Source organism: Glandiceps talaboti, chromosome 1, assembly GCF_964340395.1.
Source record: "Glandiceps talaboti chromosome 1, keGlaTala1.1, whole genome shotgun sequence".
Lineage (NCBI taxonomy): Eukaryota > Metazoa > Hemichordata > Enteropneusta > Spengelidae > Glandiceps > Glandiceps talaboti.
Genome location: NC_135549.1, coordinates 1,043,575 through 1,187,753, shown reverse-complemented (window position 1 = coordinate 1,187,753; position 144,179 = coordinate 1,043,575). Strand labels below are relative to the sequence as shown.

Sequence of the window (144,179 nt, the reverse complement as noted above, 5' to 3'; positions counted from 1 at the left end):
GATGCATCATGTGTCGTGTTGACATTTCAAAGACAATGATTATGCATTCATTTTGTCATGTAAAAGTGGAAGGCACGCTTTGATCTTCCTCCGATGCTCCTGAGTGACTCTAGAGAAATCCACAATTTGAAATCACGGATGTTAACCGGAAGTCGAAGATTTCATCGAGGCAAATGTTGATGGTATTACACGGAGCATAGAAATGAAGCCGACTTTACTTCTGAGTTATTCATTAGTTTATACCTAAAGCCGTCATTTAGGGTAACCAGTACGCTTCAAAGATGAATTAGTGATCGTGTATTTGACATATTATACATATGCATAACGGAAAAACTGGCCGCGTCTGCAGGTGTAGAGATGTGGTATTTACGTAAGTTGGCCTCCTACGGTAATACTTTCTTTTGGCACGCCGCCCCTATCTCTGTTGTAAGCACAATTTGGATTATAACTACTTATGAAGAGTGCAGAAATCAGCACAAGTTGGCATGATACGTTCCTTTGAAATAACGGATATTACCTGTAAGTGTGTTGTGTTTTCGTCACTCAGTGAAAACATTTTCTGTTTATGGTCTATCTGTACTGACATGAGCAATACATTGTTTCAGTAAGCACTTCAACATTAACGGTTGTTAGGCGTAGAGAAGTGCTTTTAATAGAGCTCATAATAGTAGCATTCTTTAAACAGTTTTACAGCATTGGCCCCACCGTACGCCGTCGGCAAGCTTAAATCATTACTCTTACACACACACACACACACACACACACACACACACACACACACACACACACACACACACACACACACACACACACACGTATGTAGTTTACTTCACGCCTGATTTCAAGTTCATTGAAAGTACCTCTGTTAAAAAGTAACCGGTCACGATAAACCCGTCCAAAAACTAAAATAATCTAAATGACACTATTCGGTGCCTGAAGTACTGGATACACATTTACATTTAGTTGAAGACAGATCTAGTGATGTGTTTGTATCTTATTCACTGTCGTCACCTTAATAGTCTGACTATTATTTGTTAAATATACTTCGGTTGATATTAGTAATTTCTGACCACCTTGAATGATTAAAAAAATTGACGAGGCTTTAAGAATAGTTGGTTTGTAGATCCCAAAACCTAATTGGATACCCTTCGTACATTACATAGGTGAGTAATCTTTTACAACAAGGAAAGTAAGCTTCTACATATGCATTGACGTTTCCACGTTGAAAAAAATCACCGGGGAATTTTAAACTGTTAGCCTTCACTGTTAGCTAGCTATTATAAAGTAATGACTTACCCGCAATAGATATATCACTTTGATAGAGTTGTGGAGTGGTAGAAATGGCAAATATAAAACCATATACACGACGCGAGATTCCCAACGAAATGTTGTACGTTCGCTGCCTTGTCGACAAATTGTTCATGTCACTGCGCATGTGCGATTGATATTGCCCCGGTAATGACAGGGATCTTATATGTCTCAATACTATTGCAAATTCTTTAAGACCACTAACAATTAGTAATTTTAGAAATAAATCCATGTCATGGCCATGAAAATTAAAAGTTCAAGAGAAAACGTTTGATAAGTCAAATAAAGACAATGTGTTATAATTCATATATGAGATATGACGTTATGATGGATTTAACACATTGTGTGAGTGGATTTAGGAATAACTATCATAGCAACATTTCAAATTGTCGACTTATGAATCCTTAGACTTATTTACAACTACATGTCACATACATACTAGTACATCTTTACATTTTAATATCATCTCCGTTTTAGTTATATTTCCATCATTTTTTTCCGATACGCTATCCGACAAAAAACAGAAGAAATGTATGTCATAGAAAATGTCAATGTAGCTACCTTTCACGTTGACAAATAAAGTACTGATGTACATGATAACAAATGGCACATGTATGTATGTATGTATGTATGTATGTATGTATGTATGTATGTATGTATGTATGTATGTATGTATGTATGTATGTATGTATGTATGTATGTATGTATGTACGTACGTACGTACGTGTGTGTGTGTGTATGTATGTATGTATGTATGTATGTATGTATGTATGTGTGTGTGTGTGTGTGTGTGTGTGTGTGTGTGTGTGTATGCATGCAGTGTAGTGTGGATATCACAATCGTGTGTTACATCATATTTGGTGTGTCTAACTGTTCGGGATTTAAGGCCATAGACAACAGGTCAGGGGTCAAAACAATTAAGAGATTCTTCTTCTCAATAGTCTTTAATACGTCGATTATAATTTACAATCGGCATTCTTACTGAATACTGTGAAACCAGTATGTAGTTCTTAACGTGTACAATTCAGTAATTTAGTGTATAGTGACGGCAACACAATGGAGACGACAATGAGAGATATTTTGAACTGTGATCTGTGATTTGTTACAATACTATCTATGTGATGTGACTACATCTCATTACACTAATTGCGTTGGTTCTCTACACTTCTTATTGCACCATGCGTACACAGAAAACAATATGCTTCAACATCATTCATTATGATTGCAAGTTGACACGGATTTTGTTATGTTTTGTTGGTTGGGCTTGTAGCAGTCGTTGCTATGTGCATGACGTAGACTTTTCACTAGACGACTTGCATTGACTAGAATGTAGACAATATAGAACAATGCAGTAATGACGACGTGACTTTTATTGGCATTTTATGTTTCTCAGATTTGAAACATTTAAAGGGGATAATCTTGTAACGTCACAGACAAAAATTCCTTGTATTGTCTACGTACTCTAATGTTAACCTCTGGATTCTGACTTATTGCCAGTAAGAGACAAATGAAATGAAAATAAAGAAATGTTTTCTGTTTTGCAATGAAATAAAAGCTCGTTATTTGTTTTCATTTGGAGGACACACACACATGGCTTAAAGCTAAAGTAAACTTACACGTCATCAAAGAGAGGGTCCCCACCTAAAGAAGAATAACTGACGAGAGGGCGCTTTCCTTCAAACTGCCGCGATTGTTAGATAAACGCCTACCGTTGTAGAGAGCGCGGTTCACCTCATTCGATAAACGAACACATCTCATGGAAGAGACAGAAACATAACACGAAAACGAATTGCGCTCCAAATCGGTTGACTGGAAACAGAATGACGTTTTTACTGCCGGCAAACCCCGCAGTAAGATTGAGGGTGTCAATAGAACAATACCAAGATTTACTCATATGACAGGAATAGCAACAAAGGCGGCATGATGAGTTTCAACGGCACGATCCTCATTGTTACAACACTACCACACACGTAATAACACTCTTAGTTTGTGGAATAAATTCAAGTAAAAAATAAACACTCTAAATTCAATTGATTAGAGAGATAAGTGTTACACCTATGGAATGTTGTTAATTCAAACATCCAATCCCATACAGCAGTCGAAATAATATTGTTAAAATTGAATGTAATTGAATTGCCAACACAAAGTTGTAATATAAACTGTCTTTGAAGACTTGTTATGTCCACACAATGGTGAAGTGCTTTATTGTTTTAGCAAAGTTCTCAATCTCACTAACAAAAAAAACTGTTGTAAAGAGGGAAGGCCATTCCTTTTTGTTGTCAATAATAACCTTGGCGATCACGAAGAGGAGGCTAATCTCGTTAGTATAAGCGAAACAAGTTACATACACATATTATTCTGTAATCGCCTTGCAATGCATTCCACCAAACGTTAACATATCACACGTGAAATTAGATTCCTAAAAAATGTACAGAGGTAAGTTCAACGAACTGTTAACGTAGGCGGCTACACGATAACGTTTTTACTATACGACACATATTTTCGACTGGTTACTATGGTTACTATGTTAGCGTGTAAACCCACGTTAAATATGTGATTACGTCATATTCTATTCATATAAGCAGTGTACATCATAATACATATAACAGGTCTAAAGTCATTTTAACAAATCATATTCTTAAGTTATGAGAATGAATATTACTTTTTAAAAATTCTGCTTATCTTGCTGATAATTGGAATGTAGATTTCTTTAGTTGGCTGGTGATGATGTGCAGAGAGTAACAGTTCCTATACTACAACCTGTACTACAAATATGACTTGTTTTGTTACTTTTCACGAACTGACTTTGAAAACAAGTTTGAGACTCGGATCTATCCAAACAACTTATAACAAGTTTTCCTTGTCTGTGGTTATGGCTACAACTACAACGGCCACAATTTGATTTCGTCTAGAATGAAGTTTCACTTGATTTCGTCTAGAATGAAGTTTCGCCTTTGCAACTAAACGTTTCTTTTTGTGTTGGGATAATTGAATCGCGGAAACTGACTTGAACCACGAAAAGGCTAGACAACGAGGTAAGCTCAGACAGCATTCGAAGGAAATGTTGCGGTCAAAGTGATCATTGGATAACGGGTTTGGGTTGGGTTCCACTTCTGTATTTGAACTCAGACCACTATAGAATTATGGGTAGTACAATAAGGCTTCTTCTTTATGTACTCAGAACACTCTCTGCTATTTGAAATGATAGCTCGAAATTAGCGCCAAAAATGTTGGCATAATACTAATTGCATCGCAATTCAGTGCCATCAGTGTCAGTTTACAATGCAAACTTTCGGAACTATTTTCAGAACAAACCAACATCTGAGGCGTGTGGAATATAATTACGGATTGACAATAGCGGGTTTAATAGGAAAAATAACAACAGTAAACAATGGAAAACTCCACAGATGTTACGTACTACACCAAAACCGTAATTTACTAATTAGAGAGCAGGTCAAACGTTTTCAAGAAGATAAATATATCAAAAACCTTCTAAAAAGTGCTACTTCGTCAAGAACATGAAAAACACATATTTCACCACGGAGGACCACATTATACTCGCCAGGCACAGCTGTCCATGGCGTCAAAGTGATATAATTAATGACGCGGGAAAACGTTGATAAATTATTTTGTAGGTAATCTAATGAGTCATTTGCGATAATTACTATTGAAAATAAGTCAGCATTAGAGTCACTATATCATATGTATAACGTTTACCACTCTTACCGGAATAACGTCATATACATCACTGATAATTGTATCACCAAGGGCAACGGAAATATTTCATTTCCTTCCTTTGTCGCAATTTTGAAAGTGTAAATGTTTTATCGCGATATGATATGATAATCGCGATGTAATTTCAACTCGAATAGTTATCATAGACAACACTATGTTGATATGAATATGGATTTTAGAATGACGTAATACCTTAGATATGGATATCACGGCCTTCGGCGATGTACTACAAGTTACTAGCGCTTTTTTCTACCTCCCGGAAATATGCCATGAGAAATTTAAATACAAATACACATATAGTAACAGTCGAAGTTTTTGATGAGGATCCTAGTGTGATATCAACTGTTACTTTCCCATTTGGGTTCCAATCAAGGTCATAGGCGATGATATAATTAATATTTAATATTCTACAGTTTCCTTATTTTATATGATGAGAAATACGCTGTGCTGACTATTTTCAAAACGTTAAGTAGTTATGGTTCAACTCCAATCTTGATTTTAAATTACTAAAATAAACAGTTGTTGTTGTTGTTGTTGTTGTTGTTGTTGTTGTTGTTGTTGTTTGAATACCACTTTCAACATCCAACGTTCATTGAGATATTACATGGGGCTATGTGTATGAATCCAGCCTAAGGTTACTATCAACTATATCACAGGAGGGTACAATTCTTAACTCATCATAGCATGTCTATTTATCCGTAGCATGTCATCAAAATTAACCAGGTCTGTATTTAGAACTTCAGGGCGATGGCCGATGTCCAGATTGACTCTACTGAACAACGCATATTTTCTCAGGTACTCATATCCTCACTAGGGCGCTGCTCAGTGGCGACCATTCAACAAATTTCCCAATTTAATTGTGCCGATAAAGATTAATATTATTATCACATCCCAAAACGAAGGACAACTGACGACGGCTTTTCCTTTATTCTGAGTTTATACGATGTCTTTGTAGTGGCATGTCATAGATGTATGTAATCGCAAGACACGCCAAGATGTCGTAATAATGAAAATGAACAACTTATCAGTAAAAGTTGTCTGTATTGTTACTCCCTAAAAACCACATTATAACAAATTGATGTAAATGAAAGGGATGTCATAAAACAGTACTCGAGTCGTAAACGTCGTCGTAAACCACTGTTCTCTTGACGCTAATGCCAATCTACGCCCCAAGAAGTTATGTTAAACGGGAAAATATGACCACGCTGCAAAAATGAACACATTGTGTCCTCACATAAGGGAATTTCTAGAAAAGTTAAGTTAAGTTTTTATAAATTACTTTGACAGGTACTTCTATACTGTATTCATTACAAGAAAATCCTATTTAAAAAAATGAAACCCAAAGAGTCACAGTATTATACAGATGAACTGTGTCATTGGAATCAGTTTCTACATCCGGTTCGATAGATATTGAAAAAAGTGTTCTTTACTTTTCAATTTTAGCTGTGAAAAGCTTGTAAATTTTGGACCTTGAAGTCATTTCTGGTCTTCATTTTAGAGTACCGAGACTCAGTGTAGTGTGCTTTTTTTCAGAATCGAAGCTGGTACATGAGTGGACAGGTACGCTAGTGTAACTCGAATCTAATCTTTTATTTTTTTTAGTGTAGACGGAAAGTGGATTCGATGAAGATTATTAAAAGTGATATGGATGACATTAATTCAGATTGGTGCAGGGGTAGTGTTAATCATAATTTAGTATTCAACAACTCTTGGTCATTAATATTGCTGTAATTTTTCTTTTCTTAAATTTCTGAGGGGGGGGGGGTCCATGACCCAATACCCCAAATAAAGATAAAATGTAAACATACAATACGGTGCAAAGATATTAAAGACAACAGCAACAACATGTGCTCACATTTGAAATGTTTCCTGTGTCTACTTGAACTATTACTACTGTGATATCGAGTTGTTGACAGTGTTGTAAAGCTGTAAAAATCTACATATTTTATGATTATCATAGGGGGGAGGGGTCGCATCATTACTCATTACACGATCTCGTGGTTTTACAGGTCAAAGGTTACAGGTTAGAGACAGTGAAAGGATTCAACAATATGTCAAGAATTTCAAAGTCTACACCTGCATGCCATACAGTCTCTACTATTTCAATAATCCGGTATAACCAACGAGCATGGGTACAGTAACAAGCGATTAAACGGACATGTGACGTCATTCTTCAGCTAAGAAATTCCAGTATGTTACAAATGTACTTTCTGGAACGGAAGTTAATTCATGTATCAGCATAGGTTTGTGGAATTATCGTTAATTCACATGACAAATCCGTGGACAATAAGCAAAGACTTATAACTAAACTTTCAATTGAACTTTTAGTAATCTTCGACATATGTTTATACTTAGGTGGACGATTGGCAATGTTGTATAAAGTCAAGTCAATGTTGTACACATACAACTCATTATTGTCTGTGATATACAAGGATGATACAACCCGCGAAAAAAACACCAGCGCGTTTGCTTGAATGAAATGAATTAAGGAAAGAGTTCACACGAAACAAAGTTAGGTAAAAACTACAATACAACTGATACAAAAACTACAGGGGTTGGCTCTGATGTAGATTCAGGCAATGATTTATCAGTTTGCTTATATCTGTGGAAGTTATCATGTAACATTTGTACTAGATTATTATAACATGCATACTTCTATCAGTAAATAGAGTTAAGGGATCCTGGCTCCTTTGGTGTTCATGCTTTGGCGAGTTACCTACACAAATTATGTCTTTGCATTGAACTTGTCTCATTCCTGCTTACCACAAGCAAGCAAACGCATTGGCGTTTTTTCGTGGGTTGTATCAGACTACAAACTAGGATCGCACTGGGATTGGTTATATAAGATTCGTCTGACGACTAACAATTTACATGCACAGAATATGTCCTTCAAATATTTTTGATATAATTAGATATTATTCTCAAGTGTGTGTCTTCGTTCAGCCAAGTGAAACACGATGGTCCTTGTCACATAGAGTTGGCGACAAGACCCCTAGATCACTATATCATTTTCCGGTTATATAATTTAAAATAAAAATATTTGGGATATCTGCGAATGGATAATTTATTATATATCTGGAGGAGTGATGGCGAGTTGAACATCTTGTCTCATATTTCGAGGACCGCGCGCGAAACGATTGACGTAGACACACGTTGTTGTAACACACAACGACCAGGGTATAAATTCCATATTTTGGGTTCGAACGCGCTCACTTGGGCTACAATATAATGAGTATGGCTACAATGTGAAAACTGCGAATACCCAGAGACCAGCGTCGATCGATCTCAAGCTAACACAACAATGACAACATACATATAGACGGACAGAATGAAGACATAATACCACCATGTTCATTGTTCTTAAGAATTATCTTACAGACGAGATTTTTTAGTTATTCAACCCAATTATTCATACAGTAATGCACAGTTAGACTAAACCCATCGATCCGGAACGCCTCTTGCTTTCAAAGGACTTACAGCGTGCGTCATGCATAAGTCCTAGGCTGATCAATATTTTACAAATTTCAGTCTAGTGTCTCAACAGGTTGGAGTTAAAAGAATGCTCCAAACTGTCTTATTAAACAACATTTCATGTTGTGTAATGTGTACCCTCCATAAATATTTGTGTGATTAGACAAGGAACATGTAATGTATGAACACTACTACCCTCCATAAATATTTGTGTGATTAGGCAAGCAACATGTATATAAAATGTTGATTTCAACGATAATTACATACCTGTATGTATTTCTAAACAAGCAAACATCCGATTCATATAGTCACGAAACCTGTGGCCAGTTGTTGCTATAGTTACTCCCTGTTATGGTTAAGTTTCGTGGGGAAACGATGCAATATTCAGGATAGTTTCACTTTCACCACTCTTCACCAATTAATCTGCAATGATGAATATGACGAAGGGAGTTAACGTGGTATGCCAAACACAGTGATCATTTGTAATGACGCAACAGTGTAATTACAAGTATTGATTGACAGCTACGACACTGACACTATCACTAATGAACTGTAAAGCAACTTTAGCATATTTGAATATTTCACACTACCCTGACCCGGATGTGAAAAGTATAAGAATGGTAGTATTGTTGTTGGTACATGTCATTGTGACATTTTCGCAAAACGAATAATATCAATCAATTAATCAATCAACCAACCAACCAACCAACCAACCAACCAACCAACCAACCAACCAACCAATCAATCAATCAATCAATCAATCAATCAATCAATCAATCAATCAATCAATCGATTTCTCAGATAAATTGCAATTCAGTTTGCAGCAAAGTGCAACGAATGGAATATATTAGCACATTTTTATGTAGATAGTGTTCCATATACTCCTAGATCCTGACGTCACACATTTAAAACCGAATAACCATTTATGAAATCTTCTCACAATCTAGTAAAAATCTGCATTTATTGGCCCATGAATCATTTACATACAAGTACGGTGATTGTTTCCATGGTAACAGCTAGAATAATGAACTGACCCATTTCAATAACTACCGATAGTTTGTGAAATGGATCACAGTGGAATAAATATTATGTCTTTCATTCTCTATATGCTCCATGGTGTGATTACTGTGGGTCATTAATCTCAATTTATGAATGTATGTATACTTGTATGTCATTACACCGACAAGTGAAGGTATTACAATCTACTACAGATTCAAGTAGGTTTACTGCAGATGTTAAAACATAGATAGCGACGTAGTGCTACAGTGCAATGTTTGATCACTTTCTCTCTAAAGCCTACGTGGAAATTATTTTGAACACAAAGTTCTTCGTAAAGTATATGGACAAGTGTATGTGTACTTATGTGCACACACGCCCGTGTGTGTGTGTGTGTGTGTTTGTTGGGTGGTGAGTGAGTGAGTGAGTGAGTGAGTGAGTGAGTGAGTGAGTGAGTGAGTGAAAATAATGAACACAAACATTCTCACATTAAGTTTTAAAGAAATGAAGATGATTATTTTCATGTAGGTCTCACTTCGATCTCAGACCACATAGGAAATTAGTGATCTTAGCTTTAACACAACAAGTAAATACAATTTGCAAGATCACTTGTTTGGCGAGTGGTTTACTCAGACCACTGTGTATGAAATGTGGTCTATTTGTTGATCCCCGGTCTTCTTCATCGTCCACCAAGGATACTTTTTCAGCTTTTTAAAAAAACATCTGTGGTTCATGGTATACCAACTAGAATATTTTGAAATTTACTCTCGGACCACAATATTTTCTGTTGTGGTCATAGATTAGGTTTTCAACTAACTACCTAAGTACATGCATAGCAATGATAGTGAAAGATTAGAATAGACAGGTGTCTTTACAGAAATGGCCAAAAAAACGAAGACCTACTTTCGTGCCCTATCCACTGGAAAATATCTGCAATCGGATGAGCTTCCTAAATTCATTACAATTCACGACACTTATCCATGATAACTACACTGTTATCAAAATACACCTGAAAACATCGTAGGTAATTAATTGTCCGCAAGGCATGTTGGAGAATAGTAAGCAATAATGACGTCACAGAATGTGAGGTGATTTCGTTAAGGTTTTACGACTTACTTTATTAACATGAAACAAAAGATATAATTATCTTTCGCTGCTTCTCAGTAATTAAAATGGGTGCCTTCTATACAAAATTTGCAACTAATGGCCCCAGGCATTTAGCTTTTATTCCAAAAGGCTAACTTTATGGTTCAAATGTTTGGAATTAGTAGTATTCAAATTCAAATTCTAGGTTTTCACCCAGAAAATTACCGTCCGTGCTATCTGACATGGCCAGTTTAGGAATCTTGAATCGTCTCCACTTTTCAATAGGTTACAAATTCACGATCCTTGTAAGTTACATCAGTTTTTAGTTTGCACCTTTGTTTATGATTTGATACACAATAATTCGCCACATTATATTAGTGACTATTGCAAGCTCTTAGATTCTAATTACGACACAAGTCAGAAATACCGGATTTATTTCTACTTCGAGTAAAGACATCTATTGGTAACCAAGTAAGATCATGGACATGAGTTACGTCATGGAATTGCATAAATTAAAGTAGACATTAGACAAATACAAACACGAAAGGGTTACGAGAAGATTAGTTTAAAAAGATCATATTGTTTAATTGCTTCGTTATCTCCTTTGCAGCAATGAGAGCACACACCGAGTGTGAAATAACACACGTAAGCGGCTCGGAGCGGTACGGTATGCATACCCGTTTTACTGTATGTGGTATTTCTGAGAACATCCACATTAGCTTCGTATGATAAGCTGATAACGTTTGTAGAAAGAGTTGCCGGTGCCCGCTACTTATTAAATACAATTTTTGATGTACATTTCACCTTGAAATGGAATCCAGGTGTTGGTGTCGGTGATGTTACTCTGAATAAATAACGACTGCCACTGACGTAGCCCTTAATCCTGCTTAGTCAGAAAAATCAACAGTAAAGCCTTTTTATTCTGCACGTAGACATCAAAATCGGTGACAGAAGATGACAGTTTCATTAAGTACCTGAAAACGCATTCCTTAGCAGTTTCAATATTTTCCCTCCTCTATATTATTTCCCGTAAAGCTAAAGCAACTAGTTTGTACAGTTAACAAAGCAAATAAACAACAACAAAGCGATGCAACACAACTAGCGCTATTTCTGATAAAAAACATTTTCAATTCTATCGCATGAGGTAAAGAAGACAACATTCTACAAAAATAAATAAATACACTCTCAAGGAAGTGTGATGACAGGACAAACATTGAATATTTGCTTTGATCGTCGTCGAGCGAAGCTTCGGATTTCCGGCTCTTTCCACACGTATGACTGACGCTATGACTGACGCGACGATTCTACAAGGCAGTGTTCCAATTGTTTGTCAAACGTCACTTTCTTTCACCTTGTATAGCTAGCAAAAAGCGCACATTAGCGTCACTAGTGTGTTTTTTCATTTTACAAATTTGGCCAGACTATTAAGGAATGCACCCACAATATGTCCACTGATCAATACGCTATCATCACCAAATAGTTCGCAACTATTGTCAATAAGAAAACAAACTGATAGCTAAGGTAAGCATCATCGAGGTACCTAGATAATGTATAACATCATTAAATCGTCTCTCTCTCTCTCTCTCTCTCTCTCTCTCTCTCTCTCTCTCTCTCTCTCTCTCTCTCTCTCTCTCTCTCTCTCTCTCTCTCTCTGTGTGTGTGTGTGATCCCTCCTTCAAGTTTGACTGCAACGAAATATTGATTTCTACAAATAATCAGGAGTGATAAAAAAGTAAACGTTTTCCACCAGCTTCAGTCAACTTACCGAGAACTACATGAATGTTCTGATGTCCACATATCGATAAACGTTACAGCCGGTATACCACAGGCCAATAATTAAAGCAACAAGTACGCTTACCCACAGATCTCCCCTCCAAGATCTATGGCTTACAAAAAGAGTCCAAGCAGACACATCACCCTCATTGGAACAACGGGACAGACATGCGATGGTACATCATGGAGGTGTGACAATCTAGCCATTGGGATGGGACTATGAAAGTAAGAAGGCGTAACCACCAATTGATAATTTTAGCATAAATACAATGCAACAGGTAGGTTTTGAAGCTAACAGTATTTGGTAACAGATTAAAGGAAATCAATTCTTCTATGCTCTCCTGACATCGATTTCAACTGGACAAGGATTACTGTTGATTGTCCACAGTGCAACACAGTGAAGTCTGAGTAACAGCTATGTCTTTTGTTAGATTAAGTAAGTGCTCTTGGAGAGGCAATTATCTATGTGCCACTGCTCTAATAAGCCATTCACTTTCAATCTGACTGAACCATGGAAGTATCACCGACTGAGTTGTCATAGGTGCTATTATAGGTACACGATTCCCCTATCTTAACGTATCGCACGGTAGAGAAGCAGACGGTCTTCAGTTTTGCATACAAAGTACACAGCATCTGGATACAAGGTTGCCACTGATTGGAAAACATACAAATACTCTATTATTTACAAGACAACCAATATATGTGCTTGTTTCCTTTGTTTTCAACCAATCAGAATAAACCTTGTAAAGTGCTTCATATTATCTGCGTACCTTACAGTAGCCACTTCGTCACTGTAATATGCTATCTTCACGAAAATCGACCGTTGTTAATAGATTTAGATTGCCATTATACCATGCGTAGGTGAAGGTGTCTGTGAATATAATTAGTACTTTGTTGAGAATCACTCTTCACCAAATTGTTGGAAAGACGATAATCGGCGTGACACGATTTTGAAGAAAAGCAGTCTTGACTGATGACGCACACAGTTATATATTACTTTGTAGAATGTATCGTGCAGGAAGTCTATCACTATTGTCTACGTCTCCTTGACAACAGGTGATCATTAGCATTGGTAAAAATCACCAGGTACAGATTATTATCAGGTTGTTTGGTTCGAGGCTAATTCGCATAGTTGTCCCAATAAGTATATGCATAGTCTGGCATCTCACCTACCATCCTTTCAGATACGATACAATCAAAAGTAACAATTTTCTTTTAAATCTGCCATGTAAAACATTGCAGACGAATAAGTATATATCGTTTAATTTGGCTGTGTCCAAAATGTCAAATCAATAATCTACCCATGTCAAAGTAAAAATAAGACAATCCTTGGTTGGATAGTCCGGTTATGAAATATCAAAAAGGTACATTTTGTCATCAAGAATGCAGAGCCACGTGTGACGCACATTAAGTTAACGTAACTGTAAAATTACTGCCAGGGAAGTCGACATTTGATCAGCAGTTTTTCAGAAACATTCGGTAAAATTGATAGGAAATGGAATGGTTGCAAAGTCTCGCGAGACCCGTATTACTGTGTGGGTGGAACCTCTAATGAGAACAGAGTGAAGAGACAATGTTAAGGCTCTTTCCATTTAATTTCACGGCGTTAAAAAAGAGAGAGAGAGAGAGAGAGAGAGAGAGAGAGAGAGAGAGAGAGAGAGAGAGAGAGAGAGAGAGAGAGAGAGAGAGAGAGAGAGAGAGAGAGAGAGAGAGAGAGAGAGAGAGAGAGAGAGAGAGAGAGAGAGAGAGAGAGAGAGAGAGAGAGAGAGAGAGAGAGAGAGAGAGAGAGAGACCCACGAAGCGTTATCATTTAACTATGTCATCTGACTACTGTAACCTTAATTGATGTTCATACTCGTTAATCAGACCACTTTCATGTCTTCTCACAGTAATGTTGACAAGATAATTCAGAGCCCCGATTTTAATATCAACAACTAAATAACGATGTAGATGTAATTACATGTATTACGTAACTTGTGGTCCATATCATTTACAATTATTATGGAGAACTGGCAGTCCGATTTTTTAGTAATAATTATAGAACTTGGTAATTGGCCGAATTTGTTTTAATTATTGCATAATTGGTGGTCAAAGATACTTATAGCGGTAGTGGCTGAGAGAACAACTAGTCCGAGAAGGAGTTATTTGAATAATTTGTAATTATCACAGCACTTTAGGTCCAAGGAAGTTGCACTTGTTTTTCACTAATGAGTTCTTTTTCACTTGGTTATAAATCTGACTAATTATTGTAATTGACTTAGAACTTGTGTAATAGTGTCATGTTGGACTGTTACTATTTACATGTGTCAGCCGCATTTAGTTCACAAAGATCTTGAGAGATTTTGTTTTAAATTCACTTTTGGATTTTCAAAGGAAAAATGTAATCAATCGCCCCCACCCAGTTTCTAGTAGCCTCTCAAGGGCTTATTCATCAACCCCCCCCCAGTTTCTAGTAGCCTCTGAAGGGCTTATTCATCACCCCCCCCCCAAAGTTTCTAATAGCTTCCCAAGAGCTTAACTCAGGTTATCCTTAGATCCTATACACAAAAGTACACGGTGTTTTGACTTATTTCCAGTAGGTGTTGTTATTATTTGAGAGAAAGTGATGGTTTTTTAATAGGCGTGTTTTGGCACATGACTTATTCTTGTCAAAAAAAACACCCAACCTAATAGATACATTACAAGTTTGTTTTGAATCTAGCGAGTGGCTCTATCCCCTACAGTTCGACAGACAGACAGACGGACAGACAGACAGACAGACAGACAGACAGACAGACACAAACAAACAAACAAACAAAAAAAACAAACAAACAAACAAACAAACAAACACTAATTTAACATATGAATCGATGAGTTGGAGAATAGACTAAAACGTCCATCTGCCTCATAAATACAGATTCCTGTGAGCGAAGGTAGAAAATAATATATACATGGTATATCATTTTGCAGTTTCCGCCTACTGTACGGTGAATGAACCTTACCATACTCAAAATATGAGATTGTATTCAACCAATATCACTATCCCCGTCATCTTTCCTAACTCTAATAACCGACCGTGAATGAAAAGAAAAAAGGAATTTTATTTCAATTATGGCAGTATAGTGTCGTAAATGTAGCATAAAGATTAAATTTTAACTGCGGGGTTCCTTGTCGATAACGGACGGAGCCTGAAGTAATCCGAAGAGAATGACTTCACGGTTTAATATCAATAATCACCGGAGGTGAAAGCGACAATCAAGGCAACCACACGTGACTGTATTGGCCTTAGAAGTACAAGTGAAATAATATCAATGATCATGGCTAACCTGGTTTATGTACCTTCTATTCACTATTTCGGTGTATATGAATGCTGAACAGTTTTACGAGTTACAATGAAACGCACGGATATATCACTTCCAGTTTCATGATTGTACAGATACGTGAAATCCACTACAAGCAGCATTCCATTATGTCCACTGATCAGACCTGAACCACACTCATTACATGAAATGACTCACATTGTTAGTGGAAGAAATAGAAGTTACCGAGTTGTTGCAATGATACAAGTCTATGGACATCTAAAATAAAGTGAAGTTTTTTTAACCTAAGTATGTTACCTTAGCCTTTGACCTTTCGGGTGAATACAAATGTACAAGAATTATCGCATTTTCACGATGCTGATCTAACTTTGATAATAAAACCACATTGGAATATTTGGGTAGTACCTTTTACTAGATTAAGTGCATAGATGAATACATACTATTACGTTATGGTTGATGCTAATGTCATCATTTTTCCCCCGTTTTTCATCTAATTATCAACCAATCATGTCGTGATCGACCAGAATTGTTGGAAATGAAACGATTTCAGCCAAGACTTTTACCAATGCGTCGGTTCACTTTAAGGACGTGTCTTTCCATCTTTGGAAATCAGAAAGTAGTGCTAGTAGCATATAGTACTGGTGGATCGAAATCATCTATTGGATTGACGACAAGAGTGACGTAGTTTGGTAGAGTATGAGTAAATTGTACTTGTGGGCAACAGATGGGAGTTTCTCATTGCAGACAGTGTATGTATAGCGTCCTATGGCTAGTAGTATCATAATGACATCATTTACTTTCATCTCCTGGCCTGCCTACTACAACGGAACTGAAAATGCACAATTTAAAGGTTAAAGATGTCATGATATGAAATCATCCTGTGTTCAAAGGGTGATTATGTCTGTGGAATAACAACGAGACATGTGAATACCACCGCGTACATTGATATGATCCCGAAGGAAAGATACTATATCACAGTTTAACTGCAAATGTTCTATCGAAAAGCAACATTTTGAAGAGGACACATATGGTCGAGATTCTTTTGAGACTCACAAATTCTCTCTATGGTGCAATCAGTGATAGTCATAGATTGTTCTCTCGTTTGGCATCTGATAAAACGAAAATTTCGAAAACATACATTGTACATCGACCGGGATGAGATGAGTCAATGGATGCTAAGAGTTCAACAGTGTTAAGCGTTGCTGTATGATACATGTATAAATTTGATTGATTCTTCTTCTTCTATGACACGTGTTGTAGGTGTTGTGTATTGCTCTCTCTAACACATCGACTAGTAAGAAAGTCCTTATTTGTCATCTGCGCATCTCTTTGTATAGTAGCACGATTAAACGTGCATATCATCATCATCATCATCATCATCATCATCATCATCATCATCATCATCATCATCATCATCAAGAACAACAAGAGCAGCAACGATGTTTAGATATACATAGCAGTTGAGGAGTTTGCAATCTTATTTTTATATGTAAATACACTGAATGTGTAATGAATGGTGCATATATATTGTCTTTTCTGATTTTCATTCCGCCTCTCTCGTTCCGGCTCTGGCTCTGTCTGTCTGTCTGTCTGTCTGTCTGTCTGTCTGTCTGTCTGTCTGTCTGTCTGTCTGTCTGTCTGTCTGTCTGTCTGTCTGTCTGTCTGTGTCTGTCTGTCTGTCTGTATGCGTATCTGTCTATCCGTCCGTGTCTCTCCCTCCACCCTCTCTCTCATTAATGCAATTAAAAGTACTGACATATGAATATATCTGTTAATGTAGGGGAAAGTAAGAAAAAATATTGACAGTTATTCTCCCCCCTTTCATCCTTCAAAACGGTGTATAGAGAACATAGTTGTTCTCGACTAAATATGTAAACGCTGTTAATATATGAGTGATGATTTATTTTCAAACAAATCGTATAGGTACAGGTATGCAAACAATGAAGGACCCTAGAGCTTTAATAAATTATGCGGCAGGTAATGACGAAGTTATGTTATCAAGAAACATATACTTGGCGTTGAATATATATGTTTTCATGTCTTGCATCATAATATTATATGGGGATTTCGTGGTGAGATCAGCATGGATTAGCGATTACACTCACACATAACATGTACACCAATAATGTATTCCTCGATTGTAACATGTAAATGACTAATCACAATACATACATGTAGCTTGGATTGACAAACGGGCAACAAAAACTGACAGTGGTTTTAAGGCTAAGAAACCATCTGGCATCGTAAAATGTTTATAATTGCATTTGGAAGATCACCAAATGTTAGCTTTTCAGTTGACATGACTACACGTGTCACTCTCTTTAATCTGAATACATTCATGTCGTTATCGCCACCTGGAAACATAAAGTGTATGATCATATGGTTATACATACAGTATTCAAACCTAACTTTGGCTGAGATGTGAGGGTATGAGTCTCCAGTACTATCACCATATGCCGAAATGATCAAACAGAGCCGAAATTTGTATCATGGGGCGATTAAGTCCGATGTACCGTCCTATGCATATTGTTGATGAGCTAGGCAGTTTACTATGGGTCACTGCATTGTCTGGTAGTGGAAGACCTTCAGAGTTTGAACACTGGGTGTGAGGTCTTGTCAAGGTCTAGTATACTTTTTTAACAGGAATACAGATATATGTGTTTCCACATTTCAGGTGAAACAAACTAACTCTCTACAATTTTACAATATTTTACATTTAGCTGGTAGTCCTGTATATAAACATCACATGGTATAGAAATCGTGAGACAATTTCGGCAATAAAGCTGGAATATAGCACACAGACCGATTAGTAAAAACACCATATGGTTCGATATATTATAGGATGATTCTAATCTTTATTACACCCTATAACATTAAATGTCAAATAACATTTTTTTTTCATGGGATAATCATTGCCGATATTTTGTTCAATTGTTGCACGTTTTTGAATAAGTTTCATTATGCCATGCAGGAGCCCAAAAAATATGGAATATATACTCTGGTCGTTCTACGTCACAACAACACACGTCTGTCAAGACAATGCGTATCTATCTACGTCACTGGTTCTGCTATGGTCGAAATATGAACCAAAACATTAAAAATACCCCATTTTTTTAATATTACCGACGCTGATATAATTATGCTAGCCAATGTTTTCCTTCAGTCAGCCAGAAAATACTGGTGACTCGTATTTTCCTTGGCTGAACGAAGAAAAATATTGGGGAATAACATCTAACTAGATAATATTATTATCAGAAACTGAAAGTTATTTAAAATATGGCATGCCTTGTGTTTGCTTAGATAATAGTTGTCGGACTCGGTTGGGTATGGATGTGGCTAAAACCTGCGTACGAGGTTGGAGGTTGATAACTATATGCGTCATATCACTAAATGTACATGGTGATGGGCATCACGTAGTACATTTGATGGAATCCAAATATTTGTTTTAGAAACATTCATAAATAGTAATATTTTAATGATTATTAGCGATTCGGCATGAACCCTTGGAGGTCAGTGCTATCTGCATTGACCTGTTTTGACATTCAGTGCGTCCTACCTGCCATTAAGGTTATAATAGGTCAATGGTTACCGAAGGAAATGAAGTCTCCAGACTCTTTCTATTAAAGTTACGAGACTTTGCTGTGTGATTGTAGATGTGAAAAGTTTCCGTCCCACACATTGTAGGTGGTAATATGTTCATGGTCGTTTTAACAATAACCCCCACAGTTTCATGGTTTGTAGCGACATTCTGTGGTTCAGGTCGTTGAATTTACTCGGGGTCATTCATCGGACAGCCCTTAGGAAGAGAAGATAATTGAGATGACTGTGCTCACGGGGGGATGAGTACTAACTATACATATGTAAGCAAAGTACATAGTTTGAAAATCGTTTGTCCTCAGAGTTGTACATGCCCCTGATATATCCCCGGGTGTATATCATACCATATGTTGGTAACTGCAGAATGAATATCTTTATGTCAAATCAAAAACGTGCCACTTGAGCAAAATATCTAAAAAAAAGAAATTCAACCCCATCGGGTAGGGTGCACTCGATTATTGTGCAAATTATTTCCCGCGCTGTTTACTTATCGTCTGCAAAGGATTGTTAAAATGCACTGAATTGTAAACGTTTCACAGATCGTGTGAAATCGAAAGAAGGCGCCATAGATTTATAGCAACGAGACTCAGTATGAATTATCGAAAATGCACATAATAATAGAATGATAATACAAACTAGCGGAATGTCTATATTAAATATCAAAATACCACTAAAATATCCATCAGTTCTAAAATATCCACCAGTTCTAAAATATCCACCAGTTTCATAATTCACCGGTAACTTTACCTTGACCCAATCTTCTAACAACATCGTTCATGAAACCACATATACCTTAATATCAAATACATACACATCACTGGGCATCTATGATCTACAGCCTCGGGCCACGGTTGCTTTAATTGACACACACTAGCGGTACCAACACGCGATGCATAATACTATCAAGGCAATATTAGAGTCTAACTAACTGCAAGTCTTGGAAGTCGGTCATCAGATTATGTCTGCACAGAACAGATTGCTAATGTCTTGATTATCATGTACAGCTGTATAGCGAGGGTAGGATAGCTGTAATACTGACATGTTTTGGCGTTGGAGAATCACGATCAATGGGTTTACACTGTATGTTTAGACTCATAGAATGATACAGTTTGGTAACAATTGATATATATATATATATATATATATATAGGAAGTCAGTGGTAAGATTTGTCCGTAGTACAGTGCTCGATACGTCTGCACGCAGAGCGGAGTATATGTTGAGGGTAGAAGAAAATCAAGTCGGGTTTTTCGTCTCTACAAGCCTGTTTCGTGAGTAAATGAGGATTTACTCACGAAACAGGCTTGTAGAGACGAAAAACCCGACTTGATTTTCTTCTACCCTCAACATATATATATATATATATATATATATATATATATATATATATATATATATATATATATATATATATATATATATATATATATATATATATATATATATATATATATATATATATATATATATATATATATACATATATATATATATAACCATAATGTCACATATTCAATCATATCGTTGCAATCCGAAGCAAAGTTCGGCGATGAATTATCATGTTTGATAATTCAATACAATTTAGATAAAATATTAGGATGAAGGGTAAAATAAAACAACGTTACGTGCTACCCATCAATAAACTTTCTGTCATTCGAATCAATATCACACATCCAATAATTCAACTTCTACCATGAACAATCAGTGTCAACGAATAAATCCGAATAGTGTTTGTGCTATGCAGGATATGGCTGGATTTTGATAATTGACCCTGAAGGCCAAAGTCAAGATCAAAGGACAATATACACCTAATAATATAGAGATGGACACTTGAATGTAGTCTCCATGTATTAAGGTTTGAAAGAAATTGGCCATAGTACAATTACAATTATTACAAACCTTGTTGATCAAACTGATGTTGATATTTCATAAAGACGTCTCCTGACAACGCATCATAATATAGTATCGGTATGCCACAATTGGAAATATACAACTATACTAGTACGACTGTGAACCGAACACCACATTCAAATTGAGGGTAGTCTTATCCTCGTCCAAACATGATTCCAAGACGACAACGACGAAAAGCTGGCTCAAGCTATAGCAGCGTTGCTGGTTCGGAGTAACGATAATTTATGAAACTAGTACATCTAATGTATTTATTACGTAGTAATGTGGGTGTCGTGGCTAGACAACACAAAGTCTACTTGAATTGGTGTTCTAATTGCAAACTTCTCTTTGTTGTTTTGTATTCAACGGGATGACAAACATGAGATGCAAACAAATGAATTTCAACAGGCGACGATTCATTCACCCTCTACTATCATTCTTCTCGGTCGGGATACTATGACTCCCGGATAACTACCTGTATACAGAACACAGACATTGTCCATCGTTCTGACATCAAACTTTATGTTTGCGTTAAACACCAGGTAAAAGCCTACGTGATCTTCTAAATTTTGCAATACTTTGTTTGATCTTTACCATAGTGGCTAAAACTATGATTTCGAATTTGTTAGGGTAATATTAAAACGTGTCATTTAGGGACCAACAAGTGCGCCCTCAATATTTACAAGAAAGGGTCTGAGCTCTATCCGGTCGAAGTATAGTACACATTAATATCATGTATATGAATTGATGACGTCCTAGGTCCTGATGTGGGTGTGTCTGTGTATGTGTGTGATTACTCAAAACTATGCAAAATGTTACAACTGGTATTTTTTTCAACTTAATAGCAAGGCAGGTGTCAATTTGCACTCGTAGACTACTCGTTCTTTAATCATATACACACATGGTACATTGTATAGCACGTATTAAACGAGTTACAAATACTGCACAAATTTGTTCAACATATGATCAACTTAGAAATGAATATTGACCATACAATGTACACAATCAATCCAATTACAAGTAAGTTTAAAATAATAAATGTGTAATTCTAGATCTGATCCACACATCTTGTTCAAGCTGTGTAAATATGTATAAAGCTATTGAGCTGACAACTTCCATAGTCAACACATTGTGAATGACATTTCCCACTTTTGCATTCTGTATGTATTTGTCACTGTATTTCTTTTTTGCACATGGGCAGGTGGCCTAGATATCAAAACTAATTATGACTGAAGAAAGATAATCTGTTAGTTATAAGAAAGCTACAGGGAAGATATAAGGAAACTGCAGGGAAGACAAAACATACAGACACATACACACACACACACACACACAGACATACTCACACACACACACACACATACATACATACATACACACATACACAGACAGACATACTCACACACACACACACACACACATACGCACGCACGGACGCACGCACGCACGCACACACATACTAGCTCTCTCTCTCTCTCTCTCTCTCTCTCTGTCTCTCTCAGATTTTCAACGTGACATGGGCAGTCATGTGATATGATGCTACTGTGATGAGAGCAATTTTTGTCATTGACGAAAGCGCAATAATCAATCACTATATTTATACAATAAAAGTATTACAGAAAACTAATACTATTACTGCATAGACTTCTCACACATTCTATCTTGTGAAATTAGCTGTAGATTTTAGATCACAATAGGGGTCCTCATCGAAATAATGAAAACCCTCTAGTTCACAATGGGGAGATAAAAAGGATTTATTTATGTCCATAAAATTAATGTGTATATTTATGGTATTCTCATTTAGTGATAATTACATGTCACAGATTGTGTATTGTACAGATCTGTATAGGTAAAGTACTTCTGGAGCTAAAGGCGGGAGATTCACTGTAGGCACTGACTTAAGATTGGGCAACATGACATTATGATTTAGTACATTACGACGGGAAGATCATGTGTACGTATAATCTAGACACCGAACTTCGAAATTAAACATTCATTTATTTATTTATATATATTGTTTTATGCATCTTAAAATCTAGACAGAGCATAGACATGTAAAATGGACCAACATACGCTGCAGTACATGTCTATATGTCTGTCTGTCTGTCTGTCTGTCTGTCTGTCTGTCTGTCTGTCTGTCTGTCTGTCTGTCTGTAGGCAGGCAGGCAGGCAGGCAGGCAAGCAAGCATGCGACTCGCCTGATACGACATGTTATCGAAATGTTATGATAGATGGATGCACACATGCAAAGCAATATGCCAATAAACGGAAAGGGGTCACAAAGATGGTGACAGCGACAAACAAATTAAAGCCTAACTCAATTTCGGCGAAAAGCAATCATCAAAATCTAGATGACGTGGCGTCGGTTCGCATAGGGAAGTACAATGTGACTTAGGTGGTGTTGTTGTCGTCCCTAGTCTGGATAACCAGCCTGTGGTTCTGAGTGAAATCGTAACCATAATGTACAGGAACTAGACTATGTCGTCCCGGGAATGGATGATAACTAGAGAACATTTCATTTCCGATCGTGTAAGCTTTTATGCATAGTTGAACAGCTTGCATTTCCATAGTTATTGCAGAACAAAATGCAGCCCCTACTACATACAAAGACAATGTGTATTCGAAGCCAAGCTTATACATACAAAGACAACGTGTATTCGAAGCTAAGCTTATACATACTGTAGAATTACAGGAAATGAAATGTTCTGTAGTAAAGTGTTGATTCAGCAGTTGAAGATTACGCGGATTCAAAGCTAGGATTCAAGGCTGAAAATTTTTCTCATTAACAAGCTGACGACGACATTATGGGCAAGATTTAATGGAAAGAAAATAATGAAATCTGAAACAAACTTGCCTAACTGGGCAAAATTTTTACTAACATTCAATTTGCTGCATTTTATCGTCGGGTGTGACAAAAATCTTACGAAGTTCGACATTGTCTGGTGCAATGTCACATATTAACCAACATTACTACACTTTCTTTGCGCCGAAGGTGAGCTATTATTATAAATACAAGGACAAAACATGAAGGTAAACATAACGTTTGTGCGTTCATTCTCATTTTTAGTTAACAGCCAATTGACTTAAATTAAGACTTCATACTTCAATTCTTGTCATGCCAGACGATAATATGTATAAACGTTAATTAGATTTTTTCAGCCGGACAATAAGATTAGCAACATCTCTGAGATATTTGTCTGGCCAGACGATGAAATGTAGCAATGTTGGTAAGATTTATATCGACCGAGACGACGTTTTGTTTCAGGTTTCCTGATTTTCGTTTTGATTTTCTTCAGAACACTGGTCTGACGTTTCGAACATCTAATACTCACAAAGAGTTCAGCATTTTATATTGAGTTTTGAATTGTGTTCCCTGACAGACCTTGGTCACCGGTGAGAAAGTTGTATATGCCCTATCCTACAGCTGTAGGGTCCGCAGTGTTATCTGTATTATGCTTGAACGTACATCACTTAACATAGGGTAAACACAGACGATATCGTGAGTACGAGGAAGGTATGACAAGTAAAGTCTAACGTATTGAGAGTCTATAAACACAGTAATAAAGCACTGTAAAACTAAATAGGTGAATCGAAATTAATGAGGTAATTAATGGTCCATGAAAGTTAACAGCTGATTCCTTCATTAAGTGGAATGTGCTGTGTCTCGAAGCGTCTCTGAATAACAACATTGGAGATTGGGTTATAATTGAAAATATCACAATAAAAGCACATTTTTTATTTGTTTCTATTAACATCAATGTGTTCACCTTATAGTTGATGTTAAATAAATCTGATAAACTTGGAATAAAAATGTTTATAAAAACCCATGTATAAGTGATTAGATATTTTGTTGAGAATTCGGATCGACAGATGGCACATATATTCCTTTCCTGCAGTCAAATACTGTCGTTTTGAATTCGTTTCCTTTATATTGTAATTGATTCGTCAGGATTATTCATTGAATAACGTGACTCAAAAAGTCGATCAATTAATTGTTTATTCAGATCTCCAGGCATCTTGAATGAAAAACGTGCACGGAGAAATGCTAAAGTTCAGAGGAATAGAGATGCTGGCTTGCTGATAGACTGATGGCTAATCTAAAAGAGAACAATAAAATTAGCCTAAAACAGGACGATAAAATTCGTGTATTAAATGTTCACCCAATCCTTTGATAGACATAATGATAGGCAACTTTTCTGAAACGACAGTACCGATTAACAGGAAATAATATAACATGACATGACATAACATAACACGACACGGCACATGACATAATAAAACAACATAACATAACATAACATGGCGTGACATAATATAACATACATAACATAACATAATGCATCACAACACACGACAGCATAACATAAAACAATGACAAAACACTTCACAACAAAACAACACAATAGAGTAATCTGAAATAAGACAACATAATGTAACATAACACATTACATAACACTCAACATGGCATAATACAGAACAGAAAATTCTACATTACATAACACACAACATGGCATAATACAGAACATAACATTCTACATTACATAACACACAACATGGCATAATAAAGAACATAACATTCTACATTACATAACACACAACATGGCATAATAAAGAACAGAACATTCTACATTTCATAACACACAACATGGCATAATACAGAACATAACATTCTACATTACATAACACACAACATGGCATAATACAGAACATAACATTCTACATTACATAACACACAACATGGCATAACACAGAACAGAACATTCTACATTACATAACACACAACATGGCATAATACAGAACAGAACATTCTACATTACATAACACACAACATGGCATAACACAGAACATAACATTCTACATTACATAACACACAACATGGCAAACACAGAACAGAACATTCTACATTACATAACACACAACATGGCATAATACAGAACAGAACATTCTACATTACATAACACACAACATGGCATAATACAGAACAGAACATTCTACATTACATAACACACAACATGGCATAACACAGAACATAACATTCTACATTACATAACACACAACATGGCATAACACAGAACATAACATTCTACATTACATTCTTCATCACTGTGATTTAAAATATCTATTTATGTTCGTAAATTAGAGAAAGATGTTGAAATAATGCATGTTTATACTTTATAGAAAGGTTACTGTAAATAAACTACACTTATACCTATAGACATAAACTTAAAACATTAATTTTAGAGTTTTATAGTTAGATGTAGATTAATGTTGTTATACTTAGCAAATGCCAATGGGTAATACTGGGCAGTTTTCTTTTCCCTCTGTATACGATATACTGATATTATTTTAGAAATTCAAATGGCATATCTCGGTGATCATCCAAAGACACCAGAAATTCTATCTCAACATAAGATTATGAAACTGGCGCATGTGTGCATTTCTTGGCAAATTTCCAACTCGCAAACTGTCGATACATAGATTCTGATTGTAGATTTTAAACCTTCCTCTCAGGAGAATCGATATCTACAGAAATATTACATAACATTGATTATTGTTCTCACATAAACGTATGACTCCTATTTTTCCACAAAGGTCTTTATATTCGAGATGTCTGTCTAATTAAACATATTCATCGCAGACATTTCATGTGAATCAAGAGATATTCCCATCTATATATATACGTCACAAGCCCTATCTCTCTAGTTATTCAAAAGTTTGAAAATGGATAACACAAGAGGGTTTTAATTTAATATATATTTGATGTATTTGTAAGTCTTCAGGCAAGCGGAAAGGAAGTATTCCATCATATTGATGAGCTAATCAAAAAACCAACCATGCTAAATTGGATATCTCTTTAAATTCTGGCATTACTATAAAATGAATGAATACATGTATTATGTATATGGACAGCATTTATTAAGTCCGGAGTGCAAACTAGACGGCATAAATTTACCTATACAATTCATTTGGCCTTCTGACTTCGTAGTACCCAAAGTGAACAGCCCACAGGGCACTCAGGCTTAGTAAGTTATGTTTAAACAAACAAACAAACAAACAAACAAACAAACAAACAAACAAACAAACAAACAAACAAACAAACAAACAAACAACAAAACAAACAATCAATCAATCAGTTAATCAATCAATAAATCAAACAAACAAACAAACAAATAAATAAACAAATAAATAAATAAATAGATAAATAAATAAATAAATACTGACAAGCATCAACAAGAGAGTAATACAATTCATTATCAACAACAAGAATTACTATATGTTTTCCTATCAGCGAAGGTCACTATTGTACATACCCTGTATTGTGACCATTTCGCATATAGGAAAACATATAGTAATTTGTGTTGTTGATAAATGATTTGTAATTACTCTCTTGTTGATGCTTGTCAGTATTTATTTATTTATTAATTTATTTATTGTTTGCTGGTTTATTTATTTATTTATTTTGTTTGTTATTGTAAACATAATTGACTATTAAGCCTGAGTGTCTTGTGAACTGAAAAAATATGGATAAAATACCCTTCCTATCGTTTTTTGAATTTAAGTTTGGAAAATTGTCTGAGTAATATATAGGTATTTGAAAGTTAATGTTGAAATGTATCACATTATCACTTTGCGAGTGTCTGCAACCTGTAGGAATTTTGAATGAATGAATAAATGAATGAATAAATAAATGAATGAATGAATGAATAAATAAATAAATAAATAAATAAATAAATAAATAAATAAATAAATAAATAAATAAATAAATAAATACAATAATGAATAATGAATATATAAAATATGTTATTTTGTAATCCCAATAAAAATTGAAAAACATTTATTTTGCAGTTCGTCTATTCCATCTAACATAGATATAGTTTTATGTATCATGTCTACAGCGCATTGTAAACCACTGCAGCCTTAGCTTTACGGCATCGCCTACGAGGTCATTTTTCGTGTAACAGAAGAACAAGTACGCTCTGGTTTGCGAGAATGCTATATAGCATATGTATTAGTACACGACTGTTAAAATGTGAATTTGAGTGAATTTCAGCAACAAAATGAAGAGAAAAAACGACAAAGGTTTGGTAATGATCAAACTGAGTACATCAATATAACGAGTGGATTTCGGTATCATGGTACAATGTATTTTTATTCCAAGCCTAAATTTTCGGAATCATGATTTCATCTTCAAAATCTATTATTTGAACCCTTCTATGTCTTACCTATACCAAACACAGGGTGATCGTTTATCTCTAAAACCAACATCAATGTGATATTACATCTTTACACTGTAAGAATAATCAATGAGCAATTCTATAATTATGAAGTACTCGATAGAACTACTGTCAATCGGAATCCTTCGGAATTCTGGTTCTAAAGTATTTAAAAATATTTTGTTAACTTGTCAAAGTTCGTTAGTTTGTTTGCGTGTATGTACAATTATCTCGGTAGATTTCCCTTTTCATCTCAATGATATGGTCAAATTATGATCCTCAAATTACCAAATTAGTGTAGCACTGCCTAAAGCATAATCGTTGTGCCTGGAGGTAAGCTACTTTAACACTTCATAGCCAACGCTTGGAGGAATCAGTGACTATGAAAGGTCACCCGTGAAAGGTCACCAGATTTAAATTCATGTACATGTATCTACTGGAGGACAAGGTTGTCGTTTGATATATGGCAGGTATAGGTCACGTGATATATTCCATAGGATTCCACACAACCGCGCGGAACATAATAGTTTAATAGGGCAGACACGCTAAACTGGTATTACGCTACAAAGAGACAGCTACTACTCTTTCCTCTCAACACAGAGTACACAATTATCGGTAACATGAGAAAATGCCTTCCTGTATTAAAGAGAGAGAACCCATTGGACTTCGTTTTCCTGAGATACATCGATTGATTGTAAAGAAAGAAAGACAGGCACAACATTTATACTCAAAAAATTTAGTTCATAAAATTCATGACATATAAGGCACAGATGATAAAATGTCTATTAAATCCATTTTATACAGGTTTACGATAACAAGCAGTCCCCTCCAAATACTTCACAACTAGGTTACACAGACTTTCCCTTGTCACAGTCACTGAGGAACGGACCGAGAAATTCTCATATTCAGTTCAATTATTTCCTTGTAAGTCACGACACTCTGTGAACATCTACGACCTTGCTTTCCTCAACAACAAATCGTAAAGTATGGAGAACATATTACATATATTAGGGAACCTACAAACATTCCATTATCCGATCATTCGCTTAGCCAACTTCAACTTCAAGCACCGACACGCGCACTTTACAAAGGGATTAGCAAATCCCCCTGTGATTGACCACCCTACACCATTCCATTAAAAAAACTGGAGACTCAAGGTCAAATAAGGCTATGTGAACGACAATATAAACGCTCTAATGTTAGAAAAGATTCAAATAGAATGTTTAGAAAAAAAGATTCACATTAAGTTCACATTAAACATTTCCTATAGGATAAGATATACATGTAACAACTGTAAAACTTGCAAGCTGATGATGTTGCACTGAAAGCACACGTTAAAGATTATAATCATCACTATATCATACCCAACCTCAACACTAATGGGTAATGTAGCTTTAATTTGTAATATCCGAAACCTTTGAAGTTCACACTAACATGATTTATTGCCGCCACCTGTCCACCATTCAAAACAATTCATTTTTATCTATACAAATCTTAGTGGTTCTTAAAATGATTACAACACTGAGAAATAACTAGATTTCTCATTTGGATAACCGTAAAGCATACAAGTCGCCTGCAATGCGTTACACAATTATACTATACTTTGAAAAAATATCGTGTAGCACATGCAGTCAATTGGAGGCAAGTCGTAAGTTAATGAATGGCATATCAGGCAAAGGATTTCAATTGAGAAAAATCATGAGACATACCTTAATATTCATTAGATACAAATATCAAGATGTTTAAAAAGGAAATAGTTAAGTCCGTAATTAAATTGGTAATCACACCTTTGGTGAAGTCGTCAGCAGTGGTAGGCATTCATATGTAGAAGGAATTCACAATCAAATATCACGTAAATCTGGCGTTATCCTTCGAATTTGATTTGCACACTCCTAAAGCTTGTTGAGATTGACTTAATGGCATACATTTAGCCATTTTATCTGCTATGTGACTCGGAAGAATCCCCCAGTAATGCCATCCAATGTTTTGCCAGCTGAACTCAGCGATGACGCCGTCACAGTGAGTGGGCCTTCGTTCCCAGGGTGCATAACTGAGCTGACTGTCGCACGATGGCAAGCGAAATTACCGATCACGTGACTAGACGTCTTGTCGAGATATGGCAAAACATTCATATATGACACATGTTAGAAAGTACTCAGTGCCTGAAATGAACAGCTGTTCTCTAAACTTATACCAGTGTTGATACAGTAAATCTATAACAGGTAATAAACAGCAAATACAGTTACAAAATAAGTCATCAACTATCTTCAGAGGATTCCCACCAAGCCCAAGTAAATCGACTTTCCCTCTCAGACTCAATAGAGCCTTGCTTGCTAGTCTTTACTACCCTTTAAGCCTACAGTAATATCAATAAATAAATTAGCTATGCAGTATTTCAGAGTATGCTGTACAACTCAATGGTAGCACATATTGAATATCGTCTTCATTCGCTGCTACATAACAAGGGACCAGACAACCTGGGTTTTTCCATGGTGTAGAGGGTGGCCACTAAGGTAATATTGTTCATTAATTAATATCTACATTATATATATCACTACATTAACTGAAGTTGCCATTTCGATCTGATTTCTCTGGACATATGTTGAAATACCGGCATACTTATCTTACCCTTTGGTAATCTCTTAATAAAGAGTTTTAGACCCCTTTCACCTTTTGAACTGAAAGTACGGTAGCACTGATATGCAGGTCGTCACAATACAGATCATTATGTACCATCTCTGAACGAAGATTACAGACTGCTTTGACAGCTTGGGTGAATGCCATACGTATTTCTTAGGAGACCATGTCATACAAACTGGTATGTCGATCGTGTCATGAAAAAACAGTTGCAAGTGTTATACATACCGTGTTCAAGTGTGTGCATATATTCTACACCTTTGCAAAAGCAATAACATGTAAAAGAAGATCCATCTTGCATATGTATATTATATATTGTTTAAGTGTATTGGTATACAAACATCTTGCCAAGAATGAGTAAAAAAACATCAAAGGCACGCCGCAAAACTGATGATCAATTGTAACAGTTTGTTTTAGTTTTTGAAACCTAATTATCTTAACCTATGGTGACACTTTGATGTCAGTTGAACCGTGGAAATAACACGAGTGTGTTTTCTCAGGGAAAGGTAATAATATGACGGTACAGTTTGCTTCTACGTCAGTGTGTATGATTTCCAATGTCAATTAGGTTTTCGTATGCATTTAGGTTTCTCGTCCCGTCTAGGCGAGTTAAAGTATGCTGTCAGATCATAGTTGGTAGAGACTCTAGTTAAAGTATGCTGTCAGATCACAGTTGGTAGAGACTCTAGTTAAAGTATGTTGTCAGATTCCAGTTGGTAGAGCGTCTAGTTACTTAAAGCATGCTGTCAGATTCCGGTTGGTAGAGAGTCTAGTTAAGGTATGCAGTCAGATTCCAGTTGTTAGAGAGTCTAGTTAAGGTATGCTGTCAGATCATAGTTGGTAGAATTTGGTTAATTTAAAGCATACTCTCAGATTCTAGCTACAATGGGACGGTACTTGATAGAAGTTAGTTGAAACACTCTATCAGATCCTAGTTACAACGTACTTGGTATGATTTCGAGGAAGAGCATTTCAAGTACTTGATACAAAAAGCAACAGTTGTACAATAAACGTAGCTTCAGTGTAAACTGCCGTGTCATGAGTACTTGTATGACAAATGAGCATGACTCAACTACGTACTGACTGTCTGTGTCATTTATTCCCCGTCAGACCTCTGCCCTGGAGGTTGTCTGCATTGTCTCTATCACAGCTGCTTTAAGTGTTACAAAGATATAATATAACATGTGTATTCCGTGTCTCTTTAACGTGATATTAAGCGTCGAGGAAGACAGGCATCATATACTGTGGTTTTGTATTTCGGCATTTAATAAAGTCCATGCAATATATATAATACACGACCTGTACAAGTGTCTGACACACGATACTGGATCCTTTATTTGAACCCCTTATGATCTTGGTGATTTGCCGTGTGGTATGGAAACATATATAATGAAAAGAAGACATACAAGGGTACAAATATAACGAAACAAAGTACAAATTAAAAACGGACGAAATCTACGAGATAATTCAGTATGATGGTCACGTGATATGTAGAATCTACCCTGGACCATGCACTATGAACGAATCAAGTGAATCTAATGTGTCCACGTGACCGATGTCATATATATCTTGTCATCTGTTTTGTTTGTTTGTTTGTATGTTTTTTGCGACATTGACTGTGATAACACCATTTACAAGTACTGAATAAAATTACTGTTCTGCCAAAGATTTTCTTGTCTGTGCTTTTGTTTTAACATGGATCTTGTTCACTCCAATGTCAATATTGTTCACCAAATATATATAATACATTAATTGCCGCGGTGTTCTCAATTGATGTCAGCACCACTCTACACCTTTCTCCTATATTAGCATATAGACACGGTTTATGATATTAAAAAAAAATATGTAATGAATTTTTAATGGAGTGGTATTGTTGCGGCACTGCCTTTGTATTTCAACATTGTCACACGAAGATCAGTATTTCATTAAATGCACATGTAATTTTGCCCCAGGCTGTGCTACTGTGTAACACCTGTCAACGTCACTCATAGCGACATAAAAAATATGAACTTATAGCAAAAAAATCAACGGCACAATTACAGATGATATGCAAGCAAGTAGTTCGGAGACTTCGGCGACCTGTATTAAATGATATGGGGCCTTTAATATTATACAATGTAATAATGTATGTAAACTTAACTTGATAGTTGTCTATCAGCAAAGAAACATTATATTACAAAAATGGTGAACTATAGGTCTGGGTTATGCTTTGTACATGAGAAAACACCCAATTATCAAGTTTTATGAGATTTGTCGCAACATAAACTTTGAGAAACTGTCATTCAACCCAGATTCAAATTGTATCTTTAATCGTGCTCATTGTTTATTGCTGAGTATTTACGACCCGGGATTTACGAGACACGGCCACGGACGTACACATACATTGCAGTGGTAGAGCTCCGTCAATATTTTCGGAATGAGTCCTTAACTGATTAAAGACTAATCTTCTTAAAGAAATATAAGTATCCTAGGCAGTCTAAATCTGAGCATTCGTCATCTGCGCATGAATCATGGCGGACGACAGTAACGAAATCGTGCTGAGCTTTCACGACAGTTTACTGCGGAAATGTGATGTACACTTGCTTGATAGTCCAAGGTGGCTGAACGATAAGATAATAGGATTTGCATTTGAGTGAGTAATTCTACATGTTTTGTAAAACAATATCGATTTTGTGCACATACCGTGATTACGTTTGTAATGTTTCAAGCTCAGATCAGCTTGTCAACAGCAGCACGTTGTGTTGTTTACATTTTACTTGAATACTTTGTATATACCGCAAAAGTGCTTGCTGTAGCAAAAGTAACCTTGCGCGGCCCAATTTAACGAATCTTACGGTAGTCAAAAACGATTGGATCCAAATTAAAATAATAGAACGATATTTCAGTAGTTCACGTGATACATATTTTGACCTGGAGCTCAGGCGTCGTCTGCATTATGTGCATATACAAATTAGTCCTGCTTACATGCGGGAGTACGGCGTCCCTTCCTTCTTCAAAGCGACAGCCGTGAAAACTGAGCTTACCAGAAATTCTGGTAACTCAAGAATTAACGCAACCTGTGGTCAAATATTAACAATAAATCGACTATTTAGTAATTTTACATCGCTGCACGGCTACAAATGTCTCAGTTCAGATGACCAAAAATCCCGAAATCACAAGTTCAACCTTAATTTCAGGGCTTCCTCCTTACGTACGATGTCCTATTAGACGTTGCGAAATAGAAAAGTTCCGATTTCGACACTTTTTGTGATCTTGCCAGAGAGTACTATCGACAAAGAGGTGTAAACTGAGTACATATTCGATTGATTGCTAATATTTGATAGCTTTTATGTAATTCGTTTGTTGTTAGTGCAGCAGCATTTTGCTGTCGCACTCGATCGATATAGGTAGGTGGTTTACATTGCTTTTCACAGGACAGTGTTGAGCTAAACGTGTGCACCATCTGCAAGTGCAAGCAGGACTACATACAAATCTTTTGAGTAGAGATACTATGTCTTGGGTCTCATGGGAAAGTATGTAACTACACACACTGACTGAGGTCAAAGGTTACAAGAATACCTGTCATAATTAAATCAACTTTCAAAGGCAGAAAACGTGATTATGGGATGGCCAATGACAAGTACATAAGTTATTGGAAAGTGATAATGGATTGGAGGTAGTTATGCTAAATAGCAGTAAAACACATGTCAAAAACTAGCAACTTGCAAAAATTATGGAAGCTTTATAAATCATAGCCATATTACAAAATACTAGAAAAGTGAAATACTTGATTACAAAGAATTGTTAGTCACACACAGAATTGATGAACATTATCTGCAATTCACAGGAAAAACCTAATATTTTGATTAGAAACTACCTATATACAGGAAATTCTATTATAATATCCAATTACATCTAACAGTAGTTTCAACCGAGAGTTCAGTGAAAATATCGGATTCTTCCAATCTTTCCAAACTAAATTCTAAGAAGACATGCATCAACATTATAACAATATACTGGAATGTGGTTTTATTGTTAATATTTTCACCTGGGTAATATGCTTACAAACTAAAGCTTGTGACACTTCAAGGTCTAAGTTATTTTTTTATGGTAAAGTAATTCAATGAGGAGAAGGAAGACTCCAACAGGAAAATGAGGATTAGTTGAAACAATTTATTGGCACAGAGAGCTTCATAAAGGAGGTTAGTATTGCTTGATCTAATCTAATAAATATCCTACTAAAGTTCACCTATAAAGCGTATTTTCCCTTGACCAATTTATCCCTGGTATATTGGACTCCAGAGAAGTTTGAGACGTATCAAACTGATTAATAATTGCTGTGGATGAGTCTTCCTGCCTTTAGCTTAAAAGGTCTCTATAATTCATTGTTATAAAAGTATTAGAGTCAGGAAGATGATCATACTTGACCCAGTATTTATCAGTAATTCATTCACTTGCATAGAGTATATTGATTTAGTAAAACTCTTTGTTATATTTAACTAAAGGAGTCTGTATCTATCATTGAGTCATTCAATTATATGGGACATACACAATTACTAAAACTCTTTATCATCTTTTATGTCATACAGTCTCAAGTTGTATCTCTGTAAAACTTCAAAGCAAACATTTATCTTTTTTATGATTAGCTACTCTTTCCATTGTAGTTTTTTTCATATGTAGGTAAGAAAACGAGAATATTTACATAATTAGATAAAAAAACCACAATTACAACTGTAAATAAGAATGATCTGGGTTTGAATTTATCTGTGAAATAAAAAGAGGATGTGACACAAATGTTTATATGCTTAAAGAACTATCCAGTATAAAATAAATATTATTATGATTATGTCATGTTAATATCTAGATTTAGCTTTGTCTGTACTGCATACATTTGGTAGTCTCACAGAAAACTAGTAAACATGGATGGATGGAAGAGTGACATAAAAGTGTGGTGTGTACATTGTGTAGCAGAAAAATAGTAAACATGGATGGAGGGGGTGGGGGTGGGGGGTGGGAACAACAATGACTGATTTTTGGATGTGCGCCCAAAATTCAATTTTATTGAATGTATTGTACCATACTAATGTGTACTGCCACAAAAGTATGTTTACTCACTTCAGTTCTGTGCAGAATACTTTGCAGGGTGTATAATTTAAGATTAAGTCATTATATCTTAACAAAACTGTTTAAAAAATGTTCCAATTGCAGCTAATGCAGGTCAAGCAATTTGGCCATCTTTTTAGCTATCTTGAAACTTTACTAAACATAGCAGCATCAAAAGATTCCAGGAATCCTACCCCCTTGCTATAATGTATCATGCACCTTTCTGTAAAGTTACCTTCCCTTTAAAATTACCAACAAGCATGTGACACTCCAATTTTACATGTTGGTTATGACTCACGAGTGTGTTTAAAAGAGAAACTCATACATCTATAAGCCAATCTGACCAGTAATTGTTATGCTTGATTTCTTTGCAAGAATATGTGTAGAGATTTATTATATTGAAAATCTTGATAGTTAGTTTGATGAATCTATTGAAATTGGCCGTGTTGCTCTCCTAATATCCTGTTTATATCTATTTAGTAATCCTCAGTTCTACTTTTACAATCTACTAAGTTTTGATGAGACATCAAAATATATATCTGCTAATTTGATTTATTGATACGGTCAGTGAATATTTAAATCATAGTCTTCAACTCATTCAGGATACATGTCTGTCAATGTGGTTCTATAATCACGTGATAAATTGAGACATGATGTTGATGTTATACACTATCAATTCTATTGTTATAGAAGAAATTTATTTGACTATCATGAGTTGTAAAGGAATTGTGAATAGTCAACAATGATAAAACTGTGAAAGATGAAGAATTCCTTTGTACTTTGATTGAATTGTTTATATTCATTAAACAACTCATGATTTACCAAGTGAGTGAATATATTCAGTCATTTTATCAATTTTCTACATTTGAATGAGGACTAGCTCAGAGACTTGGCTACCCGACACAACATACTGGCTTTTAGAGACTTGGCTATCTGACACAACATAATATTCTCATTGTCCTGGCAAATGACATTGTCAAGCCGAATAGCCAAATCTCTGGGCTGTATGGAAACAGAATGTTACTTTAAGTTTTGTCTTTGACAGATTTAAAGTTTCAAGTAATTCAATACATGACATGGGCAGAACATTTGTATACATGTTATGACCTTTGTCAGATATGTCATATTGTTCAGCCTTAATCAGCTTTCTCTTGTGAGAGCTTGCTGATAGGGTGGCACACCATGTCTATCTTACAGATTACAACATTTTCTGGCTATTACAAAACTTTGGATGACCTGGGAGGTCAAATCTGTTCACACTTTGTTGCGCTAGCTCTAAAGCCATCAAAAAAACACAATTCATTTGTGAATACCACATCGTGAGGTTTGCATCAGATGAAGAAACATGTTAAATGTACGTTTTTAAAAAGACCTGGCAACATACAAGGGAAATGTAATACATTTTCCATTACATGTTGTTATGATGATATCTTTTATGGAAACTGAAATGGTTTTGTAGGTGATGTCAGGTAGATAAAAACCCAGTAACAGTCCTTAGAATCTCACAGTCAATAGGAATGTGTGAAATGTTATACTGCACACAAACTTTATAAGACAATATATGTATACAGGTATGTGTGTGAATGCTGACAACATTTCTGTGACAGCCACTAGCATGTACATGTATTGATCCCTGCAAGTTGTGATTACAGGAAGAGGTTGAAGTATTTGAGTCTGACTTCTCGAGATTGATTCTGTTTAGGTTGTATTACTTACATACATCAGTCTTCATTAGTGGACGTAAAACAAAATTAGTGCTATGGCAAACAATTCATTTTGTCAAATTGTTATGAGTTGCTCTTAGCCAGGAATACATTTTAGTTACTTAACTGCCCCAGCAGTAATATTTCATCATGTGTATTTGGCCAACCACTGTCACATTTTAGTTTCTCATGTTATGAGGCAACTATATCTAAAACAGATAGGTTTAATATATAACTTTCATAGGTTTTTGAATATAATATAGTTACAATGTGTGTTTATGTTTCTGTGTACATGAGCTGTGTCTTTGTGTGTATATGTGTGTGTGTGTATCACAGATGTGCAGGCATTTGCATTGAAATGTGAATTGTTGATTTAATACGGTAGTTTTGTTAAACTCGGTTTCTAAGCAACAAGAATTTGTTCCTCAAAAAGCTAGGGCATAATGTTACACATCCATGTGAGACACTAGATGACAAGGCAGGTTGCTAGGTTTAGTTCAGTACTTGTATTGTTGGCATATTAATATGTAATTAACATTATTACTTCTTTGACCACCCATCGAAGGTCATACAAATGCAAAGCAACCCAAAATTTCATACATTGTGATACTCAAACACAAAAGTACTTTGCTTTTATTTTGAAGATGATACATATTGATTGTTAGTTAGCCTCCATGTTTGTTATGGATTAATTTGCTATGTTGGACAACACATGGTAATTTCAATTTCTTGGTTTTAAAAGGCCTATGGTTAAAATTCTAAATTCTTGTTTTATTGCTATCTTTCCAGTTGAGGATTGGATTATTCATTTAATCTGGACTAACCTTTTTCTATAGTTCTAAAAGACAACTTTTTTTATACCTAGATTAAAAATGAACCTAATCCAACCTTGGCTGACATTCCAGTTAAGAATTGAATTTATTTTCATACATATACTGATATAGCTGTAAAGGTACTAGTCTGGATGTCAAGGTGGTACCAAGTCATTCAGATTCAAACTCAGTGCATAGCCTCTAGACTAAACAGTAACTCAAATAGTCCTCATTACATACATGTGGAATCAGAGATGCAATTTCATGATTTCTTATAATTCAACCTGCACATTTTACTGCTTTCGTTAAAGGTCAAATGAACAGTTTCACTAGCACTATCTTTGCATATGTGTGATATGAAGAGTTTGATATGTCATCTTCTGTTTTCTTTATACAGACATAAAAAAACATGGCGGATTACAAGTTGTAGTGCATATATCCAGAGCTATAGTTTCCCCTACATTCACATTTTTATAGAAAATGTTAAAGAAACTAGGGAAACAAGAAATCTGTAACACGTGGTACAGTGTAAATAAATTCATTGTTTTGGGTGAGGATTTAGAATCATGATATAATGGGTAAATTCTAATAATTGCACCATGCACATTAATTGCCTTTGCTTCAAAATAGAGTTGACAGTTTAACCCTACATTCAAAGTTTTTTGCTTTAGCTTTAAGAAACCAGCTAACAAAGACGAGAGAAATCTAATAAACTTTAGTGTAGTGAACAGTTTATATAAATCTAAGTGTTTTGACAAAGGTTTTGCAACCTTGATAACGAGAGGGGAAAATCTGGCAAAATTTACAATTTCCCAGTTTTGATGTGAGCTTGTGTACCTTGCTAACATTATATTTTGGTAAGATTTTAAGCCAAACAAAACATGTAATAGATTGAAGGTAGTATGTGTATTCAGTGAAATTATGACAACATATGTGTCACTAAGTATAGTGATCACGTAGAGTAATAGTTAAACAGTGTGATAAAAGATTTAGATACCATAGTTTGTCAGCTGGACATTGATTAAAACCTTTATCAGTACATTCTTTATTATAGTGTTTAGGTACTAGATAGATAATATTCATTGGGACAGGGAACTGTCCTTTCGTTATCTCATCAAAGTTTGCTTAAATGACTTACTTGCAGTAATTTTGACTGACAATAATACCAATGTTGCGTGAGAAAGTCTTCTTATACTATAAAACACCATTTAAAGGTCCCAAATTATTTTTGTTCAGTTCCTTTAATTGTATTTGAAATAAAAGGTACCGGATTTGAAATGCTGCATGGTTGAATACATCAGAACACAGAGAACTGATGCAAAAGATTATGAAGTGCAAGAGCTTTTTCATCACAATGGACATTGCATAAAAGGAATTGACTCAACTCTAGACATTTTTAATCATATCTGAAATCAGCATACATGTATGAATTTATTTCTCACATTTGTTTGATAAGGTAGAGTGAATTCATGTAATTATGAAAATTAACAATGTAAAGATAAACACAAAGGAAAGATGTATGGTTATAAAACTATTCTTATGTTATCAGTTTAATTAAACTGGACAGTTTTCTTGTCATGAACTACATCTAGACAGACTAGGTCACCAGCCAGTTCATTACAGTTACAGTTAAACTTCAAGGCAATGTCAATTTTGGAGCAACAGTGATGTTACATATGAATTATAAGTAAAATGATCTTTTCACACATAAATATATATTAATATATCTTAAATTGCTAAAAATTAATCATGCTTCTTTGATAAAATGTAGCACTACGATGTTATCCATGCTGCCAAACCTATATTGTTCCTATATTAAATCCTGTTAATAGCTTCACAGATGAGTTGAATGCATGGTTGATTGAGTTTGCAATTTTGTTTGAGAGAGCACAGATAGGTACAAATGCAGGTATAGCTCAAACATGGTAACCTTCACTTAAATACAGAATATTGCCTATTTTGTCAGTGGATATACACTTCAACAAGTGGTTTGATTTGGCAATATTTACTATAACATTGTAGCTTATAAATATATGTCCTCTTAATTGTTTGTGCAGATCATGTTCCAATGGAAGGACCTGTAATAATTGTGCAGATCATGTTCCAATGGAAGAACCTGTAATGTTTGTACAGATCATGTTCCAATGGAAGGACCTGTAATGTTTGTGCAGATCATGTTCCAATGGAAAGACCTGTAATGTTTGTGCAGATCACGTTCCCATGGAAAGACCTGTAGTGTTTGTACAGATCATGTTCCAATGGAAAGACCAGTAATGTTTGTACAGATCATGTTCAAATGGAAAGACCAGTAATGTTTGTACAGATCACGTTCCCATGGAAAGACCTGTAATGTTTGGGCAGACCATGTTCCAATGGTAAGACCTGTAATGTTTGTGCAGATCATGTACTAATAGAAATACCTGAAATAGGTGATCAAATAACTTGTATGTTAATTGTTTAATTGTTTGTGCAAATTCTGTTCAGATGGGAAGACTGTAATTTACTTCAATAACTTGTAATGTGTGATCAGATAACTTGTATGTCAACTGTGGTATAGATCCTGCTCAGATGGGAAGACCTGTAATGTGAGATCAAATAACTTGTATATCAACTGTGGTATAGATCCTGCTCAGATGGGAAAACGTGTAATGTGAGATCAAATAACTTGTATGTCAACTGCAGTATAGATCCTGCTCAGATGGGAAGACCTGTAATGTGAGATCAAATAACTTGTATGTCAACTGTGGTATAGATCCTGCTCAGATGGGAAAACCTGTACTGTGAGATCAAATAACTTGTATGTCAATTGTGTAATTGTTTGTTAAACTCATCATACTTCATTGGCAATAAAGTTTGAGGTCAGGAATTATTAGAATAGAAACGTGTGACACGTTTACTTCCCAAAATATTTTATTTATCATTACAATTTACATAGTATGACAGTTTCTTGGAGATTGAAAAGCATCCTTTGAAGTGGAAATGTCTCATTCTGTACTTTAGGTATAAAAATTTCAAGATTAATTAATATTTTGCTTTCTTGTTACACCTCAATTTACATTCAATGATAACAGCTCTGAGATGTTGATAAGTTGATAAATACATGTATGTACTTCTAATGTGAGTTATGGTGCTGGTTTCTGGTATTTTAATGTGTTTACAATCATGTTTTTACATTACATAGATTGTAGTGGTGTTTTCATTATAGTTTTCATCATATTTTACATATATAAACATTTGATGTCGCATTTGTGAACGTTCGTTTTGGGGAGGAGGGGGTTTTGACCTAAACGAACAATGTTCGTTTGTTGAGCATGTGCTACATTGTTCAATCATCCATTACCTGTGAGAGCACTAAGTTCTATCCTTACCAGCTATGCACATTTGAATTTGGAATAAGTCAGTATGAGAGACAGTAAGTCTGCAGTATTGTAAAGTAGAGTGAAGTCTCATCTGGACCCAGTGATATCAATTTGCATGCAGCTCACAAGCTGAACCTAAATGATATTCTGAATCTGTCAGACAACACACCACTTTTATACAATACTAGATTTTATCTGAATGAGAATGAATGAATGTGTCAAGAGGGAAGACATCAATATCTTTGTTTATGATGTTCAAATCAAGTGAGTACTTCCTGAATCACTTAACTCAGTTAATCAGAAATCTGTGTATTTATTATAGAGATTATGTAGCTGACAGTGACTAGTGTGAGGTTTCCTTCAAGTGTCACACTACTGACAGATGTCCAAGAACTAGATTGATATGGACATGTGCAGTATGGTCACCACTGTCAGTAGATGTGTCTGCAATTTCTCATCCACTACTCTCATGTCATGATTATTGCTTCTATGAAACATTGCCAGAGAGTACTTGTTTGAATGCTATTAAAATAATAAAATATATTTATTTAGGGTAGCTCAAATAAGCACTACAGTACTAATTAAAAGTAAATGAAACACTTCTTTCCATTGAGGCCCTTAATTCAGTGCTTTGATTGGTCCAACTTTGTCATCAACTAAGGGTGAAACGGTGAGTGTGATATTGGAAATTTTGTTTGATGATAAAGGGAAATGAAATTGTCAATGAGAAGTCTTATTGATGTAGGTTATTTGTCAGGAATCATTATTAATGATTATTAAAGACAGTTTTTGCTCATGCACTTTCTACATGCTACAAGGAAAAAGGACTGCACTTACATATCCATCATCATGAAATCAGAATTGAAGGTAGCGATGACATTTTATGAATCTTAACTCAGCTGTGATAGCTTTATATTTAATAGTCATATAGGGTAGTGTTTGTTACATGTTTCAGTGGTTTCAAATCATAAGCTACAGTTATATCAAACATCACCCAGGGATAATATATGTATTCACAGACCACAGTAAAGGAATAGATTGGACTGGAATGTGTGTGTGTGTGTGTGTGTGTGTGTGTGTGTGTGTGTGTGTGTGTGTGTGTGTGTGTGTGTGTGTGTGTGTGTGTGTGTGTGTGTGTGTGTGTGTGTGTGTGTGTGTGTGTGTGTGTCCTGTCTGTCTGTCTGTCTGTCTGTCTGTCTGTCTGTTGGCATATGCATGTATGTAAATGTGTATATGTACGGAAGTAAAAGTATATGTACAGAAGTAAAAATAATAAAATTTGGGATGTAGCTAATTTTGAAAGCAGCAAGTTAAATGTGGTAAGTATGTGGTAATGTCTATGAAGAATGCCCATGAATCTGCCTACTGATGGAAATATAGTGGTTGAAACAAAGCGTCTTTAAGCAAATTTCTGAATAACTAGCCAGCAAAACATTGCGGAATAGCGAGCTTTTTTTGCTGGTTACCTGTTGTTATCTAAATCCCTGAAAATGTTATCAAGAGGTGTATGTTATGTATTACTCATTTGATGTCAATGAATGAATGATAGTAACAAATAAAAGATTACGAGTGAAAAATGTTGAAAAGCTTATAGAAAACCCATAAAGACTTTAAGTGTAACCCAAAGTCATACCTGTGCATTTGACTTGTAGCTAGTTATATTAAACAAACTTCCAATTCTGAGAGGTCAAAAAAACTTCATTACAAGTACAAATTACATTGCCATATCTTTTGACATTATGCAAATGTATTAAATTTAAGTAATTGCATTTATTTGTACTTCAATATCTCATTTTAATTAGTTTTAGTTAATTGGTTTTAGCAGATAAAAGGTAGCGACAGAAGTTTTGTTTTGTTCTCATGAATAGATGAATCCATTACATTAGTTGTTGTATGTGTAGGAGTTATTAATAGGTTTGGATTAAACCAGTCATGAGATATGTCACAGTAATTAGGATTCTTTTACTTTCTGCAGGTTTGTAATGGAACATTGTAACATTTCCACCTATCTTTTATTGAAACCTCCATGAAAAGAATGAACTTCAAAACTTTCACAGACACAAGGGACAAGCGATAGTTTTATTATTAAAATTTACTGTCATCATTTTGGGGAACAGGGTAAGTGCAAAGTTAGTTAACAACAGTCAGTTTATATACACTCAAAACACTTGTGATTAAACATTGAATTAAACAACAAGCAGTTAAAAGAACATGAACAACTTGGTAAATATAATTCACAGGCAATTAATGCCAGAACTTATTGAAAGAAACAAGATTTCCTTGCCTATAATTGGCTTCTGTTTTTGTTCATCATAATTCATATTTTGTGTAAAGTTGTTCCCACATTTTACAAGACTGTACGTGTATATGCTATATTACCTCTGAACTATGCCATATTCTGTCCAGTTAATAACAAGAAATGTTTCTTTTTTCACATTTGATGTATCATCATCTTTCTTCCGGCAATTTTCTCAAGTGTGACAAATTAATATTGCTAAATTACCTGTATTCTGCACAGGTGTATATCAGTATAAGCAAATCTAAATAGAATAATTTAGTTAATTAATTAAAAATATGTATAATTTAGAAAGTCAGTGAGTCTAAAGAATTAATTCAACGTAATTAGTATGACTAAATTACTCAATGTGTTGTTGATCTTCTAATTATAATAGCAACCCAAATATCATAAAACTCTTACACATTATTTATTTGGTGTTACTCTAGGGATTAAACCTTCCTGATACATAGAATTTTCAAAAGTGATATATTGTTGACAGAATTGCGTCTTTAGTTAAGAGACAATTACAAAATGTCCCAAGAGCTCAATGAATGAACTTTGTTCATTTAGGAGGAGAGGGCAATGCAAGTGCTGAAGTTCATTTTTACACTTTTAACCACATTTGGAAAACTTTCACACCTTCAATGATAAAAGGTTGATTAAAATTTACTGCTAATATGATATACAGAGCTGGGTTTCCTGTTAGTATTTTAATGTGTTTACCATGTTGTTGAATTGTATCAATCATTATGTGGTTTGACCACTACAATATGTATCATGGTCATACACCATATTTAATGTGTCATCATTGTTGTTGTCATCATTGTCATCGTTGCACTTGTTGAATGTTCATATAGGGGGAGAAGGGTTTTAAACTAAATGAATAAAGTTTGTTTATTCAGCTTGTGTGACAGTATGTAATTGTCCTTACGGTATTTCATATAGTCACATCTGCCTTGTCATTACCTTGTGGGAATTCCAAAATTAGTAAGTGTGATTTCTAATCAAGAGAAGTAGCTTTGGATTGCTGAAATATATTCTATGGTGATACTTTCAACTTAAAAACATTATATATAAGATTCTGGGTGTCTTAGAAATGATAATTAAAGTCAGCAGGATGCTATGAACCATGTAATTTATGAACAGGTCATGAATTTCAGCAAAGAATAATAATTTAAAGCCAAGATGCACACTTGTGATATTGCCATCATCCTACTATTAGTGAAGTTGTGTATTCTGTAGTGATCATGGAGATCTAGAACGTCGATATAGGTATAGAATCTAGACTCTAAGGATAGCAATCGTAGAGAACATTGACAGGTATAGAATCTAGACTCTAAGGATAGCAATCGTAGAGAACATTGACAGGTATAGAATCTAGACTCTAAGGATAGCAATCATAGAGAACATTGACAGGTATAGAATCTAGACTCTAAGGATAGCAATCGTAGAGAACATTGACAGGTATAGAATCTAGACTCTAAGGATAGCAATCGTAGAGAACGTCGACAGGTATAGAATCTAGACTCTAAGGATAGCAATCGTAGAGAACGTCGACAGGTATAGAATCTAGACTCTAAGGATAGCAATCGTAGAGAACATTGACAGGTATAGAATCTAGACTCTAAGGATAGCAATCGTAGAGAACATTGACAGGTATAGAATCTAGACTCTAAGGATAGCAATCGTAGAGAACGTCGACAGGTATAGAATCTAGACTCTAAGGATAGCAATCGTAGAGAACATTGACAGGTATAGAATCTAGACTCTAAGGATAGCAATCGTAGAGAACATTGACAGGTATAGAATCTAGACTCTAAGGATAGCAATCGTAGAGAACATTGACAGGTATAGAATCTAGACTCTAAGGATAGCAATCGTAGAGAACGTCGACAGGTATAGAATCTAGACTCTAAGGATAGCAATCGTAGAGAACATTGACAGGTATAGAATCTAGACTCTAAGGATAGCAATCGTAGAGAACGTCGACAGGTATAGAATCTAGACTCTAAGGATAGCAATCGTAGAGAACATTGACAGGTATAGAATCTAGACTCTAAGGATAGCAATCGTAGAGAACGTCGACAGGTATAGAATCTAGACTCTAAGGATAGCAATCGTAGAGAACGTCGACAGGTATAGAATCTAGACTCTAAGGATAGCAATCATAGAGAACATTGACAGGTATAGAATCTAGACTCTAAGGATAGCAATCATAGAGAACATCGACAGGTATAGAATCTAGACTCTAAGGATAGCAATCATAGAGAACATCGACAGGTATAGAATCTAGACTCTAAGGATAGCAATCGTAGAGAACATTGACAGGTATAGAATCTAGGTATAGAATGTAAACATGTATGTATTCTCAGTGTATCAGTGTAAACATACATGTACCCATTGTACTTGGTACAGATTTCACAGGTAAGAGGCCTTTGTCTTAAGGTATTTTTCACCTGTCATATTTCAGAAGTAAAGTGTTATTTTGGTATTATTTTGCAAATAGATTTCACAAATGGCTGTTGGTTTGATATTTTGTCATTAAGGTTACAGAGCAAAGCAACAACCGTTTGCCAAGTAAATATACAAAATTTCAAATGAATCATAATGATTCCTAGATCTTGATCTCTCTTGATCCATATGTGTTGCCAGTCTGTGTACAGCTTAAACTACAGTGATGGCTGATGAAGACTTTTGATAGGGAATAAGTTACCTAATGTTTATTTGAAGACAGGCTGCTGCCATGTTGCATAAGAATTAATAATCATATATCACTGAAACTTGACAACCCGAACAAACATAGCTTTGTAAAGTTATAACTTATTGCTTTTATTCTATTACACTGCCATCCAGTCCAATTATTACATACTGAATAAATAACATCAGCAGTACATTACCATGGCTACTGTGATTGTAAAGAAATATGTTTTGGTGTGGATTAATGCATAATCTGGCTGGAGATTTAACTTTGACTTTTTAACTACCTTCGTATTGTTTTATTTTGTTTGTATTGTAATACTGTGTAGTGTAGAAGTGGTCTTGTGTTGTGTGGGCTGTTATTATCAGTATGTGATTAAACGCATGTAATAATAATAATATGATAATTAACAGGATAGCTGTTAATAACATGATATTTATATGATGACAGTTACATCATACAGTAATAAAACCTATTTGTGTAAATGAGAAATATGATGTAATCAGTTGCAGGTATCTTTAATGGTAAAGTGTTTTTGGTGGGTTGATACTCATCACACATAGAATGATTAAGTACCTGCATACAGCATAATGTCACAATTTGTACATATAGTGTGTATATATGTGTGTTTATAAAGGACAGGTCCAAATTCCACCAAACTTGTCAAATTGAATGGAATCAACCAGGACTTAAAATTTGGAATGATACTTGAAATGCAAAAATATTGGTATTTATTTAACAAATGTCACATCAAAATGCCATAAGAATTTAGCATTTTATAGAATTTATGGCTAGGATTCCTTGAGAATGATAGCCTCATATCAGAGACCTGTGATTCTGATTCATTCTTCACTACATGTTTGTATCTGCAAAGTGGAATCACAGGTCTGTGATGTAGACAGGCTAGAAGAGTGCAGATCTGGATGTTGTTACAGACTGTAAGTGTATCGTAAGCAAGTTTTTTGACAACTTTAGGTCACCATCGCATTTACACAGTGTATAACCAATTATTATGCATATCACACCTCTGTATTATTACTCAGCCCATGTCTTTTGCATATTAATTTGTTACAATAGGCTAATTCTACCACAAGTTCCACCATGAGATAAATAATTGCCAACCTTGTAATGGTGGAAGTCATCAGGTTCTTTGAAATCTAACTTTCCATGAGCAATTAATTATTTGAAATCTTCACTGAAACTTGCATTTTTACAAAACTAAACTTATATCACAAACATTGCCACGTACATAGAGACACAATCAAATGTATTTAGTTTCTAAATATTCTAATACCTGTTGCACGCCACTCCCCCCCCCCTCAAAAAAAAAAAATAAACCAACAAAACAATACCAAACTGTAACTCTTTCCTATTTTTCATTTTCATCTGTTAATTAAGTAAAATTCCACCGAAATGGTCTACTGAAAATCTTTCAGTCCTTCAATGTTTCTATTCCTGTATTTGTTTGTTGTAGATTTCTGTGTACAAAGAAATACCACCCTGGTAGAAAGAGGATTCCATAGATAATGTCAGATTTCCTATACTTTCAGTAGTGTTAGGGTAATTGGCTCATAGAAGGGTTTATTCTCACAACATTAGCAGTATGTTGTGCCAGATGGCCAAGTCTTGCATGTACTGGTTTGATGTCTGTAGGTAAACATTATATTTTGGACCATTGAATCATTTGTCAACAATTTTTTGATACTGATGAGATTTGATCACTTGACTTCAATAACCTTGGCATACATAACCTGTATACTCACTGGATCTTTTACACCAAAAATTCACGCCAACGAAAGATTCTGCAAATCTTAATTATCTTACAGTTGTTGCAAATGAATACCATTTTCTTATTAATTGCCAACAACATTATAATGAGAGAAAGGTTTTATGTTCTCCTATGTCACTGAAATGTACTCATTTTCATACCCTAAATAGTAAAGAAACTTTTTTGTAAATTATTAGTTCAGATGATAAATTTCCACTTGCGAAATTCCTTTCTGATATGTGTGCAAATCAAAACAGATCTTTCCAGCAGCTAATTTATTAGGAATGTTGTAATGTGATATCTTATCTATGTATTTACTATACCATGCTTTCCATAGTAAATGTTGTATTGTAATGTGACATTTTGTGTATGTATTTACTATACCATGCCGTCCATAGCATGTTGTATTGTAATGTGATATTTTATCTATGTATTTACTATACCATACTGTCCATAGCATGTTGTATTGTAATGTGATATTTGTCTATGTATTTACTATACCATGCCGTCCATAGCATGTTGTATTGTAATGTGATATTTTATCTATGTATTTACTATACCATACTGTCCATAGCATGTTGTATTGTAATGTGACATTTTGTCTATGTATTTACTATATACCATACTGTCCATAGCATGTTGTATTGTAATGTGATATTTTATCTATGTATTTACTATACCATACTGTCCATAGCATGTTGTATTGTAATGTGACATTTTGTCTATGTATTTACTATACCATACTGTCCATAGCATGTTGTATTGTAATGTGATATTTTGTCTATGTATTTACTATACCATGCCGTCCATAGCATGTTGTATTGTAATGTGACATTTTGTGTATGTATTTACTATACCATACTGTCCATAGCATGTTGTATTGTAATGTGATATTTTGTCTATGTATTTAATATACCATACTGTCCATAGTATGTTGTATTGTAATGTGATATTTTGTGTATGTATTTACTACACTATACTTTCCATAGCATGTTGTAATGTATTGTGACATTTTGTCTATGTATTTACTATACCGTACTTTCCATAGCATGTTGTATTGTAATGTGACATTTTGTCTATGTATTTACTATACCATACTGTCCATAGTATGTTGTATTGTAATGTGACATTTTGTCTATGTATTTACTATACCATACTTTCCATAGCATGTTGTATTGTAATGTGACATTTTGTCTATGTATTTACTATACCATACTTTCCATAGCATGTTGTATTGTAATGTGACATTTTATCTATGTATTTACTATACCATACTTTCCATAGCATGTTGTATTGTAATGTGACATTTTATCTATGTATTTACTATACCATACTTTCCATAGTATGTTGTATTGTAATGTGACATTTTGTCTTTGTATTTACTATACCAAACTGTCCATAGTATGTTGTATTGTAATGTGACATTTTATCTATGTATGTACTACACCAAACTGTCCATAGTATGTTGTATTGTAATGTGACATTTTATCTATGTATGTACTACACCAAACTGTCCATAGCATGTTGTATTGTATTGTGATATTTTATCTATGTATTTACTATACCAAACTGTCCATAGCATGTTGTATTGTATTGTGATATTTTATCTATGTATTTACTATACCATACTTTCCATAGCATGTTGTATTGTAATGTGATATTTTATCTATGTTATGCTTTCCCTAGCAGAAATGATCAGAGTTCATAGGCTTGATTACACATGGTTAAGCAAGTACAACAATATTAAAATATTAAAGTTCAAAATATGAAAGATTATAATAATAATTAGTTACAGCCACAGTGGCTTTAAAATGAAAATTTGAAATCTACTTTGCCGACATGCCTGTCTACACCATGATTAAACAACACATGATATGTATAAAACCATTTGTCATAGTCATTAGCGTAGTTTGCTTGTTATTAAATACATATACAGATGTATGTCATCCAAAGTCTGAAGATAACAAATGTGTATATATCATTTTTATATGTGGAGGTGTATGACGTCACCTTACCTTCAGGTAATGAAATATGACTAATCTTGCACTACACCATTCTGTAAACCTTAGTTGATAAATTTCTGTGTGATATGCAACCCATAACCAATAAATTCTCGTGTATTTAATGATTTACTATAATGATATTAACAGCTATGAAACAATTAAACTATTTTTCCACTGTTTTTATATAACTCATGAAATCTTTCTGTATTATTTTCAGTTTTTATGAACTAAGCAATAACTTGGGATACACTAAAACTTGGATATACCACCAAATAGGCAAACACCACATACTACGGTCGTTAAATTTCTCATTCTGACTATTAATAGTCTATGATGTTACAGGTATTGAATAATTTGTATTGTCTCTCTAGGTGCTTTAAAATAATAAGTTATACAGGGATTTAATGGCCAATATGAGGATTAAAATGTAGGTATAAAAATAGTTGTCTGGCAGAGCTATGGAAAAAAACTTCGTCTGGAACAAAGGAATGATTCTATAAGGCCAAGAAGAAGAAAAAAATTGTTTCTGGTCAGGGCAGTTTGTCAAAAATGGTGCGATGACACACTTTTGTGTGTGTGTGTGTGTTTATTTTTTAAATTCTCAACAAACCTGTCACTCAATCTACTATTTATGGCAGTTACTGTTCATTTTATTTAGAGAATGTGTGTATGTGGGGCGCCAGATGTCATTTGCTTGTTCTTGATTATTGGCTCTGCACGGTTGTCTTCTCTGAAATAAAAAGGGTTATTTTTGTGTTTTCCCCACGTATCTGCAAAGTGCATGGGCTGGACAAACACAAAAAAAAGTGATGTGTGCCCTGACCTGAAACAGTTGTTGTTTTTGGCCTAATCTGTATGGCTCCAATGATGCATTGTGTATTAGATAGTAGTAAGCCAAGATAGTCATGCAATTCAAACATAGTTCTATCTTTGTGTATGGTACATGTATATAGTTTATATTTGTACCCATTTTCAGAGACAGTTATAACAAATTGAACGACAGATATGTGTGTCAGTGAAGATTAAATATCTTCCATTGTTCCACATCTGAAATTGTTGACTATGAAATGTAACTGTTCTATCATAGACCCTACACGGGTAGGATCTATGGTTCTATCAACTGCTGTAATTATTATTTGTAACCTTCTGCTGGTCATAGATTGTGATACTTACCATAATTAAAATGAAGCAAATACTGCAGTTAGCATTCTTACGCCTCAGTGTATTATAATGTTTACATCTCCCTGGTAACACATCAGTGTAAAAGGCTGAACAACTGTAACCCAGTCATTGTCAATGTATACAGTAATTCAATGAAATACCTTCCAGATGTAGGGCTTCCGCTGGTCATTATGGAAAATTCTTTTCCATTCAAAGTTTTCATGATATCAAATTGAGCAATTTATATAATTTTATATGGCAAGTATACTATTGTTTTTGTCAGGAGAACTCGTATGTTTAGATTTTAAAATGAATTTCAAAGGATTCAGTTTGCAGTGTTTTGTACTGTTATTATTATAGCTTCATGAGTACTTTATATATTTAAGGAAGATCAAAATTCAGAATTGTGGCCGTGTTTGGTCAGTGGTACAAATTAGGTTTAACACTCTATTCTTACCCCTACCTAGTCTGGATGCTAACTTGGTCTCTAACAAAAGTGGGTGGAGGTATAAATCGTAATGATACTGTATAGGAACTAGACTATTAAACCCCTACCTAACCTTGCTACATGGAAATCAGACTCCTTAGCTTGATGACAAGTCATCTATCTCCTGATGACTGTATTCAGATTTTACACTACATTATCTTCACACAGTTCCTGATGACCGTGTTCAAATTTTACACAGTAATATGTGAAGGTAATGTTTTGTAAAATCTGAACACGGTGGTCAGAAACTAGACTAAATGTCAAGTATCATCATTTTGTGCAGTGATTAGTCACGTGTCCTCAAGCTAACCTACATAATGATAGAATCTGTAGTGTACATCATCTATTCATTAGAAATTGTGGTGGCATGGTTATGGAAAATTTGAAAGCAATTTCTACCTTCAAGTTAATTCTTCTGTCTATCGATTTATTTACTCTATAATGAGCTCATACATTATATCTTTGAACCACAGTGTTGATTCCAAAGTGTGAGTTAAGATGTTGGTGGCAGCTTTTAAACACTCATAGGAATGATCAAATATCACAAGTTTCTTTTCTTCATGAATAAAAAAGGCTCTTTGAATTCTTGGATCAATCTCATGAAGGTTGTAACACACAAGCAGTACTTGTCATATATAACTTTATAATAACGGTAATTATCTCCTATTGAAAGAAAAGCATTACCATCACTGCACAGTTGACAGCAATACATATTGCATTGAATATCCTTCCTGACAGTATAATAAGTCAGATACTAGCCATGTCTCTGGGTTACCGATCCTATTGATTGCCACCATGCAGTACAAAATCTACAGGTCTTCCATCTGTACTGAGTGTTTGCTTTCCATTACAATTATTAGACAGTGCCGTTAGGTATTCTCTACGGTTTGATTGAACAGATCTATAGGCAGGTTTGTTCCCAGATAAAAAAGAAAAATTATGTGTAACAAGTTGAGAGGTTGGCAAGTTGTAACCGAGCAGCACCCTCTTATGGAACAATTAATATACCACTTGAACTTCGTTCGTCACCACTGTTGATAAATTCAAGAAGGATATCTGTTTGCAAGAGCTTTCTAACTTTTACAACAATCTACTATTGTTCCTGTTCAGCACCATAGTACATTACGTGTACTGGATTTGGTGGTACACAAATCCTTTTGATTGATTGATTGACTGATATTGCTGTGTGATTGTACAATGTGCTTCAGATATGATATATTATTATAACGTTATTACACTGATAATAGATACAAGGACACCTGGGTAACCCAGGGATACCCAAGTGTACTGGTTTTGTTGTGGATAGAATTGACAGGCATAACAATTGTATTTGTGATAATTTATGACAGAAAAATATGGAATTACGTATGATAATGTATTATCCATTGATATAGCTGTAATTCATAATGTATAGTTTTTTTAAACCAAACATTGTGTGAAGTGTAATATACACCCAGTACCAAGTACACATCATGCCCATTATGTGTATACCATACTGTGTGTATGTGTACTATACTGTCACTCTAACTTCTCTGCTTATCAAATTGGACTGTACTGTTTTCAAGGCTGTGCTGTAGTTGAGTCATAACTTGTATCAAGGTTGAGAGATAATTTTAATTATAGTATGTGCCAGCCTCAATCATGTGTTTTTCAACATTTTTTAGCCTCCCTTGTTGACAACAAAAACAAAATAGATGTACAAAACAAAAGGCAGCAAAGGCTCAGGTAGCAAAAAGCCTCAGTCTTATTATTGCAGCCCATCAACAAATATGTCTGCATCTCATGAACAAGTCTGTGATTTTTGTTGAATATGGTTGCAAGATATATAACACTTGTCAGTGATCCAGACTTGGGTGTACACATGATGGAAGGAGATGAATGGCAGCTGTTGAACGCCATGTTAAACAAATCCACAAACTAAATGCCAAAGTCAAAACAATCAAATCCACAAATTAAATACCAACGTCAAAACAATGAATAATAATCAAATCCACAAACTAAATACGAAAGTCAAAACAATCAAATCCACAAATTAAATACCAACGTCAAAACATTGAATAATAATCAAATCCACAAATTAAATACCAACGTCAAAACATTGAATAATAATCAAATCCACAAACTAAATACCAACGTCAAAACAATGAATAATAATCAAATCCACAAACTAAATACCAACGTCAAAACAATGAATAATAATCAAATCCACAAACTAAATATACCCAAATCAAAAAATAGAAAAATATAGATTGATAATCAAGCATTCCATCACAAACCAGAAACCAAAATCGTCAGTAATCTTAAATTGAGATCAACAAACCTTAAACCTTAAAGTCTGTACATCCAATCTAATTCTGAGGATATTTTGTTTACTCAGTCACTAATACTCATTTCTCAGTTTGTGATGAAATGTGGAGTGATATCGATCATTCTGATATGCTGTGTCAGGATTTATGTTTTACAAAGGAGGAGTAGTGAGTAGCGGAAGACTTCCACCATTAATCATCGTCTGAGTTAAATATCAGTATGAAATTACAAGTCTCTACAAATTACTATGAAATTACAAGTCTCTACAAATACATGTATATCACTATGAAATTACAAGTCTTTTACCAGTCTTGGTCTTACTAAACATATCACTATGAAACTACAATCCTACCACTCTTGGTCTTATTAAATATATCACTATGAAAAGTACTTTCAAGTCTGTTGCATGTAGGCTGAAATTATAAGGAATTGTTCCTTATAAACTATTATCATGATTTGGTTTGTGTACATATTGTATAGTGTGAAATAGCAGACACTTCCTGCTTGTCTGAAAAGTATTGATGGCGTTGAAATCATTCTCGCACTTGATATGTTAATTTCACAAAAACAGTTTAATACATAATGTATTTTTAAATAATATGTTATTTCTGTCTGTGTGCAGTTATACAAATGATAGTTTAAAAGACTATTTATTTTGTTTGCAGTATCTCAACTACTGAAGTAGATTAGCTTCCTTCAGGCACAATTTGAAAACATATGATCAGTTTGGTGAAGTAATCCAGTTCTTTTCCCCCAATTCAATCAACAGAATTTGACATTAAGACTTTAGGAGCCAGACATGGACAATGACTTGCCTTTCTCTACATTGGTAATATCCCATCTGCATGCATAAAAGTACTTTGAAGGCACTGAATTATTATGGTAATATTGTAGTATGTGTTAGGAGAGTAGATATTAGATTTGTGGATTTTACTAGAGGGAAGTTTTAACCTGGGGATGTATCTTGTGTAAAGTGTCTGTAATGAGCCTTGACACCAGATACATGTATTCATTCCTGCATGCCTGGAGCCAACTTGATAGTCAAGTCTGGCTAATGAGGTTTTGATTTACTGTATAAGCTGACTAGAACTGAACTCTTGATTCACATATCATCCTTGATTTAGGACATGTAATCAGTTTTTGTTCACCTTAACCTTCATTTCCACAGTTGCTACTAGATGGCTGTCTCATTCCTAAATACTTAAAGGGACACACACAAGTTGAGTTAATGTTTTTTGGATGTAATTTTTTTTTAATATTAAAAGGGTACTCATAGTATTCTACGTACAGATATACACTAAAATAAACCATTACTTGCAATTAACTGAACTCAAATGCCAAAGGAGGCATGCATTGACATTAACATCATACTTGAATAGTCTAATTGAAATTTTATGGAAATATTTAAATAATTGTCACCCGTTTTCTCCCCACCTTTGCATCGATAGCTGCACTAGGTGACTTTCTTATTCTTAAATTGAATTATATATTAAGTATATCCAATACACTGGATATGCAAATTATGTAAATTGATGTTGATATTTTGAAAAACTAAATTTCGTAAAGTTTTGTAAAAAAAAGAAAACAGTTATCAATTTTTCAATAGAAATTTTGCAACCACTTTTACATTAGTTGGGTCACCCTTGTTATGTCTAGCTTTCTCATCTCACCTATAAAATGATGGGTTGTCCAGTAGGAAATTTGATATGAAAAATATTTAAAAAAAAATAAGTGTGTGTGTGTGTGTGCGTGCGTGCGTGCGTGCGTGCGTGCATGCGTGCGTGCGTGTGTGTGTGTGTGTTGGTGTGTGTGTGTGTGTGTGTGTGTGTGTGTTGGTGTGTGTGTGTGTGTGTGTGTGTTGGTGTGTGTTGGTGTGTGTGTGTGTGTGTGTTGGTGTGTGTGTGTGTGTGTGTGTGTGTGTGTGTGTTGGTGTGTGTGTGTGTTGGTGTGCGTGCGTGCGTGCGTGCGTGCGTGTGTGTGTGTGTTGGTGTGTGTGTGTGTGTGTGTGTGTTGGTGTGTGTGTGTGTGTTGGTGTGTGTGTGTGTGTGTGTGTGTGTGTGTGTGTGTGTGTGTGTGTGTGTGTGTGTGTGTGGTGTGTGTGTTGGTGTGATTGTCAGTTTATAATCTTAGAAATGACAAAATCTCAAAGAAATAAATCATCTGTTTTATTAAAGGTTTTGCATTTCAATAATAAATGATATATTTTTGTACAGGTACACATTTGTTGGGTTGCCAATATAGTGACGTTATGATTTTATTTCAATCCTGATGTAGATGTCACTTTTTGTTATTATTTCACTGAATTGCAGAAATATAGGGTCAGTCGGGTCATGGGAAACAGAACATAAAAAGGACTGTCCTTACAGAATTCTCTATAAAAAGTACAATATCTCATCTACACATATCTTTATGGCTGTGAGCCACAATGAGACACAGAATTAAAGCAATCACACATTGCATGTAGTTGATATGCACTGGCTATATTGTATACCTCATGTATCTGTACATTCAGCAAGATTAACGACTCGTAAGTGCCAGGCACACTTTACTTTTGATTAATCTACTTGCACTACTCACAAATGGAGATTGTCATACTGAAGAATACATGCAGATTTTATATGTCTGCACCTCACAGGCCTTCTTGCTTGATTTACATCAACTTTGTATTAAACTGTCATAGAATCTATATTTTGCAGATTTTATATATCTTTGAACTGTCATATATTAGACTAATGGAGAGAGCATTTTAGGGTATTTGTTAGCAGCAGACTTTCAAATCTCTAGACCTTTGTAATTACATGTATCAGAGACTGTTTTCAATTATCTGCAGGTAGACTTTAAATCTGTAATCCTGTGTACTATGTAGGTTTGAGAATAGTTTAAAGGGCAACTGTAGGTTTGAGAATAGTTTAAAGGGCAACTGTAGGTTTGAGAATAGTTAAAGGGCACACTGTAGGTTTGAGATGATTTAAAGGACACACTGTAGGTTTGAGAATAGTTAAAGGGCACACTAGGTTTGAGAATAGTTAAAGGGCACACTAGGTTTGAGAATAGTTAAAGTGCACACTGTAGGTTTGAGAATAGTTAAAGGACACACTGTAGGTTTGAGAATAGTTAAAGGGCACACTAGGTTTGAGAATAGTTAAAGGGCACACTAGGTTTGAGAATAGTTAAAGGGCACACTGTAGGTTTGAGAATAGTTAAAGGGCACACTAGGTTTGAGAATAGTTAAAGGGCACACTAGGTTTGAGAATAGTTAAAGGGCACACTGTAGGTTTGAGAATAGTTAAAGGGCACACTGTAGGTTTGAGAATAGTTAAAGGGCACACACATGTTAATAGATTGTATATGTCAGAACTGTAGTATAGTACTGTCTCCACGTTGAATTCACATTAAACTTCTACATTTAATATTGGATACTTCCATACAATATGGTCACATCTCCAGACCTTCATATATTAGGAGACTGTATTACATACAACACATGATTGCAGACTTAACATATTTGAATTTTTCATATCTTGGAGACTGTTGTAGCAAATATGTTGGCAGATTTTGTATCTCAGAACATTTGATATATTGTAGACTGTTTTAGATTACACCAAAGTGCAAGCACACTGTATTGCTTAACCTTTACATAATGATGACAATTTCTGTAGTACATAAAGGTGTTGACACACTTTACCTCTGTACATAATTCTCATTATGGTAATGGAAGCTGTTAGAGAGTTTTACAGACCTCTACTACTCAATATTTTTATGAAAGAGTAGTGGATGTAGTTGTAAATTTAGTACAGGGAGACTTTCCCTGTGAACCATTCTGTAATTAATGTATTGTTGTAAAGTAAGTAAGTAACATAATATACAACATGCATATATCTCAAAAAAACGGGGTGCCAGGCAATCAAGTATGTTGTACCTATACTATAGAATAAGTGCTAGCAGACTTTATTCCTGAAACTGCCAGTAAGTTGAGTAACTAAGTATGATTTATCTATGTGCTAGCAGACTTTACTACTGAAACTGCCAGTAACTAAGTATGATTTATCTATGTGCTAGCAGACTTTACTACTGAAACTGCCAGTAAGTTGAGTAACTAAGTATGATTTATCTATGTACTAGCAGACTTTACTATTGAAACTGCCAGTAAGTTGAGTAACTAAGTATGATTTATCTATGTGCTAGCAGACTTTACTACTGAAACTGTCAGTAACTAAGTATGATTTGTCTATGTGCTAGCAGACTTTACTACTGAAACTGTCAGTAACTAAGTATGATTTGTCTATGTGCTAGCAGACTTTACTACTGAAACTGCCAGTAACTATGATTTGTCTATGTGCTAGCAGAGTTTACTCCTGAAACTGCCAGTAACTAAGTATGATTTATCTATGTGCTAGCAGACTTTACTACTGAAACTGCCAGTAAGTTGAGTAACTAAGTATGATTTATCTATGTGCTAGCAGACTTTACTACTGAAACTGTTAGTAACTAAGTAGGATTTATCTATGTGCCAGTAAACTATGTGCCCGCAGACTTTACTATTGAACCTGATATGTGGTTTATTAATAGTACTAGTATGTGTACTTCATTTCTAAAACTGCCAGTAAAGAAGTATGTTGCTGAGTATTTAAAGTGCTAACATAATTCATAAGCTGGTCAAGGATATCTCAAAGTAACAACAAACCATACATACAAACAGTAAATGTTGACTTGAATGCGAAACATAACACCATGCTATATCATTCCTGTCTATCACTGATTTGGTAGTCTAAATCTAGACCTAGACCTAGACCTTGAGCTTTACCTGTCTATACACAAATAAATTGTATCACGTTATCCAACAAATCGTACTCAAGTAGATAGCTTTGTACATTAATCTCGGGAAACCTTGTCATCCAAACACCAATCTTTCAACCTTGACCTTAAGTTAAACTTCACCCAAATACCATGAAAAATGTTAGAATAAAACATCCAACCATAATCAGAGTTTCCTGTTTATTATCACTATATCTTTCATTATTTTACAACCTTCCTTAAACTTTTATACAAAGTTTGTTTTTTTATTCAGACATATATTTATCCTCGATTGTAATCTTTTGCAAATGTGAACTTTTTATGACAGAAAAAAGCAAACATATTAGTGCAGGAGACCTTTTAATTTGACCTTTTTAGGTTGTTCATCTGTATAATAATCTAATGATAAATGTATATTTGATGAATTTTTATGTATGCCTGGTGTCGGCACTAGAACTACAAAGGTTTGTTCAGTGGTTTATTTCATACTACAGGTACTAGACTGGTGATAATCCTTTACATTCAGTGGATCATTGTATACTATACATAATTCAAAATGTAGTATATGAATACTGTGTAAATGTTTGAGTAAAAAAACTGTCAACAGTATCACATGGTGCAAGCAAATAATGACTCATTTATAAAGTGCAACATTTGTGATTAGTAGATAGATGTAGACATATTATGTAGATGATAAAACATTCATCATCATCCTCTTATGCTGTATTGAGACATTTACTGTACTCTTTAATGTTCATTTTTTATCACACACTACAATGGGATGGGGGGGGAACATTCCATTTTGATATACCTTTTACCTGCCTATAGTCACATAGAATTGGAAATTTAATCACCTTTGTATACAAATGATATGTCAAATATGTTATTAGGTAATTCACTGATGACATTGAGCCTACATTATTGTGTATATTATATTTACACTAAAAATATGCATGAATGGTCTGAAAAAAAATCCCAACTTGTGAGGTGTCTTTCAGCAAACAAGATTTGGAATTCTATAAAGAAGTAGTTTGTAATGTGGGAAAGATCAATATGAGTACACTTTTACTTAATTTGAATATGGCGACTAAAAATGATTTAATCAATTTCAGCTCATGTATGATGTATGTAAGTAAATTTCACAAATACAGTCACAAATGTACATAATGTATCTGTAATGTGTTATTTCTGTCTGTGTGCAGTTATACGAATGATAGTTTAAAAGGGTATTTGTTTTGTTTTCCAGTATCTCATCTATTGAAGTTTGAAAGGATTTGTAGTCTAGTGTTATCCTGTATCAAATCTCAAGATCTCTCTGTAGTCAAAGATGGTTGGATACCACATTAGAATTTAGACTAAACAATTTATATTTTTATTTTTTACTTTAAGTAACTTTATATTATGCAACTATGCTTTCAGTGGGTATAGCAAGGTAAAACATCAACAACAAATTTACTGTTAAAGACAATAACGTGACAACAGATTATGTTATTTAAAATGAATATCGAAGTAATTAAAAAGAATTTTTCACTACTTAGAGATGTTCTGTCATAATCTCAATAAAGGAAATCATTTATCTATTTTGTTATTATTCATCCCACATTCAATAAATAAAATTAACCTTTCAACGTAATAAACTGGACAATTTAAAATGAAATAAAACTCATCATCTAGTAATTTAAAATCTTTTTATATTTAATACTATAATATACATATAAATTATATTGTGTAGTAGTGTGACTAAAACTAGAACACTTCTCAGTATTTTTCAATAAACTGAGAATGAAACTTTACTAAGAAAGGAAAGGGCAAACAAAAGCAAACTTATTTATATAATTTATAATTATAGTGAATTCAAAGTGTATAAAAGAAATAAAAAAGTTAAAACTAATAAAAGAACACAGTCTTCTTTTTCTACATTCGGTGAAATGTAAGAATTTCCACAAAAGTAGACAAGTCACTTAGAATCAATCATGTGAATCACAAACTTACTTGGGATGAGAAAGAATGTGAATTTATGATGGAATGCATACTTAATATAGGGAGATAATTAATATAGATACTGGAAGGTAGGAAAAATCATATGTAGAATGACTTGGGATGGCAAAGAGCAATAACAGGTTCAGTAGAACACAGCAGGATTAAAAAGTTAACAACCCTAAAACATTTGATACTGTTGTAAATACATCCGATGCAGATATAATATACCAATGGAGAGTACAATGTCTGTCTACTCACATTCACTTACTCACTTACTCACAAATGGTTAATAAGAACAAAATAATTGCTGTTAAGTATTTCAACTTGCCATCATCAAATCTGAAATTGTTCATGATTTATTTGATCTGTTAGAAAGTTTGAAATCATCACTGAGATTTAGTTTCTAAAAAATGTACACAACAAGAAAGCTATCACTGTGTGCTGACACCTTCTGCACTTGTCAGTTATAAACCCATTAGGTAGATATCTGGATCTGATGATCAATTTTGCATAAAATGAAGTGGTTTGGAGTATTATTTCGTAAAGGTAAATATCACGGAGGGGGTGCTTAGAAGTGCCTAGAAGGCTGATACCCATATTATGTTGTTCAGAGACAACACTGAAGCATTTCACTCTGTTGATAGTGGAATGATACATGTATCATATCGGAATCAGTATCAGTCTACTTGCCCTTTGGAAATCAGCCTGAGGTATGAAACTAGTTGGATATTCCAGACATGTTTTTTTCTTTTGTAAATCAATTACTACAATTATAATTAGGTTGCTAACCCATGTTGTATTAGACATGTTTATCAACTCAAAAATTCGAAACAGGACAAAAAAAGAAATTGCAAAGCAAGGTAAAAAATATGAGTTTTTATAAAAAGACATTTAGAAAGTAATCCTGTGGATAAGATAACTAAAGGAATTTGATGAATGAGTAGATGTATAGACATGTATTATCTATGTGATACTGACAAATTCTACTTAACATGGAACATAAAAACAAGTTGCCAAATAGGTGGAGAGCTTCACTGTGCTCATGTTTCAAATCGCTGACATTTCCTTTACAATTGCAAGAGTTACAGTGCATTTGAATCTCAAATATTAATTAGATTATATTTAATTCACACATTTTGAATATGTCATCAAAATTCTAATCAGTCAGAAATGAAAAATATACTTATAAAAGTATTTAATATTTATAATAAAATAAATATTTTTTTATTATGAGAAAGTTGAAATATTTTGTAACTGAAGAAAATGAGAAACTCTATATTGTGTTATCATTACTTAGCCATTGCATTGCAATGAAAATACAAGAATTTGAAAAAACCTGATTAAGTCATGGAAAAGTGAGTGTGAACAGAAGCCATCATAGTAACTATGCTGGTAATGGCTGTAAAGAAATGTTTTATATGATCACACATAATACAGGCTATAAGTCTATTAACTATGCATTCAATACTTGTATTAGCAGAATCTAAGTGGACCTGCATTTTAGTAAAATGCATAACATGTGACATATCAAGGTTTATTGTCAGGTGAAAGCAGAGATGTTTTCACACGATGGTAAGTTCATTAGATCACTGTTTCTTACCTTTAACTTGACCTGCAACCATCCTATCTTTTCAGGTACTTTGAACGAGAGCAGTTTGCTGATTTTACCAAAGATGTCTCTTTTATAAGTCCTGACGTTACTCAGTTTATCAAACTCAGCCAAGGTAGGTTACACAGAGAATAACTTTTTTCCAACTGATTAAATATTATTCCAACTGGAAGGGAGAAGTTATCCAGAGTGGTTGTGTTGGCGTGTGAGATACGCACCTCAGTGTTGCAAGTCAGGCAGGTGCTATGCACTCAATGTCCACCAACCCCAAACATCAATCATTGCATCTGTGAGAGAACATACCATTCAGTCAGTAGGGGTGTCAGCTATGAGTATCACAGAAACACTACAGCTGTACAAGTCAAAGGGATAGCTTTATTATACTTCTCTCAGGTTCAAATAGAGCAAACAACATTAGGGTTTTTTTTATTGGTATGTAGTACAGTTTATGAGATCCTCAGGGCATGGCTTCCTGCATTGAAGGAAGTACTTATAGAGTCATCTTCTGGTAGACTGTGAACTTAATAGATATACTTGGTGATTGTTTGGAGAATTTTGTGAAAAGACTTGTTCTCATAAATCTTCAATAGACTTCTATCTATAAGAAAAATCGTCCTCTGGAAATTGTGGCGCCACATAAACATTTACATGGTCTCTAACATTATATAAGTACCTACAATAGCTATTATTTTTATTGCTTATTTTTTTCTGTTATCAGAATGATGATTTGATTTTACATAAATGCTTATAAAATGTACATTATTTGTCATTATAATGAATATTTAATGGTTACCATGGAAATGAGCTATAGGATTGAAGAAAACTGAGATTAATCAGGCCAACAACTCAATTTGTAATAGAACCTCACTTAAGCTTTTTAAATAAACTTCGGATTTTGCCCATCATTTACTTGTTTAATGGAAAATCGCAAAGCAATCTGAAACTGTTCTATTGCTGTGTATAGAATGTACTTTTTAGTATGCATGTAGCCCAGAAACTTGGTCATCTGACACAAGGTAGTGGTTTCTCAAGGGCAAATGTCTGAGCTAGTGTGCATGAGTGTCAAAGTATGTAAATATGTACAACCTATTGTAGATAACACCAAATTCAGAGTTTGTCCTGTATAGAAACAAGCCTTAGCATTCATTATATTAGGGGTAGGGAGGAGGAGGAGTAGGCACTCCTATAGAAAGGTATATAGGTATGTGGCACAGCATCAGAATGAAGGTAATTGACCGGTCGATGTTTGAACTTGACTGAAAATTTGATGTGTATAAACATACCACCCCACCCCCATCCCCTTGATGCCAGTGATATTAAGTTAAAATTGCACCCATACACTTTTCATTATGTGCACAAATAATACCAAAACAGACCACAGGTAGCTTTTCTTGGTGTTCAATTGACCAACTTCTACCAGTCTCTGAACCCTTTATAACAAAATCCTATGAATCTCTCAGAATAGCATGGAAGAAACCTAACCTGGGTTATCAGGTGCTGTGTAGAGTGGACAGTATTTTAAGCCTGACAAAGTAACTTCATTTACTATTAATACTGAAGTGTGTAAGTTTAGGATGAGTCTAGATCATTTGGAAGGGAAGTATAATCCCAACAGTCCATTCTGTGTATTAGACCAAATCATGATATATTTATCTGAAACTTGCTTTCACATTTATTTCCTTTTTTTATAAGGGCATTGTGTTACATTTTCTGAAATTCAACTCTGCATTTATGTTACCTTACAACTGTAACTTCTGCATGTACTACATTATTTGATTTATTTATTTCTGAAATATATTTGATAATTTTTGATTAAGCTGTGCTTGCTGATAAATATTTAAAGGAAAGTTTTTAAAGTCATCTAAAATACATTTGATGGGCAAGTGAAATATTGCTCTCAGTCAGTGCCAGGATGAATGTTTAGATGATGAAAGCTTAGAAAGTAGGTGAAGTCAACCTGAGTTGCACACATATTTTTACCAGGGCTCTCTAGTAAAATATAAATGGTGTAGAAATCTTTGTGTAAGCTTTGTCAAATTTCATGCCTGTCGCCATGGTTACCAAACCATAGCAAAATCACTGATTCTATAGCAAAATCACCAATTCTGAATATCCAATATGACTGCATGATGTTAAGAAATTATTCCAATATGAGTCATATGACTGATATTAAGAAACCTAACTCTCAATATACAGAACAATGGGTATGGAAAATAAACAAATCTGTTTGCCTTCAAAAATTGAATTTATTTCCAACATTTCAGTCACACACACAGTTAGCCTTCTTCAGAAAATAGACCTGGAGCAGTGAAAGAATTCTTGTGCCTTGGATGATGGCTAGGTGCTTAGATGTTTTATACAGAACTATTGTAGTCACCATTTTCATCACAATACCACTGTTCGTATGTTATATTTTAGGTTTATTTCAACATAGTTATCACATGAAATTTGCTTGGAAAAAATAGGTCTTTGGAAAGACAATGAAAAGTAATGCTTAAGTTACCTTAATTACCAGGGATTCAGTTCCATGTTATTGTATTAGTGTTATCTCATCAATGGAGTCATAAGGAGTCAATAGGATTATTTGCTTGCTCTGGACAAATCTCTATAGCTCTGCCAAACAACTATTTTCCTTGCCACATATTCATTCTAATGGTACTGGTCATTTACAAAATGTATACATAAGTATGTCGCTTTCTCTTCTTAAATTTTCTCTTGTTTTCCCTTTAACATGTGTAAATACCAAGAATTTCACCCCTTCCTCAAAAAGACAAATGCAATCAAACTAAACTAAAATGTTTAGAATGTTTTACTTTATGGACAGGCAAAATTGAGATGATATTTCCTTGTCATCAGCTTTGTGAAAAGTTTCCTGTAGTCCGTTTAAGGACGTGACCCTAAAAGTATGTCACAAGGCAAGAGTTGTTAGTCTCCTGGCCTAATTCCTTGGAGATAGTGTTTACATGCTAACAGGAAGCATTTAGACACACAAACAACAGTGATGTAGTAATCAAACCACCAAGACTATATTTATGTACTCTTTGATAAATCGCCAGAATATGTCACTGTTTATTTATCATTGAAAGTATTAGTACCTTGAGATGTGACCCAAGCAGCAGTTTGTCTGACATTTTCACAGCTGTGTTCATCTGCATTTACAGTGGGAGTACATGTTTGGATATCAAAGTTCTCCACCTTCATATATCTTGTTCAATTTAATTACTACAAAGATTTGTACCAGTGTCGTGATATGTACATGCTGAGACAATTTTCCTGAGTTTGACCTTATAGTGGGCTTATTGCAAGGACACATACCGACACAACCATGTAGAAACTTGATAAAAAATACTAGACCAAATATGATTAGTACCTTTCTGAAATTTATTGTGTTTGGGCATCCTGTGTGTTATTACCATGAAAGGTAGAGTCTGTGGAAATGACGTACAGCTATAGCCCAAAGGTGAAGGTTTTGTTTACACCGCCTGCCAATTACATAGCGTGTCATGACAGCTGAGTGATCTTCATATGTATATTTCACAGTCTACAACATTTTGTCAGATGACAAATCTAGCATATTTATGTTTCATGAAGGTTTTAGTATGTTAATTTCCTAAGATTAATTTTTCATCAATTTGGAAACAGTTTGTCATTTGTCAGCAGTTGCGGAACCTGTTTAATATCAGCTATGGTAATCTCTAGAGACACTGTCTGATTAGATACGTGTATGTTGATCCCTGCAATTAGAGGTTGTTAACTCCAAATTGTACTCACCTGTAACCAAAGTCATTAATGATGCATTCAACCATGATTTCCATAAACTTTGCTTATGAGACAAAGATTACAACTTGAATCATATACAGTATACTATCTTGTTTTTATGCTGGCAAAGTGTACCAGATGATTTGTGTTGATTATCGTTGTTCGTGACCATATAATGTTGACAGGACATGCACTGATGGCTGTCTATTAGCGTTATATGGGTGTGTTGGTATCGTCTGACAATGGAGAGTTCATCCTCTGATAACAATAGAATGTGATAGTGAGTATGGTTTACAGACAACAATAAATCCTAGGCTTTGTTCACCACTAGCGTAAAGTGTCATAGAGAGTGTTTCCTTTTATGACTGCTATATCATGTCACTATCTGGACACAGTGAGAATCCCTTCTGTTATATTGTTATATCTTCACACTTCTTGAAGTTAGAGATGTTAGTATATCTGTACAGTTCTGAATACTGCCAGTGTCCCTGCCAAGGTTTTAGTATATCTGTACAGTTCTGAATACTGCCAGTGTCCCTGCCAAGATTTTAGTATAGTATACCATTAGTATAGTATATTTTATTTGACATGAATTAATGTAAAAAATACATTATCTAGAGTCAAAAACAGTACAATCAAAAACAGTACAGTACAGTACAGTTCTGGATATTGCCAGTGTCCCGGCCTAGACTTTGTTTTATCATGACATACATGTAGTTTGACACTTTCAATGAGTGTCCTTTCAAGACTTTTTTTTAATGACAATGGTGACCTATCTTGACCTAATGAGTACCTCATTCATATCTAGGTGTGCAATTACCTTTTTAATGACAATCACTTGTTTACTGACCTTGTTTGACTTTGACACAAAAGGATTTCTTTGATAGCGTAATACCTTTTTATACAACTATTGCTTCAGTTGGTTTCAACTTATATATTTCAGTGTATTAAGTTTAATGGTATAACAAAATGTGATCATCTCTTTTGTCTACTTTTCAGTCTCTTTGGAAATTGTCAAGTTGTCTCATATTACTTACATTTTATGACTTTTAACAAGCTTTTGCCAAAACCATGATGTGTAATGACTTGGAAAGTCATTCTTAAGTCTATATTTGGAAAGTACAGCGAATTCGAACTTTTGAATTTATGAGCATACTGGCATAGAAAATTAAGTGAAAAATGTATGTTTCCCTGTCAGTTTTATTGAAAAAGAAGGAAATAGGGCACTTGATGCATATTGTTGGGACAATTATGATTAATTTGTACTCCTTTTTATTTCTAGGTCTTTGATGTAAATGATAAAGTTGTAGAGAAAATATTGCAGCTATTATCTGCTTTTAATGGCAATTGATGAAATGAGTGCACCTGCTCTATGACTAGAATGATAAAACAATTCATGTGACATCCTTGCATCTGATTCATAGTATGGTTGTAATCTGATCTGTGTAGAAATCAATGCAGGCCACTAGTAGGATTTAGATTATTAGATTGTTTAAAGGCAGTGCTTTGATGACATAGTAATTCTACCCAGTCAACAGATATTCTCTATTTGCCACCGGCTGGAATCTCAACTACTACACACACACCATTTGTTAGTGAATGAGTAAAAGTGCTGACTGTGCACTTTGTTTTTTAGCTCAACTGAACTGAGGTTCAGAATGCTATAGGTATAATGTTTTGTTTGTGTGTGTGTGTGTGTGTGTGTGTGTGTGTGTGTGTGTGTGTGTGTGTGTGTGTGTGTGTGTGTGTGTGTGTGTGTGTGTGTGTGTGTGTGTGTGTGTGAACAATTTAAAGTGAGAAACCGCTGGATCAATTGGTTTCAAAGTTGGTAGGGTCATTGCTTATGGTGTGTAGATGAAACATTGTTCAAATGAAAGCAATCTGATCAGTGGTTTTCAAGTTATGTCCAAAAGAGTGATTTTCTGTCAAAATAGGTCATCTTTTACAGTGGAAGAATGGTTATATAATGTTACATAATTATTTGGTTTAAGTTCATGGGATGTTCAATTATCCTGTAGGGATGTTTTCATGTTTGAGGTGTGTTTCTCTGTAAACATTAGATTTCATTCGTGCATATTGCCATTGGCAGTATTTTTTGTGATTGCATGTCAGATATTTGATTGATGTTGTGATTCTTCATTCCTGCTATTGCCTATAATAGTGTAATCAATAAATGTAAGCTTTTGTACAGAGATCTAAAGTAAAACTAAATTTTTTTTTAGATATGTGATTACACAAAAGACCATGCAGTGAGAATCAATACATCATAATATGCAAATGAATATGAAAAAAAATGAAGTTTTGCAATAAAATCAAATTTTGCAATATTCACTATAAGTCTTGGTAGCATACAAAAATGCAATATATGAACTAAATTCTATAGCTGTGGTTGTATAACCACAGGGTACAGTGAGCATGTAATTGATTGATCATTCAATTTATTGATTGATTTATTATTTGGTTGAATGATTGATCGATTGAATGATTACATTTTGTGGTGAAATAAAACCTTTTTTCTTCCTTCCCTGGTTACTTTTCTCTCTTTCAGCTGTATATACTTCTCTCTTTATTGGGAGATTATCACTCTCATTCGTGCATTAACTTGTTAGTGCATGTTTGACTGTGTGTCCGGTGTTATAATCACCTAGTAGATAAGAGATAAAGCAAATATTTGTGGTAACTGATCCCTGCTAATTATGAGATTAGAAGTGTTTTAATTTAGATAAGAGGAGAAGAATAGACAAGATGTCTTTATTTAGTCAATAAATAGTGAATTATATACAACTGAAAGAAAAAAAAGTATCCAGATAAAGAAGGAAAAAAGTTTTATATCACCACAAAAATAAGTGAGTCAATTGATCAATATCACATACTAAATAAGTTTTATTTCACCACAAAAATTAATCATTCAATCGATCAATCATTCAACCAAATAATATATCAATCGATTGATCAATAAATCAATCAATCATTACATGCTCACTGCACCCTGTGGTATAACTTGAAACTCAATTATCTATGATCTCATTGTCAATATACAGCAGTGCAGCCTTTTTAGCCCATAAAGTGAATAAGTATGAAATGTGTTGACAAAGCAAGCTTTCATACAGTGAGCTAAGATAAAATGAAAAGTTTCTAGTCAATACATCATAACATGCAAATGAAAAATGATTTAAAAAGATTGAATGTAATATTCAACTTGGAGTCATTTAATAGACAAAAAACATGATGAACATGATTATTTGACTTGTCACTGATGCACATAATTTCAAGTGACACCAAAATTTTCTGTTCCTCTATCTCTTACTATGCAGTGACTCACAAGAAATCCAAGTTTTCTCATTTTGACTCACAACAACAAAATTTGGCTATCATTAGAGGGCACACTGCCAATGGTACAAACTATGTGGGAGTGGATGCATTGCTTATCTGTGTCCAAATATAGATGTCCAATTTTTTCTTCAATTACAGTTATTATGAACAAATTGATGTGTAAATGACAAGTGATCATGTGTTTTCTTAAAAATATACACGAATGTGTTAGTGTAGTCAGAAATCTTTTCAGCTCTTATCATTGAAAAATGTGTGGAAACAGTACCTTTTTTCAGGTCCTGGGACTCAAATAGTAGTCACTTTGTCACTAAATACTTTTTGACATTTAATTTCAAAATATTCCATCCATTTTGTCATTGTCACATAGACCTCATCAAATCCATCTGTATCTCCCTGCATGCCCACTATTAAAGGCTATAGGTTTCTTAATATCAGTCAGAAACCAATTCTAAGGTTATTTTGTTGACAAATGTTTCATAAAATTTCACAATCTCCCCATAAATCTTCCTATTAAGGATTTTTATGGAGAAACATTATGAAGGTGTTAGTGTAATTGACTGTGAATTGAAACTAAAGGCAGTTGTCACAGGCATAGATCGAAGACATCATTTATTCACAGTTGCCTGTTGCAATATATCCATTTCAATTTCTATGCAAATTGTGTTTACTTATAAAAGTCAACAAAAAGCCATAAGTTGCTTCATGAAACTAATTCTGATTTATCATTGAAAATAGGTTGCCATGCAATTGAAACTAGTTGTATCACATCAAATTTCAAACATGAATCTGTATGTTTTCATTTTTACATTATTACACTAGTAGTCTTGCAGAACGGTGTGGGAATGTTGCTGTTTGACATATATCATGTGATAAAATGAAAAAGTCACAGCAAAGGTTGAGTATCAAAAAGACTGACTGAAACTGAATTTATATTACATTCTGTATCTAAAGTGTGACAGCTTTATTACAGTCTTCATAGAAACCGTTGAGATACTAGTACAACTCTAGCCAATTTTCTAGTCCAATGTCAACCTGATATTATCACTGGGCTAGCCTGGTGTTAACATAATAAGGCATTCAGGGTACTTAGCTAACATTCAGCTAACAAGTGCCGGCTGGGTGTGAGTAGTAGCCAGGGGTTAGCACTGAGCTAGACCAATTTCAGCCTTAATGCTTTGGCACAGTGAGAAAGAGATTCTTGAGCAATATTGTGTGGTCTTTAATTACTTTCATTGAATACTACACTGCATCGGTCTGTCCTTGTGTCCATGCTGCTGCATCCATGTCCACCTGTATCTCAAACATAAGGCCAATTTCAATCAAACCTTCTGCAAATGTCAAATGCTATAAGTTAGCATATCTGTAATATGCACGTCACTTTGTTTTTTGATCTTTGCGATAACAGCCAAATGGTGACCATTTTTATTGTAAAAAACACTAGAAGCTTAATACATAGAGATTTTATTCAAACATGTTGAAGGTCAAATATCCACAGATGTTTAAAGTATGCATGTACAGCTCCAAAATGCATAGGCCAATTTCAACCACTGAACTCAGGCTCAAATGTCATATCCTGAAGTCCACATAGTAAACTTTGTTTCATGACATTGTGATAATGAACAATTGGCGGTCATATTTATTGTAAAAATTTATGTTTTGCCCCACTAACTCTGGAAGGTTAATACATGTAGATAGAGACCACAATTGAGTGTCTGTCCACAGTTAGACCTTTCTAATGAGACCTGAACTTTAACCTTGACCTCAATACTCAAGGTCAAATGATCCAAATGGTTCAAAGTGTTCATGTGTACCTCTGACATGCAAGGGCTGGACCTTATGCAGCTGTCAAACTACTGTAGTCCAATATATATGACATTCTGTTTATTTCATGACATTTTCAAGATTGACTGAATGGCAGCTCTACTTGTAGTGGGAATTCAGAATATGAATTAGTAACTTGAAATGTTGGGTGCTATATCTTTGAAGAAGACTTGTTTATTTATAAAACATATGGAAACGTTTCCTTCTACTACCGACAGGTTATTTGTCTGACTGAAATTAAAGTATCAATCATTAGCATACTGTTTATATGTGGAATAAAAAGTAACCACGAACCACAATATAGTCATGCAGTCAATTATATCAATGATGATGACCCAGTCAAAGTACACCACCTCACTGTCTGTCCCAATATAGTTACTCAATTGCTGTTTTGATGATATTGTCAAAAATTCCATTTAAACAGTCTGCAAACTATTTACATAGACCTGACAGTAGTTTGACACACCCATTGCATTGGTTGGTAGTGTATGAATAGTGGTGTCTGTATGTCACCAAGCAGTGCAATCATAATGTATGATGAGTGAACACTGTCTAGTCATGATAGTATTACATCATACATGATAAAGTTACACAATCTGCTTCTACAATTGTATGGACACTTTTATCTTCATATGTGTCACATTGAGTCATAGTGATTCATGTTCAGTTCAGTTTGTGCATAGCTGGTACGGATATATATGTCTGCATACACAATTTTACAATTTGCCACAAATGAATTGTAAAGTTCAAGACCCAGTTCTAATTGGGACTAATATTCAGGAGTGAAAAACAGTAGTGTAGTGGAGCCACATAAAATGTTGATCCTGAGTAACAGAATAACGATATAACTATAATCCTTATGACTTCACTGATAAGCTAGCACTATGCAAGATCAGTGGTTTGAATCTTTGGCCTTTAAGAGAATCCATGTTTTCTTCACATGTGTCTGAAATAAAACCACTTTTACCAAGTTAGACTATTAGACATTGAGTTGAATAAGGACTGCTTTTATGTACACTTTAAACAGAGATGTGCATGTTGTACTGTACATGTAGAACTTTAACAGATAGACGGTGTTATCAAACTACAATTCATTTGTTGCACAGAGAACTTGATTTGGCTGCTCAATATAATTCTAAAATGTAATTGGCAAAGCTATAGAAACAATCCATTTATTTGATTAAAAGGCAAATCGTTTGTTTTCATTGAATATCCTTGAGGACTGCTTCAAGTCAAATTTAATTTATCAATCATTTTGGCAAATGTTGTTTTTTCAGTGTGTATGACGTTTGATTTTGAAATGAGGGTTGAAAGGGGATCTGCATTTATTTACAATGTTACATAGACCATAAAATATCATATGAGATATGTTGAGGAAATTTCTGTTGTACAGTGTACCTGTAATAATAATTTTCTCAGAACTTGTAGCTGTGATACAGTGCAGTGCAGTCGTGTGGAGGTCATAATGAGGCCAATGAAAGTCGGTCAAATTTAACAGAGACAAACTAATGTGTTACTCCATTTGAATTTAAAGCAGATTGAAGTACTATATAGTTTATACAACTTTAGCTTTACACTTGGGATTTGTTCATAGAATGATCACATTCATTGGATATGTTCAAATTAACTTTATATTTTGATATCTTCAAATCTCTTATATGATACAACCTTTGAAGCAACCAATATCAATCTAAACTCATACAATCTGAATTAAATTTCTGACAACTCTCTTAATATCTGTGCAATAGAAAGGAAATGATATGTTCAATTGGTGAACTGTCTTTTCGTTTTAACTTTGAAATTAGATGAAAGTCTGTTTGTGTTGTCTGGTATACTCCAGAGTTGTGTTACAAACAAAGAATGAATGTAAGTTGTGTGAACAGACGTGGAATTGTTCAATCAAAACGTTAATTAGTTTGAATGCAGATCAGTTCAATTTACATTAAAGTCTACAGTACTGTTTGTTTTCTCAAATTGCACTATTATGTCTAAATTCACAGCCAATTTAAGTTGTAGAAAATATTTAGCACTGACCTAATAAATGTGATGTGAAGGAGATGTGAAGTAAGATCGATTTCAACAGTATAGGACTCAATTATCTGTAGAAAAGTACCGACCAGGGGGCAATGTCTAGGCAGTAAAATGGAAAATCTCTCAGGAATTTAGATAATCAAAATACATAGGTATACTGAAATCAGCAACTTTGTTTGAGGTCTACATTACTACATGTAGATCTCTCTGAACTCCATCTGCAGGTATATTTATCATAATAGTAATTTATTCCCACTTACAAAATTTGATTACAGAACAGAACAAAATATCCCTATGTACATACATAAACGTGTTATTCGGGAAAAGGGTGTGGAAGTAGTTGTTACACAACTAATCGAGTCCTCCCCTCACAAAACATATGACACTCATCATTAATTATTCACACAGAGAATGAATTTGTTGTGTACTAATTCTCTGCAGCTCGACATTTTACAGGTGTAGGCAATCAAAGGTGTTTACTTCTGCCAACAAGGATTTTGATTTCATCCCTGTCTGTCTGTCTGTCTGTCTGTCTGTCTGTCTGTCTGTCTGTCTGTCTGTCATTGTCTGTTTATTTCTTTGTGAGAAAAGGTAAGAATGGATATTGGTGAACTACATGTATATGGAAAGATTGCCAATGAGATGAGGAACAACTGATTAGACTTTGGTGGCTATCTGATTCCAGAGCTGGATTTAAATAAAAGTTATATTGAAGGCAATCACAAGCATCAGCCATTGAGTTTTATTAAACCCTTGAGGGAACTCTTGTTAGATGTTTGTCATTTATTTAGTATGCATGTGTTCTATCAAGTGCCCTCTGGATTGTATGGTTTTTGTTCTGGAGTCAACTGGACAGGATGGTTTCACTGTCAGTTTGTTTGGAATGACTTGGTGAAGTTAAACTTTCAATTCCATACCTTTTATAATAGTAGTATGTAATATGGATTTCTACACTGGTTATTTTGCTTGTTGATGGATTTTAATTTGAGATTGGGGATGCATAATTGATTGCATGCGTGCGAGTATTGGGATTTATTTCATTTTGTTTCAATTGAACTTTAGATCTCCAACTGCACAATTTTATATTTGTTGGTCATTGGAAGCTCTTCAATTAAAATACTTTCCTATTTAAAACACAGTGTATATTCACATCACATCACATCTTTACTAAAGGATTCCTATAGGATTCTTTTAGAAATACTTCAGGATTCCAATAGGATTCTCTTAGGAAATTACTAAAAAATTCCTATAGGATTCTTTTAGTAGTACATGTACTAAAGGATTCCTATAAGATTGTCGTAGGAATACCATTGGATATCTTTAGGAATAAATACTAAAGGATTCCATTTTGTTCAGAATACTGCTACTGTACTAGGATGTCTTATAGGAATGGATTAACAGTATGCCGACATCTTCTTTGTGTAAAAAGTGTCCTGTTAACTGAAATTGAGAGCACAGTTGAAACAATGGGGAAGAATCGGAAAACAGTACAATGTAAAATATCTATAAAAGGTCTGTGATGCCCTGCTACCAATATTACATTGTTGATTGAGCACTGTTCTCCTCAGTGAGACACTTTTAATTATCAATACACACACACACACAATAAAATATGTCAAAAGAGTTGGTTTGATCAGAGGACTGAGAAACTGATGAAATTTACAAATATTCAATTGGGGAAAAAAAAATACTGTAAATCTTGTCTCCGGGGGTTAATATAGTCCTCACCATTGTTCATAATATCTAACCTACACATACAGTTTCAGAAGTGTGATGGGTTAATATAGTCCTCACCATTGTTCATAATATCTTACCTACACATACAGATTCAAGAGTGTGATGACATTGGCTCTTTGAACAATAATCAGTAAAGTTACATTTGGAAGAACAAATTTAAGTCATTATCAGTCAAAGATGTAGTCTTGCTGCAAGATGTTCGGGTTTTCTTCCGATATGATAAACGAATGAACTTTGTTGTGCGAACAAAGTTCGCAGTGAGGGCTTGCCCAAATATCTAGCTAATGTCATTTTCAGACTTCATATTCCATTGAGATGACATATGGCTGACCGTGGGATGGGCCATGTATGCATATATATATATATTAATATATTCAATAACCCACGACCTCTATAATACGTACTACTAACTGTTATGTCTTAATCAGATTATGGTAATTGCGAGTTTGATCAGTGTGTAAACGTTGTCATTCACACAAGTGGTTATTTTTACAAGCCCTTCTTAAAGCTGAATATGCATGAAAAAAATTAGCTATTGTCCTCTGTTTGTGCCTGTCATTAGTGTGGTTCTCTGATTGGCAGTTATTTATATCCCTGAACTGCTGAGATGACTTTTGCTTGACCTTGGATGTTCCATCCTCGATAGCAATGTTCGGTCAAGTGTCGTATTGTATCGGAACAACATTCAAGGTCTAGCAGCTAGACTATCAAAGATGCTACATGATCCAAGAGGTCATAACAGGGATACATGGAGAAGAAGCTGTAAGCAACAATAACAATGTTAGTTTTGATGGGTTGATTGGCTTTGAGTTTGTTCAATCCAAGTGGGTTTCTATGAATACAATGTCAGAAACTTTGATATTACCACTTGTAAGAAACCTTCAGTGTCTTTCATTTATGAAATGAACTGTGGCATAACTTCCATTAGTACATATTTTCAAGTATTCCTTGGATACACGTGGCCCCTTATAACTCTCCATTTTTCACAAGTGCAATGCACTTACAAACTGGATGTCATGTTGAGAGCTCTATGTGATAGTAGTCTATGGTCAAGTATTATTGAAATTTTATGCCATTGGATATTGTACATGTATAACTATAAGCTCTGTATGAAAGAAGAACCAGCTTTATGATGTATTTTTAAACCTCAACAAATATTGTCCATTTAATTTACTCACAAAGATTGTAAATGTTAAATGTAATTTCTGCAGAATGTTTTGAGTCCCCAACAGACAAAGCATGAGGTAGCATGGTTGGTAGTCCATCCATGTAGTGTTTGGAAGGTCCTGGGTTCAGATCTGGCCAGCTTTTCTCCTTCTTGACTACAGTAATATTTATTTGACCTTATAACATATTCACATATACAAGCATATTAGAAATAATGACTGAGTAATTGTACAGGTGAGTGGTAACGGTAAGGAAAAATATTGAAATATTGTTATGCTCAAAGAGATGGTTAAACTAAACTGACAACCAGAAAAGATTTTTTTTAAACCTATGCACTTTGAATTCACCTTTACTGTGTTCACAGCTGATGAAAGTTGATGTAAATTGGGAATTCTGCCATATTTTCAAGGCTAATTGGAACTCATCAAATATTTTATGTGGTTTCTTGATCATCTTGTCTTGAGCAATTGACTTGAAAATCATTAGAATTGACAAGAAATAGCTAAAGGTTTTAAAACCATGAACTGTCACCAGTACAGTTTGACAGTTTTTCTAAATAATTCTTTACTGACAACCAAAAACAACGTTTCCTTCTTTTGGAATATACTTGTCATGTCCTCTGTATTGAAAAACTTGTAATAGTTCCAAACTTAGTGTATGAAGAACTTGGAAAATGCTGAGTGATTTCAATTGAAATATACTCAGCAATTTGTAGTTAGGAACTACTGTTAAAAAAGTGCATTAGCGGTTTGTTAAATTTTCATTTCTATTGCATGTATTTATGTAAACATATATATACCACACACTTTCTATTACTCATTACTTATTTTATAGCAACCACACTTTCATATTTACTTGTAACTTCTTTCCCAACATTAATCCTGTTTTGCTTTCTATATAGAAATATGTCAACATAAATTATCTATATGTATATTCATTTTATTTGTATTTGATTTCTCAAGAGGATATTTGTTTGTACACAAGTAATTACTAGATGGGCAAAACAGGAAACTTTATAAAAATGCTTGGTTTCTAGGAAGGGGTATATAATGAAATGCTAAAAGTGCTTAGTATTCAGTTTAATTGACTGTGATATTTTATGTATACTTTCAAATTCCAGTTCAAAAAGGTTAACTCCAAATAAGCTGATTACTACTATTTATAAGCTATAATTACACTGGTGTGAATTGTATGAAATCATATCAATAGTCTAATTTTGTATGGATTAAGAATTTTTTGCATTTCTTAAATACTGTTTTCTAATTCATATTTCATTTTCTGCTTATATTTGTATTATTTCATTTGTAAATTTAAAGAATAAAAAATCCAATATAAAGTGAAGGTATAGCTTTTACCAGACTCTGAATTTGTTGGCAACTGAGCTACATACATTGATGTATAATTCTTAATATCCAGCTGACACAAAGTCCTTGATCCAAGCGGTCCCACCAGTTGTAAATTAGTTCACTATTGAGGTGTAAATTACTATAGATTTGGAATCAACTCTGGTGGAATTAATGGACTAAATGAATTGCAAGTCTATTGTTGGCAATATTATGATGTATACAGTTAGAAACAGCACTCACATGTTATGCACATGTAGAACAAATTTTCAATGAAACTGTATGTCAGGTCTGAGCTGTCAATAAAACACATTATACGTATATACAATAAAATATACCCAAATTTATTTGAATGTATGTGTAAATGAATTAAATTTGACGATATAAATTAATTGCACAATTGAAAAAAGGAGAAGAAGCAATTTTTTGAAGTCATCACAGTTAAATTGAAACATTTTATGATAAACATATGGTAGTTTTTAAGTAGTCGTCACAGATATACTTTGGTTTGCTGTGTATTTACAGCTAATTTGATTTGAACATGTCAGGAATCACCTTTATTACAATCTGATGTGAGGATATGACTCCATTCCTGTATTTACCTCTATTTCCTTCATATTATATTGTCATTTGTTTTCAGTTTTGTTGTTTGAGGAAAGGTGCTCACTGCTGGACCAATGTCAGGAATTGATGTGATTGAAATGTGATGTGAGAATAAAACTCAACTACTGTACATATCTCTATTTCCTTCATACATTGTCCTTTGTTTTCAATTGTGTTGTTCAGGAAGAGGTGTTCATTCCTGGAACAACAAAATCTAAAGCAAACAACAAACAAAATGAAGTAAATAGAGGTACATATAATTAAAGTAATCAAGCCATATCCCCACATATTTCACAGGATCATGTCAGGAATATTTGATATGGCAAGTCAACAGGGCTCTGAGACTTACATATAAAGCCAGGAAAAGGGCATCTAAGGTTGAAGTGGCTGGTTTAATACCATTTTTACATATTTAGAATGTGATTTGTAGGGCTTAGAAATCACAAGAGGGCTTAGAACATGTTGTCTTTGTTCTGGGTGAACACATCTAGCAGCTACAAATAAAAAAACTACTACTTGTAACAAGTTCATCAACACCAATTAGTAGCCCCAGTGGGCATTGCCTGGAAGAGGCTATAACTATTTCTCTCTCTCCTGTATCACCACCCCCACCCCCATCCCCATATACAGGTCAATTAACATCACTTCATGTTATGAGTAGACATTGTATTGTAAACAGTAAATTATTATGAGCTTTCCAGCTAATTGTAAGACCACAATAGTAGCAGACTTGTTGACTCAATAATTTCCAATAATTGCTACAATTGTAAATATAGTAGTACTATTGTTTTTGTTTATGGTTGACATTTTGTATTACATTTCATAACAGTTAATCAAAAACATAAAAAAGGGTTATAAAATACCATGACAAAATGAGAAAGATTGTTGTGATTGTATGTTTAGCAAAAACTAGCAATAATTATATCATGTTTTTGGTAATATACATTTGATTGTGCATGACCATGTACTTCTGTATCCATCCATCCATCCATCCATCCATCCATCTAGCCATCCATCCATCCATCCATCCATCCATCCACTCATCCATCCATCCATCCATCCATCCATCCATCCATCCACCCACTCATCCACCCACTCATCCATCCATCCATCCATCCATCCACTCATCCATCCATCCATCCATCCATCCATCTAGCCATCCATCCATCCATCCATCCATCCATCCATCCACTCATCCATCCATCCATCCATCCATCCATCCATCCATCTAGCCATCCATCCATCCATCCATCCATCCATCCACTCATCCATCCATCCATCCATCCATCCATCCATCCACTCATCCATCCATCCAAGTGTGTTTTGTCTACTAATCTTCTGTTTGCCATCAATGTCCTGCCATCCATGCTGTATCTCTATCCCACTCTTCACCTTTCCATCTTTCTGTATATCTACTTCTCATTCATCTATTATTTCTATCAACATGTTGGATTCATAGACAATGCGTCATCATAGGATTAATTTGCATTTGTAATGTAGTATGGATAAATATGGGTATTTACGGATAATTGTACAAAATAAGTGATCCAGCAGGTGCCCAGTTCTAATTCCAGTTTACAATAACAGTGTTAGGGGGATTAGGGATGTGGTTTTTATGTCACTGTGTCATTATAATTGTGATCATAAATTTTTGTGTTGTATATTCCATGTCATATGGGTAGCATTGATGGTAAGTAATTAAGTGAGCCTTTGAATTCAACATTTCAATAAACATGTTAGTGGGATTAAAGGGGTCTGTAAATAGTAATGGTATCACCTGGTTCATACATTCAATAAATAGGTTTCCATTCATACAATCTTGTCCTACATGCAGCCAAAGAAAAACAATAATGTAGGATTTGTTTTCTGGTCTGTGTTCTCACTTGTTCAAATTAATTTGGGGAAATATTTTGGCTTTCTATTATTAATGATATGTTTATTACTAAGTCTATGCAGATTATCAAATATTATAAATGACATGAATTATTACTAAGTCTATATGCAGATTATCAAATATCATAAAATGATGAACTATGACTAAGTATATATGCAGATTATCAAATATTATAAAATGACATGAATTTCTATGCAGATTATCAAATATTAGAGAAAACACTGTGATCCCCATTTGATATGGTATGTTCCAAATATCCATTTCAAGAATCATTTGTGTACCTCTTTACTTTTAGTAATTCATGTATAAAATACAAATCTTGGTGTCGAGATGTTCTCCTGTCAGTGTTCTCCTCAATGCTGGTTTGGAACCAAGGTGTGGCTGCGGACATGTCATAAATGCATTAAATCAAATGTTTTAAAACGTACAAAAAATATAGCTTTTGTGTTTCCATGTCATGCATATTTCCTGGATAGAGAAATCTGTTTTTTTAGCTGTCAACATTTCTAAATCCTATGGAACCTTGCATGGACATGATTTGAAGTTGAACCCTGGGGAATGAGCAACAAGTGCAGTATTTGCACAAATTGCAGAGCTGACATTGTGACTGTTTTTACGCATGCATGGACATATTACATGAACCCTGGGGAATAAGCAACAAGTGCTGTATTTGCAGAGCTGACATTGTGACTGTTTTTACGCATGCATGGACATATTACATGAACCCTGGGGAATAAGCAACAAGTGCAGTATTTGCAGAGCTGACATTGTGACTGTTTTTACACATGCATGGACATATTATGTGAACCCTGGGGAATAAGCAACAAGTGCTGTATTTGCAGAGCTGACATTGTGACTGTTTTTACACATGCATGGACATATTATGTGAACCCTGGGTAATAAGCAACAGGTGCTGTATTTGCAGAGCTGACATTGTGACTGTTTTTACACATGCATGGACATATTATGTGGACCCTGGGAAATGAGCAACAAGTGCTGTATTTGCAGAGCTGACATTGTGACTGTTTTTACGCATGCATGGACATATTATGTGAACCCTGGGAAATGAGCAACAAGTGCCGTATTTGCACAAATTGCGAGCTGACATTGTGACTGTTTTTACACATACATGGACATATTACGTGAACCCTGGGGAATAAGCAACAAGTGCTGTATTTGCAGAGCTGACATTGTGACTGTTTTTACACATGCATGGACATATGTAAACCCCAGGGAAATAAGCAACAAGTGCTGTGTTTGCAGAGCTGACATTGTGACTGTTTTTACGCATTCATGGACATATTATGTGAACCCTAGGGAATGAGCAACAAGTGCTGTACTTGCAGAGCTGACATTTGCAGAGCTGACTCATTTTACGCATACATGGACATATTACGTGAACCCTGGGAAATGAGCAACAAGTGCTGTATTTGCAGAGCTGACATTGTGACTGTTTTTACACATGCATGGACATATTACGTGAACCCTGGGAAATGAGCAAAAGGTGCTGTGTTTGCAGAGCTGACATTTGCAGAGCTGACTGTTTTTACACAAATGCACTTTGAAAAGCATATAGCATAATTCATTTGTGTGTTGTTCACATTTGTTCAATTGTTTTGGTGCTGGAAAAGCAAATTTGATGGTTTCACTGTTCTTTGGGAAAACGATAAACTTACAGATCACATTATGAATTTTGTGTTACACTTGTAGAGAAAACATTAAGTTAATCAATAGACTATTAAAGTCTGCAGACCATACACAGATGGACACTGAAACAGTGGCACAATTGTCAAAACTTTGTGTCCACAGCAGTTGGGTCTTACTATTACTGTCTGTCACATAACTTTGTGTCCACAGCAGTTGGGTCTTACTATTACTGTCTGTCACATAACTTTGTGTCCACAGTAGTTGGGTCTTACTATTACTGTCTGTCACATAACTTTGTGTCCACAGTAGTTGGGTCTTACTATTACTGTCTGTCACATAACTTTGTGTCCACAGTACTTGGGTTTTACTATTACTGTCCATCACATAACTTTGTGTCCACAGTAGTTGGGTTTTACTATTACTGTCTGTCACATAACTTTGTGTCCACAGTAGTTGGGTCTTACTATTACTGTCTGTCACATAACTTTGTGTCCACAGTACTTGGGTCTTACTATTACTGTCTGTCACATAACTTTGTGTCCACAGTACTTGGGTCTTACTATTACTGTCCGTCACATAACTTTGTGTCCACAGTACTTGGGTCTTACTATTACTGTCTGTCACATAACTTTGTGTCCACAGTAGTTGGGTCTTACTGTTACTGTCTGTCACATAACTTTGTGTCCACAGTAGTTGGGTCTTACTATTACTGTCTGTCACATAACTTTGTGTCCACAGTACTTGGGTCTTACTATTACTGTCTGTCACATAACTTTGTGTCCACAGTACTTGGGTCTTACTATTACTGTCTGTCACATAACTTTGTGTCCACAGTAGTTGGGTCTTACTATTACTGTCCGTCACATAACTTTGTGTCCACAGTAGTTGGGTTTTGCTATTACTGTCTGTCACATAACTTTGTGTCCACAGTACTTGGGTCTTACTATTACTGTCCGTCACATAACTTTGTGTCCACAGTAGTTGGGTCTTACTATTACTGTCTGTCACATAACTTTGTGTCCACAGTAGTTGGGTCTTACTACATGTATTACTGTCCGTCACATAACTTTGTGTCCACAGTAGTTGGGTCTTACTATTACTGTCCGTCACATAACTTTGTGTCCACAGTAGTTGGGTCTTACTATTACTGTCTGTCACATAACTTTGTGTCCACAGTAGTTGGGTCTTACTATTACTGTCCGTCACATAACTTTGTGTCCACAGTACTTGGGTCTTACTATTACTGTCTGTCACATAACTTTGTGTCCACAGTACTTGGGTCTTACTATTACTGTCCGTCACATAACTTTGTGTCCACAGTACTTGGGTCTTACTATTACTGTCTGTCACATAACTTTGTGTCCACAGCAGTTGGGTCTTACTATTACTGTCTGTCACATAACTTTGTGTCCACAGTAGTTGGGTTTTACTATTACTGTCTGTCACATAACTTTGTGTCCACAGTACTTGGGTGTTACTATTACTGTCTGTCACATAACTTTGTGTCCACAGTACTTGGGTCTTACTATTACTGTCTGTCACATAACTTTGTGTCCACAGCAGTTGGGTCTTACTATTACTGTCTGTCACATAACTTTGTGTCCACAGTAGTTGGGTCTTACTATTACTGTCTGTCACATAACTTTGTGTCCACAGTACTTGGGTGTTACTATTACTGTCTGTCACATAACTTTGTGTCCACAGTACTTGGGTTTTACTATTACTGTCTGTCACATAACTTTGTGTCCACAGTACTTGGGTCTTACTATTACTGTCCGTCACATAACTTTGTGTCCACAGTACTTGGGTTTTACTATTACTGTCTGTCACATAACTTTGTGTCCACAGTACTTGGGTTTTACTATTACTGTCTGTCACATAACTTTGTGTCCACAGTACTTGGGTCTTACTATTACTGTCTGTCACATAATTTTGTGTCCACAGTAGTTGGGTCTTACTATTACTGTCCGTCACATAACTTTGTGTCCACAGTAGTTGGGTCTTACTATTACTGTCCGTCACATAACTTTGTGTGCACAGTAGTTGGGTTTTACTATTACTGTCCATCACATAACTTTGTGTCCACAGTACTTGGGTTTTACTATTACTGTCTGTCACATAACTTTGTGTCCACAGTACTTGGGTCTTACTATTACTGTCTGTCACATAACTTTGTGTCCACAGTACTTGGGTCTTACTATTACTGTCTGTCACATAATTTTGTGTCCACAGTAGTTGGGTCTTACTATTACTGTCCATCACATAACTTTGTGTCCACAGTAGTTAGGTTTTACTATTACTGTCTGTCACATAACTTTGTGTCCACAGTAGTTAGGTTTTACTATTACTGTCCGTCACATAACTTTGTGTCCACAGTACTTGGGTCTTACTATTACTGTCTGTCACATAACTTTGTGTCCACAGTAGTTAGGTTTTACTATTACTGTCCGTCACATAACTTTGTGTCCACAGTACTTGGGTCTTACTATTACTGTCCTTCACATAACTTTGTGTCCACAGTAGTTAGGTTTTACTATTACTGTCTGTCACATAACTTTGTGTCCACAGTAGTTGGGTCTTACTATTACTGTCTGTCACATAACTTTGTGTCCACAGTACTTGGGTCTTACTATTACTGTCCGTCACATAACTTTGTGTCCACAGTACTTGGGTCTTACTATTACTGTCCGTCACATAACTTTGTGTCCACAGCAGTTGGGTCTTACTATTACTGTCTGTCACATAACTTTGTGTCCACAGTACTTGGGTCTTACTATTACTGTCTGTCACATAACTTTGTGTCCACAGTAGTTAGGTTTTACTATTACTGTCTGTCACATAACTTTGTGTCCACAGTAGTTGGGTCTTACTATTACTGTCTGTCACATAACTTTGTGTCCACAGTAGTTGGGTCTTACTATTACTGTCCGTCACATAACTTTGTGTCCACAGTACTTGGGTCTTACTATTACTGTCCGTCACATAACTTTGTGTCCACAGTACTTGGGTCTTACTATTACTGTCTGTCACATAACTTTGTGTCCACAGTAGTTAGGTTTTACTATTACTGTCCGTCACATAACTTTGTGTCCACAGTAGTTGGGTTTTACTATTACTGTCTGTCACATAACTTTGTGTCCACAGTAGTTGGGTCTTACTATTACTGTCCGTCACATAACTTTGTGTCCACAGTAGTTGGGTTTTACTATTACTGTCCGTCACATAACTTTGTGTCCACAGTACTTGGGTCTTACTATTACTGTCTGTCACATAACTTTGTGTCCACAGTAGTTGGATCTTACTATTACTGTCTGTCACATAACTTTGTGTCCACAGTAGTTGGGTCTTACTATTACTGTCTGTCACATAACTTTGTGTCCACAGTAGTTGGGTCTTACTATTACTGTCTGTCACATAACTTTGTGTCCACAGTAGTTGGGTCTTACTATTACTGTCTGTCACATAACTTTGTGTCCACAGTACTTGGGTCTTACTATTACTGTCTGTCACATAACTTTGTGTACACAGCAGTTGGGTTTTACTATTACTGTCTGTCACATAACTTTGTGTCCACAGTACTTGGGTTTTACTATTACTGTCTGTCACATAACTTTGTGTCCACAGTACTTGGGTCTTACTATTACTGTCTGTCACATAACTTTGTGTCCACAGTACTTGGGTCTTACTATTACTGTCTGTCACATAATTTTGTGTCCACAGTAGTTGGGTCTTACTATTACTGTCCATCACATAACTTTGTGTCCACAGTAGTTAGGTTTTACTATTACTGTCTGTCACATAACTTTGTGTCCACAGTAGTTAGGTTTTACTATTACTGTCCGTCACATAACTTTGTGTCCACAGTACTTGGGTCTTACTATTACTGTCTGTCACATAACTTTGTGTCCACAGTAGTTAGGTTTTACTATTACTGTCCGTCACATAACTTTGTGTCCACAGTACTTGGGTCTTACTATTACTGTCCATCACATAACTTTGTGTCCACAGTAGTTAGGTTTTACTATTACTGTCTGTCACATAACTTTGTGTCCACAGTAGTTGGGTCTTACTATTACTGTCTGTCACATAACTTTGTGTCCACAGTACTTGGGTCTTACTATTACTGTCCGTCACATAACTTTGTGTCCACAGTACTTGGGTCTTACTATTACTGTCCGTCACATAACTTTGTGTCCACAGCAGTTGGGTCTTACTATTACTGTCTGTCACATAACTTTGTGTCCACAGTACTTGGGTCTTACTATTACTGTCTGTCACATAACTTTGTGTCCACAGTAGTTAGGTTTTACTATTACTGTCTGTCACATAACTTTGTGTCCACAGTAGTTGGGTCTTACTATTACTGTCTGTCACATAACTTTGTGTCCACAGTAGTTGGGTCTTACTATTACTGTCTGTCACATAACTTTGTGTCCACAGTACTTGGGTCTTACTATTACTGTCTGTCACATAACTTTGTGTCCACAGTACTTGGGTCTTACTATTACTGTCTGTCACATAACTTTGTGTCCACAGTAGTTAGGTTTTACTATTACTGTCCGTCACATAACTTTGTGTCCACAGTAGTTGGGTTTTACTATTACTGTCTGTCACATAACTTTGTGTCCACAGTAGTTGGGTCTTACTATTACTGTCCGTCACATAACTTTGTGTCCACAGTAGTTGGGTTTTACTATTACTGTCCGTCACATAACTTTGTGTCCACAGTACTTGGGTCTTACTATTACTGTCTGTCACATAACTTTGTGTCCACAGTAGTTGGATCTTACTATTACTGTCTGTCACATAACTTTGTGTCCACAGTAGTTGGGTCTTACTATTACTGTTTGTCACATAACTTTGTGTCCACAGTAGTTGGGTCTTACTATTACTGTCTGTCACATAACTTTGTGTCCACAGTAGTTGGGTCTTACTATTACTGTCTGTCACATAACTTTGTGTCCACAGTACTTGGGTCTTACTATTACTGTCTGTCACATAACTTTGTGTACACAGCAGTTGGGTTTTACTATTACTGTCTGTCACATAACTTTGTGTCCACAGTAGTTGAGTCTTACTATTACTGTCTGTCACATAACTTTGTGTCCACAGTAGTTGGGTCTTACTATTACTGTCTGTCACATAACTTTGTGTCCACAGTAGTTGGGTTTTACTATTACTGTCCGTCACATAACTTTGTGTCCACAGTAGTTGGGTTTTACTATTACTGTCTGTCACATAACTTTGTGTCCACAGTACTTGGGTCTTTCTATTACTGTCCGTCACATAACTTTGTGTCCACAGTAGTTAGGTTTTACTATTACTGTCTGTCACATAACTTTGTGTCCACAGTAGTTAGGTTTTACTATTACTGTCTGTCACATAACTTTGTGTCCACAGTACTTGGGTTTTACTATTACTGTCCGTCACATAACTTTGTGTCCACAGTAGTTAGGTTTTACTATTACTGTCTGTCACGTAACTTTGTGTCCACAGTAGTTGGGTTTTACTATTACTGTCTGTCACATAACTTTGTGTCCACAGTAGTTGGGTTTTACTATTACTGTCTGTCACGTAACTTTGTGTCCACAGTAGTTGGGTTTTACTATTACTGTCTGTCACATAACTTTGTGTCCGCAGTAGTTGGGTTTTACTATTACTGTCTGTCACATAACTTTGTGTCCGCAGTAGTTGGGTTTTACTATTACTGTCTGTCACATAACTTTATCATCCTACATGTTTGTTCATAGGGATCTTAATTCAAATCATTGCACATCATATTAATGTTTCATTAAATGACTAGTCTAACCTAAGTTATAACAAGACAGCAGTTCGTTCATATACAGACAATGGAGGAAGATAGTAGTGGGAATATGGATTCCATAAACACTTCAATCTGTTTTTCATGCCCATATTACACATAGGTTATTGAAAGTATAAAACACAAAGCAAACAAGTGAAGAGTACACTTGAATAGCCATTACATCAGTTTTATGACGTTCATATCTTATGAACAAATTGAAATTGACAATTATGCACATCTAGATTATCGTACCCTTCAAAATAATTTATTATTATTATTATTATTTATACGTAAGAATAATGCTACACATACATCTCAGTGTATTGTACAACACACCGATAGCAACAGCCAAATGATCACATATATTGCGAAGATAACTGGGATTAATAGACATTTGAATAAACATTCAAAAAATGTATGCAAATGTGCCTAGCAACAAGACCACGCCCACAGCAACAGCCAAATGATCACATATATTGCGAAGATAACAACAGGGATTGATAGACAATTGAACAAACATTCAAAAAATGTATGTAAATTTGCCTAGCACCAAGACCACGCCCATAGCAACAGCTAAATAATCACATACAATGTATATTGCGACGATAAGATGATTACTAGACAAATGAATAAACATGTAAAAAATATGCAAATGTGCCTAGCAACAAGACCACGCCCATGGCAACAGCCAAATGATCACGTACATTGCAAAAATAATATCAGAAATTCATACACAGGTGAACTAAAACATTCAAAAATGTATGCAAATATATCTAGCAACATGACTACGCCTATAGCAACAGCCAAATGATCATGTATATTGCAAAGATAGCAACATGGTTGGATAGGCAACTGGATAGTCATTCAGCAAATGAACACCTATTGTTAGCATGGACTAGCATATGGATAAACATTTTTAAAAACTGTACAGTTGTGCTACAATGCCATTAGAATAACTATACAGTGACTTTTCCTTTTTCTTTCATTTTGCATAACAACAACTGTCTTGTACGATCCACCATATGATTTGACATGTCATACACCACTAGACCCTCTAAACTGGTCCACCATATGATTTGACATGTCATACACCATTAGACCCTCTAAACTGTTATATGATCCACCATATGATTTGACATGTCATACACCACTAGACCCTCTAAACTGTTATATGATCCACCATATGATTTGACATGTCATACATCACTAGACCCTCTAAACTGTTATATGATCCACCATATGATTTGACATGTCATACATCACTAGACCCTCTAAACTGTTATATGATCCACCATATGATTTGACATGTCATACACCATTAGACCCTCTAAACTGGTCCACCGTATGATTTGATGTGTCATACACCACTAGACCCTCTAAACTGGTCCACCATATGATTTGACATGTCATACACCATTAGACCCTCTAAACTGTTATATGATCCACCATATGATATGACATGTCATACACCACTAGACCCTCTAAACTGTTATATGATCCACCATATGATTTGACATGTCATACACCACTAGACCCTCTAAACTGTTATATGATCCACCATATGATTTGACATGTCATACACCACTAGACAGTTTTCATATTAAATTCACCAGACTAGATCCAACATCTGTGCCAAGTCAAATATAATATTTGAGATATTTGTGTAGACTGCAAGTTCAATATAGTAGATTACATAGGTTCATAAGTGGTTCAACATTTATTTTGGGGATATTAGTGTCACTTTTACAGTTTGAATCAAATTTTATTTGGCCCTCTGTATGTTTGAAATGTTGTACTATAGACTTACTTCAAGTGATCTAGATATACCAACAAGGACACATACATGTATGCTCCAAAGTTTTTCATTTTTCTGCTCAATAATTATTTTCTTTGCATATGATAGATATGACATGTATATGTGAATAATAACTTTACAGATATATATATTTATATGTATATTATTACTATATATATACATGTGTATATATATCGTCGCGTCAGTGCAGTAAGGTCATATCTGCCTATACAATTGCATAGCAGATATGACCTTACTGCACTGACGCGAAGAATTATAATGTAATCACATTGTGGAATTCCTCTATTAAACACCTACAAATAACGTACCAACTGATACTATGTATGAAAGTAATATGAATTCTATATAATCAGTTTTCATGATTTCAGACATGACATTTCATAAGAAAGGAAATATTGCTACTCACTTTGAAATCCTGGATCTTTGAAATACTTAGTCTACCTTATTCAAGTTCAATATTGTCAGAGATGTACAATAGCTGGCTACATGGCACTTTTATTGTGACACAGGTTTGGTGTCTTTATTTTTAGTATTCATATTATAATAACATTATGATTATAGCTGGTTATGCAACTTTGTGCAGTATATTATTCATGAATGAAATACTTTTTTCTCTTTTTTTCATATGCAAATTAAATTTGTCGGCTTTCACATTTTAAGCTTATAAATCCTGTTTAAAAAATGAATAGCTAAACTAGGAAATTATATATACTTGTAGGTTTGGCGCGGCACCTATAGATATCAGAAAGTCAATGGTCTACTACAGATGTCTGTATGATAACACTGAATACCACATTGGCAAGCACACAAAACATATAGTCCCTTTTAAATGTCATTTTGAGCACAACTGAACTGACAAGGTTCAGTAGTGCTATAGGTAACGTATGGTGCGATGTCTGTCCATTTGTCTGTTCGGCTGTCTGTCTGTCTCTAAAACTGCCAGACCGATTGCCTTGGTGTTTGGTGGTGACAATACTTTTGGTGTCCAGTTGGGAAATTGTTCAATGAAAATAATCGCATCAGAGATACATGTATGTGTTTTGGTCAAAAAACTCCAAAACTACTGGGCGAATTGGGCTGAAATTTGGTGGGAAGAATCTTAGGGGTGTTTGGATTAAGAAGTGTTTTTGACATGATGATCCCATCAGTGATATGCAAATTAGGTCTATAAATGTGTCTTTTTGGTCAAAATTCTTCAATTCCAAAACTGCTGAGCAGATTGGTCTGTAATTTCACTGGAACATTCTTAGGCATGTTTAGATTCAGATTTGTTCATGACATGGTGTTCCCATCAGTGATATGCAAATTAGGGCTAAAAATATGTCTTTTTGGTCAGAAATCTATCATTTTATAAATACTGAGCAGATTGGGCTGGAATTCAATGGGGTGCATCTGGGTATGTGTAGATGAAGGTGTATTCACAACATGATGATGCCATCAATCATATGCAAATTAGGTCTAAAAATCTCAATTTTGGTCAAAAACTTATATCTTGAAAACTACATGGTGAATGGGGCTGAAACTTAGTGGGGATGTTTCTGGAGGTGTTATTCTGCAGTTATTCAAAACATTTTGGCACAAATGGCCATAGCAACCATGACCACACCCTTAGCAACAGTGAAAGGGTGATGTACATGTCTATTACAAAGATAACCACAGGGATGGGTAGGTAAATGAATAAAGACTCAAAAATTGTATGCATATTTGCCTAGCAACAAGACCATGCCCATAGCAACAGCCAAATACAGTTGTGCTACAACGCCATTGGCGCTGTTTTCTTTATTTCATGACTTGCATGCAAAATTTGGGGAAATGCCATGTTGGCCATTTGTGTTCTTATAAATACCATGAGACTTATTCAAATGTCTATAATATCTGGATTGAAATGCAAATTTACAAGTTTGTCTTTGACTTGGCATTAGCCGGGACAATTTCAAAATTATGAATATGTATAAGATTATATCATAGAATCATTCACACATTTGAATAAATCTCCATCTCTATAGTCAGTCATTTATACAACTAATTCTTTCAACACTAGTAAAAAAATGATTGCACATTAATACATTGAAGATTGTTCGCTTACAATCTTGTGAAATTTGACTAAATAACAGTCGTAGAGACACATTTACTTCACTTTGCATAACAGGAACAGGTAGACTCAATTCAAGTGTCTATACCTCCATGTGCAATACTACTGTTTAAATCCTACAGTAATTAATTGACCCTGCCTCGTCAAAATCAAGCTATTTCTTGCATGTCACAGTCCAAGCATAATTCCTCAAAGCAAAACAGAATACAACAAATACTTTGATATACATGTAGTGTATTTAAGAAGCACATAGACTTTACTCCAAATGTTCAAATGTTACTGGTTGAGGTCAGAAAGAACATTTTCATAATTACCCATGTTATAAACTCATAAGTCAAAGTCAAACACACTCAACCAAACTGTACATATCTACACTGTACCTACATATGGGGTGGGGTGGAGGAGGCTATATCTCTGTACATATCTACACTGTGCCTACATATGAGGTGGGGTGGAGGAGGCTATATCTCTGTACATATCGTCACTGTACCTACATATTGGGTGGGGTGGAGGAGGCTATATCTCTGTACATATCTACACTGTACATATTGGGTGGGGTGGAGGAGGCTATATCTTTGTACATATCTACACTGTGCCTACATATGAGGTGGGGTGGAGGAGGCTATATCTCTGTACATATCTACACTGTGCCTACATATGGGGTGGGGTGGAGGAGGCTATATCTCTGTACATATCTACACTGTACCTACATATGGGATGGGGTGGAGGAGGCTATATCTTTGTACATATCTACACCGTGCCTACATATGAGGTGGGGTGGAGGAGGCTATATCTCTGTACATATCTACACTGTGCCTACATATGGGGTGGGGTGGAGGAGGCTATATCTCTGTACATATCTACACTGTGCCTACATATGGGGTGGGGTGGAGGAGGCTATATCTCTGTACATATCTACACTGTACCTACATATGGGATGGGGTGGAGGAGGCTATATCTTTGTACATATCTACACTGTGCCTACATATGAGGTGGGGTGGAGGAGGCTATATCTCTGTACATATCTACACTGTGCCTACATATGGGGTGGGGTGGAGGAGGCTATATCTCTGTACATATCTTCACTGTACCTACATATCGGGTGGGGTGGAGGAGGCTATATCTCAGTCTGTACATATCTACACTGTGCCTACATATGGGGTGGGGTGGAAGATGATATATCTCTGTACATATCTACACTGTATACCTACATATGGGGTGGGGTGGAGGAGGCTATATCTCAGTCTGTACATATCTACACTGTACCTACAGATGGGGTGGGGTGGAGGAGGCTATATCTCTGTACATATCTACACTGTACCTACATATGGGGTGGGGTGGAGGAGGCTATATCTTTGTACATATCTACACCGTGCCTACATATGGGGTGGGGTGGAGGAGGCTACATCTCTGTACATATCTACACTCTACCTACATATGGGGTGGGGTGGAGGAGGTTATATCTCTGTACATATCTACACTGTACCTACATATGGGGTGGGGTGGAGGAGGCTATATCTTTGTACATATCTACACTGTACCTACATATGGGGTGGGGTGGAGGAGGCTATATCTCTATACATATCTACACTGTACCTACATATGGGGTGGGGTGGAGGAGGCTATAATATCTTTGTACATATCTACACTGTGCCTACATATGGGGTGGGGTGGAGGAGGCTATATCTCTGTACATATCTACACTGTACCTACATATGGGGTGGGGTGGAGGAGGCTATATCTCTATACATATCTACACTGTACCTACATATGGGGTGGGGTGGAGGAGGCTATAATATCTTTGTACATATCTACACTGTGCCTACATATGGGGTGGGGTGGAGGAGGCTATATCTCTGTACATATCTACACTGTACCTACATATGGGGTGGGGTGGAGGAGGCTATATCTCTGTACATATCTACACTGTACCTACATATGGGGTGGGGTGGAGGAGGTTATATCTCTGTACATATCTACACTGTACCTACATATGGGGTGGGGTGGAGGAGGCTATATCTTTGTACATATCTACACTGTACATATGGGGTGGGGTGGAGGAGGCTATATCTTTGTACATATCTACACTGTACCTACATATGGGGTGGGGTGGAGGAGGTTATATCTCTGTACATATCTACACTGTACCTACATATGGGGTGGGGTGGAGGAGGCTATATCTCTGTACATATCTACACTGTACCTACATATGGGGTGGGGTGGAGGAGGCTATATCTCTGTACATATCTACACTGTACCTACATATGGGGTGGGGTGGAGGAGGCTATATCTCTGTACATATCTACACTGTACCTACATATGGGGTGGGGTGGAGGAGGCTATATCTCTGTACATATCTACACTGTATACCTACATATGGGATGGGGTGGAGGAGGCTATATGATGACAATTGCGATGCATAAAATGATACAACGCGTAATAAATGGTGTACACAGTTTATAACAAATGATACCCTCTGACCATGTGTATTTCAAAATATATTATACTTCTTTAGATTTGAAACCAAAAAACACAATTAAAGTAATCAAAAACTAAGTCTTTACTTTCAAATAACCTTTTTTTCATAATATCATAATGCTTTAAAATCTTGCTCTTCTTTTCTATGTATGAATATTTTGACAAATGGTGGTCTCAAGGATGTATTGGATCCAAAGTTGAAATGTTAATGGTGATTACTGTGAGCACGTCATCTTAAAAACATCACTTTGTCCCTCATTTTCAGCAGTATAAGTCATATGTCTGTAGTTAGCATTAATGTGTGGTCATCTGTACATTGAATTACGGTGCACTTTGTGAGATTGAAATCTTTTAGGTGTTTTACATTTGAAGCTGTTGCAGACAGAGGATATCTGATAATATGATGAATTGCCTGGAGAGAAGATTTCACAAGTTTTAAAAGGAAAATCAGAGACTTTGTTTCTAAGCCCTGTCTATCATGCAATCTCTCATCGTGTTGATATATGTGTAATGTAGCTGGCAAATAGAAAATCTTTCAAGGTTCGTCTCTCCAAGTATTAAAACTAGAAATACAATCATATGATATCTACATACATATAGTCTTTGACACTGTTTTTAGTCTCTGATGTGTATGATTATCAGCAGTGTACAAAGTCATTAATACATGAATTCTAATGTAGGCTCATGTTTCTCTGTATTTTCTATAATAGACTGATAGTGTGGTTTTGGACTGCATGAACTGCAAGTGTGTTCCAATGTGTTTGGATTTTCCAGATCATTCTTGTGGACAGTTTGTAGGTATAGTGGTAGATAAAACAGGAAATAGTAGTATTAATAATAACATTCTGAGAATTCATCTTGTGAACTACAGTAAAATATTATTCCCAATATTTTCTTTGTTCTGCCAAGGAAAATGAGAGTGATAATAAGGATGGGAATTCAGAAATTTTATCTAGACATATTATGTAGTTGCTTGTAACAATGAGTCCATCATCCAGTCAGTGCAAACCTATATGATACTGTTACTGTCCATACAGTAGTGATAACTGTCCACCTGGCAATTTAGCATTGACTTTGTATTCCATTTCCTAATGGCCTGTTAATACAGGTCGGAGCAAGCTCTAAGGATTTGCAATTAAAAGACAAGATCTATTTTAATTTTGTACAAGCTCTTCAGACATGCTTTGGCGGTACAATTTAGCATTGAATTCCATACTCATACATGCACAGACTTAAATTGCAGTAAAACAGTCTGTAAGTATTGATTCCCACTCTTTGTTAGTGGTTTATTTGGAAATGGCATAGAGTTACCAATTTGGAAATACTATGCAATATGAGTGTATGAAAAACAAAACGATAACTACTCTAGATATACCTGATAATTTACTGTCATAACTGTCATCATTAATTATGTTTATCTGTGGTAATTACATTTTCACAAAGATAACAGAAAGTCTACATCTAATCTTATTTCTAAAACTCATATTTGACAAAGATCTTTTTATCTTTTATCAGAAAAGAAGAAGTATTGCCTTAATCACACACCTATCTTGCATTTAAGGAGAGTGTTGATATCTTGTCTTAACTTCCTGTAAATAGTTAGGTTTGGACTCAAGGGATGCAAGACACTGCAAATATATGCATGCCACAATTTCATTATAATATATACTCATTGACAAATATGTGATACTGAAAATGACATGTTCTGCAAAAGATGTGAATGAAGGTGTAACTTTGGTGCTGAAATTATAGATTATGATGTCTACATATATAAATCACCACTTTCACTTTATACAGTACACTCTGGTGCTGAAGTTATCGATTTTTATGTTTACATATATATATATATATATATCAATATACTTTCACTTTATACAGTACACTTTGGTGCTGAAATTATCGATTATGATGTCAATACTTTCATAATCAAACATTGTTTTCAGGGTTGGCTTATCAAGCATATAAAACCCAATTTTGTGTAAACTGGTACTACATATTGGTCGGTATGGTCACTTTTTAAGTAACGTTTACATGAAGTTTGGTCAGAAGGATGTTTCTGATCAGTGTCAGCCCCTACACATAGATAGCCACAACACCAGCATTCAAGCATGCACATGTACATAAACAACACATGTACACAACTTGAAAAAAAGTTGTCTCTACTCCTAGATCCTAAACATATATATGTAAGGAAAAGGAGAATTAAAAGTTTTGACACTTAATATAAGTTGTATGTGTACCAATGTACATAGTATACATGTTTAAAGGTTAAGGAAAAGGTGGACACTGGGTATAAAGCCTGACTGAAGAACAATTTATCAATCTTGTTGATACAATCTCCATGCATGTAGAAAGATGAATCGTGCTAATAATATACATGTATTTGCTACACTGTACATAGCAAGATTTCAAAAGATTTCACTAATTTGTAGAGTGGATTCATCACTTCTGATGGGACTCTAAACAAGAATGGATTTAATCTTAACAAGGCAAATTAGTGAGTTGCACAATAGCTCATTTGCGGTTTTCAAATATACTGTCTACATGGTTTCCGATTTTTTCAGTCAAAGTCTTTAGACTAATGAACTAGTAGTGAGGCTTTAAAGGCTTGTTATCAGTTGCCTTGACAAATTATAGGTTTTATAGTTCCTGTCAAATGATCGTAATGTTAGAATTGTGTATGCTTCCAATGAGTACAAGGAGATATCATCATTCCATTGTCTGGGCAGGACAATGTTTAGTATACAGTGTAATTCGGTTAGTAGGCGTTACAATGCAAAAACATGTCCACATGATTTCATGTACACAACTTTAGATAATGTACTGATGAAGTAATAGTTGCAAGATGGATAATAAACCAACACTGACAACTCAAAGAATCATTTCTTAAGCACAGTGTCTATTGTTACAATACAAAATCAAAAATAATCTCTTTGATATGGTATAAAAGTCTGGTACTGTTGAGGAAATCTTATGTAACAAGAGACCAATGTAATAGAACCCTCCTATAACATGTAAAAATATATATTCCTACCCTATCAATACTGCATACACTTTATTAAGAAAATCTTAACCAGAAAAAAGTGCAAGAACTGTATCTAAGATCATGTGTACTTTTGTATATCCAAAGTAATAGTCTAGAGCTCTCCTTATAATTCATCAAATGACCTCTCTTCATGCATGAGAGTACAAGTAATGTTCAGACAACTGACAAATCTCTACGTAAACCCCAATCAATTGGAAACATAATACCAGGAAATAAAACTAGAAAATCTGGCAATGAGATAAAGGCGGTTTGACTGATTGTCGAACTTGAAGATTACAAAAGATACCCAGTTGGAAACAACTGAGTTTGCTTTCTACACAGTTTTGTACCATCAATTGGCAACTGAATGGCATCTGGACAGTAACATTACATAGAGCACCAAGATGGAATTTGCTTACTGCACAGCTTTGTGCTATCAATTTGCAATCAGGTGGTTTAGACCGTGTACGTGGACAGTAAAGTTTAAAAGGGGGCAAGATGGAAACAATAGAATGTGGCTACTACACTGTTATGTATGATCAGTGGACAACCAGGTGGCATCTTAAGACAGTCTAGTGTGAATAAGATAAAAATGAATACCATGATGGAATTGACAGAGTTTGGCTACTACACGGTTATGTATGGACAACCAGGTGGCATCTTAAGACTGTCTAGTGTGAATACGATAAAAATGAGTACCAAGATGGAATTGACAGAGTTTGGCTACTACACTGTTATGTATGATCAGTGGATAACCATGTGGCATCTTAAGACAGTCTAGTGTGAATAAGATAAAAATGAATACCATGATGGAATTGACAGAGTTTGGCTACTACACTGTTATGCATGATTAGTGGGCAATCATATGATATCTTAAGACAGTCTAGCTAGTGTGGATAACAAGATCAAAAAGAGTACCAAAATGGAAATAATAGAGTGGGTACAACACCATTTTGTATCACTTTAGTTGGCAACCAGATGGCATCTAATTCAGGCAGTCTGGATAGTAAGATCAAAAAGGGTACCAAATGGAAATTGTAGAGTTTGGTTAATGCACCATTTATTAATTAAATGGCAACCAGATTGTTTTTCAATCCAGTCTGGATAGTATGATTAGAAAATGTATCAAGCTGGAAATCATAGAATTTGGATTTAACATGGTTTTATATCATCAAATTGCAATCAGATGGCATCATTAGACAGTATCAGGATTTTAACACGGTATAAAAAACTTAAACTATAGAGTTTGGCTACTGTACGGTTTTGTATCATCAGATGGTATCATTACATATTGTTAAAGGTTAGTTTACAAGGGATACCAAGATAGATCCACAGAAACTAAAGAGTTTGGTACTATACCATGTTGTATGTATCATCTGGCAACCAGATGGCTTTGCTAGTATGGACAGTAAGATTAAAAACAAAGTGACATGATGTTTACTATGAAGTTTGTATACTAACCCCCCCCCCCCCCACACACACACACCTTTTTTTCAATCCACCTACTGATGATAAGTTTATCAACAAATGTGTATATATTACAATTACTATCCACTTTTGTATTTCAAGGTATGACTTTGCACCTGAAAATCAATGATGACTTGTAAATTTTTGTGTATTTATGATCTTTACGAATTTTCATTTACTTGTTGTGCCACCTTGTCTTTTATCTTCTAAAAACCTAATTTTTCATGTATTATGTCTTGCCGATGGCCAAATAGTACCAAATAAAGTGACTCTACACAATACACAAAAAGTATACTACCCAGTATCACCGATGAGCAACCACATTGCATCCTTATACAGTGAGGACAGTAAAGTTAAAAAGGGTACAAGGTGGAAATTATAGATTTTAATGTACAGTTCTCTATGGGCAATCAAACTACTGAGACAGTATGGACAGTTAAGTTAAAAACCCTAATTACCAGGCAAGATAAATACTATAGTTTTCTATCATCAATGGACAACGAGATGGGTCTTTAGAGAGTCTGGACAAGGTCATTATAATGGGTATCAAGATAGAAATGATAAAGTTTGGCTAGCACACTGTTTTGTATGGTCAATTGACCCTCAAATGGCATCATTACACAGTCTGGACAGTACAATTTTAAAAGGCACATACCACAAATGAAACGTGATTTGGATACTGCAGTATGTTTATCAACTGGCTGACATTATTAGACATTGACAGTGGACAGTAAGATTAAAAGACAAAGTATACTACTCTACTCACACTGTCTTGCATTATCAATTAGCAATCAGGTGACATACATCATTAGACAATCTCCACAGCAAAGTTTGAAAGGGTATGAAAAAGTAAATTACATGTATATAGAGTTGGGATACACTGTTTTGTAGCATCAATTGGTAATCAGAAGACATTGTTTGACAGCATGGACAGTAAGTTTGAAAGAGAAAAATGCCTAGATGACTCAAAAGCTATCAGGTTTAGCTACTACATTGTTCTGGTGGTATTAAAACAGACATTTTGGTCACTGCTAAGTCTTATATAATCAATTGGCAATCAGATGGCTTAGACAGTATAGTAAAGTTAAAAAACAAAGTACCCACAGGATGTAAACTACACAGTTTGGCTACAGAACAGTTTCATACAGTCAATTGACAATCAGTTGTCATCATTAGACAGTCAACAATAATGTCAAAAAGGGTCCCAAGACAGAAACCGAGTTGGCTACTACATGTACACTTTTGCATGATCAGTGGGCCATCAGATGACATCTTCAGACAGTTTAAATAATAAGATCAAAAAGGTCCAAAGATGGAAATTAAAGAGTTTAGCTACTTTAGTATACACTGTTGTGTATCAACTGACAACCAGATGGCACCATCAGACAGTCTGGACAGGAAGGTTACAAATGCATAAAGGTGGAAAATATAGTTTGCTGTCAATTGGCAACCAGATGGCACCATCAGACAGTCTGGACAGGAAAGGTTAAAAATGCATAAAGGTGGAAAATATAGTTTGCTGTCAATTGGCAACCAGATGGCACCATCAGACAGTCTGGACAGGAAGGTTAAAAATGCATAAAGGTGGAAAATATAGTTTGCTGTCAATTGGCAACCAGATGGCACCATCAGACAGTCTGGACAGGAAGGTTAAAAATGCATAAAGGTGGAAAATATAGTTTGCTGTCAATTGGCAACCAGATGCACCCTCAGACAGTCTGGACAGGAAGATTAAAAAGTCACAAAGTTGGAAAATATAGTTTGCTATCAATTAGCAACCAGATGGCATCATCAAACACCCAAAGACTAAATGACTTGTTAACTTTAACTATGTACATTCTTTGATGATTTATATTTTATTTGCTTATGTAAATTACAGGAATCACAAAACATGGCAATTTTTCTCTTTTCCCAGGACCAGACCTAGGAATATTTTTGGAACCACTGAACTTGGAAAGTAAAAAACTTGTGTTCCTAGCAGTCAATGATAACGAGTCATGTGATACAGTGGGAGGATCTCATTGGTTAGTATATTATATAATTGATTTAAATTTAAATGGCAATAACAGTAAGCACTTGAAAAATATTCTAAGACTGAGTAATATGGTGTGGTCATACTCTTGAGATTAACTTTGACTTAAAGTATTGGTGAGTATATTCTGAAGATTTTTTACTCACACACCTGCAATCTATTAACCTTTGTTTTGCATGTATGCCACAAGTTATAATATTATAATCTAATGTAGTGTAGAAGTAAAAATCCTGTTTACAATAGAAAATTTAAAATAGTAATTTGCTATTTTTTACTATTAAGAAAATACCATTCAAGTATCTCAAATTATCAGAGCAAAGCTGTATACAGTATAATCAGATTGCGACCATATCTCATAGGTCAGTATCTTGTGCATGTACTAACGTATATTCACCATCCTGTTTCTCCTGGAATTCACATATATATTATGAGTAGACATTGCTGTGTATGATTTTATGAATTCAAAGTTACATGGATTGCCACAAGACTTTACTTTAGACACCAGTTTATACCAGACATGCCAGCATATCACCTGTCTTCAAAAAAGGCCAGAAATATTTATGTGCTAATTACAGCCTCACGTGTTGTCTCTAAGATAATGGAACTTACTGTATGCAGCAGTATGATGAAATATGCCAGAAATAATTCAATTCTGTATGAAATACAACATGGCTTCATGCAAACTCCAATTGATTGAATTTTTCCATAATATAGCGAACAATATGCAATCTAGTATTGAAATTAATGTTTGTGTGTTGGACTTTAAGAAAGCATTCGGTAAAGTTGGTCACAGGTGATTAATCAAGAAACATAAATGGTATGGTGTGAACGGCGTAACTAATGAATGGATACAAAGTTTCCTTTGCAATCTATACCAATATGTTGTAGTGGAAGGGTCCAGCTCTGGTCGTGTTCCAGTGGTATCCGGCATACCACAGGGGTCAGTGTTGGGCCCTGCCTCTTTCTATTTTACATAAATGATATTGTTGAAAATCTCTCCTCTACAGTTAGATTATCTGCTGATGACACAATGATATACATTGATATAAAAAGTACTACTGATGCAGCATTGTTACAAAGGGATCTTGATTTGCTATGTAAATGGGAATCTACCCGGATGATGGAGTTCCGTCCTGATAAATGTGAAGTCATCAGTATGACAAGGAAAAAACCCCTGTTGTTTACCCATACCAAATCCATGGTCATCAGTTAAAACATGTTGACTATGTGCAATATCTGGGTGTTAAGATCTCATCTGACAAACATATTAACCATATTACATCCAAAGCAAATAATACTCTCAGTTTCCTGTGTCTCAACATCAACATCAACAACCCCCAAATAAAGAACAAGCATATACACCGCACTTGTGCGACCTCTGTTAGAATATTGTCAGGCCGTGTGGGACCCCTATATAGCCATTGAACTTAAAGAAAATAGAGATGGTCCAAAGACATGCTGCACGGTTTATCCTACTGTGGTGTAGAAACACTTCTAGTGTAGGGCAAATGCTTTCTGAACTTGAGTGGAAATCACTAGCTGAAAGACATCATATTGCCAGTCTTATAATGTTCTACAAGATTCACAATCATCTTGTTGCCATTGATTTGCCATTTCAACCAAAATATTGAGTAAGTCCCTCACATTCTGAAAACACTTTAGCCTATCACATACCAGCATCAAAATATGATTATCATTTGTATTCTTAATTTTCATCTGCACACTTGTAGAATTTGGAATCATCTCCCTGACGCTTTTGTACACAAAACAACTCCTGATGCGTTCAGAAATGCTATCAGTGACACTGAAGTTTAGCTTTGTCTATGTCTATGTATTTATTGTTAAACTTATCTCGCACCCCAGGCATACATCACATTTCAGGGTCTGAGCCATCATTTATGAAGTTGACCCTTAACGGAAGAAGAAGAAGAAGAAAGGATATCGTTACGTTGAGGGGTGGGTCATGGTTGGGTGGTAAGGAGGTTGGGGTGTGCCTTCCATCATAAAACACTTGTTTTAATGATGGTATTTTAAGTCGGTGGAATCTATATTGAGTTACTTAGGGATTTTATAAGGGTTTCTTCTACTCAGGGGTTGTAAATTTTTCAAAATTTTACCACACTCCACCCTTTTCTTTTTTAATACTGGGTTTTCAACTTTAGCAAAAATACTTCAGAAAGGAAGGTGAAAATATTAAGGTTTCCTTGTTTTCATCACTCTCAGGAGCTTTGTCTACCTCATTATATATGGTGAAATCTTACATTTTCTTCCAGCAATGTCATGCTTTGTAGGATTTCATTTCCATATGAACAATCTGCAGTGAAGAAACAAAGTAGAGTGTTGAAAGGTCACATCAGATTGTTAGAACTTTGCCAATGAAGGCATACTACTTGATAAAGCAAAATCTACTATCAAAGGTTTTCTGAGGGCATAACAGTACCAATAATCCAGCAAAGTGTTCAGGTTTTCCCTGTCTGTATACATGTATGTCCTAATCTCCATATTCACAAGCTTCAAGGAATGTGTATTTCTAAGGATTCTGAATGATTTAGTGGAACTAAACACTATATATTTCTAATTCACTTTACTATGTACATGTATACTCTGTTGATGTATATATTTTGTAAACATTGAATAAAGAGTTCAGGAAAGGAAGAGTATAGGGAAAAGGAGAAAGAGTTTAGAAGACAAGCCAGAATTGCAAAACACAAATACAAATCAAAGGTCGAAGACAAGTTGAAAACTGGTAATGCTAAAGCTGCTTGGGATGGACTGAAAACTATGATGGGGAAACAACAAAGTAAACAGCAAACTCCATTCAACACAGATCTATCTGTCCTTTCAAATGAACTGAATAACTTTTACGCTCGTTTTGATACAATGGACTTTAGCAAGAAATGTTTAGAATTATGTCAGAATATCCAACCTGATCCCATTCATATTTCTGAAGGTGATGTTGAATTGAGTTTTTAAAGTTAAATGGGAACAAAGCGGCTGGCCCTGATAGAATCACAACTAGGGTTCTGAAAACCTTTGCTAGACAACTCAGTCCTGTATTCACCTACATTTTTCAAATACTCCTAAATTGCCATGTTGTTCCGCGCTCATGGAAGACATCCACAATCATTCCAGTTCCAAAGAAGCCCAACCCTAAACAGTTAAATGACTACCGGCCAATTGCATTGACATCAATTTTGTGCAAGTGCATGGAAGGTATATTTAGGAAGTTTCTGCTCAGTGATGTAGTTGACAAGTTAGATCCCTTCCAGTTTGCATATAAAGCACACAGGGAGGTTGAGGATGCATCTATCACACTTTTTAATTTAATTGTACAACATTTAGAACGTAAGAATGCGTATGTACGGATTCTGTTCATAGACTTCTCCAGCACATTCAATACTATACAACCATACATTCTATTAAAACAGTTGATTGAGTTAAATGTTAATTCTAACTTAGTTCTTTGGATCCATGACTTTCTTAAAGACAGACCTCAGAGGGTTTGTTTCAATGGTTATATGTCTGATGAAATTGTACTGAATGCTGGTGCTCCCCAAGGTTGTGTGTTGTCACCAACATTATTTTCAATTTATACTGATCACATGAGATGTAATTCTGCAATAAGTTGTCTGTTTAAATTTGCCGATGACATGGCACTTGTTGGTCTGTGATGAAGACTCTTTAGCTGAATATTTTTGTGACATTGGAATTTTAAAGAATTGGTGAAAAGACAGCTTTTTAGAAATGAATGTTACAAATTGAAAACAAAAGAATTAGTTGTAGCACATAAAGTAACTGACCAATTCACACCTATATCAATGAATGGAGACGCTGTTGAAGTTGATTCTCGATGGCAAGCTCTCCTTCGCCGAAAACACAGACTATATTGCGAAAAAGGCTCAACAGAGATTATATCTCCTTAGGAAATTAAAGTCATTCGATGTCAGTCAGAACGTGCTGCAATTGGTGTATTGATCTATTATTGAAAGTGTTTTGACTTTCAATATAATACTCTGGTATGGTAATCTCACGGTTAAAAACGAGAGTAAACTTTGTCGTATTGTAAACACAGCAGAGAAGATCATTGGCTGTTGTCAAACAACACTGGCATGTCATTATCATACGGCAGTTAATAGGAAAGCCCAGAAAATAGTCAATGATTATATGCATCCCTTACATAATTCTTTCACTAAGCTCCCATCTGGTCGCCATTACAGAATGCCTCTTGCAAGGAAAAACCTTTTTAAAAAATCGTTTGTTCCAACAGCTGTGTCTATTTTAAACTCACTGTAAAGTCCTTTTTAAACTCACTGCATGTATATGTATATATTGTACTTTGTTTGTAAATTGTGTTTTGAGCCAAAAGACACATTTCCGCATTGATATACGGAAAATAAAGTTATTGAATTGAATTGAATTGAATTGAATTGAAGAGTTCACTCATTCTCTCAAATTCCAATGTAGTATTCTCATATTGTGAGTAAGAAAAGTATAAAAATCTAGTGTTTTAACCCAAAATCTAAGTCATTTGTTTAAGAAATATTTATCTTCTAAAGATATTTAATCAGTAGACATTCCCAACCAATGGACACTGCCAGAAGGTAGGATTTAGAATAACAAACAGACGATTCCCATGATGTTCCATATGAATTTAATACAGTAGTATCACACCTACACATACAGACATGAATTTACAAGAAACCATCAAGAGAGATGTGGATGTTGATATCTGATGTTAGTGATGCCAGAAAGTCTGAATTATGATTCCACCATGGCATTTCAACAGACAAAAAACATCTAATACTAACTACTTGTCATAATCAGATGTTAAAATGAGTGAATGTAGGCTCTGGATATGTTAGGCTTGGTAACTGACTTTTTCTAGAATAGAGGGGATTCCAGTTACAAAAAACACACCAATTCTTTCTGAGTTTTATAGTGATGATTCATAACAGTATGTTTACTCAAATACCACTGATTCTTTCTGAGTTAACCAAAAACCACTCTTTCTGAGTTAGTGGTGATTCCATAAGTGTAACTGAATACAGTCAAGTCTTTCTGGGTTAGCAGTGATTACATAACTGTAACCAGAAAACACCAACTCTTTATAATAATAACTGAACACCACTGATTCATTCTGGGCTAGTGGTGATTCCATAACAGTTATCAAAAACCATTGACTCTTGATAGGTTAGTGTTTATTCCAAAACTAGTAACCAAACACCATGAACTCTTTCTAGGTTTAACAGGGGATTCCAAAACAGTATTGCAAGTCACCATTGCTGCTCTGTTCTCAGTATTACTAGCATGGAGATTCATCTTTTAGTTTGAAGCCATAAATAAGAAAGAAGCAATTCTACACATTGTTTAGTATTGCCTCTCTTAGGAATTGGTAACTAAAGGCTTTCTCAGCGAGTCCACAGTGTGTCTTAAACTGAGTTTATACAGCCTTGAAGTCCAAGCATGCCACCATAATGGTTGTGTGTGAGTCATCATTTGGCAAGTCATCACTTTAGGACCCAACTCCTTTTAAAATTGTTATGTAGTGGGTACAACCTTGCCTAAATCATTATATCCTTAAAATGTATTAATTCAATGATTACTGACTTGCACTGCATCTCTCTTCCTACCTAAGCTTTTGCTGTCTCCACTGAAACACATTAGTACTGATTGAATGTGGGTTTCCACTTTCAATGCATGTTAACACATAGACCAGTGATTGATTTGCATTGTAAGATACTTAGAGTCAATCAATCAGTTTGAGGATAGGAAACATTCAAACTCAAATTAATCAGCCAAATTTCAAGCTTCACAGGAAGTAGGAAAGATTTCATATATTATGTTCAATACTTTATGAAGCATTGTATTGGCAATCAATATTTTACAAATGATATGATTTTTTCCATGTATACTTGTTTGCAGAGTTGTCAACCCATGTTGTACTTTGTGATATGACACAATATACACTTAGTCATGCTTGCAACATCTTTGGTTACAGAGACCTGGATATTGAAAGGTGTCGTTCTGTATAACCATGTCAGGTTTACCTCTACAGCAGCAGCACAGATGCATATTGTTATAGGGATCAATAAATAATATAACAAGTTTTCTATATGTGCCCTTTCTTCTGGGACATTTTATTGGTGGTTGTCTATATGTGCCCTTTCTTCTGGGACATTTTATTGGTGGTTGTTTCTGTGTTTTCATGATAGCTGTTGTATTATTTTTCATTTTTAGTTGTTAGTTTGTTGTAGAATGCGCTGGGACGTAGTGTAGCATGTTTCTTTAAGATTTAAAATGATAATAATTAATATTGTTGGAAGGCATAGTCCCGAACACATTACTAAATTATGTGTTGTTAATAATTGGGGTCTAAAATACTGTCCTGCAATTAGCCGACAAACTATGTACAATGTAAGTTCATAGCAATATTAGCATCTTACTAGCAATGTCCACTCATAATATGAAGTGATCACAGAAGAAAATGAAAGTTGGTTATATACATGGTAGTAAAAGATACTGACAAGTCCATTCTGATGAGAGGGCTTTAAAATTTCTCAAATAATATGGATGTTGATACTTGAATGGCTTAGATGCAGAGTCTGACCTGTGAGTAGAGTTTATGCACAAATGCCAAATTTTTGGAGCAATTTGCTATTTCACCTTGAAGATTGAGGTCAAGGTCGGAAAACATTAAGCTTACCTCAGGTTATGGGTGTAGACGATTGAATAGTGTGGAGTGATCAACTTCGTGGGATATGGTCGAAAGGGTTGATATTTAACAACAAATACAGCTGCTACGTGGCTATCAACGTCACAAAAATAAGTTATGTGCATATGTACCCCATAATTTATGATATTTGTGCCAGGTGTGATTGAAATTGAGGTATACACAGTTTCAGAAATGTGTGGCTATCAACAGAATGAGCCACTTCACAAACAGACAATCATTCCAACAGCCCTGGCCATACTGTACCCATTGGGAACTATTAGTACAGCTTTACACGGCCATCTTTCAATGCATTGGTTTGTACCAAACAAAATTCATCAAGCAAGGAAATATAATTTTTTAGTCAAGACTAAATGATACATGTACAAACATACATACACACATGTATGCACACATGCACACACACACACACGCACGCAAGCACGCACGTATGCACACACACATACACACACGCACACACACATAAGCACACATTGAAACATCATTCTGCATGTATGTATTGAGTGACCATAACTCAAAATTTGTATGACTTAAATCATCCTTGTGTTTTAAAGATCACTTTTGTAGCTTACATGATTTGTAGTCTGGCAACTGCAATTCAATATGGGTCATAGACACTTGGGTGTGTATATGTGTGTGTACATGTGTGTGTCTGTGTACGTACATGTATGTGTGTGTACATGTGTGTGTCTGTGTACATATGTGTGTGTGTGTGTGTGTGTGTTTGTGTGTGTGTGTGTGTGTGTGTGTGTACATGTATATGTAGAAGTGTATATAAGTATATCTGAATGTTTATTTGGCTTAAATTTGTCTGACTCTGGAATGATATGGATCATTTGAAAACAGACAGTTTAATTCTCTTATGGTAACCTCTACAAGTAAATATTTATTTTCATGAGTTATTGAATTATTATAAAATAAACAAGATTTTGACAATAGCCAACATAACCCTTTCCATTGCTAGATAAACTTTCATTCTCAAGTCCAAGTTGATTATTATTTATTGTGAAAGTACTTAAAATTGCATTGAGCCTATAACACTTCAAAGTGTTCACCATGCAAAGTGTTAAGATGAGTGTCAAAATTTCATCTTCAGCTTTACTAATATTTACTTCTTCAAGTGCTCTAACAGCAATGTGTAGTACACAAGTTTTAATAACAGCTAGATGTAAATGATGATATATACTGGCTCACCAGGGATTCATTTGTATTAATCTGCAGATAGGACACTCACTCAAATCAATCATTACATTACAGCTTGTGACAACAAATAAACACATCAGTCACCATTGGTGTATTGATTCACATGGGAACCTAGCATTCAACATATGTAGACTAAAAACCAATATTGGAATTCCATGACACAATCCACTTATCCGTCTTGCATGACAGGCTGATATTTTTTCACTCATACAAAACTGATCTTAAAACAGGAGGTTGAAGAGAAAAAACTTTAATACTCCTGGAGCCTTAGTAGAGGTTCACAACAATGGCAACTTGCATGCTATGAAGATGAGACTTCTATGTCTCCAGGAGACATTGTTTACTTTGGTACATGTTACACAAATTGTCACTCATCATGTTTATCCATTTGGTGACAACTATAACAGCAAAGTACATAAATGAACCTCTTGACACTCAAATCTAGGGGTTTGTCAACTTGTTATGTTACCAATCAAACATTCAAAAAGAATAATAACTTCCATAATAGGGAACTTGCAAACCCGCCATGTTGAATGTTGCATCATGGGAAATGTGATAATAAATACTAATGAATCGGTATTGTAAACAATATTGTTACATTGTTTGCAACCACAAATGATCAATTCATAGTTACCCTGACAATTGTGGCAGGTTTTTTTATTGGTAGCCCCAGATTAGGTATTACGATAACCACAGATAATCCCATAGTCCTTTGCATCTGAGCATGCTCAGTCTGGATTGCAAGTTCCCTATTGATATCTGTAACAGCTAAAGTTTGATGAAGGCATAGAAGTAAGATATCTATTGCTACATTTTACCATCCCTGACATCAAAAAACTGAAGTTGTGAGAAACTTATAAAAGTATCATATATTGTTATAACAGTTGAAGTTAGACATTTAAAGTATTGTGTACATTATGTATTGTTTATGGTGAAATTGTGTATCACAGACACCTAACTCTAAGTTGAAACTAAGAAGTGTCATCAATATTAGAATGATCAATATAGGTTTTGACTTAGATATATGTAAAATGAATACATAAAAGTTCAAGTAACAAGAAGGAGAACTCTCCTAGCACTTGATATGAATCACAACCACAAGTGTTAAAGTGATTGTGTGTAAGATTTGAAGTAAAGTATCAAATGTAAACAGTTTAATGTTGATTTTGCTGTAAGTAATGTGTGTACATAAGTATTGACTTAGTAAATACATGTAAGAAACATTACCTTTCAAACCATTACTGATCTTAATCTCAGACCACTGATAGTGCAGAAATCTGTACATAGTAGGATAAGGTGACTATCAACACATGTACTGTAGTGACTGAAACTCTCCTTGTAAAAGGTTTGCAGTAAATTCCTTGACACACGCACAGATATTCTAGTCATGAAATAAGGAAGTAGCCAGTCATGCATGACAGAATGAATTTACTTGGGTAGTTTAGAAATGGACTAGAGTGTAAATAGAGTCAATTTAAACCATTTACACTATATTAGCTTTTTACATGCATAGGATTTTAATGGAGGAATTTGTCCTCGATACCAAAAATAAGTAACTAGAATGATATATTGTATTTTAGATTGCTTTACACTTTTTTAATCCACAGGAATTCATTTCTAGAACAGACTGACCTTATGAATCATTAATGCACCTTTTTTACTACATCAAGTTTGACTAAGTTTCTACTATTTTACTACACCAAGTTTGACTTAAGTTTGTACTATTTTACTACATCAAGTTTTGACTATTTTGATTTATTTTTGGTGGTTGGATACCTTGTAAAGTCACACTGTTTTATAAAGTATTGGATGTTAAATGAGATAAAATGTGTTGATTTCATTTATTATCACATATCAGTACCTAGCTAGCATTGATCAGAACTTACATGTCTGAACATTGGTAGGGAGTGTCTCATTAAATGTATTTGTCAACTGCTTGTAATTAGTATTGTTTTTGTAACTGTATAACAATACAAGCAATTGTACATTTAAGAGAATAGTTTCCTACCAATGCCCTTACATCACTTCCACCTAAGTTCTGATCAATGCCCTTACATCACTTCCACCTAAATTCTGATCAATGCTAGCTCTGTACTGATATGTGAAAGTGAATGAATCCAACACATTCCAGCTTGTTCAACATCCAAGTTTTTATTAAACATCATGAATTCCCACTTATTGTCTCTCTTTAAATTATCATGTACCAAGTGGCACTTCTAATACTGTGTTGTTAAAATGTCTTTCCCTTGTAATACTTATTTAACAGTTTCCTTGTCCAAGTTACAAAATTTCCTTTTAACATATATATCAGTCCAGTTGAATACATATGGTATGTGGTTTCCTTTTGTTAATAACTAAGGTAAATCACACTCTTACTTCATTGATAATGAAATACTGTTTTCATTGCATTCACATGTGTGGCAGTTCTTTTCTGCCAAATACAAACAAAGCTGATTTTGCAGACTTTGATGAAATGTAAGTCCATCTTGTGACATGTCAGATTCTTTCACCCAATGACAACAGTTAACAGTATAATAAAATTTTTATTATATTCACAGCTAAATAAACCCCCAGTTGTAGTGTGCTAAGCCATCTTCCACAAGTGTTATATTTTGGGATGATATGTTATCATGATGACATGACATTTTCATAACAGATATGTATTGTAGTCTGAGTCAGACCATGTCACTTTTAAAGATCTATTTTCTACAGTCTAGGAGTTATTCAGATACTGAGCAAAGAATGGTAATAATATGCAATATACAAAAGGAGTTTATCATGCCTATCATTTCTACCAAAATTTGATTATAGAATTGAACAAGGGAACAGAATAACATGAAGATGTAACAGATGTTTAAAAAAACTGAAGCTAGATAAAGATTTTATATGGAAGTAATATCTGGCACATCTGAGTTGCAACACTCATTCTGTATTCAGTTACTTGATCGTTTTAAGACCCAGTTTCATGTCCCAAGGCAGACATGATGAGTTTACTTGGCTCAGTATCCCTAGTCCTAGCATTCTATAGGGACATTTTAAATTGGTCATGTTTAGTTTATGATCCTCTTTATTGGTGTTTTAAGACTTACTTCCTCCAAAGCAGACAGTTATTAATCTTTCAACACTTACTGAAAACAAACAACAATTCAAAATTTCACTGCTATAATAGACAAAGTTATGTGAATATATTTATTTGCACCAAAATAGTGATGGTATGTGTGATTGTTCAAATACACAACAATGACTGAAGGAAGTCTGCAATTCTTCTAAGGTGTTCGAATATAAATATGAACTCAGTTCAAATGTGAAATTCAAGCCATTTTTACAGAAATTCACGATGACCATTTCTATCATACTTGTTTTGTTTCATATTTTGTATACATGCAATCTTTTTCAGCAAAGTGACTCGGTTGTTTCCTAGAAATTTTCCTTCTTAAAAATGTTGATTTGTGTCACTTGTACCAACAACATGATTTTGAAAGACTCGTCAGTTGTTTTATAGGTAGGGAAAATGGCAAATATGCAATTTATAGTACTGATTTATTAAAAGTAAACATTTAGTATTATCAAAAGCAAACTCTTTAGGCTTCCTATTCTGATAACTTTCACACATTAGGGGCTTGTTGATCAAAAATGTGTTTCCTAAGTGTTCCTGATCACAGTCACAAAGCCAGGCATTGGTCATATCTGATGGCTTTAATCATGAAACTGTGTGTACATGTGTAGATAGTGATCACAGTCACAAAGCCAGGCATTGGTCATATCTGATGACTTTAATCATGAAACTGTGTGTACATGTGTAGATAGTGATCACAGTCACAAAGCCAGGCATTGGTTATATCTGATGGCTTTAATCATGACACTGTGTGCACATGTGTAGATAGTGATCACACATTCTGTACATGTACAACTGTACAATACTATGTCATCAGATTCTATCCATATCTAGTGAAAACACTGACTCAGATATTGCTACACCCGTATTAACTTCTCTACTGTTCATAATCAAAACAAAGGAAGCACACCATAGTATAATTATTGCATCCTTACAAATTTCTCAGGATTTATACACAGATACAGAAATACAAAGTCACTCTCTCTCTCCATTCTCTAAATTTGGTCAGTGTCTCTCAGTCAGACAGCATATAGTGGTGAAACAGTAGAGAATGAAGTAGTTGGCATGCAGAATGTGATTATACAGGTCTAGCTTATCTTTAATGGAATACACCAACAAGGAATAATTAGTGGAAAAATTCACTTAAATACTGCAGCCCCAATGTGATCAGTGGCAAATCCCTTAAGAAGGGAGAAACTGCCAATATTAACTTGGTGACTCTTTCCTTCTACTAATGAAATTGGCCCTTTTAGTGATTAATGACTTGTAGTCTCTGAAATTTGGAATTTGTGAAGATTACAAGCATTGTAAATTTACTTTGTTGTGTCATTGTTTTCTCTTCTTTCTTGTTCAACTGTATATGTGATTGTAGTTTACATGGGAAAACAGAGTAACATTTGCATTTTGACAAGCACATGGTCTGCTTAGTTTTGTTGTTACACTGGTTGTATGCAAATGATTACGTGTGGATGTAACTATTGAGATGCTATCTGCCATGTTAGTAACCTAGATCAGACACAGTTCATGCAGCTCCTTAGAGTACTGCATTGAATCTTTAGATTGTTTTGTCAACTTTACAACCTATGTATGGCTAGAATCTTGAAATGATTGATGTCTGTCAATATTTACTGGCTGGGAATGACAGAAATTGTCATTACCCCATTCCTTTAATTATGAAGTTATGCCAAATTCTGATTTCTCAGTGGAAATCTGGAGATATCTTTTGCATAATTATGAAAATTGTTTCGTTCCATTTTTTTACCACTACTGAACTGCAGTTCAGTAGACTAGTTCTATAAGTAGGATAAAATGTGTGTGTGTGTAAGGGGGTGGGGGGTGGGGGGCATTACTTAGGGCATGTAGATGAAATATAAAGGTCACATTACAAGATATGCATATTGGGTCAGAAACTGTGCTTTTTTGGTTAAAAACTGAAACTCAAAAAGTAGCAGGCAGATTGGCCTGAAATTTGATAGGGTTGTTCTTAGGGATATGTAGATGAAGAATTGTTCATGATATAATGGTCCCATTGGTGATATACAAATTAGGTCTAAAAATGTGACTTTTGGTAAAACTCAAGAATTCCAAAACTACTGGGGAGATTGGGGAGAAATTTGGTGGGGATTTGTCTTGAGATTTGTAATTGAAGCAGTATTCATGACATAATAATCCCATCAGTGATATACAAATTAGGTATAAAACTGAATTTTGGTAAAAAGATATATCTCAAAAATATAGGTGGATGGGTGTTACTGGAGGTGTCAATGTGAAGATGTTGTACAAGACATATTGACAGAACAGTCCCTAGCAACCATGATCATGACCTTAACAACAGCTATTATTTTGCAAAGATAACAATATTGTTGGGTAGATAAGTAAATGAGCATTCAAAAAATGCATGCAATATGTCTAGCAACAAGACCATGCCCATAGCAACAGCAAAAGGGGGTGTATTTTGCAAAGATAACAAGTGAATACACAACTGAATAATTAACACATATGCCTAGCAACAAGACCATGCCCATAGCAACAGCCAAAGGGGGTGTATTTTGCAAAGATAACAAGTGGATACACAACCAAATAATTAACACATATGCCAAGCAAAAAGACCATGCCCATAGCAACAGCCAAAGGGGGTGTATTTTGCAACACAACCAAATAATTAACACATATGTCAATTAGCAACAAGACCATTCCCATAGCAACTTTCAAATGATGGTGAATATTGCAAAGATAGCAGCAGGGATGGATAGGTAAGTGGATAAACAGTTATAAAATGAACAAATATATGCCTAGCAACAAGACCACTCCCATAGCAACAACCAAATGATGGTATTTATGCAAAGATAACAATAGGGATGGATAGGGATGTGAATAAACATTTCAAAAATTGACCACAGCAACATTCAATACCAGTGTCCTTTGTTAAGGTATTAAAAAGTAATGTTATTCATTCAAATATAAACACAAAAGTGCATAGCAACCATGGACCCTAGAAACAACTAACAACAGCAATGGATATGCATCACTTTGCCAAGACAGAATGATGTTTACCAATCAAACTCTCTGAATTACCATACATCATCAAATCATTGTCCAAACTTTACAGTTGTGCTACAACACCATTAGTTCTATTTTTTTATTTTGTAACCTTACAACCATCAACTTGAAAGAAACAAAATTCAGATAAGCCATTCAATTTTTGGTGGTAAATGAGTTTGTGAAAATCTGTTCCTAGCCTTATTTATGAATTCAGAATGGAATGCTTCATGTTTTCAGGCAAAATATAAAGAAATTGACGTATAGTTATAACGAGCTGTGTCAGTTATGTGAAGTTCCTAAATTCAACTTCAGGGCAAGAACTAAATGTTGTAACTAAGTGTTGTTCACAAATAGCATACCACCATTTATTCCGCAAAACTGCTGAAGTTTGAAAACATCACCCAAATTTAACATTTGAAAATGGGCATGCATGACGGTTTATATTGGTTGGGTATTAATAATTGAAGTCAGCTAATTTAGACAACACAGATGATCACACGATAGCAGAACTAAATTATTATTACCCCTGTGGGATTTAAGGCAAAGTATGACAATTTAAATGTCAAGATGATATTGACAAATGTACACAGGGATATTTTAAGGAGAACGCCATTCTTGAGGAAATAAAGACATTTTCGTAAACGTTGGGGTTCTGAAGAGTCATTTCATTATTTCACATCGTGAATTTCATGCTGTAGCCAAGAATCACAATGCAAAGTCCAACATTACCTCATGGGAATTAGTAGATACGTGTATATTAGATTAACAATAAATAGTCATAAATTATCTGAAGGTAATAACTACTACATGTACACGTAAGGGCACTCATACTTTCCTCATCATAACACCTTTAAAATGATGGGTTGATCTGTCAATTGATTGAAAATTTTTTTAAAAGTATAGAAAAATTTAGTGTATGTGTTTTTGTTGGTGATACTTTCATTTCATATAATGATTGTACTTCAACATTCTGAAGGACTTAGAAATGACAACCAAAGTCAGAAGGAAACTTTGAACTATTTTTTAAATCAAAGGTCCCAAATTTATAAAGCAATTGTGTATGTTGCACGTAAAAAACATCAGATGGTGGCACATTCGAACAGCAAATCGTTGCATTTTGTGAACATTCAGCAACCATCACTGAAAAGATGATTCGCATATAAATCACACCATTGCAGTACTATTATCAGGGTGCAAGAATGCCTGTTGTTTATGCATATACTTATGCTAACGAAATGATCATTGACATGTTACCTTACCCCAAGTTTATCTTGCATTGCTCAGTGTACGTCAAATCGATCATACCATTATGCCGATGAGTATTAGTATTTCTAAATACCGTGGCCAGTTGTAAATGACCAATACCATGAACTTTTTTTGCAGAGGTGAATCAAAACTGATGTGCACTGTTAGTAATCATACACAAAATCTCAAGTTCGCCGGTGAAGTGAGAATTCATGGCTGTCATCTTGGCTCTGTCTTGGGTTGTCTGCGAAAAACTATGACAATTAGTTGTTCATGAACAAAACATGTTGAAACGTCCACGAACGTTTTGTCTACGGAATATGTCCCTGGACTTTGGGATTTTTTCCTAATGTTGTCATTGAGGGCATCATTTTTAAAATTATTTTGCCAGATTGAAGACATGAGAAACATAGAGAAGCGACAGTTATTATTGATACTGTCAGGAACATGGCCTTCATAGTGCTCATGCTGATATAACACCATTACATCTGTAATAATACGAAATGATACCATTTGAAAATATCAAAGTGGAAACCCCTTGGGCATCTAGACATATATTTTACATTTTATTAAGCGTTCCCTTTCAAGTGTTATTGGCTATTTCCTTTGGGCTTTGAGGGGATATAATTAAACGTCAAATTCAAAACAAGTACTACTCTTAAATAGTTATGAAATGGCTTGCTCTTCAAAATTATATATATTCATTGCTATGTATAAGTTGTGTTTAGCTATGTCACTTATTTTATGTACGTTTGTTGTACTTGTGATGTTTTCACAAATATATAGTTCTCGATTAAAATGAACAATCAAGTTATTGTAAGTAATTATTATACATCACAGTACATTTACTTCTGGTCAATGACACAAAATATTTGTCATAACCTGAAGATTTTTCTGCTGAAATGATTGTGAAAACATTTTTGTAGTTGTAAACTTGATTTAATGGAATTTGTTAACCAATGTTTTTATCATTTAATAGCTGTTTGCCATAAAATCATAAAATTGATGTTGCAATCTGTGAACCACTAAAACTAGTGTCCTTATCATGTGATGTCCATCTGTGCCTGTGGAGATTTGTATTTTTTGACCAATTTTATGAGTAAGTAAATGTATCAGTAAAAGTCATGTATTTATGGTAAGCGTACTTTCAAGAATCCCCTTAGGGTTGAACAATTATATGGAGTTGTTTTTCTGAACTGTGGGCTATTGGTAACTATTCAAGTACTAAGACAAGTGATATTAGAGACATGACTACAACCTCATACAACTATACTGACTTTCACCTTGTGTTTCTGAATCAACTATCTGCACAGAATTATCTCATGTGTTTATAATATTTAATAAATGACCCTGTTTATTTCCTGTATGTAATGTATGTATGTATGTATGTACTTATACGTACGTACGTACGTACGTATGTATGTATGTACGTACGTACGTATGTATGTACGTATACGTATGTATGTACGTATGTATGTATCCGTATGTGCGGATCGATGTAAGGTGTATTTGGATGTATGTGTGGATGTGAATGTAAAAAACTGACATACCAATTGTCTTGGTATTTGGTAGGGACTTTACTGAGGTCGTGGAGATGGAAAAACGTTCAAATGAATCAGATCTGTGGTTTTCAAGTTACATTTAAAAAAAGTGATGTTCCATCAAAACTTGTCAGTCCTTTACAGTGTCATGAGGTACATGTATGGTTATGTTACATAATCACGTGGTCAAAGTTCATATCAAGATGTTCCATTATCCTGTAGGGGTAATTTCATGTTTGAAGCATGCTTCTTTCACTGCGTGTGTATTTATTGGATTTCAGTTGTACACATTGCCATTGGCAGTAGTTTTAATAAACCCAATTTAAAAACAGGTCCCTTTTTATTAAAAGCTCTTGTAAATAAAATTTTTGTGAGAAGAGATGCAGAAAATTAAGTAATATTCTTGAAAGGAATGAGAATGAGTGTAGTTAATCTGTCCTATAAATATCTAAAGGGATGTTAAAGTTATTTGTTGTTGCTTCTCCATTTCCGGAGTATGAGCAGCTTTTCCTTCAACGTGTGCCTGAGATCGTATTTTGTATACAATCCATCAAATAAAGCAACTACATAATAGCCCATAATATGTCATAAAAATGTGTTTATGATGCCAAGACATTTATTGAAGTATTATACATAGACATTTAGAGGTTGCGAACAAGCAACATTTCAAATACTATGTATCCATATAATACTAGCAGTCGCCTCAGGCATATATAAGTCAATATAATCTTATTACACTGGCCTCCTGTGTAGTAGACATTGTTTTCTAACAGACAAGACTAAGTCAGAGGGCGACACGATGGGTTAAGAATAGCTGATCTAATTAGAGCTTACTAATCAGAGCTGTGATCTTAACACCTGATAGTGTTTACACCTGTTATGGTACAGATACCAGTAACTATTAAGAGCTAATACCATCATGATATAAATATGTTTAATGACTTCTCTAGTCAGACTAATTGAAATATCTCTTGGTTAGAGTGTGAAGAGTCTTAATGCTTACAAGTGCTGAATAGGAATTTTCTTTTAAATTACCTGAATAGGTACTTGTAGTCATAAGGTTAGTTTTATTTTGACTTTGAAATGAAATAACAAAGGAAGGGAGAGGTTGTACTGTAGTCTACTGATACACTCTTATTTAAAGGAATTTAAGTATAAGTACTGCAGCAGAAAGAAAGGACGTAACATTTATATTAACAAAATCTGATAGTAATAGAAAGCGTTGAGAAACCATACAATTGAACACCCTCCTGGTTTAAACTGTAATTGTGTTTGTCTTTACATATTTGGATATATTCCATTAGTCTTTTGAATATTTGGTTCTTGCTTGATGTTAAAGTGGCCATATGGGTGAGGATTGGGTATTTATTTTGGATTTTTAATTTAAAAAACAATTTTATATCACGGCTTTCTACTTGAAAAATCAATGTGAAACAACATAAACCATGTCTGTGTTTGTAACTTTACATTGCAAAAAGCTCTGTCTGTACAATAACAAACATTTTACACATGTTTTAATGTTTTACAGTGTATGAGTTACAAACAAGGACTTGGCATAATTATGTTCATTTGTCAAGTAGGAAGTCGTGATAAAATTGTTATAATAAATACCCAATCATCATCATATGGCCACTTTAAATACTGTGAATGGTACTTGTGTCAGAATCAGACATGCTAGATATTCAAGTACTAATGAGCTATTTACCCTAAAACTTGGCGGACTTTAAGCCTATATAATTAAACCAGCTATTTTTAGTTTGTAAAAATTATGAAATGTAATTATGGGCATATACCATTGTGATCACTGTTTTTTAACCCATTGAATATAGCAAGCTTTGTGTTTTGTATCTTGTAATCAAACCAATTGAGGTGATGTTTAATTGCATTCTATACCATTAATAAAAAAAACAAGTTTAACAATTTGATATGAAACATCATCTGGCATGGTTTATCACAATTATGTTAAAGTCTGTCTTTTTTATCATAGCTAGAAGATTACAATGTGACAACATCACTTTGAATACAAGATAGAACACTGTACACACACATAATATCAAATCTTGTGTTCTTATTCTCAGCTTTACCTCAGAAAGGCTAGACAAGATCATAAGATAAGTCCAACTTGACTGCCATATCTTGCATATTGCCACTGTTATGAGATTTTATCACCATCGTTGTCATTTGAGCTAATGTATATCACCCTCATCTGTGGAAGGTTGTGTGCCTGGTATGACCTTTTCTAATGATGAACTGATAAGACAGACCAGTAATATTGGAGATTAGATCTAACCATTACATTTCTCAAGTTGTTCATTTGAATCTGTGTAATCAAAGTATATATGCTTCTTTGTTGAATTTGAACATTAATTGAAAGAATGCAGGATGAGTTTTTTTACAAAGTATTTCAGCCAAACTCACAAAACCTTAAAGAGAGTTTGAACATATATTGCATATCTGAACAGCTATACAGTTTATATGCTACAACAAAAGTAGTAAAAACAAATGAGAGATCATCTTTCAAAGTTATCCAACATTTGAAATGTATAGAATATATACACGGCAGAGTACTATGTGTACTTTTGGAGAAAAATACAAATGGAAAACTGGGTGGTCTCAGCAAAACTCAGATCAGAAAGATAAAAATATTACAAACATTAATAGCATGCACAAGCTAAGTTCAGTATGTATTCAAAAAGAAAATATGGTATTTATCCCTTTGCTGTTCAAAGTCACACTATGCACATCAACGTTATTGGTTTTGTTGTGATTGAAATGTGACTCAAGTATTCACAATCAGCAGTATTGTCCCTACTTTCACTTAAATAAAGCTTAATATAAAAATGTGACATACTGTTATCTGTATAATCATAATTATTCATCAGTATTTCTCTGTCAGCTGTGTTTTTTTATTTTTAAACTGGAGTCAACTGTACTATATGTATTTGAAATACAGTAATTTAAAAAGATAATTAGATATTATTTCCCAATATATTTTTTCATTCAGCTAGAAAATACTCATGGCATATGGATTTGTCAGTACTCGTCTTTGACGCATACTCATGACAAAACCCCTTATGTCACTCATATTTTCATCAGCTGAATGAAAAAATATATTGGGAAATAATATCTAATTATCTTTTAAAGTTACTGCATTTCAAATACATATAGTACAGTTGACTCCAGTTTAAAAATAAAAAACACAGCTGACAACATCTCTCAAAGTAGCTGGCATTCCAAGTACGCACAAAGCTTTATGTGTTAATCAGACCTTTGACTATTATTCATGGTAATAAATAATATCAGCTTGTTATACACTTAACATTTATTATGTAGTATTACTTTTAATAGTTCACTTTTAAAAGGTTATTGCTAAGTAGTTTAATTTATCACTGTGTGATTGGGTCCTTCAAATGTACAGTGATTATTGTTAAATGCCTACAAGAAAGTACATGTACAAATAATCAGACCCCCATTAATACAAGCACCTCAGAGTAATTCCTCAAATCCATACTTTTACAGATTTTAATACAACTTAAGTATGGCAAACACATGTATAGCCAATAAATGTGTACATGAAGAAATATATCATCATATTTGGCCTCTTTGCTTAGTTATTCAAAGTGGACCAAATAGCAGCCATGTCTACGTTTTATAAATTTACAATTTCTGCAATATCTTGGATAATGTAATATGCAGACGCCATTCAAGTGTTGTTTGCATTGAAATTCTTTTGAAATGGTATATTCACCTTGACCTTGAGGTTGATGTCAAATGTCAAAGTCAGACTATTTGTGCAATGTATACATTTGCCTTTTTTTGATGATTTGTCAAACCTTCTCTGAAGTCTCATATTATGGCAGGCTAATTAATTATTCCTGTCACTTTGTCTCCTGCCTTTATCAAGTTATTGTGTTTTGTTTGTCAGGAGATAGTAATTGTCACACCCCAGTGACATTATACTGTGATTGTGACAATGTGATGTCCTATGAAAGTGTTGTATGATCATTATAACTGGCATAGTAATGAAGCTTGTCCCTGGTAGATGCATACATTGTCCTGTCCAGGCTACATGCATTTGTAGATTATAAGCAATTCAGTGTTAAAGCACAGCAGTCTCTTGATTCACATAATATACTGTACATGCCTCGGGTCCCACACTACTAAAACCTTGCTAGTAACTAGGAATGTTCAAACAAAATTTTATTTCTGAACAGAAATTTTCACATGATTTACAAAAGACCCCCCCCCCCCCCCCCCCCCCCGTAACCTGTGGCATCATGCAAATTATGAAAGAAAATAAAATAAGATAGAGTAAGAACTTGTGTGCACATAACGATCACAGCAACTAATCTGACAACATTTGCACTATTTGTTGATAACCATCAGAACTGCTGGTGATATGACAGCGTTCACAGTGATTGATATAGCAAAGACATGGTTGCTAATTTACAAACAGATGACAACCCCCCTACAGTAACTCATTTCAATTCTTAACACAATCTTCTTATTTCCTTGCAGGAGTCTCTTGGTATTTTACAGAGAAAAGGAAACATTTGAACATTACGACTCTGGAGGCACTTGTAACTCACAAATTGCAGCTTCACTCAGTGATAAATTAACCTCATATGTCAAAGGTAACTGTTCATGAATTGGTATATCAGTGTCAAATCTATATGTTTTAGATCATATTGTTATCTTGTACAACCAAGGATGGAAAAAGTGGATATGATTCCAACTATTCAGTTCAGTTCAATGTGTTGGTCCAGCCATTAATTGTCTGTTGGCTCTGGAAGTTCAAATATTTCAATTTCAATAATCCAATATTTAAATTAGTGAAGTCAAGGACAGCAGAGTAGTAGAAACAGATGGATAATTAGGGGTTCATAGCTGCAATTAGCCTGTTTCTTCTAGTTTGTTCAGCATGTTTTCCAGTATGGTGAAATCCAGTGTAAGTTGAGTTAGCATGGTTGGTGTATTGGTGATGGTTATTATTTCAGGGTAGTATACTTGAATGACGTTATGTATTTTGTTGATGAATGTGAGAGTGTATGTATCGTGAAACTATAGTTACACAAACAATTAAACCCAGTATTAAACATGAAACAGAATGTTGTCTGGCTCAGCAAAAATCTCACCAACAGTGCTACTTTTTATGTGCTTGAGTCCCCCATTATCTGAGCAGATTACTGTTAAATTGTTTACAGTGTAACAAAGTACACTTTAATGAATATTCAGATATTGCAGCCAACAGGGCCATATCAGAACTTTGCCATGTTGTCCCTGACAATTGATCTGAATCTGAATATACATTATATATGTTAAGATAAGACATGGGGATCAATTCTATAATGAATATCACCACTAAAGGAGACATGACATAAGTAGGGTATATATCTCAGTGATCATGTGCCTCATTAGATATCCTTTACATTTTTATTCATTTCATTTACTTTTCATTCACAGTGTAATCTGCTAAGATAATGGTAAATGTATCTTATGAAAAAAATATGTAGCAATGTTTACTTAAATTTTAATATGAGACAATGAAATGTAGCTATATTAACAAAATTTTGATGAAGCCAGAAAATGAAATGCAATTTAATTATTAAATTATTTGTTAAGCTAGACAATGAAATGTAACAATATCAGTTGTTGAACCAGAAGATTCTTGTTTTAGGTTTACTTACTTCAATTATAAGACAGTGTGCTTGGTTAGTGTGCATTATCCATCAATAATGCAGTCTTATGTATACCATTATATTCAGTCATAAAAACCAATTATATAAAGTGAGTTTTATTGAGGTTGTGACATTAACAAGTCATTGATAGGAAGATGTGTGGTTGACATTACATAAAACAAATATCATACCATCTCAATAATTAGATGAAATAAAGATATGAAATAGTTCTCAAGGTCATTCATTCAAAGTGACAACTTAGTTTAATAATTAATTTTATTAATTATTGCCATCTTAATACATTTTGTAATGTCACAAATTACCATATCTCTTGATAATTGCCTGACAAAAGATCAGAACAAAGACAATTAGGATAACTGACTTCTAAAAAAGCTATTAAACAGTAGATTTATGTAACATTTTAAAGACCAATAAGACATGGACAATTGATAATTCCAAAATAGTTGAGTAGATTGGGTTGAAATTTGATGGGAACATTCTTAGTGGTGTTTAGATTCAAACCCTCAAACCCGCTAGACTGCCAAAGGTTTTCACTAAAATTCACTCACTTCTAGTTCATGGTCTAGCAATTTCAAAAATCACATTTTTGGCGTTCCGTCTACAGTTTCATGTTGTTTTAAGTCGTTCAACACATATTGGCTCCCTTTTCACACCTCAAGGTCTGCATTAGGATATAACGGCATTTGCATAAGAGTCGTTTTTTGAGGGGGTTAGTCAATCAGGAAATCGCCTCCGGCCAGAGTTAAACCTTTTTTCCCAGGTTAATTTCACTCTTGCAGTATCCCCCACTCTTTCGTCCACACAGGAAAAATTGTCACTCGTGGGGAAAAATTGTGGGAGCATTTTCATGTACCAACAATTTTCACCGACTCGACCGTTTATAGCAATGGCGATCGTTGCCAATGGTTTTGACTGACTTGTCCCCTTCCATACCTTTATAAATGTATGGGCAAATGCTTACCAATGACTTGGCTTGCATACCTTTGTATGGGCGAATGCTTACCAACAACTTAGTTTGCTTCCATTGTATGTGCGAACACTTAGCAACAACTTGGTTTGCAATGTCATGCCAGTTATGACTGTTTTCTATCATCTTTAGACGTTGGCAAAATTTCCACCAACGATTTTGATCAACTAGGCCCATGCATTTGTGGAAACAAAGTGTAACAATCTCAAATAGAGCACATGGCAAGGTGCATTGACCCTTGGGACGTCCATTTACATGACTTTCCAACACTAGTGGGGATGACAGCACCTCACCCACTGACTTGGTCTTCTTTGTTGCAACCAAATCGAGAAGGTCTTGGAGGTTGAAGGTGGAAGTGGCGGAAAATGGAAATGGCTAGCGGTCCCGAAGATTGAGATGTGCACCACTTACGTGGCAAGATACCACCTCTTGGGACAATGGAACATATACAATTAGGATAACTGACTTTTAAAAAAAGCTACTAAACAGTAGATTTATGTAACATTTTAAAGACCAAGAAATAATTCTCAAGGTCATTCATTCAAAGTGACAACTTAGTTAATTAATTTTATTAATTGTTTCCATCTTAATACATTTTGTAATGTCACAAATTACCATATCTCTTGATAATTGCCTGACAAAAGATCAGAACAAAGACAATTAGGATAACTGACTTTTAAAAAACCTATTAAACAGTAGATTTATGTAACATTTTTAAAGACCAAGACCTGTTTGACCATGTGTAATGGCCCATATGCACGTTGCCTAACATATGACCCCAGGCATTGAAATGCGGTCTTTCTACTTCGATAATCTCAGCCAAGTCATTGGCAAACAATGTATTTTGTACCCTAAAAGCTGTGTCGTTAAAATATGTTTCCTTGAGGTTAACCTCAATATTCAAGCTGGTCAAATGCATTTGCACATGGGCAGGTGTGTAGAGCCAAGACGATAGAAAACTGGTCAAGATGGTTCGTAGGAAAATGTCAATTGTAAGACAAAAATTGATCGCCCCGGCATTTGTATATTTTGGCAAGGTCAACAGTACCTTGATAAAATCTCTGAACTAATGTTTCCATTTCTGTTCTCATGCATAGCCCCCCTCAAAGTTCAAATTACCAACTTGACCCAATTGACATGACATTTTGACCTACGCTGACCACAGATTTGAGTGAATCTCTCCCATACATGAAATTGGCTATGCTGACCATCGACTTGACCTCATTAGGGATAAAAATTGTGAATAACATGCTGATTCCATTTAGTGATATGCAAATTAGTGTTCAAAATGTGTCTTTTTGATGAAAAATCTATAATTAAAAAACTACCGAGCAGATTAGCTGGGCATGTGTAGATGAAGCTGTATTGACAGCGTGATAATCCCAGTAGCGATATGCAAATTAGGTCTACAAATGACAATTTTGGTCAAAAACATATCTTGAAACTGCATGGTGAATGGGGTTGGCATTTGGTGGGGATGTTTTTGGAGTGTTATTCTGCAGTTATTGTTAAAAACATTTTGACACAATTGACCCTAGCAACCATGACCATGCCAATAGCAACAGGTAAATACTGGTGTGCTACAATGCCATTGGTGCTATTTTTTTTTTACTTTCTCTTGGATAACTTAGACATATATTGTTGATAGACAAACTTAGCCTAGTCATGTTGAAATAACTAACTTCCATTCATTACATAAGTATGGCATTCCAAGACTGAATAACCAGCTCAGAAATAAATTATACTTTTCTGATTGCTTGCATTCTTGTCAGAATAACTTCTTTTTATACTGGCTAGTGCATTCGGTTTTGCTAATATTATTTGACAGTATAGAATCAATCAAAGCCTCTACAAGAATCAACCTCTTGCATCTATGGCTTAAGTATATAAGCAAAATTTAGACTATAAGAAAGAGCAACATGAAATCTGTACCTAAAGTGGCCATACAAATATCTGACTTTCAGTGTGTTTATCCTTCAATCAGTGCTCTGCTTTTTTTTGTACTAGGATTAGAATGATTGTTTCCACTTATAGTCCCTACACATGAATGGAATATCCCATCCCCATATAAGTTGCATATCAGTTATATTTTATTATCTTGCTGTGAGATATAGCAAAAGTTCACTCCTTTGTCATCTATCTGTTTGGGGTATAGACAATGTTGTTGTTAGCATACATCCAATGGCTTAATTACTTTCTTTCTATATATGTTTATATGTACATGCATCGTATATTACTTATTTTAACTACATAACCACATGGTTAAAGTTTACCTAACATAGTGTGAAGATAGTTTCATTTATGTTTTGTGTGAAGGCCCCTTATTTGGCTTAGTAATGCCTGTGACAAACATTGAATATCAATTTGTATCTGCATTTGAATATCTTCTGCAAATAGCTGATATCAAAAACAAAATGCTAACTTTATTACTGCAAGGAGACATGTATAGTGCAGCCATACATCCATATGTGTAGCTTACAGTGGTATGAATTGCATCATAATTATTAAGCATTTATTTACGTTTATTCTCATTACTTGTTTTACTTATTAGTATATCATGTCTGCATCTGAAACATCACCTGAAGCATTCCTTTCAATCCCAAGGATAAACACTGAAATAGGTAAATTTGCAATGTCATACACAGTACACTGGAACAACTTACCTCTTGATGTTAGGTCCAAATCATCAAGGAATGTCTTTCGTAACTCACTAAAAGATTTTCTTCACCTGACGTGAATATACTGCAACTCATGTTGATGTACAATATATATATTTTCATAGATATTTAGGTTTTTTTTACTGCCCTCTTTATACTTTGTCATGTATTTATTTATAAATTTTATGTACAGTGTTTAAGGAGATAGACTTGATTAGCAAGTAGCTATTTTTCTGGTCTCCTCTTACCTACCTCAAAACATGTATTATTTTATTTTGTGTACAAATGTTAAAATTTAATAAGTAGGTAATAAAGAACATATAGAGATTGAAAACCTTGGGGTGTAAATCAGTACTATAAAGATCTTTAGGCAAAAAGAAAGGAAAAAAATCAAGTTTTCAAATACATAGTGATATTATTGAAATCATTATTTACGTGACAATTCCTAGCACATGCACTTTGAATTGATGGTTCACTAATTTAAGTAAAAAGTGACTACTTACTCCATGCTAATATGTCTCTCCATTTTGTGCTGGTTTACCTTTGAATAAAAATGTGTCCAGTTAAAAATTGTAACTTTTTGCAATGTAGCAAATTAAAAAATTCTTGGTGCTGGAAAGTACAAAAGAAGTGTGCACATGCACTGTGCAATTTCCATGAGTAACTGTAGTCTTGAAAGTCTCCTTCATTTGAAGACAGCAAGTTGCAATAATGTCAGAGAGTGAAACTCCAAAAAAAATGACGTTATATCCAGCAGTCTATTTTGACATTTGTCAGGAAACAGACAGGGTAAGCATACCATTTTGTATCACTTCAAAGGAAAAAGTCGTGAATGCAGTGACTCCGATGCATGCAGTGACTCCGAAGATGCGCTCGATCTAATTTACATCTTGTTCCATATATTAAAACATTTACTGATAAAACGGCAGATCTCTTTTTGGAATATTTGGTGGCCCTGAAAATTGTTAAATTAGGTATGCAGTTTAAGATCCACTCTTTGAAGATGCACTTTAAATTGTGTTCGACGTTGTCTTTGTTTGAAATGTTGTTTGATATAATTATCTCATTGCACTGACACTAGTGTTATTCCACAATTCATTTTGAAGTGATAATTTGCTGCGGAAAGAATATCCCTGAATTTGTAAACAGAGCTGCACATCAAAATCCAAACTTCAATTTTCATTATAGTGACAATGACAAGGAGAATCCACTGAGTTCACCTTGGATTCAGACATAAAGTACGGTTATAACATTTTTGGGAATGACAAAAAAAATATGTTCAAACTATTAGTTCTACTTCTCGTTGTACCTGCACAGACTGTAGGGCAAATAGTTGGGTAAAGAAGAGGGTTATTTTGTTGTGTTACTTATTTGAAAAAGTACCATCCAATTTTTTTTATTTGAAATTTTTTTTTTACGTTCAATGTGACATCTTTTCGGCAACTACTTTCAAAAGATACAACATTACATACGATATGTAAGTGCATACGCTAAAATGGATATAACGTAAATTGCATGCAAAATTATGTAAATTAGCCACCTTTGTAAATTTTAAATGCATGATTGCACCAAGACAAAGTTCTGGCCCCTGGCAATTTGGTCAGGCTATGGCCCTGTAAATACCAACCTAGCTACATTAACAAAAGTTTATTCACATTCAGAATAGTTCAAAACACTACAAATATATTGTTTCCTAATGACAATTATCAAATTCCATTTGAAAATCATGTTGTATGCCTACGTAGTAGATATTTTAAGACACAAACTGGCAAACTAGCTAGGGCTGCTTGATGTTCTTGTAATAGCAATTGGCTATCCTGAAGAAAATAGTGTAAAGTACTTACGAAAGTCAGGTAATTATGGTTGACAGTCCACCCCTGCTGCATTTACTTGATGAAAATCTCACATGTAACATATAGAGTATTATGAACCCTTCAGCATTGTAGGTTAAACACAAGGTTGCTGATTACAACTGTCAAAAAGTGTGTCTCATTACACGAACAGATGGCATGTCACATTGATCCCTGACACCTACTGATAGATGTGTACAGCAAATGTCCCATCATCTTGATTTTGTTTGTTAGATTAATTAAAGCATGTTATGTTCATGTAAGGCAAGTTTCAAAGGCCAATTAACAATTCTGCATGCTTGTTCGAGGAGGAAAGGTTTGCCCTGTGGAATGGTATGTCATGAAGGATTCTAGGGTCAGTTCAACAGAATAGCACCGAAGTTAATAACCCACAGTGCAATGTGTACTTTTACGAGACAATATTTCTGAACATATCCATGGATACAGCCAGGTAGAGAACAGGTATTGACGATTGAGTATTGAACACATGGATGTGGCTATAATCATTGATTTTATGCCCATATAGTGACATTTACTCAATTGCAAGAGCTACACTATTTGACAGCATTTACAAAAGTCCATTTTTTTTTTAACCAGATATTTTGGAAGAAATTGAATAAGAACTGGGATGATAACATAGGAATGTGGTATTTTAATTTGTACATTGTGGATACAACAAATATAACTAGGACAGTCTTGTTCTACTCTGTACTCAAAACTGTCTGAGTACATTGCTGAAAATACTATTTTCTTAAACATTAAATCACAGCTGATCTGAGATATTAGAATGTTAACTTTTACCTTCCATATCAACAATACAGAAATGACAAATGACAAAATTATATCTCTGACCTATCCAGTTGACTGGTTGTATCCAATTGCATCATATCTCATGCTGTCTGTATACATTGGCAAAATGTTGTTTTGATAAGAATCAAACCATATTAAACTAACATGAGATATTGGATTGTTTGCGTTTCGCATTCACATCATGACTAATGGCAATATGAACTCTCTGTCCTGAATTTAGTCTATGTTTAGATGATGTCATTAGATTTCTCTCCTGCCCAGTAGACAAGTTAGATGATGTCTGGTAATTTCTCTCCTGCCCAGTAGACAAGTTAAATGGTGTCTGGTAATTTCTCTCCTGCCCAGTAGACAAGTTAGATGGTGTCTGTTAATTTCTCTACTGCCCAGTAGACAAGTTAGGTGATGTCTGGTAATTCCTCTCCTGCCCAGTAGACAAGTTAGATGATGTCTGGTAATTTCTCTCCTGCCAAGTAGACAAGTTAGGTGATGTCATTAAATTTCTCTCCTGCCCAGTAGACAAGTTAAGTTATGTCTGGTAATTTCTCTCCTGCCCAGTAGACAAGTTAGGTGATGTCTGGTAATTTCTCTCCTGCCCAGTAGACAGGTTAGATGGTGTCTGGTAATTTCTCTCCTGCCCAGTAGACAGGTTAGATGGTGTCTGGTAATTTCTCTCCTGCCCAGTAGACAAGTTAGATGGTGTCTGGTGTTTTCTCTCCTGCCCAGTAGACAGGTTAGATGGTGTCTGGTAATTTCTCTCCTGCCCAGTAGACAAGTTAGATGTTGTCATTAGATTTCTCTCCTGCCCAGTAGACAAGTTAGATGATGTCTGGTAATGCAAACCAAACTAACATGAAATATTTGAATTTTTAGGTTATATATTATTGGTAATGAAAATATGAGGTTTATGTCCATTTTTTTGGTTTAGATGTTGTCTTTTAATTCTTTGACATACCCTGTAGACTGTTTGTAATTCAACATTGACAAAAATTTTGTTCTGGTCAATGTTTACTCTTTAATAGATTATATATTCTAGGTAATTAAAATATGAAGTTTTGTCCAGGCTTTAATAGTTTATTATTACATGGTGTCTTTTATTTTATGTCCTGCCCAGTGAACTAATTAGATAATAACATCTGTTTGACATTGGTAAAAATGTTGTTCTGGTAAAAATCAAACCAAAGCTGACAGGTGATATTTTAATGTTTACTCGTAGGTTATATATATTCTGAATAATGAAAAAAATGTTGTTCTGGTCAAAATTGAATCACAACAGACACAAAATATGTGAATATTTATACTTTATATATCATGGGTATAATATGGCAAATAGAAATGTGAAGGAAATTATTTGTTATGCCTATACAGTGTAGATGATGTCTGTATAAACATTGGAAATAACTGATCTAAATTAATAGTCCCTAGAAAGTACATACATGGGATGCCAAAAATATCTCTCTTCAAAATAGTCTTGCTGTGTCAATATGTTATAATATACATGTAACTTAGACTATTAAAATGCAATTAATGGCCCTAAAATTTGTCAATTACATTTAATATTATGATGACTTGCCAAGGCCATCACCGACTTTGTTTATCACATATTGAATCATTTACATGTACTTGACATCATAAAGCTCAGTGGGAACAGTACAAGTTGAAAGCTAGGTCTTCAAAGACAAATGGAATATTAATAGTCAAGCGGTAGTAAAGCTTTCAGGATATGTGTGTAAAATTCATTTGTTTAAAATGTGTCATAAAGTGTAATTACACTATAGGTTTAGTCCACGCATACTCAGCACTAAATTGTCAAGTGAGGTCAATTCACACATGTCCAGTCATTCAAACTTAGTTCTTGTAGTTTCAAACAAAAAGTTATTCAGACAATTTTATCGGCATAAAAATAACACTTTCATGTCACTTTGAGTCTGTTCCTCCAGTGGAAATCCTCTGAAAGATCATAAAAGGACTTAGCGGATGTTTATGTTCACTGAAGATGTTGAAAGCACCACAGGAGGAGTCTATATACAGACTCAGACAGCTCTGAGTACGTCAAAACAACAGATTAGGATGTTTCAACCAGAGCAACTGAGCACGATAACTACAAGTGCACAGGTTAACAGACATGGAAGAAATACAACAACAAGAAAACAGAACCAAAGCCTACTAACCCACCACAACAAAGGCAGATCACATAACCAGATATCAGAGTTACTGTAAATTAATACCCTGCCATGTAGAGATGTATTTTATAACAAACTATTCAAATTCATGTCATAACAACAAAAACATGTTTTACTCAGTATAATCATTCACATGATTCACTTATAATTCTTAATTTTTTTAATTACTGCCTTTCACATACATGTAGTTTATTTTGGAGAGAGGTCGTGTGTTGAAAGTCATCACTTTAAAGTTGATGGGTGAGGCTGTTTTCACTTTAAAGTGGGTGGGTTGGGGAGGTTCATCAATTTAATGTGAGTGGGTGGGAAAGGGTCATAACTGCAGGTAATTATTTCCATATTAGGTACACCATGATATAAGTATAATATTTGTCACGTTGGTATAGGTCAGTGGCACATGAGTAACAACAATCAAGAATACTGAAGTTCTACTTTTGAAAAACCACCCAGTTAAAAGTAACTGCCCTTCCCTACTTTAAACTGATGACATATGACCTCTCACCAACTTACAGTAAAAGTAATCAAGTTCCAACATGCAATTGATATAAAATGCTCACCAAATAATACAACATTCATGATATGAAATATATACCTGTCTGTCCCCCAAAAATGTGACTATTTATAAGGTTTAAAGAATACTAAGGATTAAAGTATTCAGCAAATATTTAGGAAAAAGACTAATTTTTCATTAAGACTTAACCGAATATGTTAGATGAAATTTAAAGAAAACTATTTTTCTCATATATTAAAACTTAAATTTTGTTATGTTAGACATATGCATGTCCCTTTGTATTGCAACCAAATTAAATATGGCTGAACAGTGGCCATATTTTTTGTAAATGCATTCATCCTCATATCTCTGGCATGCACCAACCAATTTCAACCAAACCTGGCACAAAGGTTATATGCTATATGAAACAAATGCATGTCACTGTTTTGCGACTAAATCAAATATGGCCAAATGGTGGCCATATTTGTTGTTAAATTTCATAATATGCATCATAACCTTGGAGGTGCAATATGTAGTGATGCCATTTAAGTGCCTATAATCCCATATTATCAAATGTGAGCTTTCTTTTAAGACCTTGGCCATTGAGCTTGAAAGTTTTCATCAAGGTCAGATAGCCAGATTTGGGTTATCTTCATAGCTTTTTTAATCAAATATTCAAGTAATGATATTTTCATCATGACTTGTGTTTAACTATGTGAGGCATACGCAAGTCACTTAATTTCACGACCCTGACCTGTATAGCAAAATGGCAGTGATATTTGTTATAGAAAAGCTCAGTTCACCTGTTATCTCCAATGGTTTGATACATTCAAGTGTTTACCCTTACATCAATGATGAGCTTTCTAATGAGATAATGACCTTTGACCTTGACAAACATGTTCAAAGTGAAATGACTGAAATTTTTCTATGTTAACTCAAGAAGTTTCTATTGTTAACTCAAAGACTCCATTTAAATGCCTATACCCAAAGGTCAGATTTCTTTTTTTATACCTTGACCTTTGATTTTGACCTCCATGTTCAAGGTCAAATAGCAAATTGGTCAATAAATTATGAGGTTTTGTATCTAAAGACATGTTCAAATTTGCACAATAAGTTTGCCTTAAACACATAAATGATCAATGAAGGCTTGTTCTCAATTTTTATAGCGAGGTAACCCTTACTTGTGGATATTTTATGTACTAATCAGTCAAACAGTGTGACTCATTTATGTTAAGTTGAAAGTGTATAGACTAAATTCAATAGGTAGGCTGTAGTGTTCAGGTAATAGTTCTCTATTTGATCAGAATCTTTATAAAAAGTAACCCTACTGTCGACATGTCTCCATGGCTTCTCACTTTTATACGTAGGTCTCAATAAGGTACTTTTGAGTTGTCTCTTATTTGGAAGAATTTGTAGGATTTTGCGTATTTTTATCAAATTTTTTGATTTGCAACATTGCCTTATCTATACTTGTATATGTAATTCCATTTATGTTCATGTGAGTTTAATATAGAGAGTCAATATACAAATTGATTTCAGACTAGTCATGAACAAATTTATTGATGGCAAAAAAAGGTAAAATAGTTTGTTTTTGATCAGACTTCTTTTATAGTACAATGCATGTTTCAATCAAATCATATCCGCTGTATTGTCCCTTGCAATATGGAATATTGAGACCAACAGCATTCTTTAATTTCCTCTGTAATGTGTACTGTATTTCCTTTTTATTTTATATAGATATTTTCATGTGAAATGAACCCTGGCAGCAATTTGACATTTTGAGATAATCAATTACTTTACAGAGCAAATATTGATCAACAAAGTATGTAATTATTTTTCTTACTTGCTCCATCCACTAAATATGATAATGTAGTTGGTAAAAGAATACAACATACAAACTCGGAACTCATTTAACTGCCACTAATAAAACTTATTTCTCCTGTATATGTGATAATGTTAAAGTGTTTCACTAAAGCATCTAAACTGTTGCATTTTTTTTTGTGTTCGAAAGATTACCTTTGGAATTCTAATTTTGAACAATACCTATTTTTTAGATGCTAATGAGAAACATAATATTGTTGATGGACCATATGTCTGTTTATTACCGTTTTGTATCGTATCTCTTTTGATTTGTTTTTCAATATGTAATTATTTATGAATGGCCTTGTTCATTTGAATTAGGAACAATTGGAAAATCAGTCAGTTTAGAGAATTATTAGGTGAATGGTGTAGATAATATAACCAGTAAAAATATTGGATGTCAGCTTGCTAGTAAATTGGCCCACAGAACAACACATTTTTGCATTTATAATTGGCTGTAAATTAATATTGAAATGGACAACAGCAAGTTGAAAGTGATCATTGTATTTCAGTCATATGAAGTAGAATGATGTGTACATTGTACTAACAATGTTGGTGTCTGCTGACAGAGCAAATTTTGAAAGTTACTGTTATTACATCTATTTGTGGAGATCCTTACCTCATGAGCTAAAATGTCTTTCATCAAAGCTAAATTGGATTTATTTACAACAGGTTTTAGTTTTCACTCAGTCATATTACAACACTCTCACATCATTAATTAAGTAGATTTCATGTTCAAAACATAATCTCTTTGACAAGTTAATCAGCTTTCAGTTTAAGACCGCTTATATCAGATGTAATATAATATTGGCTTATTAAGTAATGCCATTGTTCTTTTCATATAAAATATATTATTTAACATTTTGTTGACCTAAATTTTAATTACATATTGTTACAAACTTAGTTAATTTGGAATAAATTTAGATATCGAATAATTTTGTTATGTCATCATGTGCAACACATAATTTCATGCAATAGGAATACCTGTGCAGCTCACTACAAGGGGAACCTGTAGCTAGTAGGCAGTTGTACAGAATTATCCTTCCTACCAAAACTAACATCAGTTTCACTTGATGTGTATAAGGGCAGAACATTTATCTTGCTCACTGTGTAGAGGGCACTGCAGATCTAGCTGTATGCTGCTATGAACTCATGTGAAGTACATGTATAGACGAGAGACAGCATTGATAAGATTAACAATTGCTGTTGAAAAGCCTAAGTCTATTTCTGGTAGCACAGGAATGTTGTCTACTGGGTAGGTCTGGACACCATTGTCGTGTTTCAAGTACAACGGCTTGCTTTTTGAACAGTGGGATACATGAATGTTGGTATGGAAATGAAAGGCCAGAGCCAACATGGATAGAAAATTACATACTTAACAATTAATTTACAGTATGTGTATATAATTTGACAACTAAAGCACAAATGTTGACCAATTATTTTATATCATATGTGTACATAGCAATAGGTGAAAATCAGTGTTTTCAATGAACAATTGTTTAGGCATTGCAGATGAGTATTAAAGTGCAACAAGAGGTATATAACAATATAGGAAAAAGAAAAAGATGTGATTAAAACTGCCAGACCGATGCGTGATTGCCTTTGTGTTTGGTGGGAACATTGTAACTTAGGGTGTGTATATGAGAAAGTGTTTAAATTAAGGTGATCGTAGCTGGCATTCTGAGTAAGATGTTCTAGTAGTATTGTTTTATTGATGTAATAAAATTATTTTATGGGCCAATTCACAGATACTTGTTTATGGAACCATAATTAATTGTGGAGATTTTCTGATAACACACATTTTAGCTGAACTATAAGTATAAGGTTTAATTATAGATATGGTAGAGTACATGTATCTGTCTGTCTGTCTGTCTGTCTGTCTGTCTGTCTTTGGATGACAGTCAAAAACCACTGGGAAGATTATTTTGATATGGGGGGGGGGGGGGAAAGGTATTATATTGGGTTCTGTCTGTGTGTTCACCCTCATATCTCTGGCATGCAGCAACAGATTTTAACCAAACCCGGTACAGAGGTAACATGCTATGTGACACATATGTACATCACTTAGTTTTGCTACAGAATGAAATATGGCCAAATGGCAGCTATGTTTGTTATAAAATGTCACAATGTGCATCATAACTTAGGAGGTGTAATACATAGAGATACCATTCAAATGCCTATATCCTTACTATCAAAGATTGAGCTTGCTTTTAAGAGCTTAATCTTTGACCTTTATTGTCTTCTTCATGGTCAAATAACCAAATTGGTTTATCTTTTATCTGTTGGAATTTTACAATGCAAGACATATGCATATGTTCCTTGATTTTGCAACCGTGACCTGTATTGCAAAATGGTCATATTCATGATAAAAAAGCTAATACTAATGTTTTGACATTGGCCTTCATCTTCAAGGTCAAATAGTAGATTGATCAATGTATTTGGAAGTTTCCTCCCGAGAGACATTATTTAAATGTGTACACTCACATTGTTAAAGGTATGGTTACTATTCAGACTGATTTTTGACCATAACCTTCATTTTCAAGATCAAATTTCCAGAATAAGTTTGCTATATACCAAATCAGTTTTGGATTGTCTTCTATGGAGACTTGTTTTGTGTAGCTGTCTTGTGTCAAACATTCCTTAAGCACCTTTTTATCATGTCACTTTTGTAATGTTTTCAGGCTGTAATTTTAACTGCTTGCAGTTTTCCAATTTCCCCTCTTAGGATTAATAAAGTATATATTATTATTAAAACTATTTTCAATATGCACTTTTCTGGATCTTAATGACGTAAAATGCTTCCCAGAGGGAAGCATTCGGAAATATTAAGCATTCACAGTACTAGGTCTTTAACATAACACGTATTTGTTATTACATTTCCATCGCCTAAGGAAATAGACATTGTATTTTTAAAACCGGAAGAAATTTGATAACTAATTTTAATTTTCATTATAAGATTACATGGTACATTAGAATTGTACATAATGGGATATTACATGTATTAGTACTGTTATTTGTAATGTGAAAAGAAGAAAAGACAAAACCAGATGTGTATACCCAAAATATCAGAATATACTATGTAGTTTTACCAAAATAACAAAATGTTATGGATGATATGAATATATCAGAGCCTTTACTCGCTTCAAACAAGTGATAATTTCTTCAGTACTAAATGTTGGTATCATTGTGGTGTGCAAAAATGGTATTGGATTTAATTCTTAGTTTACTTCAACAAATAAGACAACAAAAGTAAGTACACTTGATAGAGAACCATACAATTAAGATGCTTTGAAATCAAAGAAATATACCTTCTATTGAGTACATAAATTGAATATAATTTTGTATTGCTTAAACTAAGTCCTCTATGCTTATTGCGTTATGTTTAGACTGTTGAAACTTTGGACTGATAATCTGTCATATTTATCAAGTTCCACATACATTATGCAAATACAGTAATTTAGATAAGTATACTTAAGAATATAGATAGGTTATGACAAGTACAGATATGTAATCATATTTGCTATAATGACACTGGACACTTTTCTTGCCATTCTTATTGAATGTTAAAACTTTCACAAGTAATAAGCAGACATTTCTAGTATTCAATTCTTCAAGTGTATATATGGAGTCATGATGGTAGAATGGTTAGAGTGGTTGGTTTGGAATGTGAAGGTTGCAGGTTCAGACCTTCCTGCTGTTGTTTGTTTCTGAATGGCTAAAGTCCTCAGGCAAGATTTGAATCACACTTGTGCTCCAGTCAACCCAGCTGTATACTTGGGAACCTGGTAGATTTAGGTCTTTGCTGTCGATGATAATAATTCTTGACCCTCATGACCTACTGAGGCTATCAAGTCTAGATAAAGTTAATTATTATCATTGTATAATATAATTATTATTATTATTGTTATTTGCCAATATTTAGATTATTTGAAGTAAAGTAGAACTACTCCTTGATCATTTTCATAAAGACCAGAAGTTTTTATTTCAATCGATTGCCATGTCACTGAGATATAGACACTGAAAAGTATTATTAGAGACAGACTGGTATGTTGAAAGTATAATGAAAATAAGTTTTGAAAGCTAAATTTATTTTATATCATCTGTGCGTAATTTATGATGGTATATCGAAATACATACACCTGAAATCATCCAAATATTCATGCTTCTTTGCCCATACTTAATTTGATGTTCCTGTCATTGTAATCCTGTATTACCATAACTATATTTAGACTAATTATAATGAGATGAAAATAAAGTATACAGTAACAACAAGTGCATGACTTTGCCTCTTTCATAGTAAGTATGTATGACAAGCAGAGTGATTTTCCTCTTTCATGAGTATGTTAACACTAGGGCATAACAATAACTACCAGATTTAAATTAGTACCTGCAAATATCGCTGTTGCAGCTTCCACAGTCTGCCTCAGTTCATAGTGCAATTGGCCAGAAATGTAGAAATAAACTCGAGCATGTACAATTCCTCTTGCAAGATGTAGAATCAGTAGTATTGAAATACCTACTACATGTATATATGTGTGATGTCTTAACACAATCTTGTCATCTGATGGCGAGGATGATACGTACTGTGTCCATTCAATACTCTTGTTAAATTGAGACACCAGAGTGCATTTTGCATCTGGTGCATTTGATTTTCTAGATGTGACAGGTGTCAATCATTCACTAACTCCGCCCTATTGTGTAAAAGACAAATGATAAATGGATTGTAGTGTTATGCTGGTTTGTAATTACAATGGTTAGTAGGTAATCAGACACTTCAATTGAAGAAGGAAAGCAAATGGAATGAAAAATGATATGTGTTAGTTTTTGTAATTAGGAAGATGCTGTGAAGCATTTATCAAGCTATGACTCTACCTACAGTCTTACACATGGGTATCAAGGGTGTGAAATGAGATAAAGGGGGGATTACAGAAACATTTATCAAACCACAGTTCTGATACACACACTAGATGACAGTAGTATGAAATGAGATTAAAAGCATGTTAAGCATTTATCAAACTGTACATTAGTCCACATATATTCACATGTATGTATTATGTGACTGATTTGTATAAATTATATACAAACTTATATATCCATAAATATATATATTTATATCCATAATATTTGCTTCAAATACAAATACAGAAATATCTACACTACTTTATATTAATGCCTAGATTATCAAATTAACCAATACATATATTTTCATAAGAATCAAGGCCATGAATATTATTACAATTGATACAAATAATATCACTCCATGAGAATTGTATGTATATATGATTGTCTACATCACATCCTTACATTTAATTACCATACATATATTCTATAATAACTCTATAATGGGTTCCCCCAATGTGCATCTCTGTTATCGGACACCAGACAGATTGTTTTAATTAACTTGATGTTCTTGTCTTTCCACAGCTGGAGCAGGAACTAAGATGAATTTTACCAACATGGATAGTCCACACCAAACAAATGGTAATGATTAACAGTATCCCATATTTTGGAAAACATTTAAATTCATTGTTATGTTTCATGTGGACTTAAACAAGTTTTAGGATTATAAGTTCTTCATGCCTTCATACAACAACACCCACAAAAGTAAACTTACTGTCATCTTAAAGAAACCGAGTATAATTGCATTCCTTGAAATTATTGAAACAACTGAACAGTCACAACTCCATGTGGGCAATGGTTATGATTAAGAATATGGTCAAAGCATTGTTGGGTCAAGCAGAGTGACACATTAAATATTGCAACTATGAAGCTATTCAAATACAACAAAGTCTTTCCCTTCATATGATACAATGAATACACACACCCCAATAGTACTTAAAGTACACTATCCAACATTGAAAGTGAAGGAAATGAATAGGAAATAAGGCTCCTGTAAAGCCAGCCATCATACACTCTAAATGAACATAATGTGAGAAATGTTGTCTGCAGTGATTACATTTAAATAGTGACAAAAGTGAGATTTCCTGAAGACTTGATTGTGAAATAGGTAAGGTGAATACAGTAAGAATAATATCAGCTGAATGATTTGCTTACTTTCACTCCCTACAGGAATTTCCAATCTATCACATAAGTAAAGCTGTGTGGATTGTCATAGTAACGAATGTTGTGTATGCTCTTATAACTTTCAAATACATTGTATTGTGCATTCAACTAAACAATATTGTGAATTTAAATTGGATCAGTCTTTAACAGGGAAGTGATTTCAAGTAGCTTGATTTCTCAGATTACATCAGCAGTGTTGTACATTGATAGATATTCATGAACACAATAATATACTAACTGGAAGCTGCCTATTCAAGTTTCCTTACAGTCAACAAATAGAATATGAATTTCACCAGATAAGTTTACATAATGTTAATGCTGACATTACTATGTCTTACCCTTACACTTACAGTGTTTGTTGCAGTCTGTAAACAATATACATGTAGGTAGAGAAGCTCCACACTTCACAAACTAAAGTATAAACTAATTAATTGTGACAGAGGAAGTGCAAGTCGTAGATTTATTTTTTGAGTGATGGCATATTACATGTACATGTAAATCACAAAGTTTACTTAAAGTAGCTACATGCATGCATACATACATACATACATACATACATACATACATACATACATACATACATCACTGTTGCACCCAGAGGGGGTTTTTGGGACATAGGACCTGACCTACAATTTTGGAAGTGACGGGTCATAGATGACCCACACTAAAATTGTATGCAAGTATGTTTAGCAACATGACCACGCCTATAGTAACAGTCAAATGATTGTGTATATTGCATAGATAACAACAGGGTTGGATAGGCAACTGCATATATCATTCAGCAATTATCTAGCATGGGTCAGCATGTGAGTTAATATTTTGAAAAACTGTACAGTAGTGCTACAACGCTATTGGCGCTTTTTTTGTATTGTCCCCCCAAAAATGTATGATGACCCAGAAAAATGAAATTTTTGGGACACTATGTCCCACTCTTTCAAAAGGCTGGCTGCAACACTGCATACATACATAAATACATACATACATACATACACACACACATACATACATACATACATACATACATACATACATACATGCATACATGCATACATACATACCGTACGTAATTATGTCCATAAGCATGCATGCACGCACGCACACACACACACACACACATCCACATACACTATCAAGTGTTATGCAAAACATGTAATAGTACATGTAGGTGGACTTACAACATAACACTTGATAGTACATGTAGGTGGACTTACAGCTGTAAGCCCACCTACATGTACTATCAAGTGTTATGCTGTAAGTCCACCTACATGTACTATCAAGTGTTATATTGTAAGTCCACCTACACGTACTATCAAGTGTTATGCTGTAAGTCCGCCTACACGTACTATCAAGTGTTATGCTGTAAGCCCACCTACATGTACTATCAAGTGTTATGCTGTAAGTCCACCTACATGTACTATCAAGTGTTATGTTGTAAGTCCACCTACACGTACTATCAAGTGTTATGCTGTAAGTCCACCTACACGTACTATCAAGTGTTATGCTGTAAGTCCACCTACATGTACTATCAAGTATTATGCTGTAAGTCCACCTACATGTACTATCAAGTGTTATGTGACATAGATATCTCGTTACATGTAATTATATGCAAAACTATAAAGAAATGAGAAGATCAGGCTTGGTGAGTTTAAAGGGTTTTTTTAGGATCACTTTTCATATCTTTGAAGGACAGCTTTTAGTGTCATACCACCGAAGTCCAAAACAATTTGACCAATTATCAATATGTAGTAAGTATTTCCAAAACCTGAAATGCCAGTGATATCCTGCATAGATTTATGTCAACAAGGTCATACGTTCAACATTTTCTTAATGATTCCTGGTTTCATATGATGGACCACACAGACTTAGCTGCTGGAGTTTATCTCCTTGTTTTATCATTTGGTTCTATGCATTCCAATGAAAATGTTAGTAATTTTCTTATGTGATCATGTCTGCAATGTACCATGCGAAATTCATGTCCTTTATCAAAGATGATTTTTTTGGGATTGGGTTTGAGGTGAATATTTATCATAGATATAGAAACAGTAACACTTCAATTAAGTAGGGTGAGGGTGGGGTGATTTCAAGTTTAATGATGATGAGAACCCTGTCCATACCAAAGTATGTGACATTGTAGAATGCAGTATATGACCATAGTCATGCCACCCTTCCCACACTCAATTGGTTACAGTGTACAAAATATGAATATCCACACTGCGTTGTGTTGTTGTGTAGAGTAGATTTAAAATCAAAATATGAATATCCACCTTGATGGAATAGTGAAAGCTGACAATTAGACACAATTATCCATTGAAGGATTATGAGCAGTTCATTCCATTGCTTATTTGTATGTTACGTGACTAAACGCCAAGGTTCATTTATTCTTTGGCAAATTAGTTTTAATATTTTATGGTCACTAGGAGTAACAAATTAATCATCATTAATTAGATTGACATACTTGTACTGAGAAGTGTCATGAAATGGTGTAGCAATTGTTTCCAGCATGAAGAATGAATTGATGTTAGGGAAACTGTATATCAGAAAGGAAAGTCAAGATATCATGTCAAACAAACAGGTAATGACAAACAAGCAGAAAATTAGCTGGTATTGAGCAGCCATTCAGCAGAAATTATATCAACTTCCAAGAAATACTACATCATCTTAAATTCAGCCAAGATTTACTCATTCAATTATGCCCACTTGAAAGTTATGATCCAGACTTCCATAATTAGAATTAACATTGTATCACCATTATTCTCCTAACAGTTAAATGATATTGTGCTCATTTACAGGTCATGATTGTGGACTATTTGTTATCTGTAACACTGAACATTTATGTGAACAGTTACTGCACAGTAACAAAGTATCACTAAAGGAAGCAGTTACCCAGGAAGCAGTATCCAGGAAACGGAAAACACTGAAATCACTCATCTTTTCCCTTAGCAACCAGAGCTGATAATGTATGGGATTATTGTATTATTTAGCTGCAAGCAATAGCAGCTGTTACTGTAGCAGGGAAACAAAGGAAATCACCATGTAACAGTGCTGCTGAAAGGGAAAGAAAAAATCTCTTCAAAAATAAAAATAAAAATCAACTTTGCAAGCCTACTGAAAAAGGGAACGCATTCATCACTAGCTTTAAGAGAAATCTCTTGCCGTTCTTCTTACATAGGAAAACTACAGGTCATTCATGAAAGTTAATGTGTTTCCTCAATTTTCCACTGTAATATTAAGGAAAAAATGCACTTTTCATTCACTTTCAAAGATGAAGAGATAGCAGTTCTTTAATGATTTCAAGTATTTAACTTATTAGTACCAACATTGGAGGTCATTGGAGGGGATTTTACATAAAAAGAACTATATATACTCTTTTCCTCTCCTACGTTAAAGGATAAGTCATGATTTTTTTCATTGTAGTACTGCTCTTTTGCAAGAAATAAAAGGATATTAACTTTGCAATCTTTTTTAAAGGAGAAAGCACATGTTTCTCATTGAAGCCTGTCCAAAACATGTCTATTTCTATCTTGTGCAATTTGAAAAGTACTATTTACTTTTCTCTTCAGTCCAGATTTGAAACACATATGCTCATTTCAGTCCTGTCAAAATGGTCCTATGGAAATGGAAACGTAATATGTTG

The 144,179-nt window shown here is 34.7% G+C and overlaps 1 protein-coding gene across 1 annotated transcript; it reads left to right on the top strand.

Annotated features, from left to right (window-relative positions):
* The first annotated feature begins 33,511 nt into the window (after positions 1–33,511).
* LOC144440748 (sentrin-specific protease 8-like) lies at positions 33,512–143,944 on the top strand. Its single transcript, XM_078130130.1, has 6 exons — positions 33,512–33,636; positions 63,072–63,160; positions 100,977–101,085; positions 122,488–122,603; positions 139,907–139,963; positions 143,335–143,944. The coding sequence occupies exons 1-6, from the start codon at positions 33,515–33,517 to the stop codon at positions 143,496–143,498; spliced, it is 657 nt and encodes a 218-aa protein (XP_077986256.1). The 5' UTR covers positions 33,512–33,514; the 3' UTR covers positions 143,499–143,944.
* Positions 143,945–144,179: the final 235 nt, after the last annotated feature.

Excerpts from the sequence above, each read along its gene's own strand:
- LOC144440748 (XM_078130130.1), top strand. The coding sequence starts at position 33,515 with ATGGCGGACGACAGTAACGAAATCGTGCTGAGCTTTCACGACAGTTTA. Across the intron at positions 33,637-63,071 it reads ATAATAGGATTTGCATTTGA|GTACTTTGAACGAGAGCAGT; the intron begins GTGAGTAATTCT and ends CTATCTTTTCAG. Across the intron at positions 63,161-100,976 it reads GTTTATCAAACTCAGCCAAG|GACCAGACCTAGGAATATTT; the intron begins GTAGGTTACACA and ends CTCTTTTCCCAG.